Genomic DNA, 144179 nt, shown 5'->3' with positions numbered 1-144179 from the left:
TAAATCTCTGTCTTACCATTATATAATCTATCTGAAACCTGTCAGTATCTCCAGGCTTCTTCCATGTGTACAAACTTCTTTCATGATTCTTAAACCAAATGTCCAAATGTTACCTATGCCCTATTATGACATAAAAATTACAATTGTGGTTCTCTTCGTTAAATTATGACTAACGAAAGAAACGAACGAATAGCGTGCGGGCTGACTGGCGGGGGCAGCGAGGGTAGAAATGCTGTCGGCCCCGTGCGCCCCCGATGTATATCCGCCACTGCCCTTGATACGTAAATCTAACGCTCTACCAACTTCCGCATGAAAGCAACATGTGTTAATCGCTCACAGTTATGATTTTAATTTGGTCCGTAGATCTGTTGTTACTTTTAATTAACGTTTACGCCCGTTCTGCTGGATGACAGCTCTTAGTACGAACTAAATCGGTGTTTTGCTTGATACTGGTTCAAATGGCTCTGAGCACTATGGGACTTAATATCTATGGTCATCAGTCCCCTAGAACTTAGAACTACTTAAACCTAACTAACCTAAGGACAGCACACAACACCCAGCCATCACGAGGCAGAGAAAATCCCTGACCCCGCCGGGAATCGAACCCGGGAACCCGGGCGTGGGAAGCTAGAACGCTACCGCACGACCACGAGATGCGGGCTTGCTTGATACTCTATCGACATACAACGTTCGGTACCGATCTGAGTGTCTGTCATGTGGAGGTTTGTGTGTTAAGACAGACTGCTGCAAAAATCTGCAAGTTTTCTGTTGTCTCAGTAAATTTGACATCTTTTGTGGAAAACGAGGTTGTCAGTATTACCATAATGCGTTGCAGTGGTTCTCTATCTTAGTTAATCTTGCACACCGACGCAGCTGAAAATTTTTATCTGTTTGTATATATCTTTTCAATTTTAATTATTCATAGTAGTTCCTTACTCAGGGATTGAGCGTGGGGGAGCAGGTGCAGAAATCCTACATCGCCGTTGGCGGCAAGGTTTTTTCTAGGAGAGCTGTTTTGCCGTTGCATTCTTCGGACCTCTTATTAAGTGTCCAGCATGTGTAACTGTGTCGTGTGAATGTCCATGGTGAGTGTTGTTTCTACACTATTGGCCATTAAAATTGCTACACCAAGAAGAAATGCAGAGGATAAACGGGTATTCATTGGACAAATATATAATACTAGAACTGACATGTGATGACATTTTCACGCAATTTGGGTGCATAGATCCTGAGAAATCAGTACCCAGAACAACCACCTCTGGCCGTAATAACGGCCTTGATACGCCTGGGCATTGAGTCAGACAGAGCTTAGATAGCTTGTACAGGTACAGCTGGCCATGCAGATTCAACACGATACCACAGTTCATCAAGAGTAGTGACTGGCGTATTGTGACGAGCCAGTTCCTTGGCCACCATTGACCAGACGTTTTCAGTTGGTGAAAGATCTGGAGAATGTGCTGGCCAGGGCAGCAGTCGAATATTTTCCGTATGAAAATATGGAGTTTCACAGGGATCGAATGAAGGGTAGAGCCACGGGTCGTAACACATCTGAAATGTAACGTCCACTGTTCAAAGTGCCGTCAATGCGAACAATAGATGACCGAGACGTGTAACCAATGGCACCCCATACCACCACGCCGGGTGATACGCCAGTATGGCGGTGACGAATACACGCTTCCAATGCGTGTTCACCGCGATGTCGCCAAACACGGATGCGACCAATATGATGCTCTAAACAGAACCTGGATTGCCGGCCACGGTGGTCTAGCGGTTCTAGGCGCTCAGTCCGGAGCCGCGCGACTGCTACGGTCGCAGGTTCGAATCCTGCCTCGGGTATGGATGTGTGTGATGTCCTTCGGTTAGTTAGGTTTAAGTAGTTCTAAGTTCTAGGGTCTGATGACCATAGATGTTAAGTCCCATAGTGCTCAGAGACATTTGAACCATTTGAACCAGAACCTGGATTCATCCGAAAAAATGTTTTGCCATTCATGGTTCAAATGGCTCTGAGCACTATGGGACTCAACTTCTGAGGTCATTAGTCCCCTAGAACTCAGAACTAGTTAAACCTAACTAACCTAAGGACATCACACACATCCATGCCCGAGGCAGGATTCGAACCTGCGACCGTAGCGGTTTCGCTGTTCCAGACTGCGGCGCCTAGAACCGCACGGCCACTTCGGCCGGCTGCCATTCATGCACCCAGGTACGTCGTTGAGTACACCACCGCAGGCACTCCTGTCTGTGATGCAGCGTGAAGGGTAACCGCAGCCACGGTCTCCGAGCTGATAGTCCATGCTGCTGCAAACGTCGTCGAACTGTTCGTGCAGATGGTTGTTGTCTTGCAGACGTCCCCATCTGTTGACTCAGGGATCGAGACGTGGCTGCACGATCCGTTAGAGCTATGCGGATAAGATGCCTGTCATCTCGACTGTTAGTGATACGAGGTCGTTGGGATCCAGCATGGCGTTTCGTATTATCCTCCTGAACCAACCGATTCCATATTCTGCTAACAGACATTGGATCTCGACCATCGCGAGCAGCATTGTCGCGATACGTTAAACCGCAATCGCGATAGGCTACAATCCGACCTTTATCAAAATCGGAAACGTGATGGTACGCATTTCTCCTCCTTACGAGGCATCACAACAACGTTTCACCAGGCAATGCCGGTCAACTGCTGTTTGTGTATGAGAAATCGGTTGGAAACTTTCCTCATGTCAGCACGTTGTGGGTGTCGCCATCGGCACCAACCTTGTGTGAATGCTCTGAAAAGCTAATCATTTGCATATCACAGCATCTTCTTCCTGTCGGTTAAATTTCGCGTCTATAGCAATTTTAATGGCCAGTCGTGTATGTTTTTATGGATGAAGCCCTGTGTCACCATACAGCGTACTTCTCTCAAACAACGGCGAAGGTGCCAGCAAACTTAACGTGCCCATCCGGCGGACGAATCAAGAGCAGGGCCGTATCGGAGGGGGAATGCGTGTGAACGGCGTTCTCCCACCTTTTTTCGGACTGGTACTCTGTCCCGTTACTGTATTACGTGCATAATATTTTCTTATTGCAGTAATTCTTTTTCATCGTCTCTCTAAACTAAATTATCGTCAGTTCTTAGTTATAACTGATAGACCATATTCACGTCAAACCGCGCCGCTCTGCACAACAATGAAAAGTTTCGTGCCATGTCGAAACATCAAAGGAAATGCGCTCTGTTTGGACGCCGTTTCTCGTTTTCCATTACTAATGATTGACACACACGCGCGGCCACTCTGGAGCATTGCTGGGCACCTAAAATGACTGCTCCATTCTTGGCAGTTGTGGACTGCTATGCAGCGGCCCGAGCGGCGTTGCACATCCCATGTCGACTCGCCTACAGAAGCTCACAGCGCGTGACATGATAATAACACTTAATTCCCTTCTTCGGCAGGCTGATGTATTCATTAACCTTCGGGTGTTCGCGTGGGCGCCATTTACGTTGCCTCTTGAACATGTTAACTATTTATGCGCTTTTTTCGCAGGTACCGTTTATCTATCGGTTTGCCTTATGGCGTGTGACCTTGACAATGACTCCTCAGATTCTACAGCCCGTTGTAATGATGTATGGGGATTCGAAAACGAAAATCAATTCGTGGCGGTGTAGATGCCGCCGCTCGAGCACTAATCAACGCTGCTTGAAATTGCGCGAGCGCCTGAAGATTAATAATAAAACAAAACCTCTTATCTGGAACCTAATCTGTAAGATAAGATATAAGTAAAACGAAAACGTTTCCCGTTTCCTCATGCTGATATCGCAATCTCCAATGATACACCGACGAAACAGAATGTCGGTTCTTCACTTGATTACTCGGCTATGATGATATCGAAGTAGACCTATTTATTATTTCGAGTCATTGTCGTGCCTTTCGTTTGAGGTTTTACAGTCCGATTGTTAATAGCATTAATCGCTAGTCACTGCACGGCAGGCACGGGTATTGCTGTTCAGTTTTTTTTTTTTTTTTCATTGAAGTTATAGACGCTGTAGCGAACGGCTCTGATGACTCTTCGCTTCTACGTATTACTTCGCCGTTTTAAAGCCTGGCGTATTACATTTTCAAGTGAATAATGCATAAACTGTCCTAGTAATTGAAAGGTGTAATTTTTCAGACTGTAACATGGTACAGTAGATTATTTCAGTAAATCAACAGAAGATGGTTCATGTGAAGCTGATAATGGTCCATCTATTTCACATGCGAATAGTAGCACCGGAACAGGTATTGATGAAAATAAAAGCCAATTATGTAAAGTAATTCCTTGTTATTTGGATTCCCAAAACGTATCTGATTATCCTTTTTGTCGGAACGACAGTACACGGAGACAATTTAAATATGAGAAGTTAGTGTGTAGGGAAGGCAAGCTGGGTTGCTCGGTGAGTAAAGATGTGCAGAACATTGGAGTTAGTAAATCACTGGGAGAGTACACTTGTAAAGAATGGAGTGGTATTTTGGTGGGTCCAGTTAGTGGAAGTAAACAAGCTCAGTTAATTCATAAACATAGGAAATCTGTAGCCCATTGAACTGCGTGCAGACAACGAAAAGAAAGACAAGACAGTATTCTAGAACAGCTTGTAGTTGAACAGCAGAAAGTATTTCGCACAGCACATTTTGTAGTAAAATATAGCAAGCCATGTTTAGACTTTCATGAGCTTGTGGATTTGCAGATTCAAAATGGTCTCCACATGAGCAAAACACTGCATGGATGAGTGTGATGTCCTTAGGTTAGTTAGTTTTAAGTAGTTATAAGTCTAGGGGACTGATGACCTCAGATGTTAAGTCCCATAGTGCTTAGAGCCATTTGAACCATTTGATGCCGGCCGGAGTGGCCGAGCGGTTCTAGGCGCTACAGTCTGGAACCGCGCGACCGCTACGGTCGCAGGTTCGAATTCTGCCTCGGACATGGATGTATGTGACGTCCTTAGGTTAGTTAGGTTTAAGTAGTTCTAAGTTCTAGGGGACTGATGAGCTCAGAAGTTAAGTCCCATAGTGCTCAGAGCCATTTGAACCATTTTTTTTATTAATTACTGTCAGTGTTAATTCCTTTCTTATCCGAATCCGAGAAATACACTTGAGCTCTAGAACTGTCATCTGCTAAGTTGATAATGAATCGATCAACAACAAAATCCACGAAGCCAACCAGGCGCCGCATTTTCGCCTTTTCTTTTATGACGTGCCGTTCTATATCCCGCCAGCGTTCGGCAGTGACGTGTGAAAAAGCTGCAGCTTAACAGTCTTGTTATTTCTCGAGCCAAATCCCTTAAATTGGTTCCAGATCAGTTCTTTTGGCTACATATTGTAATGGTACAGTGGAAAATGTAAACATGCAGCATCTGTATGGTGCGCTTGCTCGATGCTGTGAAAATGATTGTTTTTCATGTTTCTACGACACTTATATACATCTGTGGTATAAAACAATGGACATAGTCCAAATAAAGAGTATTTGGTTTTTCATTTTTGCCTTAAAAATTAAATTATGTTATCTTAATTTTAAGCAACCTTTATTGACAGCCTTTCATAAAATATCGATAATTAAGAATTTTAATTTGGAATGAAAACGGGAATTTCGCGTACGGTATGTAATTAGAAACAAGAAGACGTGCATTATTCATAAAAATGATGATGATACGAGGTGTTTGTATTTGAAAATGAACGTGATAAAAAAATGACTCAGGGGAGACTTGAACCAGCGAACTATGAACTAGCAGGAAACGACCACTCTATTACCCTGACCGTTGCTATTCGTATCTACAGTGTATCTAATACAATCTGTTGGAAAACTTCAAAGCTGATAGTCTCTGTAAATTTATGAAAAACGTTAAGGACTACCTATTTCTCGGTACTTTTTAACCGTGTTTCACTACAGCGCAAGAAATAGCATCAGCCATTTTCATATTGCGTATTAACAGCCCGACAATCAGAGCACAACAGTGCGGAGGCTGTGACTGTACAAGATTTTTTAAATAAAAACTACTTAGCTATAACGTGATTAAGAAAAGCGTTGATGGCTGTTAATACATTTGAATATCTTAAAGTTTCATTTAAAGTAATTTAGTAATAATATATGTAATACATAAGTAGGACCTACTTCCAAGTGCGTAACAACACCAGTGTACGTGTGCTACGGCTTCTGAACAATCATCGCGTTTGTGTTTGTTTACGTCAGGTTTATTCTTACGATGAAAGGAGTTATGAACCGCCGTAGGCACAGGTTCAAATGGCTCTGAGCACTATGCGACCTAACTTCTGAGGTCATCAGTCGCCTAGAACTTAGAACTAATTAAACCTAACTAACCTAAGGACATCACACACATCCATGCCCGAGGCAGGATTCGAACCTGCGACCGTAGCGGTCACGCGGCTCCAGACTGTAGCGCCTAGATCCACACGGTAGGCACAGGTAACAGCATCTAAATGGCCGCTTTCTCGGAAACGTTTTATTTAATGTCGTGTAACAATTTACAATCTTCATAATTTTTATGTAATTTAAGTTTGCTTTAGTTACTGAAAAAGTCTTAGCTTGATTACATTTACACTTTTCCGCTTAGAATTTTTAGAACGGACCCGACGGAAGGGTAGAACATGACCTCTGAACTACCTCTTTAAGAGTCCTTGCATTGATTGTTATTTACAATAAAGTCTTGAAACTTGATACAGTTATATTATTTAATGAATGTAATCAGGTGCTGTAGTTAGAACTTTCTATAGCAATTACAAATGATACTCAATCTATTATAAATAGGGACATTTTCCAGAATGAAGTTTTGATGTTTGGAAGGTAGAAGACGACCTACTGGCGGGAGTAAAGGTGTGAGGATGGGGCGTGAGTTGCGCTTGGGTAGCTCAGACGATAGAGCACTTGCACGCGAAACGCAAAGATCCCGAGTTCGAGTCTCGGTCCGGCATACAGTTTTAATCTGCCAGGGTCATTTTAATTATAAATTTAGCTTTTAGTAAATTACTTCAAAACTAAGAGAGGTAGTTTATTGGTGTTACATATTTAGTGGTTTTGTATCAAACTGAGGCTACGAATTTTCATCTTTCTGAGTCTAATATTGGAGCCTTTAAATTTTCGCAAAAGCGCCTATTTTGAGCAAAATATTGCTGAGTTCAATTTGGGACCTGTAACTTCTGATTGTGTCATACATTTACACATTATGAACAATTTTCATCTTTCTAGTTTAATTATTTAGCGCCACATATTTTTTTTCTTAAAGCAAAATATTTAACGAAACATTGTCTCGAATGAAAAACAGCCCACAGTAGCACTAAATAAGCCTGTTTCGAACATAAGTAAAATTACATATGGCACCGTATGTACTCCGCCACTACCACTGTTTAAAACATAATTTAGTGCAACTGTGGGCTGTTTTCATTCGAGACAATTTCGTAACAGTTGCTGTTGTCACTGCCATGATGAAAATAATAAACGAAACATATTCATTAGATCATTCTGTGACTTCACAGTTCTAACATTAATATGTTGAAGCATACAGTGACAAGTTTCGAGAAGCTGTTTCAGTGTTTAATTTCACTCTTAGGTTATGGTGCAATACTTCGTATGCTATGCGCAGGCGCGTTGTGATAACGTGGCGCCAGTGGTAGAGAACTGGGGTCAGCCCCGGCACATTAGCTCGCCTCTGTATCTCTCACAATGATAACAGCGCTTGTTTCGCTACAAAGTGAGGTTCAAAAGCGTTTTCTTGAACAAATCGAAAACTGCGGTCTCCAGCGAAAACGTATTCCGATAAAAATTTTAACCATTAAATTTGCTACAAAAAGGTCCTGTTAATTTTTTTCTGTAGGGCTAATAATTTATGCGTAGTAAGCCAGAGAATATGAAAATCTAAGACATGGTTTTCCGAGGCATTGGGGGTTGCATGAAACCTACTGGCATGGGAAGCTGAATTACCTTCCACACACACTTCTAGGGGTTTCAAAAAAATGGTTCAAATGGCTCTGAGCACTATGCGACTTAACTTCTGAGGTCATCAGTCGCCTAGATCTTAGAACTAATTAAACCTAACTAACCTAAGGACATCACACACATCCATGCCCGAGGCAGGATTCGAACCTGCGACCGTAGCGGTCACGCGGTTGCAGACTGAAGCGCCTAGAACCGTCTAGGGGTTTCAATTCACTCAAGATTTATTACAGTAATACTTTCCACCCCGATAGCTGAATGGTCAGCTTGACGGACTGCCTTCCTAAGGGGCCCGGGTTCGATTTCCGGCTGAGTCAGGGATTTTCTCTGCTCGGGGACTGGATGTTGTGCTGTCTTCATCATCATTTCATCCCCATCAGGTGCGCAGGTCGCCCAATGTGGCGTCGAATGTAATAAGACCTGCACCAAGGCGGCCGGACCTGCCCCTTAAGGGGCCTCCCGGCCAATGACGCCAAACGCTCATTCCCATTCCATTGCAATACTACATAAGGAGTACATGAAATTATTTACATATCAGTAGCACAAGCGGTGCCTGGGTACCAGGTATCGACCCATGCTGAAACACCCATATTAGTACGTGATATACACTCCATGGGCTGCAATACTGGCGCTGACTCTGACATCCAGTTGATAGTACAGATGGCGAATGCTGTCCTGCGATACGTTATTCCATTCCTATTTGGCCTGTTCATGTAGTTTTGGAAGAGCTGATGGTTGACGAGCTGGAGTCAAATGCTTCAAAAGGCTCTGAGCACTATGGGACTCAACTTCTGAGGTCATCAGTCCCCTAGAACTTAGTACTTAAACCTAACTAACCTAAGGACATCACACACATCCATGCCCAAGGCAGGATTCGAACCTGCGACCGTAACGGTCACGCGGTTCCAGACTGAAGCGCCTAGAACCGCACGGCCACACCTGCCGGCATCTGGAGTCACTTCTCGTCTAATCCTGTCCCACGCACGCTCCATTGGAGACATCCTGAGATCGTTCTGGCCAGGGATGTTGTTGCACGTCTTGCAGAGTTCGTTGAGTTCCAAGGGCAGTGTGTGGGCGGGCATTACACTGGTGGAACAATACATCACATTCCCGTTGGAAGAACAGAAAAAGAACGGGTCTAACTACATTCCGCATGTATCGAGAGCTGGTTAGCGTCCCTTCGAGAAACATCGAACGTGAACGAAAGCTGTAGCTTATCGCACTGCAGACCATAAGGTCTGGGTTGGAGCCAGTGTGTCTTGGACGAATGTACTCAACGAGCCAGCGCTTACCAGGTGCTCATCGTACATGTAAACGACAATCGCTTGCGTAGAGGCAGAATCTTCTTTCATTACTTAAGACCATGACGCGCCATTCCACTTTCCAAGTGATCTTCTAACACCACTACTCGTGCCATTCACTGGAAGACGCGCTAGAGGCGTGCGTGTCCGTAACTCACTGCTAATAACCAGTTCGTAAAAGTTCGTGTTGACACATCTGGGCTCACATGCCCATTTATTGGTGCTGTGGTGGCTCTACGATCTGCCAGTGTTGCCCTTACAATACGGCCATCCTGACGGCCTTCTGTGCTGTGTGAACGTCCAGAAACTCAGTTTTTTTTTTCGTCATCAGTCTACTGACTGGTTTGATGCGCCGCTCCACGAATTCCTTACCTGTGCTAACCTCTTCGTCTCAGAGTAGCACTTGCAACCTACGTCCTCAATTATTTGCTTGACGTATTCCAATCTCTGTCTTCCTCTACAGTTTTTGCCCTCTACAGCTCCCTCTAGTACCATGGAAGTCATTCCCTCATGTCTTAGCACATGTCCTATCATCCCGTCCCTTCTCCTTATCAGTGTTTCCCACATATTCCTTTCCTCTCCGATTCTGCGTTAGAACCTCCTCATTCCTTACCTTAACAGTCCACCTAATTTTCAACATTCGTCTATAGCACCACATCTCAAATGCTTCGATTCTCTTCTGTTCCGGTTTTCCCAGAGTCCATGTTTCACTACCATACAATGCTGTACTCCAGACGTACATCCTCAGAAACTTCTTCCTCGAATTAAGGCCGGTATTTGATATTAGTAGACTTCTCTTGGCCAGAAATGCCTTTTTTGCCATAGCGAGTCTGCTTTTGATGTCCTCCTTGCTCCGTCCGTCATTGGTTGTTTTACTGCCTAGGTAGCAGAATTCCTTAACTTCATTGACTTCGTGACCATCAATCCTGATGTTAAGTTTCTCGCTGTTCTCATTTCTACTACTTCGTCTTTCTCCGATTTACTCCCAAACCATACTGCGTACTCATTAGACTGTTCATTCCGTTCAGCAGATCATTTAATTCTTCTTCACTTTCACTCAGGATAGCAATGTCATCAGCGAATCGTATCATTGATATCCTTTCACCTCGTATTTTAATTCCACTCCTGAACCTTTCTTTTATTTCCATCATTGCTTCCTCGATGTACAGATTGAAGAGTAGGGGCGAAAGGCTACAGCCTTGTCTTACACCCTTCTTAATACGAGCACTTCGTTCTTGATCGTCCACTCTTATTATTCCCTCTTGGTTGTTGTACATATTGTATATGACCCGTCTAACCCTATAGCTTACCCCTACTTTTTTCAGAATCTCGAACAGCTAGCACCATTTTATATTGTCGAACGCTTTTTCCAGGTCGACAAATCCTATGAAAGTGTCTCGATTTTTCTTTAGCCTTGCTTCCATTATTAACCGTAACGTCAGAATTGCCTCTCTCGTCCCTTTACTTTTCCTAAAGCCAAACTGATCGTCACCTAGCGCATTCTCAATTTTCTTTTCCATTCTTCTGTATATTATTCTTGTAAGCAGCTTCGATGCATGAGCTGTTAAGCTGATTGTGCGATAATTCTCGCACTTGTCAGCTCTTGCCGTCTTCGGAATAGTGTGGATGATGCTTTTCCCAAAGTCAGATGGTATGTCACCAGACTCATATATTCTACACACCAACGTGAATAGTCGTTTTGTTGCCACTTCCCCCAATGATTTTAGAAATTCTGATGGAATGTTATATATCCCTTCTGCCTTATTTGACCGTAAGTCCTCCAAAGCTCTTTTAAATTCCGATTCTAATACTGGATCCCCTATCTCTTCTAAATCGACTCCTGTTTCTTCTTCTATCACATCAGACAAATCTTCACCCTCATAGAGGCTTTCAATGTATTCTTTCCACCTATCTGCTCTCTCCTCTGCATTTAACAGTGGAATTCCCGTTGTACTCTTAATGTAACCACCGTTGCTTTTAATGTCACCAAAGGTTGTTTTGACTTTCCTGTATGCTGAGTCTGTCCTTCCGACAATCATATCTTTTTCGATGTCTTCACATTTTTCCTGCAGCCATTTCGTCTTAGCTTCCCTGCACTTCCTATTTATTTCATTCCTCAGCGACTTGTATTTCTGTATTCCTGATTTTCCCGGAACATGTTTGTACTTCCTCCTTTCATCAATCAACTGAAGTATTTCTTCTGTTACCCATGGTTTCTTCGCAGCTACCTTCTTTGTACCTATGTTTTCCTTCCCAATTTCTGTGATGGCCCTTTTTAGAGATTTCCATTCCTCTTCAACTGTACTGCCTACTGCGCTATTCCTTATTGCTGTATCTATATCGTTAGAGAACTTCAAACGTATCTCGTCATTCCTTAGTACTTCCGTATCCCACTTCTTTGCGTATTGATTGTTCCTGACTAATGTCTTGAACTGCAGCCTACTCTTCATCACTACTATATTGTGATTTGAGTCTATATCTGCTCCTGGGTACGCCTTACAATCCAGTATTGATTTCGGAATCTCTGTCTGACCATGACGTAATCTAATTGAAATCTTCCGGTATCTCCCGGCCTTTTCCAAGTATACCTCCTCCTCTTGTGATTCTTGAACAGGGTATTCGCTATTACTAGCTGAAACTTGTTACAGAACTCAATTAGTCTTTATCCTCTTTCATTCCTTGTCCCAAGCCCATATTCTCCTGTAACCTTTTCTTCTACTCCTTCCCCTACAACTGCATTCCAGTCGCCCATGACTATTAGATTTTCGTCCCCCTTTACATACTGCATTACCCTTTCAATATCCTCATACACTTTCTCTATCTGTTCATCTTCAGCTTGCGACGTCGGCATGTATACCTGAACTATCGTTGTCGGTGTTGGTCTGCTGTCGATTCTGATTAGAACAACCCGCTCACTGAACTGTTCACAGTAACACACCCTCTGCCCTACCTCCCTTTCATAACGAATCCTACACCTGTTATACCATTTTCTGCTGCTGTTGATATTACCCGATACTCATCTGACCAGAAATCCTTGTCTTCCTTCCACTTCACTTCACTGACCCCTACTATATCTAGATTGAGCATTTGCATTTCCCTTTTCAGATTTTCTAGTTTCCCTACCACGTTCAAGCTTCTGACATTCCACGCCCCGACTCGTAGAACGTTATCCTTTCGTTGATTATTCAATCTTTTTCTCATGGTAACCTCCCCTAGGCAGTCCCCTCCCGGAGATCCGAATGGGGGACTATTCCGGAATCTTTTGCCAATGGAGAGATCATCATGACACTTCTTCAATTACAGGCCACATGTCCTGTGGATACACGTTACATGTCTTTAATGCAGTGGTTTCCATTGCCTTCTGCATCCTCATGTCGTTGATCATTGCTGATTCTTCCGCCTTTAGGGGCAATTTCCCACCCCTAGGACAAGAGAGTGCCCTGAACCTGTATCCGCTCCTCCGCCCTCTTTGACAAGGCCGTTGGCAGAATGAGGCTGACTTCTTATGCCGGAAGTCTTCGGCCGCCAATGCTGATTATTTATCAAAATTTAGGCAGTGGCGGGGATCGAACCCGGGACCGAAGACGTTTTGATTATGAATCAAACACGCTACCCCTTTTTTTTTTCATTTTGTTCGTTATTGATCATTGTGTTTGGTCGTTGCGGACGTCGCAAGACATCCTGTTCAAGTTCGGTGGTTGATCCTTTCACTCAGTTTTTTTTATTACAGAGGCCAACCGGCTCTCTGACCGAACACGCTGAGCTACCGTGCCGGCGCCCCTAGACCACACCTATAGGAGTGAAAACGTTCAAGTAACCGCTGATACCAGCATCGTTGCAAAACTGACGCAGCACGTCCATCTTGTGTGCCAATTATCTGAGAGGAGCATCCCGCCACTGGGAAGGCTACAGTTTGACCACGTTCAAACTCTCTCAGTTGGCTGTAGGCAGCACTAGTACGTCTCCGTGGCTTTGTTGCCTGCTTGCTTCACACGTTTTCACCACACTTCCACGACACCGAGCCTTCTGGCTTGGAACATTCCCTATAAAAGGGCCTAAAGGGTAGACACAATAGCGCGCTGGTAACTATGCTGCTGCGCTGTTGGCGGACGATATATATATATATACAGTAGAACCCCTCTAATCCGACCTTGTATGGTCCGTCACTCCGGTTAGTCCGACCGTGCTCAGGCTCGCGTGCCTGTGCCGACTTGTCACTGACTGAACGCCTGTCGGGCCATTGTTGCGGTGTCTGTCGCTGTGCGTATTGTTATATTGGACGTTATTGTACAGTTTTATCCATTGTTGAGATTAAAAAACGTCGTTGTTTGCTTTATTCCGTGTTCTCTGCAGTACTTATTACTGTAGATTCATTGTTCGTACAGTTGTCTGTTTTTCAACATGTCTGGATTCAAAAGTAAACACGTAACTCTTTCACTAAATGAAAAGTTAGCAGTGCTACAAAGTCTAGACGAAGGATAATCGCTCCAAAAAACTGCAAAGGAACTGAATGTAGGTGTTACGCATTGTGGATGTGGTTTTGTCAAGAAAGAAGGAAAGGAACTCCAATATCCGGGCCAATTCTCAAAGAAAAAGCGATAGTTTTGCACAAATAACTGGAAGCCGAAAGTAAATTTGCTGCCAGTGAAGGCTGTATTGACCGTTGGAAAACTCGTCACGGTGTCCGATTTGTTTCTATTTCCGGTGAAAAACTATCTGCCGATTCCAGTGAAAAACTATCTGCCGATGCCGCAGCTGCAGTTTTGTGTTAAGTTTCAAGAAATTGTAGAAGAAAATGAACTGTTACCCTGCCAAGTGTATAACATCGACGACACAGGGCTGAACTTTAAAATGTTGCTAACAAAAACGCTCGCAGCTTCAAATGAATCCGTAGTAGGAACGAAACTTATAAAAGACAGAATAAGTCATTCCTTGTAGCAATGCAGATGGTACCCACAAGCTCCCTTTGTTCGTCATTGGCAAGTCTAAGAAGCCAAGGGAATTCAAAAATATAAACTTATCTTCCTTATCGGTTTATTACCGCAATCAAAAATCTGCTTGGATGGACTGCAACCTTTTTTAAATCCTGGTTTTTCGACGAGTTTGTGCCATCGGTCGAAAAAGACTTGCAAAAAAGTTTGCCTGTTCGCGCTCTACTGCTGTTGGATAACACACCATCTGAGGAAGATTTGATGAAAGGGGACATAAAAGCTCTCTTTCTGCCTCCTAATGTGACCTCACTCGTCAAACCAATGGATCAGGGCGTAATCGAATGATTAAAAAGGCGATATCGTAGAAAGTATATCAGCTCAATCTTGGAAAAATCTGAAGGAGGTCATGACTTATTTGAGGCCATGAAATACCCGAACATTAAAGATGCTATCTACACAATCGCTGCAGCATGGGGTGAACTGAAACCTGACACACTGCGAAAATCGTAGCGTAAGCTTTGGCCACAAGTTATGACTGCAAATGAGCATACCGAAGATGAGCAAAACAACGACGCACTGGAAATCGTTAAAGATCTACAAACTCTGGAGCCGAACGTCCCTGACAATGAAGTTGAAGAGTGGATCAACGGATGTGACAGAGACTGTGACTCTTTTGAAGAGCTCAATGACGACCAGATTGTTGCCGCTGTTAGCCAGGAAACTGTGAATGACGACTCGGACGGCGAAGACGAACCCCCACCCGGATTTCAAACAACGATGCAAAAAACACTTTTGACATCGCGCTTCACTACATCGAGCAGAATCCAACTTCAACTCCAATGGACGTTTTCTGGATAAAAAAATGGAGGGACACTGTAGCTAAATCTAGAATAACATCTGCTAAACAAAAATGTATCACTGACTTTGTTTCCGTTTTTACTGTAAAAACAATGCATACAGTATAATAATTTCTTAGTTTATACACCCAGTAGTTTATTTCTTTGTAAATTGTTTTTAATATGCAGTGCTATAATCATTTTTTTAGTTTACAGTATATATCGTTCATATGTTATTAACTGCAGCACAGTACTGTAATTTGTTTGTCGTTTTTCCTTTTAAAACCAATACATATTATAGTGTGTGTAGACGTATTTTAGTTAATATATTGTTCAACAATGTGTAAAAAACATCTTTTTATATTACTGTAGACGTCTTTTAGTTCTTAAATCGTTTAATTTTTTGTACTAAATGTCATTTTATATTTTTTGCATAAATATTAGATTTTTCGGATAGTCCGACCTTTTTTTGGTTCCGACCATGGTCCCAGTCCCGAAGGTGACGGATTAGAGGGATTCTACTGTATATATATATATATATATATATATATATATATATATATATATATATATATATGTGTGTGTGTGTGTGTGTGTGTGTGTGTAGAAGTGTATTCTGTGCACACATTTTTTGCAACACCCTCAAAGTGAAGTGACAGGTAGTTTACAGTTGCAGGTGTATACGATAAATTCAGACCAAACACACATGTTACAGTAAAGGATGCCCAACAGTTACATAAATACACACCCCATTCTGGTGGATACACAGGCGTGTATTCTCACGCGCAAATGATCTTAGAGGTGCCGAATGGCATCCTGCAGCAGACTGTCTGGAGCAACTTGTGCCTTTTTCTTTTTTTTTTTGTAATTCGGCAGTGGTTCTTGCAGGCCCTGTTTCATCATGTCCCACACCTTTTCAATTGGCGATAGATCTAGTAATCTTGCTGGCCAGAGCCGTTATTTTACACCACGAAGAGCACATTGCGTCAGAACAAGCCTGCATAGTCCTCTTGAGAAAGCACATCACTTTTCTAATGAAGAAATTGCAGTAGTACGTGAATAACAACATGTACAACGTAGCAGACACTGGTTAGAGTCCGCCCAGCATAAAGACAAACAGTGACCTCGAGTTCTAACTGATGGTCCCTAACATCATGAAGCCTGGGATGGAACCTGTATGTCGTGCGCGAATGCACCCGGGAATAGGTAGACAAAATTCACTTTCATCAGTGAAGGCAACAGAGTGACATTCCACTCTCGAGTCAATGTTTTCATGACACCGGAGTAACGATGATCCATAGCGTCATGGTGTTAGTCGTAACTTGCCCAGAGGCACATGTGATCTCTATCCTGTTGCAAGCAGATGGATTCCAGGTGCATTGCGTATCCAAGTTTCGTTGGGTATGATGTTCGGTAAGCCAACACTGCCACAATGCGTCGAACTAGACATACATCTGTACTACTGAACATCCAGAACCTGGTCCACCGGGTGGGAATTCTCCACATTTTCTTCTGAAAGCAGCGACACTCCCAGTATGTTATGACCATCATGTGCAGCAATTTGTTGATACGTCTATCCAGATTCCCAATGGCCCACAAGTGGATCCCGTAAAAATGGCCTAAGCTGTTCAACAGTAGTGTGTACTTGTTGCTGGGGTATCGTTTTACACTGGAATGAATGTCGCAAACAGTGATCACCTCTGAATTCAGCACAGCTACTGCCTGAATAGCCCAAAAAGAGGGTGACAGACAGGCATCCTCAGCGCCTTCTGATAGCCGATTACCATGATAAATCAGCCAATAGCACTACAACCTCTCAGTTGAACCCAGACCTTGCAGGTCTTTTTTCCGGCGGTATATATATGCTGTATGGCAGGACGCAGGTTGGTATCTCACTGCTGTCTGAGACGTCTCCAGACTCGTTTTCGCCCTGGAATTTTATTGACTGAAGTAGATGTGTCTTTAGTGATGAGTCCCACTTCGAACTGAGCGCTGATGACCACCGAAGATACGTCTGGAGAAGGCCCTGACTGCAGTGGATACGAATTTGTCACTCACTGTACGGCCTGTCAGCCAGGAGGGCTTCTTTTGGAAGCAGGACCTCTTTGGTGGTCATCCACGGCACCCTTACAGGACAAGGGAACGTCTCGATAATCTGTGCCCTGTTTTGTTGCCCTTCGTGGCAAGCCATCCTGGGCTTACATTTCAGCAAGTGCCCACTCGCACACAGCGAGCTTTTCCACTGCTTACCTAACCCTACCTTGAATAGCAAGGTCGTCGGGAACGTTTTGGAGCATTATGGGCAGGGCGCTCCAACATCGTCGGGTTTTTGACGATCTAACGCGCGAATTGGACACAGTTTGGCATGGTATCCCTCAGGGGAACATCGACCAACTGTATCAATCAATGGCAAGCCGAATAACTGCTTGCATAAGTGTCAGAGTGGACCAATGTGTTATTGACTTTCTCAATTCGTGAAGCTGTTTCTGCTGAATAAATCATTCAATATCTTGGTTCCGAGATTGACCCCATGGACCCCCACACCCTGTCACGCCAGGAGCAACACCGCTCTGTCTAAAGCATTGGTTCTGAGGTCGACCCCATGGCTCCCCACACCCTGTCTCGCCAGAAGCAACACCGCTCTGTCTAAAACATTGCTTCCCAGGTCGACCCCATGACCCCCTACACCCTGCCCCGCCAGGAGCAACACCACTCTGTCTAAAGCATTGGTTCTAAGGTCGACCCCATGGCACCCCCACACGCAGTCTCTCCAGGAGCAACACAGCTCTGTGTAAAACATTGGTTCCCAGGTCGACCCCATGGCTCCCCACACCCTGTCACGCCAGGAGCAACACCACTCTAAAGCATTGGTTCTAAGGTCGACCCCATGGCACCCCCACACACTGTCTCGCCAGGAGCAACACAGCTCTGTCTAAGACATTGGTTCCCAGGTCGACCCCATGGCCACCTTCACATTATTGACTTGCTCAATTCGTGAAGTTGTTTCTGCTGAATAAATCATCCAATATCTTTGAAATTGTAGTCATTTGTTTGCCTGTACCTGTACATGACATCTATCAATTTCTTTACAATTCAGATAATTCTTTTGTGATTCGTCGTTTTTTGTAGTTAAAGGACATATTTTTAAAAGACATCAGCAAAAAAATCCTAGTTTCTTGGCTTGCACGCTTCATCTCCAACGAATTAGGCATCTTTTGTATGTTACTACGGTAGTCTTTAGCGCAGCACACTGGCAATAATATTTTTTTTCCAAGAAAGCCTCTTAATTTTATATGTAATAACTGCATGAGTGTATTACTGTTATGACTGGAGTTGTATGCCGGGAGATATTTACAAAGAGCAATTGCTTTATTTGCATCTTGGACGTTGGTTTTCTGTAAAAAAAAAATGCACTTTTCTAAACGCATAATGCTCGTGAAAAAATCGTATGTCTCATCTAAAACAAAAACACGTGGCCTAACTGGCTTTGTTATTCTTGGCAATGGGTGTGGGCTAAGTACATGAAATGTTTTGTTTAGAACGTTTTTCCTGAAGTGGCAACGACCTTATCGCATCCGCGAGTTTTATCTACATCCACTTGACGCGGCTCGTCACGCCACAGTCCAGCTGTGTCGGTAGGCCTGTAGTTTCGCCCGCTGAGTTCGGACGTCGTAAATCACACTGCATAGACTGAGAATATAGAATATAGAGGCCAATCCTGACCGCATTTTAGTATAGTGCAGTCTGTCGTACTCCTGATGTTCTCCTCAACTCACGACGTTTCAGTCGTAATTACTGAAAGAGATTATGTGGAATTTTGTGGCGAGCGTTTATACAATATCGAGAAGCCAGTTGAAGTAGTGCTACAAGTTGGCAACCCTTTCATACTGTTAAACATCAGCCGTATATGTCGAATCAAATTTATAAATAACTTGGCATTGTGAGTCCTCTTGTTGGTGTGAGACTGCATCCTGTCTGGCCTAGATGCGTGCACTGATTCGATTGGTAAGGGTCTTCATAAAGCCGTGTTATCCTGCCCTGAGGCAAGCTCGCCCACAGCTATTGTAACTGGTCCTTGACATCCCTGATGTTGGTGCTGGGAGGAACCTGACATCCGTGCTGGTCCCACGCGTTTCTATGGGTCACAGGTCTGGGGATAGATCTGGCCACAGGAGTACCCCAACATCATGTGCGTGAATATACTTAAATCTCTAAGACAAAAATCCCAAGTAGCCGTAAGCAACTACCATCTCCATTACAACCTAAGAAAGAAATGCCAAAACTTATCTGGCCTCCATTCCTTGGCAAAGTGTAACATAAACTTGCAAATCTTTTCAGACCACACAACATAAAAATATCCTTCCACGCTGACAATAAACTACAAAATAAAATTGTTCACGGCAGTAAATCCACTGGAGATTGGCTTAAAAATTCTGGCATATACAAACCCATACGCTCCTGTTCTTGTTTCTACATAGGTCAAACAGGGAAAAGTTTTGCCACCCGCTACAAAGAACAGATGGACGCCCTTTGACTCGAAAACTTACATAAGGTCATCTTTGCATCACATATTGCTCATCATGAACACTCTGTTGGTGATATCAATGCCAATCTTCTGTGCCAAACTATTCTGAGAGAGGAATACAGATGGACCTCCTTGAACGATTAAAGATTTACATCCAAAAATTACAATCACCTCAAAAAATCCTAAATGAACAAACTGAATCAACATAAAACTTTTTCTTGCAGAATTTCCAGAACATCAGGGCTTCAGGACAACATCATGGCAATAATAACACTTACTCATCTTCCTGCATAAATTTTGTTCTCCTTATCATGTAACAAATATGGCATTCCGTAACTTATAAAAAATTTACGTAACATATATTCCACTCTATTTGTTTACCTTTTGTATACTGCTAACGCATGTTACAGTCATGTTGCCAACATAAAAACAGTCCTGTAGCTAGCAAAATTTACTGAAATACACACGTAAAAGCAGTTTTGCATCACTTCGCTTCCAGAGTTCCGGAACCTGTACAGAAAATTGGAATGGAGATCAACATAAACATCATTTCCGCCCTTTTTTTGCTCATGAAAACCACACATTGCATGTTGTGCCACCATACAGTGAGACCTTAGGAGGTGGCGGTCCAGATTGCTGTACACGCTGGTACCTCTAATACCCAGTAGCACGTCCTCTCGCATTGATGCATGCCTGTATTCGTCGTGGCATACTATGCACAAGTTCATCAAGGCACTGTTGGTCCAGATTGTCCCACTCCTCAACGGCGATTCGGTGCAGATCCCTCAGAATGGTTGGTGGGTCACGTCGTCCATAAACAGCCCTTTTCAATCTACCCCAGGCATGTTCGATAAGGTTCATGTCTGGACAACATGCTGGACACTCTAGTGCAGCGCCGGCCGGTGTGGCCGAGCGGTTCTAGGCGCTTCAGTCTGGAACCGCGCGACCGCTACGGTTTCAGGTTCGAATCCTACCTCGGGCATGGATGTGTGTGATGTCCTTAGGTTAGTTAGGTTTAAGTAGTTCTAAGTTCTAGGGGACTGATGACCTCAGATGTTAAGTCCCATAGTGCTCAGAGCCATTTTTTTTGAACTCTAGTCCGGCGATGTCGTTACCCTGAAGAGAGTCATTCACAAGATGTGCACGATGGAGGCGCGAATTGTCATCCGTGAAGACGAATGCCTCGCCAATATGCTGCTCATAATGCCTCAAACGTTCCAATTGGGGAAAGATCCGCCAACCTTGCTGGCTAGGTTGGTCAGTGGAAGTACAAAGATAAGCAGTATGAACTGTAGCCGTGTGTGGGTAGGCATTGTCTTGCTGAAATGTAAGTCCAGGATGGCTTGTCATGGAGGGCAACAAGACTTGGCGTAGTATATCGCCACTGTACCACTGTGCTATAAGGGTGCCACGGATGATAATCAAAGGCGTCCGGCTATGAAGGGAAATGGCACCCCAGACTATCACTCCTGGCTGTCAGGCCCTGTGGTGGGTGAGTCAGGTTGGTTTCCCACTGCTGTCCAGCTTGTCTCCAGACACGTCTTTGGCCTTGAATGTCGTTGAGTGGAGTAGAAGTTTGTTCAGTGATGAGTCCTGCTTCAATATCAGCCCCAATGGCCAGCAAAGACCTGTCTGGACACGATCTGGACAAATCTGGGAAACCAGTCCAACTGTCATGCGCCATATGGGCCAACACCTAGGAGTACCATTTCTTCTCATAGCACGACCCCTTTGGTTGTCATCCACAGCACTTACAGCACAGATGTACGTCGACGATTTTCATGCCCGATTTTCTTGCCCTTCATGGTTAACCATCCTGAGCCTACATTACAGCCAACACGGGGCGAGAGCTTAGCTGCATGTCGTCCTACTTGCCAACTCTACTGTGGTCAGAAAGGCCGTCGGATCTCAGCCCACTTGAGAACGCGTGGAACATTATGGACTGGGCCCTCCAGTCATCTCGTAATTTTGACGATCTAACGCACCATTTGGACAGAATTCGGTACAGAATCCCTTAGGAGGATATCCAAGAACACTGTCCATCAATGCCGAGCCGAGTAACTGCTTGGATAAAGGCCGGAGGAGTTACTGACTTGCTCAATTTTTGAAGGTCTTTCTCTTGAATTAATCGTCCATTATTTCCGAAGTTCCAATCCTAGACTGTACATATATGTCATTTTTAACGATTTCAGTCCCATTCCCATAATTCCTTTGTCGTGCATCCTTTTTTGTCTTAGAGAGTATTACGAAATAACACAAGTTGGGATAAACGATAAATTGTTGTTTACTAGGCTTGAAAATATGCTCTGGCAAATTTCCAGTTCATTGATGCAATCTGCATAAAAATTGTACCTATGGTTCGATTGCTATGCAATTTTGAAAGAAATGAATCAGCGAGTAGACGTGTTTGCTAGTGTTCTGGAGGGCGCGGGGGCAGACGGACTTGCGGGCGCAGCGTGGGCGGAAACTGTTTCACGCGGAGGTTCTTAGGTCGCTCCTCAAATCTTCTAGAAGGGTGTTGTATACGGTGAATAAAACGTTCCGCGCTGGTTGCTAAAATACTTTTATTAAAAAGTCACTATCGGTTTCGCTTCAATAGAGCTGCATCTTCAGGTGATCTGTACAAGAAATTAAAACAATAAAGAATTACAGTGGCTTGAAAATACATGTTTGCTGCCATAAACCTCCATATATCAACGGAAGTTCTGTACTCGCAGGTCATTCAACCGTCTTGGCGCGACAAGCGGATTACATCGCGCCAAGTTACATCCCACTGTCGTATAGATGCGCTCCCAGCGAATAGGTAAGTGACACACTTTTAGTGAAGGAATATCTCTTCAGTACCTACTGCAACATAAACCCTTCTGAATCTGCTTAGTGTATTCATCTCTTGGTCTCCCTCTACGATTTTTACCCTCCACGCTGCCCTCCAATACTGCATTGGTGATCCCTTGATGCCTCAGAACATGTCCTACCAACCGATCCCTTCTTCCAGTCAAGTTGTGCCACAAATTCCTCTTCTCCCCAATTCTATTCAATACCTCCTCATTAGTTAAGTGATCTACCCATCTAATCTTCAGCATTCTTCTGTAGCACCACATTTCGAAAGCTTCTACTCTCTTCTTGTCCAAACTATTTATCGTCCATGTTTCACTTCCATACATGGCTACATTCCATACAAATACTTTCAGAAACGACTTCCTGACACTTAAATCTATACTCGATGTTATCAAATTTCTCTTATTGAGAAACACTTTCCGTGCCACAGCCAGTCTACATTTTATATCCTCTCTGCTTCGACCATCATCAGTTATTTTGCTCCCCAAATAGTAAAACTCCTTTACTACTTTAAGTGTCTCATTTCCTAATCTAATTCCCTCAGCATCACCCGACTTAATTCGACTACATTCCATTATCCTCGTTTTGCTTTTGTTGATGTTCATCTTATATCCTCCTTTCAAGACACTGCCCATTCCGTTCAACTGCTCTTCCAAGTCCTTTGCTGTCTCTGACAGAATTACAATGTCATCGGCGAACCTCAAAGTTTTTATTTCTTCTCCATGGATTTTAATACCTACTCCAAATTTTTCTTTTGTTTCCTTTACTGCTTGCTCAATATACGGGTTGAATAACATCGGGGACAGGCTACAACCCTGTCTCACTCCCTTCCCAACCACTGCTTCCCTTTCGTGTCCCTCGACTGTTATAACTGCCATCTGGTTTCTGTAGAAATTGTAGATAGTCTTTCGCTCCTTGTATTTTACCCCTGCCACCTTCAGAATTTGAAAGAGAGTATTCCAGTCAACATTTTCAAAAGCTTTCGCTAAGTCTACAAATGCTAGAAACCTAGGTTTGCCTTTCCTTAATCTTTCTTCTAAGTCAAGCCGTAGGGTCAGTATTGCCTCACGTGTTCCAGCATTTCTACGGAATCCAGACTGATCTTCCCCGAGGTCGGCTTCTACCAGTTTTTCCATTCGTCTGTAAAGAATTCGCGTTAGTATTTTGCAGCTGTGACTTATTAAACTGATAGTTCGGTAATTTTCACATCTGTCAACACCTGCTTTCTTTGGGATTGGAATTATTATATTCTTCTTGAAGTCTGAGGATATTTCACCTGTCTCATACATCTTGCTCACCAGATGGTAGAGTTTTGTCAGGACTGGCTCTACCAGGGCTGTCAGTAGTTCTAATGAAACGTTGTCTACTCCTATGGCCTTGTTTCGATTCAGGTCTTTCAGTGCTCTGTCAAACTCTTCACGCAGTATCATATGTCCCATTTCATCTCCATCTACATCGTCTTCCATTTTCATAACATTGTCCTCAAGTACATCGCCCTTGTATAAACCCTCTATATACTCCTTCCATCTTTCTGGTTTCCCTTGTTTGTTTAGAACTGGTTTCCATCTGAGCTCTTGATATTCATACAAGTGGTTCTCTTTTCTCCAAAGGTCTCTTTAATTTTCCTGTAAGAAAATGTCTAAATCCATTCTAATAAATCGAAAATATTTTCGAACTACGTATTAAATACCGAAATGGCGCAAATATGCATGGATATCAAGGTTCTGGTCATAATGCTTTGTCTCGTCGATGTATGCGCAGTGTTGCACAAAATTAACTCGGATCCACCAACAGAGGGTGTCTGGGCAGCAGTAAGTCGCGTAATTTAAGTCACGTGTCGCTCTTTGCCAGGTGTACGTGTGTGTGTGTGTGTGTGTGTGTGTGTGTGTGTGTACTCTAAGCACGGCCGCCTATGTGTCTTGGGTCGCCGCTACGGAATAACCGACGCACGGATCAAAAGGAACGTTTTAGAAGCGAGTTAAGGACACAGGGTACTTTTCTGGCTCAATATTATGTAGAAATCAGCACCTATTTCTTTTAGGCACTGTTTATAATGTACATGTTTTACAGATTTTTTGTTGATATCAATTAATGCAGCACACTTTCTAAACAAATTAGAAGCATTATGAATATTTTTGAAACTGTTTAGGGTTGTAAAAAAATTACGAAGAAAGTAATGCAATTTTTTTTTCCAAAAATGATTCCTCAAATTGTGGTACCATTTAATCCAATGTTATACATTTGAAGGCAACCAAATTTTTATCAGACATGCCTAACATGAGGGCTGAGGCACTAGACCTATTTAATTCCACCTATTTTGTATATTACAAGAATAAAAAAATTCACATCTTACATTTTAATTTTTATAATTTTTCCCTAATAAATATATTATTTTTTCTATAATTTAGTAAATTATGCAATAAAGCTAAGGTATACTACATAAGTATGGACTATTGCAAGCTAGAGAAAAAAATTGGAGCAATAGTTTATAAAATTTAGCAAATATTTGTACCTGAATTCTGAAGAACACAACTTGTGGGAAATTGCTAATGAAGACATGATTCCAATTAAACTGTGCCTCAGAACATTCCTGAAGCATACTCTTCACACTGCAGCATTTCGTCATCTTCAAGCTTCCTCTTGACATTCCTTTTAGCAATTCTTGCTTCTTTGGTAACTTGAAGAGCGAATCTTTCAGCTTCATGTACCCATTGTCTGTCAGACGGAAGCAATTGATCTTCCGTATTAGAGCTACATTTCATGCCTAAATTTCTCAGGGCTTCCAACCTTTCTATCACTCCATCATTGAAAGATATCATTGCATCTCGTACACCAACTTTTAATGTATTTACTCCTACAAAAACATTCTTGGGTAATCTTTCCCATATGCAATGTTCTGAAACTTTCATTTGTATTCTGAGTGCCCCCATGAAAACGTTTTCTAAACAAAACAGGGTCACTCAGATCTCTTAAAACTGGTTTTATTTCATTCATAACAGGCTCAGGAAGAGAATGCTTATGATGGTATATTTGACCACTTTCTTTTTCTTTTTGGTAACCACACCGAGAATCTGCTCCTTTAGGGCAAAGTCTGTGAACAGGGTGGTCATCTGTGGACAACTTATGAAAGTAGGTGGTCAATATAGGTTTTCTCGTTGCTGTAACATCATTCAGAGGTGCAGTTCGTCTAATGGCCAGTCCGTAATAACTATTTCAGTTTCTGTCAATCTGCCTTGTTCAGACAGAGATTTCCCATCAGATAACAACTTTCATTTCTCTTCATAGCTTCCTCAACCTAGCACCCATCCTCTTTTGCACGTGTCCACAACATTCCAGTTTTGTTACCAGAGTATCACCATAAACATTGAACTCATTAATTTTATTGAAAGCTTGAGTCCCCTTCACCTAGGTACTTAGCATTGCTAGCGTTATAAATGGGCAACGACCTCTGAAATACTTTTAGAGCTCCACTGTAACCATCATAATTCTTAGAACACTGATGTACAATACGTCCTTCAGTGTTACCGTAGCAGGTGTGGCAGTAATTAGATAAGCACTCAACATCAACAACTTTTCCATTCTCCAGAGAAGTAGCACTTACAACATCATTCAAGGAATGATGTTCTCGACGTGGCCATGTCCCATCAAGTGCAACAGCAATGTCCCTGGTTTCAGTAATATTTATAGTTTCTTCTACCGCACGTTTCATAGATGCTTTAGACACAACCGTAAAACAACCTAAATATATTTTTATGTACTTACTGAACCTACTGGGAGGAGGAGGAAGGTCCATCAAACCACAAAACGGTTGAGCAGCCTTTTTTTTCCTTTTCCTATTGCACGCAGTGCATACACTAACCTCAAATTCACAACATATGAATTATGCACTATGTTCGAAGTAATTTTCGAGGTAGATTTATTGCAGGATCTACACAGATTACTAATTTTGACGCTAAACCCTTCTTGCTACTTTGTTGTTCAGTTATTTCCAGACAGCCTACACAATCACATTGTTTACATTTCGCCACATCCTTTATCAAAGAAGATAAGATGCCCACATCAACAACAACAAATCCATTACAAACAGCTTCATTGTTAAGTCAAAATTTGAATCACCAGGAGGCGTGCTATGTGGGAGTTTCTTCTCTGAAGAACTGATACATAGGTTACTTTCAACAGTGTGGCTTGCTTTGTTTGTGAACTGGGATTAAAAGTGAATGGATATCAATGATAAGATTCGATACCCTCAATTAAAGTGAAGAATTACGGAATCTGTTGAATGGAACGAACAGTCTAATGAGTACAGTATATCGACTGAGAATAAATCGAAGAAAGATGAAAGTAATGAGAAGTAGCACAAGTGAGAATACCGAAAAACTTAACGTCAGCAATGGGGATCGTAAAGTATATGAAGTTACCGACTTTTCTGCCTAGGCAGCAAAATAATTCATGATAGACGGAGCAAGGAAGACAGCAAAAACAGAATACCTCTGGCCAAAAGGGCATTTCTGGCCAAAAAAGTCTAATAGTATCAAGCACAGGGATTAATATGAGGAAGAAGTTCCTTTTGAAGTACGTTTGGAGCACAGCATTGTGTGGTAGTGAAACATGGCCTGAGGAAAACGGAACAGAAAATAATCAAAGAATTTGAAATGTGGTACTAACGAACGTAGCAAGTTATTACGAGATAACATTCGATGCAGTAAGGCACGCAACCGAGTAGCACGGTGGCCTCAGGACGGCTCCGTTTTTTCTTCGCTCTGACTCACAACGCAGCTGACGCTACCAACCGTGAGAAAGGTCTCAAGTAACATTCAGTCGATGTGCAAACTCATACTCACTACGAATCTAAATAAACCATAGTAATTATCATCCGATTTTGTTCACACTTGTTAAGCAATCATTTGTTATTAAGGAAGGGATCCTGTTAAAATTTCAGATTTTTAACTATTATAGTTACGGAGATTGAGAAAATTACTTAAATGTCCTAAAACCGACAATTATGTTTGAAAACTCAGTTAGGAACAATAACCAAATTTCTTTTATTATCATCTGAATTCATAACAAAGCTCACAATATATAAAATAAATTAATTGGAATTTTCTTTTCAAAACTTTAATTACTATACGTTAAGTAGTATAAAAATCATTCAAAATTATTATTTGCTTATTGTTTTGTTGTGCGAATACATGCGAATGAAAGAGATAGTGTATGCGGGACATACGTTAAAACTTAATGTTATTTTGTGTAAAACCTTATAAAATTGTACTGGTGGAAAATTGTGTTGCAACCACGATGCTGATGACATATGTCGATGTGTGCTTGCTTTTGTAAGAGAGCAGCCAGAATAAAAGTCTGATGCGGAATAAGTTTCTATATTAATTTAAAGAGTATTTTACATTTCGTTCTATTTTATTAAACAATATATTAGAAATTGAAATTGTAATGACGTAAATGACTATCTGATTAGTGGTCGGCTAAGGCAAGTTTTGCCGCGAGAATGATCTGGAAGGATCATTCTGATTGGTGATTCAGATCAATAGCCAATCAGAATTAAGCGGTCCCCGCGCAGAGAGGAGAGAGGAGAGGAGAATCGCGAGAGTCGCTCGCTAACCTGCTTGTGGGTAACAACATGCCAGATGTCTCCGCGAAAATAGTATGTAAAATGAAGGACTCGGGAGTTCATTGTGTTTAGAACGTGTCGTGACCAAAACGGCTTAAGTTACGAACATTTTGATGAAAGTGTGATATTTCTGAATTAATTAGCTGAATTTTTATGACTGTGAAATTTTCGGTCATAGTGACAATTCAGCGTGGCGTATTCCGTGTTCGTTATGGAATACTTTGGCGAGCACTTCTAACATAGAAGTCCACTGAAACGACCGAATGTTCAACTCGCTAATAGTGGCGGGTCAGTGACTGTTAGATTGCAAAATTAATTGGGTCGGACTTGCAGCAATTCTGGCTGCTTTTACCTGTGAAATATGTTGAATAAACAGTGAGCTTGGAATAACAGAGCATTTGCATTATTAAATACGGACTTGAAACTTCCTGGCAGATTAAAACTGTGTGCCGGACCGCGATTCGAACTCGGGACCTTTGCCTTTCGCGGGCAAGTGCTCTACCAACTGAGATATCGACGCACGACTCACGCTCCGTCCTCACAGCTTTACTTCTGCCAGTACCTCGTCTCCTACCTACTGGCAGAAGTGAAGCTGTGAGGACGAGGCGTGAGTCGTGATTAGGTAGCTCAGTTGGTAGAACACTTGCCCGCGGAAGGCAAATGTCCCGAGTTCGAGTCTCGGTCCGGCACACAGTTTTAATCTGCCAGGAAGTTTCATATCAGCGCACACTCGGCTGTAGAGTGAAAATTTCATTCTAAATACGGCTTTGATAGCCATTTCATGTGCTTCCTTATGAATAGAAAGATGTTAATAGAATTTTCAAGTGCTTACTGGAATTAAACTGCATTCTCCTACCGCCCGAAATTTGTGAAAATGAACTTTCAGGAATTGATTTGCAACTTGAGTTACGCGGCCTCTGTGTGGTAGGTATTAGGTAGTGGTTTCATCAACGCTGCTTTACACTGCCTAGCGTGTATCTACTACGGTAGAGTGAAGTGACGGAGGAAGGAAGAAATATAGAGGTGAAAGTGACTGAGAGCGAGCGAAGGAGACGATAGAACGACCGACCGAACCCGCCCCGCCGCAGAATGTTGAAAATTATTTGGGCTGAAAGGAGCTTCTGCGCAGAGTCTGAGAGGACAGAAATATGTGGAAAACACTGACAAGGAGAAGGGACAGGACGACAGGACATCTGTTGAGACATCAGGGAATGACTTCCATGGTACCAGAGGGAGTTTTAGAGGTAAAAAGTATAGAAGTGGACAGAAGTTAGAATGCACTCAGAAAATAATTGAGGACGTAGGTTGCAGTTGCTGCTCTTGGATGAAAAGGTTGGCATGGGAAAGTAATTTGTGGTGGGCTGTATAAATCAAGTCACAAGACTGATGACTCACAAGAAAATGAATAAACTGAGTATCCAATGAATTATGAAATAAATGTTGAAAACTAGGAAATATTCACAAATAAATTATACAGGGTGCGTCAAAAAAACGTATACACACTTTGAACTGACACAGACAATTTATTTCCCGTTCTACAAGGTTAAATATCTGTGAGAAAGTAATTTTATGTTTCTTCAAAAGGTGGCAGCAGTGGCAAGGAAGTAACTGCAACATGGCGGACGTGCGTTTGAACTTTGAAGCGCGGAAGCAGATATTTAAGTGGTACTGGAAGTTTGAGAATGTAGCTGCGTTTCGAAGACAGTGGAGAAGTGAGTATGGTACAGAACCACCTTCAAGGTTAACAATTACACGTCTACGAGACAAATTCGAAATTCATGGAACAGTGTGTGATGTGCATAAAGGTCGATCAGGGCGACCTCGTACAGCTACAAGTGGTGATTTCACAACTGCGGTCTTGGAACTGTTTCAGCGTTCGCCTCAAAAATCTTCAAGGTAAGCGGCACGTGAGAGTAGTGTAAGTGCTAGTAGTGTGCAACGCATTCTAAAGAGAGGCAAGTTTCGTGTGTACATTCCAAGGCTGGTGCAACAGCTAAGTGACGACGATCCAGATCGAAGGTTAGAATTTTATGAATGGGTTCAGGAGATGGTGAGACGTGAACTGGGATTTATGGGAAGCATAATTTGGTCGGATGAAACCCAACTCAAACGGAACTGTCAATAGGCACAATTGTGTGTACTGGGCTGAAGATAATCCTCACATTACAGTTGAAAAGGCTGTGAATTTGCCTGGTGTAAATGTGTGGTGTGGTTTGTCTGCAAGGGGACTCATTGGGCCTTCCCGCTTTGAAGACACTGTTACTGGAGAAACGTACCTAACAATGCTTGCTGACTCCAAATTCCCTGCCATTCGTGCGTTATACGTAATGATGAGTTTTATTTCCAACAAGATGGCGCCCCGCCGCACTATCATAGGGACGTATGAGCATACCTGGATCACAATGTGCCAGGCCAGTGGATAGGACGCAGGGGACCAATCGAGTTTCCTGCACGCTCCAGACCTCACGCCGCTGGATTTCTTCTTATGGGGCACAGACAAAATAAGGTGTACAAACGTAAACCATGTAACCTGGACACACTTTGGAATGAGATTCAGGCGGTGTGCGCAGAAATCTCATTGGACACTTTGGTACGATGTACGGAATCAGTGGTGACTCGTACTCAGAAATGTATTGATGCTGAAGACCACCAGTTTGAACATTAATCACATTTGCAAAGTACATTTATTTTTCCAATTGGACTTTAAGCTTTCCATTTCCAGAAATGCAACATTGCAGAACGGGAAATAAATTTTCTATGACGCTTCAAAGTGTGTATACAATTTTTTGATGCACCCTGTATTCCAATGTTGTTGGGTTAAAAATGAAAATTAAGAATATGCAATAGAAAAAGTGTCAGGCGACTGACAAAATCCTGTTTGCATATCAACAAAAATAACGAACAAAATGGGCTACCTATATAGTCCTCGATGTGGACAAACAGGGAATAAACTTTAAGAAAAACGCTTGTACCACATTACTTTGACAGTGTCTACTTTTTACTGTTAACTGGTGTAACGAATGTTCAACAAAATGCGTTTCGCACCTACATGAATTGAAACCCAGGACCATTTTACGACTAAAATAAGTGGGAAATCTCTCAAAAACACCCTAGCATTATATGCCACAATTGACTTTTAGCATCCTTGGACTGAACCAAGATACTGATCGTTTCTCCAGCTCGCCTTATTACTGTGCAGCCATGGCAACACAGCTGGACTGTGGAATTCGTAGCTCCGTGCCTGCATCTTGAGTTGGGTTGCACTACATTGAGCAAGAGAAGCTCTGAATTACTGGAGAACACATTCTGAAGGTGGCAGGGGTAAAATACAGGGATCGAAAAGCTATTTACAATTTGTACAGAAACCAGATGGCAGTTATAAGAGTCGAGGGGCATAAAAGGGAAGCAGTGGTTGGGAAGGGAGTGAGACAGGGTTGTAGCCTCTCCCCGATGTTATTCAATCTGTATATTGAGCAAGCAGTAAAGGAAACAAAAGAAAAGTTAGGAGTAGGTATTAAAATCCAGGGGGAAGAAATAAAAACTTTGAGGTTCACCGATGACATTGTAATTCTGTCAGAGACAGCAAAGGAAGTGGAAGAGCAGTTGAACGGAATGGACAGTGTCTTGAAAGGAGGATATAAGATGAACATCAACAAAAGTAAAACGAGGATAATGGAATGTAGTCTAATAAAGTCAGGTGATGCTGAGGGAATTAGATTAGGATATGAGACACTTAAAGTAGTAAAGGAGTTTAGCTATTTAGGGAGTAAAATAACTGATGATGGTCGAAGTAGAGAGGATATAAAATGTAGACTGGCAGTGGCAAGGAAAGCGTTTCTGAAGAAGAGAAATGTGTTAACATCCAGTATAGATTTAAGTGTCAGGAAGTCGTTTCTGAAAGTATTTGTATGGAGTGTAGCCATTTATGGAAGTGAAACATGGACAATAAATAGTTTGGACAAGAAGAGAATAGAAGCTTTCGAAATGTGGTGCTACAGAAAAGTGTTGAAGATTAGTTGGGTAGATCACGTAACTAATGAGGAGTTATTGAATAGAATTGGGGAGAACAGAAGTTTGTGGCACAACTTGACTTGAAGAAGGGATCGGTTGGTGGGACATATCCTGAGGCATCAAGGGATCACAAATTTAGCACTGGAGGGCAGATGAATACACTAAGCAGATTGAGAAGGATGTAAGTTGCAGTAGGTACTGGGAGATGAAGGAGCTCGCACAGGATAGATTAGCATGGAGAGCTGCATCAAACCAGTCTTAGGACTGAAGACCACAACAACATCTTTTCGGCCATGAAATTTTAAGTTTCATAATTTTTTTCTCACTTTTAGGAGGATGAATGTTATTTTCTTTTCACGATTGGAGCATTTGGACTGATAAGGAAGTATGGACATACACATCTATAGTTCTGCATAGTCGTGTTGTTCGAAGTCCTCTACAATTTGAATCTATGAGTTGGGCCATGTAAACATTTTTTTTTTTTTGTCAAATTACGTTTACCGGTGATAACTGATCTTTACACTGTACGCATCGTTTAGTACAACAGTGGGGTCATTCCCATCAATAGAAGTGTTCATCACTTACAATTTTAAGTGACACTCATACGAATGTGCTGAGAGTTTTAAGGTTTTGTGATACACTACTGGCCATTAAAATTGCTACACTAAGAAGAAATGCAGATGATAAACGAGTATTCATTGGACAAATATATTATACTACAACTGACATATGATTACATTTTCACGCAATTTGGGTGCATAGATCGTGAGAACTTAACTTTAATCCACATTTGTAGAACATCGCTCTTGATGATACATTAATAGAGCTTGCATGGCATGTACAGGTACAGCTGCCCATGCAGCTTCAACACGATACTACAGTTCATCAAGAGTAGTGACTGGCGTATTGTGACGAGCCAGTTGCTCGGCCATCATTGACCAAACGTTTTCAATTGGTGAGAGATCTGGAGAATGTATCCAGAAAGGCCCATACGGGACCTGCAACATGCGGTCGTGCATTATCCTGCTGAAATGTAGGGTTTTGCAGGGATCGAATGAAAGGTAGAGTCACGGTTCGTAACACATCTGAAATGCAATGTCCACTGTTAAAAGTGCCAGCAATGCGAATAAGGGGTGACCGAGACGTGTTACCAAAGGCACCCCATACCATCACGCCGCGTGATACGCCAGTATGGCGATGACGAATACACGCTTCGAATGTGGGTTCACCGCGATGTCGCCAAACACGGATGCGACCATCACGGTGCTGTAAACAGAACCTGGATTCATCCGAAAAAATGACGTTTTGCCATTCGTGCAGCTATGTTCGGCGTTGAGTGCACCATCGCAGGCGCTCCTGTCTGTGATGCAGCGTCAAGGGTAACCCCAGCCATAGTCTCCGAGCTGATAGTCCGTGGTGCTGCAAACGTCGTCGAACTGTTCGTGCAGATGGTTGTTCCGTATTACCCTCCTGTACCCACCGATTCCATATTCTGCTAACAGTCATTGGATCTCGACCAACGCGAGCAGCAGTGTCGCGATACGATAAACCGCAATCGTGATAGGCTACAATCCGACCTTTATCAAAGTCGGAAACGAGATGGTACGCATTTCTCCTCCTTACACGAGGCTTCACAACAACGTTTCACCAGGCAACGCCGGTCAACTGCTGCTTGTGTATGAGACATCGTTTGGAAACTTTCCTCATGGCAGCACGTTATAGCTGTCGCCACCAGCGGCAACCTTGTGTGAATGCTCTGAAAAGCTAATCATTTGCATATCACAGGATCTTCTTCCTGTCGGTTAAATTTCGCGTCTGTAGCATGTCATCTTCGTGGTGTAGCAATTTTAATGGCCAGTAGTGTATGTCCAACATGTTTCCTAAAACTTTAGGGAACTGTTCTTAATGTGTTAATAGTACTAACTGTCTCACCCATGTTTTTGTACGTGGTCAGCAGGCCACATTTCCCTGTGCGTTTCGTTTAGCCCCTTTTACCTATGTTTTAATCTCAGGTGCAGCACTTTTCAGCCTTTCTCCGTCGTCTTAAGGCGAGTGAGATGGAGTGGCTGTGTGGGTCAAGGCGAGTGAGGTGGGAGTGAGTGAATTAGTGTCATTTTATGAGTTTCCTCCTCGCAGGACGACAACCATTTTAGCCCTTTTATCCACATTCGTTTCTTTTAACATGTGTAAGGTCGTTGACAACCTCGTCATTCAGGACTCGTTAACTCCAATCACTCACTCACTCACTCACACACACACACTGTTGTGTCTAGACAAGACAGCCTAGACACAATGAGAGGAAGCCGAAAGGCACGCGCTTAAACTGACGCAGGCTGGCGTGAGGTCTGAAACAGGATACGTAATGAATGCTATAAAGAAAAGTACGTAGCTTCTGGAATACTTAACTTTAATCCACATTTGTAGAACATCGCTCTTGATGATACATTAATAGAATCTCAATATCAATTGAATACGGCGCCTTGCTAGGTCGTAGCAAATGTAGCTGAAGGCTATGCTAACTATTGTCTCGGCAAATGAGAGCGTATTTGTCAGTGAACCATTACTATGAACGTCGGCTGTACAACTGGGGCGAGTGCTAGTACGTCTCTCCAGACCTGCCGTGTGGTGGCGCTCGGTCTGCAATTACTGACAGTGGCGACACGCGGGTCCGACGTATACTAATGGACCGCGGCCGATTTAAAGGCTACCACCTAGCAAGTGTGGTGTCTGGCGGTGACACACACACACACACACACACACACACACACTCACACACACACACATACATACATACATACACACGCCGTCACACACAGAAGTCGTCGTTAAAAGGATAAAGTTATGAGTTAGAGAAGAGATCACGTCGACATAAACAAGCACATAGTGGACCTGTTCCCACAGGAAAAGAAAAAAACTCAACGATGGAAAGCAAATTCTAGAATACATACCTGACGAGTAGAAACCATTTTATAAAAGTATCCTCCAGTGGCCAGTGAAGGATGGACAAGGTAAAGGCCATATTTATTCAGACTATCGACGTTTCGACGCCTCTGCTCAGACATTAGGATCTTGTCGTGTACACTGCAGATAGTGCTCAGTCTACAGTGGGCACCACAAGGTCCTGATGAAGATCGCAGCAGATGGGTCGAAACGTCGATCGTTTGAAGAAATATGACGCGGGCTAAAATCCCAGAAGATTGTAACTTTAGTGAGTGCCTGCAGCCTTACATAACCATTGTAAGCTTTACTGTATTTTGCTTGTGGTTGTATTATTGTATTATGAATAAACCTGTGCACCCTGCGGCTGGTCCCGACGGAGGTTCTAGTCCTCCCTCGGTCATGGGTGTGTGTGTTTGTCCTTAGGATAATTTAGGTGAAGTAGTGTGTAAGCTTAGGGACTGATGACCTTAGCAGTCAAGTCCCATAAGATTTCACACACATTTGGACTTTTTTGTACACCCTGGTGCCAGTTGCTACATGCATACCCTACGACACCATGCTCAAAGCCGTTGTGTAGTAAAACAGTTTTTTCATGCCTCCTAAAAAGTTGACTTTCTGGGACATGAACCCTTTTCCAGGTCACAGATTCAATTGCATTGCTGTGCAAGAACGTATAATTAGCTAGCCAGCATGGGTACTCGTCCACAGACAATCGATTGGCCACTGTCGTGATTCTATTGTGCTTCCCTGTGGTAACGGATGATGACACGTGTACTAAGCACTGGCCTGTTTAATCTGAGCTGGAGAATTCGATCATCAGGCTGCTGCTTTTCTACCGTTCGGTAAGGTCTGCACGAGAAAGAGAGAAGATTGGGGAATCCGTTTCAGCACTGTCTGTGACTTATCTTTGCTGTAGAACTAAGCTGAATCTACCAACGGATTAAAAGACTATTACTTGATTGAGGAACACATCCATGGTAGAGGCAGGAGACAATTCAGTTTTGGCACAACTCTGAAATACAGAAAGGTCTTGATCTCGCAATTCTTTATTAAGAGTGAAGCGTTTCAAAATTTCATCATCACACTAAGGCTGAGGAATGAAGTGGACGAGGAAATTAACGATAGCAAATACGCACATAATAACATAAACGTGCATCTTTGTAATCCAAGTACAGGCTTTTCAGTTAATATAGTTCTTAAATTTGTCTCGAATGAAAAACAGCCCACAGCTGGACCAATTATGTTTATTTTAACCCTTGACCTTGGTTTCTACTATAATAATATAGCCTTCTTCAGAAGTCATAAGCTTTTCAAAATAAAAAATATCTTAGCCAAGCGGCTGCGTCAAGATCAATAAAATAAAATAACATCAGACATAAGCCTGTTTCGATCATAAGTAAAATTTATTTTATTGATCTTGACGCAGCCGCTTTCATTTTTAAAAGCTTATGCCTTCTGAAGAAGGCTATGTTATTATAGTAGAAACCATGGTCAAGGTTTAAAATAAACATAATTTTCATTCGAGACAATTTCATAACGTTTGCTGGTGTTGCTGCCATGATGAAAATAACCTTAAATTTAAATCAAGTTTGAGTAAAAAGGTAACGAAAGTGAGCGCAGAGACTGAATACAATACAGATCTCACTCATCTCATGTAGGCATATTTGACAGTGGCGTTGTCCGTTCGAAGAGAATCAGTGCCATACTGACTGTAGCGATTATCTAAGAAGCAAAAGAAGCAACTTGAGAAAGATACATTTATACTGATAAACATTCTGATGTTATACCTTTACACTTTTTAATATAAAAAAGAAAGAAAATTGTAGTATTAGCTTCTATTTCATTTCAAATTGTTGCCGCTCATCTAGACTTACCTAAATGGTTCTGCTATATGTCATCCATTCTATGCTTGACGATTATAATAGTACCAGAATTTGTCATACACTTGTAACATTTCATTTTGTGATAATTGTAAACTCATAACAGCTGAATTGTTGTTACGATCTAATTCTATACCATTAAGTTCTTTAAAAACTTAAAAAATCCTTTTTATTGTGATGATGGCTTTCTCTTTATTTCAAGTTGTTGCCACTAATCTAGGCTCACCTAAATGATTCTGTTGTATGTCATTCATTACACGTTCGATTATTGGAATATGACTACATTTGGTGATACTTGTGTACATTTTATTAACGATGGCTATAAACTTATTTTTTCACTACTTATTTTTTACTTCTGATCTGTATCGGTTTGTTTTGTACCACTCCAGAAAATGGTTGCAAATATGTCTCCTGTTTTCATTACTGACCAAAGACGATCTCTGTAGCATTATCACGATGCTAACGTGGCACATTTCATGCTGTGAATATTTGAGTTTCTCCTGCATAAAAATAGCATAATTATGTCTTTGTCAAGCTGTTCACAATGTTTTGACATGTGTTTCATCACTATGTATACCATCAGCCCCCGGTAACTGAGTGGTAGATCAACGGTCAGAGAGCTGGTTGGCCTCTGTAAAAAAAAAAGGGTGGAACGATCAACAAACGAACTTTAACGGATGCCATGTGACGTCCGCAGCGACCAAACTCAACGATTAAAAAAGAAAAAAAAGTGGTCAGCGCGGCAGAATGTCAATCCTAAGGGACCGGGTTCGATTCTCGGCTAGGTCGGAGATTTTCTCCGCTCAGGGACTGGGTGTTGTGTTGTCCTAATCATCTTCATTTCATCCCCACCGACACGCAAGGCGCCGAAGTGGCGTCAACTCGAAAGACTTGCACCTGGCGAACCGTCTATCCGACGGGAGGCCATAGTCACACGACATTTACAAAATGGTTCAAATGGCTCTAAGCACTATGGGACTTAACTTCTGAGGTTATCTGTCCCTTAGAACTTAGAACTACTTAAAGCTAACTAACCTAAGGACATCACACACATCCATGCCCGAGGCAGCATTCGAACCTGCGACCGTAGCGGTCGCGCGGTTCCAGACTGTAGCGCCTGGAACCGCTCGGCCACCCTGGCCGGCTCTCTACGAATAGACAAAGGCACTGTCAAATATGCTTACACGAGATGAGATCTGTATTACATTCAGTCTATGTTGTCACTTTCGTTAGCTTTTTACTAAAGTTTAATTTAAATGTAAGCACGATATTAACTGAAAATTCTGTATATGGCTTACTAAGATGCATACTTGTGTTATTATTACATATTTGCTATCGGTAATTTCCCTGTGTACTTTATTCCACAGCTTCAGTGTGAAGCCGAAATTTTGAAACGCTTAACAATTAATAAAGAACTGTGCGATTAAGATCTTTCTACGTTTCAGAGTGGTGGAAAGAAAGTAGTTGCTAAAGTTTCTGTATTAGTCGTCGCGCTTGGAAATGTTACATTTCTAGTTTTGCAGCTTGAGAGACAGTGTTACAAACGCGTGAGAGTTTTGTGGCGTAATGAAAAGTCCATAGCTTCACGTCCCAGCTGGACGCGGTCGCTGAACGTCTGTCAGAGATAAACGCACAAACACATGCAGAAGCAGGAAGGGCAGATGTGATATGAGGCACTGCGCCGGCAGTTGCCACTTGGAGGCCGCCCTGTGCTGACGTAATAACAGGAAAACAGCATAGCGCATGCGCAGCGTGCTGCAAGCTTCTGCAGGATCGGACACGAGCAGTGATAGTCCTCAGTGGCTGTGTCATACGACGAGTCGGCGATATCGCAAAACGTAAGTACACTGTTTCAATAACTAATGCTACACAGTAAATTTGTATGTATGAACAACCACTTCTTTCATCTGCTTCTACATATTTACTCTGCAATCCACAATTAAGAATCTGACAGAGGGTTCATCCGACCACCTAGCGTTCCACACTCGAACGGCGCGAGGGAAAAACGAGCGCTTAAACCTTTCCGTGCGAGCTCCGACTTCTCTCATTTCATTATGATGATCATTCCTCCCTACGTTGGTGGGCGCCAGCATAATATATTCACACTCTGAGGGGAAACCTGATGATTGAAATTTCATGAGAAGATCCTTTCGCACCAGAAAACGCCTTTGTTTGAATGATTGCCACCCCAATTCGCATATCCGTGGTACTCTCTCCCCTATTTCGCGATAATACAAAACGAGCTGCCCTTCTTTGTACTTTTGTGATGTCTTCCGTCAATCCTGACTGTGCGGATCCCCCACCGCACAGAAGTACTCCAGAACAGGGCGGACAAGCGTAGTCTAAACAGTCTTTTTAGTAGCTCTGTAGCACTTTCTTTCTGCCAATAATTCGCTGTCTTTGCTACGCTTTTCTCACTACATTATCTATGTGATCATCCCAATTTAAGTTATTCGTAATTGTAATGCATAATTATCATTTAGTTGAAATTACACCGTTTAGATTTGTGATTTATCGTGTAACCGAAATTTAGCGCATTCTCCTAGTACCTACTTATGTGGATGACTTCCCACTTTTGATTATTTGGAGTCAAAAAATGGCTCTGAGCACTATGAGACTTACCATCTAAGGTCATCAGTCCCCTAGAACTTAGAACTACTTAAACCTAACTAACCTAAGGGCACCACAATCCATGCCCGCGGCAGGATTCGAACCTGCGACCGTAGGAGTCGCGCGGTTCCGGACTGAAGCGTCTAGAACCGCTCGGCCATCCCGGCCGGCTTTTGGAGTCAAGTACCACTTTTCGCATCATACAGATACCTTGTCTAAATCATTTTGCAATTGATTTCGATCATCCATGACTTTCCAAGACGGTAAATGACAGCATCATCTGCAACCGATCTAACTGGGCTGCTCACATTGTCTCCAAAATAGTTTATGTAAATCAGGAACATCAAAGGGCCTACAACGCTACCTTCGGGAACGCCAGATGTTACTTCTGTTTTACTCGATGACTTTCCGTCAGTTACTACGAACTGTGTGTGACCTTCCTGACAAGAAATCACGAATCAAGTCGCACAACTGAGACGATACTCCGTTTGCACGCAATTTGATTAGAAGTCACTTGTGAGGAACGGTATCAGAAACCTTTTGGAAATCTAGAAATGTGGAATTAATTCGACATGCCCTGACGGTAGCACTTATTACTTCGTGAGAATAAACAGCTCGTTATGTTGCACAGAACGATATTTTCTGAATCTGTGATAGCTATTTGTCAATAAATCGTTTTGTTCGATGTGATTCATAATGTTCGAGCACAGTATGTGTTGCAAATTGACGTTAGTAATATGGGTCTGTAATGCAGCTGATTATTCCTATTTCCTTTCTTGGGTACTGGTGTGACTTCCTGTCTTCGGGTACGGATCTTTTTACGAGCGACGAGCGACTGGAATTATTGCTAAGTTGGCGTTATTGTATCACCGTACTCTCAAACGAACCTCAGTGGAATACGATCTGGACCGGAGACCGTGCCTTTATCAAGTGATCTACGCTGCTTCGCTATACTGAGAATACCCACTTTTAACATACACTTGTTTGTAGTTGTTCTTGATATGAATTCTGGAATATTTACTTCGTCTTCTTTGCTGAAGAATTTCGGAAAAGTAACTTTAGCGGCACTGTCATGAGTAACATCACCACTGCTATCGTGCAGTGAAGGTATTGATTGCGCCTTTCCGCTGGTGTACTTTACATGCGACCATTTCGTGACAGAGTTACGTTGTGGACTCTATTAAAAACATCTTTAATTTAAATTTATTTAATCTCTCTCTTCCCGCTGGTTTACGTCCATCACCGATAATTCTCTTTCTTTAAGCTCCGACGAGACGTGACCAGAAACCATATACGACACGATTATTTTTAAATTGATGACCCAATCACACGGTCACAGCGTCATCTGTCGGGAAACGAAAAAAGTGTTTCAGACAAAACTTGTATATTTTTTCCGCAGAATCCGAGTCTGCCATAAAAAATGAGGGTTCCCATTTAAGATTCCAAAGTTGTTCTCTCCCCCCCCCCCCCACGCACTCACGCGCACACACACACACACACACACACACACACACACACACACACACACACATGAAGTGGGTGGTGGGTTGAGTTGGGTATCGTTGGGTGTTCCCCTCTGAGATGAACAAATGTTGATTATAAATTGTTTGGATCAGATGTGTAGTTTTCGAGATGTTTCTATGTCTTAAGATAAATTGAACACCCTGTACATTGCTCTCATTTATACTGGCCATTAAAGTTGCTACACCAAGAAGAAATGCAGATGATAAAACGGGTATTCATTCAACAAATATATTATACTAGAACTGACATGTGATTACATTTTCACGTAAATTGGGTTCATAGATCCTGAGAAATCAGTACCCAGACGTATTCAATTGGTGACAGATCTGGAGAATGTGCTGGCCAGGGCAGCAGTCGAACCAGGGCAGCAGTCGAACATTTTCTGTATGCAGAAAGGCCTATACAGGACCTGCAACATGCGGTCGTGCGTTATCCTGTTGAAATATAGAGTTTCGCAGAGATCGAATGAAGGGTAGAGCCACGGGTCGTAACACATCTGAAATGTAACGTCCACTGTTCAAAGGGCCGTCAATGCGAACAAGAGGTGACCGAGACATGTAACCAATGGCACCCCATACCATCACGCCGGGTGATACGCAAGTATGGAAACGACGAATACACGCTTCCAATGTGCGTTCACCGCGATGTCGCCAAACACGGATGCGACCATCATGATGCTGTATACAGAACCTGGATTCATCCGAAAAAAAAAAAAAACGATAAACCGCAATCGCGATAGGCTACAATCCGACCTTTATCAATGTCGGAAACGTGATGGTACGCGTTTCTCCTCCTTCAACGTGGCATCACAACAACGTTTCACCAGGCAACGCCGGTCAACTGCTGTTTGTGTATGAGAAATCGGTTGGAAACTTTCCTCATGTGATCACGTTGTAGGTGTCGCCACCGTCGCTAACATTGTGTGAATGCTCTGAAAAGCTAAGCATTTGCGTATCACAGCATCTTCTTCCTGTCGGTTAAATTCGCGTCCGTAGCACCTTATCTTCGTGTTTTAGCAATTTTAATGGCCAGTAGTGTATAAGCATATATTTATGTAACACTCATAGTTGAGGCATCCTTGTTTTCACTGCGCTTATTAGTGTATCAGAACAACTTTCCCTACTATTTCTTACCACTTAGGCAGTACAAATGAGCAATGTACATTTATAAATTCCAAACTTTGCACATCTTTACAACAATCTAAATTCGAAGATCTGGACAATGAAATCCAAGGTTCTCTCCAAAGGTAGTCTTATATGTGTTAAAATGTTTCTGCGTATTTGTGTTAATATGCAGATATGTTATTTTGTATTCTAAATGTTTGTGCATCGTGTAACTGAGGCGGAAGCGGTTAACCAGTCCAGAATTCGCCTGGATGAGTTTTTTACTTATTTACTTACCTGTTACTGCGCATCTGACTCAACACCCTTCTCTTTAAGTTCAACACTGAATATACAGGGTGTTACAAAAAGGTACTGCCAAACTTTCAGGAAACATTCCTCACACACAAAGAAAGAAAATATGTTATGTGGACATGTGTCCGGAAACGCTTACTTTCCATGTTAGAGCTCGTTTTATTACTTCTCTTCAAATCACATTAATCATGGAATGGAAACACACAGCAACAGAACGTACCAGAGTGACTTCAAACACTTTGTTACAGGAAATGTTCAAAATGTCCTCCGTTAGGGAGGATACATGCATCCACCCTCCGTCGCATGGAATCCCTGATGCGCTGATGCAGCCCTGGAGAATGGCGTATTGTATCAGAGCCGTCCACAATAAGAGCACGAAGAGTCTCTACATTTGGTACCGGGGTTGCGTAGACAAGAGCTTTCAAATGCCCCCATAAATGAAAGTCAAGAGGGTTGAGGTCAGGAGAGCGTGGAGGCCATGGAATTGGTCCGCCTCTACCAATCCATCGGTCACCTATTCTGTTGTTGAGAAGAGTACGAACACATCGACTGAAATGTGCAGGAGCTCCATCGTGCATGAACCACACGTTGTGTCGTACTTGTAAAGGCACATGTTCTAGGAACACAGGCAGAGTATCCCGTATGAAATCATGGCGATGAATCGAGGAAGTACAGTACATACTGACGAAACTAAAATGAGCTCTAACATGGAAATTAAGCGATTCCGGACACATGTCCACATAACATCTTTTCTTTATTTGTGTGTGAGGAATGTTTCCTGAAAGTTTGGCCATACCTTTTTGTAACACCCTGTATAATATTAATATCTACAACTAAATTCCGCAGTTTTGCTAACAGAAAAGAAAGAAAGCAAGAACAGTGAAGTGAAAGTAAAAACAAAACCCGTCAACATATAACTCTGTGTTCAAGAACCTTGACAGTGGCAATCGGCAGTCTTGGAGTCGCTCAAGGTTGTTCTGCTACTGCGGTTCTTCTTGTACGCGTACTGCAAGAGGCGACTGTTGGGAGGGCGGAAGTAAAGTTGGTTCTGTGTAAGGAGGCACTCTCGCAGTTCACTCATTGCCAGTTCTCCTCGCAAGGTGACCTGCTTTCGCAGGTAGGCGCAGTGAAAGAAGATTTGGGATGAGTTATTTTATTTCCATAAGTTACAAGCAGTGTATTGACTCACTGTTGACATCGACCCGGAGCTGAGTGATATTTAGCCGTGTACTCACTCGGACCTGCTCGACTCTGCGTCGCCTTAACCAGCAGCACGCTGCTCTTTATCGTACACTAATGTCGATGGGGCAGATCCCTATCATTATCGACAGGTGTTGTACGGAGGAGCCCAGTAAGTGTCATGTAAGGATGGATCTGCAGTTTTAGAATTGCAGCCAGTGTGCCCGTACAGTGGCTGCGAAGGCAACTATAACATTTTCGTATGCCCTAAAAGCTTCCAACAGCAAAAAAGTGGTTCAAATGGCTCTGAGCACTATGGGACTTACAGCTGAGGTCATCAGTTCCCTAGAACTTGTAACTAGTTAAACGTAATTATCCTAAGGACAGCACACACATCCATGCCCGAGGCAGGATTCGAACCTGCGACCGTAGCGGTCGCGCGGTTCCAGACTGAAGCGCCTAGAACCGCTCGGCCACTCTGGCCGGCCATCCAACAGCAGCTTATAGTTCGTATACCACCTCGCACCAGGCCGTGCATAATTTTCCCTACTTTCTCTGTGAATTTCTCTGTGTGTCTTATGAAATTCTTTCTTTCATCCAGCTGCACTCCCAAATATCTGCAGACCTCGGTGCGTGACTTAATCTCTAATCGTATTCAAGCGTGAGATAATTGGCGTTAGAGTAAGATATACACTACTGGCCATTAAAATTGCTACACCAAAGAAGAAACGCACATGATAAATGGGTATTCATTGGACAAATATATTATACTAGAACTGACATGTGATTACATTTTCACGCAATTTGGGTGCATAGATCCTGAGAAATCAATACACAGAACAACCACCTCTGGCCGTAATAACGGCCTTGATACGCCTGAGCATTGAGTCAAACAGAGCTTGGGTGTCGGGCACAGGTACAGCTGCCCATGCAGCTTCAACACGATACCACAGTTCATCAAGAGTAGTGACTGGCGTATTGTGACGAGCCACTTGCTCGGGCACCATTGACCAGACGCTTTCAATTGGCGAGAGATCTGGAGAATGTGGTGACCAGGGCAGCAATCGAACATTTTCGGTATCCAGAAAGGCCCATACGGGACCTGCAACATAAGGTCGTGCATTATCCTGCTGAAATGTAGGGTTTTGCAGGGATCGAATGAAGGGTAGAGCCACGGGTCGTAACGCATCTGAAATGCAACGTCCACTGTTCAAAGTGCCATCAATGCGAACAAGAGATGACAGTGGAAAACTCTGCAGGAGAGACGCTCAGTAGCTCGGTACGGGCTTTTGTTAAAGTTTCGAGAACATACCTTCACCGAAGAGTCAAGCAGTATATTGCTCCCTCCTACGTATATCTCACGAAGAGACCATGAGGATAAAATCAGAGACATTAGAGCCCACACAGAAGCATACCGACAATCCTTCTTTCCACGAACAATACGAGACTGGAATAGAGGTACTCAGGGTACCCTCCGCCACACACCGTCAAGTGGCTTGCGGAGTATGGATGTAGATGTAGATGTAGAGACGTGTAACCAGTGGCACCCCATACCATCACGCCCGGTGATACGCCAGTATGGCGATGACGAATATACGCTTCCGATGTGCGATCACCGCGATGTCGCCAAACACGGATGCGACCATAGTGATGCTGTAAACAGAACCTGGATTCATCCGAGAAAATGACGTTTTGTCGTTCGTGCACCCAGGTTCATCGTTGAGTACACCATCGCAGGCGCTCCTGTTTGTGATGCAGCGTCAAGGGTAACCCGAGGTCTCCGAGCTGATAATCCATGCTGCTGCAAACTTCGTCGAACTGTTCGTGCAGATGGTTGTTTTCTTGCAAACGTCCCCATCTGTTGACACAGGGATCGAGACGTGGCTGCACGATCCGTTACAGCCATGCGGATAAGATGCCATCTCGACTGCTAGTGATACGAGGCCGTTGGGATCCAGAACGGCGTTCCGTATTACCGTCCTGAACCCACAGATTCCATATTCTGCTAACAGTCATTGGATCTCGACCAACGCGAGCAGCAATGTCACGATACGATAAACCGCTTTCGCGATAGGCTACAATCCGACCTTTATCAAAGTCGGAAACGCGATGGTACGCATTTCTCCTCCTTACACGAGGCATCACAACAACGTTTCACCAGGCAATGGCGGTCAACTGCTGTTTGTGTATGAGAAAACGGTTGGAAACTTTCCTCCTGTCAGCACGTTGAAGGTGTCGCCACCGGCGCGAACCTTTGTCAATGCTCTGAACAGCTAATCATTTCCATATCACAGCATCTTCTTCCTGAAGGTTACATTTTGCGTCTGTAGCACGTCTTCTTCGTGGTGTAGCAATTTTAATGGCCAGTAGTGTAGATAGTTTAGTGTGCGGCTATGACTAGTTCTTTATCTAAACAGTAACGGTGAACCAATCTGAACACAGTTGTAGCCCTTTACCCGGGCAGCCCGAGAGTCGACATAGGCCACTACCACCACCAGGACACTGTCCGCTTACGACACTAACCCACCAACGCTGTTATTCTCATCGAGGAGATTGTAAATTATACGTTGTCGAGTTGAAAGTCAGATCTGGAAGCTGGAGAGATCTGTAGAGACTGAATAAGAGTCCCTAACCGTTCTTTCCACCAGCCTGTCGTCTTCTAAAGTTGTGTCCCCAGCGCAGAAGACAGCTTGTCGGTCGTGGGATCTTCTTCGGCGCAAGCTGTTTCCCTGTCATCTCGAACTTGAACCTGTGCTCGTGCTTTTTATTTGTGGAATGCGACTTCCCCAGGATAGTCTCCGTATCTACAGAGAGCTAGATCTGTAGTACTGACAATGTTGGTAGGCGACACCTCTCATTAAGGTATCCTGTTTGGTTATATTTTAAAATATCGCTTTTTACACTGCCTTCTACACCACTCGACATAGCTTACTTTTCTGGCAACTTGCGATCTAGAGTTCGGCACGTCCGTCCGGAACAGAGATACACGTCCGGCTCTGAAGAGCACCCGAAACAGACAGACTAGCGCAGCCAAAGTACTTCCAGGCGCGCCAAAGCGACCCGAAGGTGTCCGAAGCACTTCGGTTGCTATATCGTTAATCTTATGTTTCTCAAAACGAGCGAAATTTAATAAACAAAAACAGCAGACTCGTAGGGTAACCATGCGAGATTGTCGTACTGAAAACTGGGTTAAATACAATGAAAAGTATATAAATAATAAGAGAAGTTAGGCGTTTTAGTGCCTAACACTCGTAGGTGCCGACCAATCAGAAGCAAGTTCAGTACGACTGGCGGACTCTGCCACGGAAATGGTACATATTGTACCATCTGCTGCTTGTACCTCGCTCCACTTTTACACCATATGCCACTTCACGTGTATCAAGCTGCATTAAGGCGAGCTTCTAGCAAGATAAAATACTGGCGGCTACAGCCAGGAATATCACAAGATAGTGGATGGTTTAATAGTTAATACACACTTCCAGAGTCTTATGGGCAGTCTTTAGTTGTCTTTTTAACACTATTTTGTTTTCCTCTGCACCATTCAACAATACGTCCATAGCAGCAATATTGAAAAGCTGTTTGAAGGGTTGGAATGGCACACAAATCAAAAAAGTTTTGGACGAAGTTCATGGGGACTCTGCGCCGTCATTTAGGACCATTTACTTACGGATTGATGACTTTACACGTGGTCCGACAAGTACTGAAGACGATGCGCCCTGGCCGTCCAATTGAGGGCACCACGAAGGAAACCATTGACAAAATCCATTGTGTGGGAATGTACACCACCGAATAAAAATTCGTGAGAATGCTGAGATTATAGGCATCTCAACCGAGCGAATGCATAATGTCCTGCACAGACCGTTGGCTATGAAGAAGCTGTGTGTAAGGTGGTTGCCGTGATTGCTCACAGTCGACTAAAAGCGCATTTGGCACAACATTTCAGCACATTGTCTCGACATGTTTAATCGCAATCCGCAAGTCTTTTTGCGACAATTTGCGACTGTTGATGAAACCTGGGTCAATAATTACACACCAGAGTCAAAATTGCAGTTAAAACAATGGACGGAGTCTGATGAAAGTGCACCGAAGAAGGCAAAGACCATTTTTGCAGCTGGGAAAGTGATGGCCACTCTTTCGGGGTTCCCAAGGAATAATGATCATAGATTACGTGTAAAAAGGCAGAATCGCATTATGCTTTATTGTTGGACATTTGAAACTGGCGTTGACTGAAAAAAGACGAAGACTGGAACACAGAGAAGTGCTCATTCACCAGGATAATGCACCATCCCACACATCAGCGATGACACTGGCGAAAGTGCTAGAATTAGGTTTTGAATTGGGCTCCCCATCCACCTTGTTCATCAGTCTTACCTCCAAATGACTTATTTCTGTTCCCTAACTTGAAACTTCGGCTTGCTGGGAAGAATATTTTATCAAATGAGGAAGTGGTAGTTGCAGCCTACAAGTATTTTGAAGAGTTTGACAGAACCAATTTTTTTTGATGGGGCGAAGAAACTGGAGGATCTCTGGACCACGAGTATATCCCTCAAAGGAGTCTATGCTTAGATGTCAGGTGGGTTGCTGACGAAACAATTTTTTTTTTTTGCCAAACTTAACAAACCACCCTCGTCAGACACCTTGGTACAGAAAGATTCCTGAGGTGATTGAACATTGCGGGCCACAAGACGTAGCCGAATGCATCCTTGATGTCAGTCGTGATTGCTATTATGTACTTACTTCTCGAGTAGTAGAGGCTCTGTTGATTGCGTCATCAATATCTATGACTTCACTGAAGCCGATTGGCCCTGGATAAGACCCAGGAGCTTCCTATTGGCCTGCATTCGATCATCAACAGGTGCTCCTGGACCTTAACCTCACTGTTCAACAGGCTTCTGGTCTGCACCTCTTGGGAGCAATTGAATTCTTAACTGTACCCATATACATTTACGTCTATACACTATAAATCACTGTGATGAGGTGGTAGAGGGTATGTCCCATTGTTCTAGTTAATGGGTCTTCTACCTGTTCTATTCGTGCACGCAACACAGGAACAACGACTGTTTAAAAGCATCTGTGCGAGCTGAAAGTAATCTAATCTTGTCTGCGCGATTCCTATCGGAGAGATACTCAGGGGGTGGCATTATATTCGTAGGTTCATCACTTAAACTTGGTTCTAGAAACTTCCGAATTAGGCTTTCATGGGATAGCTACCGTCTATCTTCAAGTGCTTGCGAAGTCAGTTTTTTTACAAAATATTCAAATGGCTCTGAGGACTATGGGCCTTAACATCTGAGGTAATCAGTCCACTAGAACTTAGAACTACTTAAACCTAACTAACCCAAGGACATCACAAACATCCATGCCCGAGGCAGGATTCGAACCTACGGCCGTAACGGTCGCGGCTAGAACCGCTGGAGTTCTTTTACATCTTCGTGGTACGTGCGCCGAACGAACCTGTGACCTCTAGTGCCGGCCTCCTTTGTATCCATTTGATATCCGCTGTCAGCCTTGTTTGGCATTGGTCCCAGAAACATAAGCAATATTCTAGGATGAGTCCTACGGGTGGTTCGTATGCAGTTTCCTTTGTAGACTGAATACACTCCCCTAGTATTCCATCAATGGACTGCCGTCTGCCACCTGCTTATCTAGGAGTGAGCCTATGCGGTCGTTGCGTTTCACATAGCTACACCAAGGTATTTATATGAGTTTACCATCTTGCGACTCACTGGTATTATTGTCTTAGGGTACTACTTTATTTTTCTTTTTTGATGTACCCTGTCTTTGCAGCACTTTTGAAATCTTATCAAGACCTGACTGAACATTTCTGCAGCTTCTTTCATGGGCATTTCACAGTATTTTTTTGTTACATGCCCATGATATGGACCTTTCATTTTACAAACAATGATAGTAATTAAAACAGTTGGGATTTCCACTAATGATAACGCACAACTTTATTTTGTATGTAAAATTCATCTGCAAGACATGTGGCAGGCAAAAAGACTTGGAAAAATATGGTTTTGTCAATTTGAGAAAATTTTGTGAATTAATTATCTTGATGTTGAAGCCCTTTTGCCTGTATTTGCTTTAACAATAACATATATTTTTGAGTGGAGTCCGCCTTTAGCAAAACACGATTTTGTTTTTTTTGTTCCAGACATGTTTCACTACAGTTGTAGCATCATCAAGGTTTTTTTATTGTTATGGCTGTTAAACATAGGGAATGTTCTTTACTGTTTAAATACGTACAAATATTAGTTTCTAAATCGTAATTACAGGTTGAGTAGCACATAAAATTGTGTACTCATACCTCCTGACCACATGGTGTGGTTTTCCTGCTGTATTACGTTTATCTAGTGTCTGTTTTCCTTTACAGTTCTTCTTTACAGTATGTCACCTGCAGCTATATACAACTTAATGTAGGCAAAACATTTACGCAAAAATTACGATTTCCAAACTGTTGTGCCTATGCCTAAGACTAATAATTTATGTGAAAGGTTTTTGTGTGTTTGTGTCTATTTACATTATGTTTCACTTACGGTTTCTTTTTTCGTCATCTTCTTCATTGTCAAGTTCGGTGTTTTGAGTTGTCACTGTCCCTGTCACTGTCTATCAGCTGTGATAACAAGCTCTCTGCAAGGGGTCCTCTGTTCTCTGCCCTCAAAGAATTAGTAGATGATACCAGCCTATAGCACTCCACCCTCAACCCCACCTGCACACACAGACACATGCATCCATACACACACACAAAACTAAAAATAAATAAATAAATGTATATAATCATAATAATAACAACAATGAAATATGGATCAAGAAACCTACAGAAGAATTATACAAACATACGGAGACAATCACAGAAAAGATTAGAAAACGCAGACTACAATATACAGAATGCCATCACACAGACTGACCAAACAGATCTTTGAGTCATCACACAGACTGACCAAACAGATCTTTGACTGGGTAACCACTAGAAACAACAAATGAGTGGCAGAGGTAAAAAACGACCTGAACCAACTCAACATAACAGCAGACACAATAAACGACAGAATAAAATTCAGAAACATCATTAAGAAAAGTAAACTACATGAGATATACTGTGACAAACGAACAGGTGTAAAATGGACCGAAGAACGCAAACAAGATCACAGCCGAAAGGTGAAAGAAATATGGGCAACCAAAAAGGCAATCAAGATGAAGCCGAAGACACGAAGCCGACAAGAAGCATGCACAGAGACCGGAAACAGGAACACAGCGAGCGAGTGAGGGAAATTTGGGCAGCGAGGAAGGCAGCAAGAGGAACTGGCCATGTAGTTTAGTCCAACTGCTCTCCTTAAGGGCAAAGCACGAATAATAATAATAATTATAATAATAATGAGAAATCCTCAAACCTACTCTCTGCCTCCCTCCCTCCCTCCCTCTCTCTCTCCCTCTCTCTCTCTCTCCCTCTCTCTCTCTCTCTCTCTCTCTCTCTCTCTCTCTCTCTCTCTCTCTCTTTCACACACACACACACTCTCTCTCTCCCCCTTTCCCTCTTTTTTTAGACACACACACACACACAACCTTAGGCATAGCAACAACAGTTTGGAAATCGTAATTTTTGCGTAAATGTTTCGCCAACATTAAGTTGTGTATAGTTGTAGGTGAAAATCTGTAAAGAAAACCATTTACTATATAAACATAATACAGCAGGAAAAAGGACACCATGTGGTAAGAGAGTATGAATACATAATTTTATGTGCTCCTCAAAAACCTGTAATTACGATTTAGAAACTAATATTTGTATGTATTTAAACAGCAAAGAACATTCCTTATATTTAACAGCTATAACAATAAATAAACTGCAGTGAAACATGTCTGGGACAAAAAAGAAAATCGTGTTTTTCTAAAGGCGGATCCCACTCAAAAACATATGTGTTTTTCTGAAGTGTTAGTACAACTTTAATGTACGATATTTTACTGGTAGCCATAAACTTTCACTATTGTTGCACGCTAATATAACAATATTTACATATTTCTTCTACTTATTAGATGTTATAGTAGATGATAGTGTGCATTAGACATGTGACATTTTATCCGTGAGAAATTTAATTGCCATAAAGCTTCAAAAATGATTGAAATATACCACAAGAACACTATAGAACAAGAGTAAAGGCTTATTTATTCCATGAATTTATTAGGCGGCCCCATGACGATAGCTACACTGTCCAGAAAGATGTCCATTTGAAACCCACAATTACTCTACAATGTTACATTCATAAATGGGCATTAAATATCATACCAGACAACTGTATACTCAAGCCAACTACGTAACACCTGTCGTACCGAGAAATCCCAAAAGTAAAAATCAGTTAGTTCCTCCCATCAGGTGTTGGTTCACATAAGACAGACGCTATGTCATGTAGAAACATAAAGATGGCATTGTTAGTTGCTACAAAAATTTTTCTCCTACACTTCATCATCTATATTTACCATAATAACTGAGATATAATGAGAGCCTGTCTTAGCCTCAGAACTGATAACTGCTTGTGTTAAAGACGTAAAAAATCCACAATTACCTGAAAAATATCGTAGACAATGTTATTGGAATTCTCTTCGCATGATGTTTCGCCATCAACTATGTTTTTTTTGTTGGTGACATTTTGAAATAGCTCTGTGGTAATACCACTGCGTGCTTGTTGGGTCGTGTTGGAAGTGTTTTCTGAGCTCTGCAGACTGCTTTTCTCAACTTTTGAGAGGCAATTATATGAACATTTGTTTCTTGTTGCTACTTTTTAAGCCTTTCGCACTCTTGCTGACTACAAACAATCCTGCTGGGGTTGCATCCGCAACTGGCCATTACAGAGGAGATTGAAAATACCGCTTCACATATAAGGGTTTTCTATACTTCACTGCTTAAACCACGACCGGTTTAGGGCTATTACATGTAGTAGCTCATCATCGGGAGTGATAACTTTGTGCTGTGTCCCGGAGCGCCGCGATGGGCGAATATAGGACGTGCTTATAGGATATGCTCTGCGCTCGCCGGTGGTACACTGCGTGCTGCGATCCTCGGGGACAAACTTACCACACGTGATGATGGACATGTAATAGCCCGAAACCATTTGCACTACTTTCCTTCTTTCTCTGCCTCTCACTTACCGCTTCACTTGAAAATGTTTTTCTTCTTTTCTAGATTCTTCCTCCAATTTTGTCAGGTTCCTTTCCCAATAGTACCAGACATCGCCACTAAATTTAGCGAATATTTTGAAGTAAGAACAGGCTTGTCATATGCCCAACAAAATGAAACTTCGACAATGCTACACCTCATATTTCACAAATAAACGTAATTAGACGAGAATTAATTGTTCAGGTAGATTCAATTGATGATGTAATTACAGCATAGAAGTACTCAACTCAGAAGGCATTGAGTAACAGATTCGGCAGAGAAAAATCAGCTTGGATTGTTAAGCATGTGACTAGAACCCCGCCGGCCGCTGTGGCCGATCGGTTCTAGGCGCTTCAGGGTAACTCTGACGGCGAAGCAGCACGTTCTGCTCCCTCGTGTGCCACCTCTCATACGGTAGTTTCGTTGTGCTATTTTCAACAGGAGAGTCCTTGTCCATGCACAGAACGTGTCTCTTTGAACTGCCTACTTGATTTCAGTGTACCCATTGTGGATGACGAACTGCGACTGTGATTTAAATTGGCGATTTATCTAGTAACAAACATGCAATATGTCGCCTTTTTCAGTGTTTTGAAACGATTTATTCAACTATAAAAATGTTTTCGAGCCACTGGAGACTCATCATCAGACAGAGGTGTTACAAAAACATTATGCCGCGGCCGGCCGCGGTGGCCGTGCGGTTCTAGGCACTTCAGTCCGGAACCGCGTGACTGCTACGGTCGCAGGTTCGAATCCTGCCACGGCTATGGATGTGTGTAATGTCCTTAGGTTAGTTAGGCTTAAGTAGTTCTAAGTCTAGAGAACTGATGACCTCAGATGTTAAGTCCCATAGCGCTCAGAGCCATTTGATTTCACTATAACCACACATCCAAACAGATTGTTGGGAGCCATTTTGAATAATTTAGGCAATGGTGCTGGATATGATTGAGGAATGCTCGCTGCAGTTATGGTACAAACTTCCTCCTGCTCTGGGAAGAAAAAAAAAGCTAATGTCGCATGCTTAATAGGAAGTTTACAGTTTTCATGGTGGTAGTAGCTGGTGATGGTGGTGCTAAGTTCCTATGGAACCAAACTGCTGAAGTCATCGGTCCCAAGGCTTACGCACTACTTAATCTATCTTAAACTAAATTACGCTAAGGACAACACACACACCCTTGCCCGAGGGAGAACTCGAAGGCAAGGTTCCCAAAACGCTTTTTAGCGTATACCCGAAGTAACTTTTACAGCATAGTGCATCTGCCTAGTGAGCAGAAGCCCTGGGTTCGAATCCTGGCCTTGGTACAAATATTAGCCTGTCACTTCAGTCTGCATATACAGGGTGTTACAAAAAGGTACGGCCAAACTTTCAGGAAACATTCCTCACACACAAAGAAAGAAAATATGTTACTTTTCATGTCAGAGCTCATTTTATTACTTCTTTTCAAATCACATTAACCATGGAATGGAAACTAACAGCAACAGAACGTACCACCGTGACTTCAAACACATTTGTTACAGGAAATGTTCAAAATGTCCTCCGTTAGCGAGGATACATGCATCCACCCTCCGTCGCATGCAATCCCTGATGCGCTGATGCAGCCCTGGAGAATGGCGTATTGTATCACAGCCGTCCACAGTACGAGCACGAAGAGTCTCTACATTTGGTACCGGGGTTGCGTAGACAAGAGCTTTCAAATGCCCCCATAAATGAAAGTCAAGAGGGTTGAGGTCAGGAGAGCGTGGAGGCCATGGAATTGGTCCGCCTCTACCAATCCATCGGTCACCGAATCTGTTGTTGAGAAGCGTACGAACACTTCGACTGAAATGTGCAGGAGCTCCACCGTGCATGAACCACATGTTGTGTCGAACTTGAAAAGGCACATGTTCTAGCAGCACAGGTAGAGTATCCCGTATGAAATCGTGATAACGTGCTCCATTGAGCGTAGGTGGAAGAACATGGGGCCCAATCAAGACATCACCAACAATGCCTGCCCAAACGTTCACAGAAAATCTGTGTTGATGACGTGATTGTACAATTGCGTGCTGATTCTCGTCAGCCCAACATGTTGATTGCGAAAATTTACAATTTGATCACGTTGGAATGAAGCCTCATCCGTAAAGAGAACATTTGCACTGAAATGGGGATTGACACATTGTTGGATGAACCATTGAACCATTCGCAGAAGTGCACCCGTGGAGGCCAATCAGCTGCTGATAGTGCCTGCACACGCTGTACATGGTTCGGAAACAACTGGTTCTCCCGTAGTACTTTCCATACAGTGACGTGGTCAACGTTACCTTGTACAGCAGCAACTTCTCTGACGCTAACATTAGGGTTATCGTCAACTGCACGAAGAATTGCCTCGTCCATTGCAGGTGTCCCCATCGTTCTAGGTCTTCCCCAGTCGCGAGTCACAGGCTGGAATGTTCCGTGCTCCCTAAGACGCCGATCAATTGCTTCGAACGTCTTCGTGTCGGGACACCTTCGTTCTGGAAATCTGTCTCGATACAAAGGTACCGCGCCACGGCTATTGCCCCGTGCTAAACCATACATCAAATGGGCATCTGCCAACTCCGCATTTGTAAACATTGCACTGACTGCAAAACCACGTTCGTGATGAACACTAGCCTGTTGATGCTACGTACTGATGTGCTTGATGCTAGTACTGTAGAGCAATGAGTCGCATGTCATCACAAGCACCGAAGTCAACATTACCTTCCTTCAATTGGGCCAACTGGCGGTGAATCGAGGAAGTACAGTACATACTGACGAAACTAAAATGAGCTCTAACATGGAAATTAAGCGTTTCCGGACACGTGTCCACATAACATATTTTCTTTATTTGTGTGTGAGGAATGTTTCCTGAAAGTTTGGCCGTACCTTTTTGTAACACCCTGTATACATCATAGATTTTTGAGACTTGATAAGGTGGTCGTGCGGTAGCGTTCTCGCTTCCCACGCCCGGGTTCCCGGGTTCGATTCCCGGCGGGGTCAGGGATTTTCTCTGCCTCGTGATGGCTGGGTGTTGTGTGCTGTCCTTAGGTTAGTTAGGTTTAAGTAGTTCTAAGTTCTAGGGGACTTATGACCACAGCAGTTGAGTCCCATAGTGCTCAGAGCCATTTGAACCATAGACTTGATAAGGTCCCTCGAACCATATAGTTTCATTAACAAAGGATCGAGTCGATATTGTTTTTGGATAATGGACTGTGTTATACTTATTTCATGTGATGCCAGCTCGTGTCGTTGCTTAACTTCCATAGCCATTCGCAGTGTCATGCTTATCAGTGTCATAACTCTGGTGTGGGCGGACACTGAAATAAGCAACTGCTCTCTGCTTACCTCCTACCCCACAGCCATTGTATCCAGGCAGATATACGTAGAGGAAGTAGCAAGATGTGGTTGCCATCACTGCGGGAACAGCTCAGTGTAGCACCAATCTGTCGCTCTCCCATGGCATTTAGTCAATCCATAGATGATATGGAACTGTTTATCAGTAAATCTACGAGGGGCGTTCAGAAAGTAAGCTCCGATCGGTCGCGAAATGGAAACGACTATGAAAATCCGCTAAAGCTTTGCACAGATGTGTTGGGTAGTGTCTCTAGTATAACCCCAGTTAGCATCACGTCGCTCTTCTCATTTCTGAGCTCGCAGTGAGTGCGTAAAGATGTCTAGAAAATAGTGTCTGCCGCCAAGTACGAGGGCCTGGTGAGAAATTTCGCCTGAAGCTATGCAGCTAACATTACATAACTGTCGTGCTGTTTCTTCTTCAAGACAATTCTCAGCCGCATTCTGCAGGGGCAATGAAGATGCTCCTGCATCATTTTCAAATGGAAATGTTAGATTACCCACAATACAGTCCGCAATTGTCTCCCCCTTAGTTTCATCTCTGGTCACATGAACCGCTGTCTTTGAAGACAACATTTTGACACAGACAACGAGGTGTAGGCCAGCGTGGAGAATTGGCGGAAAGCACTGGCGGCTGCCTTCTATGATGAGGCTATTGAAAAGTTGGTACAACGCTATGACAAAAGTCTAAGTCAGAACGGCGACTACGTAGAGAAGTAGCTGAAAGGTGTAGCTAATTGTTACAAGTAAAACATTTCTGATGTTCACTGTGGTTTCAATTTGGCAATCAATCGGAGCTTACTTTCTGAACAGGCCTCGTATTAATACTGATATCACTGCTAATGCGCCACTAACAATGCTGAAGAAACAAACCCGAGACAGAACGGAGCAGTGCCTAATTGAAGCTTGAAGGCAAATATTCAAGTCGGCATATTTGTTGACAACAGGAAGTTCCATGAGTGGAAGTTCGAAATGGTTCAAATGGCTCTGAGCACTATGGGACTTAACATCTAAGGTCATCAGTCCCCTATAACGTAGAACTACTTAAACCTAACCTGAGGACGTCACGCACATCCATGCCTGAGGCAGGATTCGAACCTGCGACCGTAGCGGTCGCGCGGTTCCGGACTTATGCGCCTAGAACCGCTCGGCCACACCGGCCGGCTGAGTGAAAGTAATAAATTTGTTTCCAAATAAGCCACGCATTGCATACTGTTATGGAGATATGTGCAGTGCAAGTTTTATACATAAGAGGGCAGTTTGGAAACTAAGGCCCAATCGGTCGCGAAATGGAAGCGACACTGAAAATACGATGAAGCTTTGCACAGATGTGTTGGGCGGGGTCTCTAGCGCCCCTGTCGATCGCGCCACGTCGCTCTTTTCACTTCTGAGCACATAGTGAGCACTTAAAGATGCTTAGAACAATAGTGTCTCCTGCCGAGTAGGGGCCCCCACTGAGAGGTTTCGCCTGATTTCATGCAACCCCACATATCGTATCTGTAAGGCTTTTCCTTCTTCAGGGCAATTCTCGTCCCCACACTGCAGGGGCAATGAGGATGGCCCTGCAGCCTTTTGGGATCGAAAGTGTTTGATCACCCACCATAAACCCTGGCCTTGGTTCTCTCCGATTTTCATCTCTGCTCAAATAGACCGCTGGCTGTGAAGACAATATTTTGACACAGACAACGAGCAGCAGTCCAGTGTAGAAAATTGTCGGAAAGCACAGGAGGGTGCCTTTCATGACGAGGGTATTGGGAAGTTGGTACAATACAACAGATGTCAAAATCGGAGTGGCGACTAGTTGTAGAAGTAGCTGGAAGATGCAGCACACTCTTGCATATAAAACATTTTTTATTTTCACTGTGGTTTCCATTTCGCGGCCCATTGGACCTTACTTTCCAAATAGCCGTCGAATGGATATTTTTTGATTCATATTTGCTTTTTATTTTCCAGAATGTCTGCACTACGGGAGATAGTAACTGCAGTGACTTCTGCTCTTGATGGGTGAGTGTTCTGTTTATTATTTAAAAGATCTGCAAAATCTCTTTTTACGCCAGCCAGTTGACAGTGCCAGACAGTCTTGGGACGCCAATATGTTAGTCTCACTAACTATGTACACATCTCTGTGGAGAACGCTGTAACGAATTGTCGTGATGTGACCTTCGACTCAGATATATAGGGTTCAAATCTGTTCTGAAGACGTCGGGGTGTCGTTCGAGAGAACTGTGCACCGCAGTTCACTCTCTCCGTTCTTTTAATGTTATAAAATTCAAACGCTCCTCTTTACGGGTCTTTCCTTACGCTCTTGTCTTACAATTTGGGAAATAAATACGTTTCCTTCCGCAAATCCCTATCTCGTAAAGCAGTCCTCCTTGAGTGGGAGAAAAGTGTTATCGTTTCATGTAATATCATGCTGAAAAATATCCGAAACACATGTGCTGCGTTTCGTTTGATTATTTAAGCAACTCACATAACGTAACTGTCTTGCGCTCGTCTGCTCTCTACTCGGTGCACTCGTTTCACTATAAAAATGGTTAGAACAAGGGGCCACAGGAGATAATTTCTCCGTATGGCTAGCAATCCACCGTGGGGAACTGGAGAACTTCGGAATCTTGGTGAAACAATTAAACGACGGAAATGAGTCGTTTCACATGATCAAGAAAGGAGGGATCTGAAATCGAATCTTAGTCCAGCACGAATATTTTCAACCTCTCAAGATTTGATACAATAAGAAATAAGTGCCCTGCACTTTACCTGACGGTTGGCTAATTAATAAAAATAAATCTCTCGTGTAAGCAAGCTTACTGGTGACAGAGTTGCAAAGTAGAGTGATTTCCGCTTCTGTCATGATCCCAAATATACACCGACGCCCCTACAGTAGGTTGCGAATGGACATTAAGTTTAATATGGGTATGGGGCGGGTGCAGACCTGCATTGTTCAGCTTGCGTTACCAGAGGTGAAGAGGGTCACTTTGTACTTGTTAAAAATGGCTGTCTTTTGTGTGAATCGAACCCAGATCTTACACATACATAGCTAGAATGGTTCCAATAGACCAGTAACCTTCACAGACCATTGGTTCATTGTTGTCTCGTAGAGAAGAATGCTCCACACTGAAATACAATTCTTAATCATTGGAGGTTGCTCATAACAAGTTCGATATATTTATTTTCTTTTACGTTCACATCGATAGTCATTAGCTGATTGACTACCCAATGCATAATTTTGACTTGATTCTGTAATCGCTGATATAAAATCACATAAAAGGCAGCTGCACGAACTGACAACTCAGTAGCATGCGGAAATTTATGTTAGAAGTGCTGATTTGCACTTATGATTTTGTGCCAATGCATGCATCTATGGTGTATTTCTCAATATGGCGCAGAGTAACCGCCAAGGCAAGATATCGAGCACATTCTTTTTAAGCCTCGTTTCCTGTCATATAATTACGTAGGTAAGGTGCAGTGACCTTTTCTTATGCAGCATATTAAATAAAGTAATCTACCTGGCGAAAATTTACCTAAGGAAACCGGGCATGTGGAAGTAAGACTCGCGCATTCAGGGTTTCGTACAATTTTAATCCATTAAGTACCATATTTCTTTTCTTCGATCAACATTTATTTCTGTGTTGCCTGACTGACATAGAGGTGAGGAAAAGGAATATAAAATTTAAAAAATTCAAAACCTTGAAATAAATGGTTTATTGTAATCGATCCCCAAATGGGGATCAAGGCACATGTCACTCTCTTTTTACATTTTATTTTATTTTTGGTGTCACACAAAAAAAAGAAACAATCAATAAGGAGTCCCACATTGCACACAGAACACTGTTCTTTCACGTTCTTCTTGCAAATTGCACATTTTCTTTGTTTCCCCAGTGTTGCGCGTTCAATCACGTGTCAATTTCCGGAAGTCCTGAGTTCAATTGGAACACGTGAAAGGGATGATTTTGGGTAAGATGGACGCCCTGATTTTCGGAGCAGAAGCAGCAGATGATTGAACAAGATATGTCCTTGCCACCATCCTCCGGAATTGAAGCAGTGGAATATTTTCATTCGAAAGGCAGCAGATGATGTGCGCGTTGACCGGTGTGTCATCTAATACATTGACGAACAATGGGAAGTACCATTTCTTACCTCGAATTCTCACATGATATTTCTGCACGTTCCAGTCCAGTTTGTCCACACCTCCTATATGATTGTTATATTCTGAAATCATCCTTGGCTGTGGAACTTGCACTCCTTTGTTCTCAGATTTGCTCCATTTCTTTATTCGGCTTACTGTCTCATTGTTTGACAAGAGTTTTACACAACTGTTATCCTTCCATATTACTACTATTATCTCTGTATTCTTGTCAAATATATAGTCATAAGCTCCTTTTAGTTTCTACTTCATGCTGTTCTCAGATTTTATTGGACAGTTATTCATTCCGTTCATACAGGCAGTTCCAGTTGTCCTTACTCTCATCTCTGAGGGCTCTTTCATCAAACTGAAGCTCATGAAAAAGTTATCGAAACATATTATGTGAAGATCAGGAGTCTGCAGAACAGAAATCATATTCAACACAACTGATCCACCAACCCCGGAACTGAAACATCGCTTGTATCCTTCGATTTTCCTTCATGGACTGACATATGGTAACAGAAACCGCTTTGAGAACAGCACATGACCCACTGTTTGAATCCAAATCTCACTGGTTTCCCGCGAATGAACTGCGGTAATGGTGTCCAAATTGTACCATTTGTTCATCAGTACTCAGGCTGTCGGGGAGAAACTTGAAATTGCATAAAATTATTATTCAGTAAATACATCAACGGACGAATTTTTAAAAGTTTATCCCTTTCGTCTGGTGGGATTCTGTTCAGACATGTGTTGTCATTGAAATGAAGGTGGTGCTTTATTTCCAGTTATCTTTTGCGACTCATACAGTGTCGTACACACCTTATATCAAAGTCCTCATCTTCATTTCAGTATAGCTTTTCATGTGGAAGAGTATGGTATCCAGTGAAGAGTAGTATACTTATGTTTTTTATGCATCCATTGGATAACTCATAGCAGCGATTATTGTTCTGTATAGTATGTCAGACACTTTCGCTGACAATAAACTTCAATACCTGTTCATCAAAAAATTCTTCAAAGCATTCAACAGCAGAGTTTCCTTTTAGTGCTGCTACCATATTGGATTTTCGCTATTCAATTTATGCTCTATCAGGATAGGTTTTGGAGAAATCCGCATCTTCTGTTGTTCAATTAGAAGTGGTAATAGCTTTCACTTTCTTCTTTTGTTGGCCTGCATGTTCTTCGTTTTCCTTTTCTCCAGTGGCACGAATTTCCAAGGAATATGGCACATCAGATGGAACAGTACTTTCAAATATATTTTCGTCGATATCTTCACAGTAAGACATCTCATTTACACGATCTGGAGGGAGTTAGACAATGTCAATAGTCTCATTCACATCACCATCATCACCAAAAGAGGCTATTATGTTCCGGTCATTTATAATTTCTTCAGTTTTTCACATAGAACGTGCTTCGTAGCGACTCGTTGTGCCTGAGGAGCAAATAAAAGCAAACTAAAGTTTTACTTGGAAACTGACATGAGCCCCAAATGGGCAACGAAGGTTAGTCAGGTGTCATGCAGAAATGAAATAGGTCTTTGAAATAAATGATCTATAAACATCTTCTCAAACCATTACAGAACGCGCCTGTACGGAGATATTGGAAGTTATTTACATAATAATATGTATATATATTTGAAAATGTGCAACTCTTGTAACGCTGAAAAACGTACCTCCCTCACAGAAATAAGTGTACAACTCACCCGTTTAACAAGTGACGAATCTTCAATGCAAGCGCTCGACAAAGGTCTGGACAACAATGGGAAATGGTAGCATTTGCTGCCAGCATTATTAGAATTCCAAAATATCCGTTACAAAGGCAAGTTCCCAAATGGGGATCGTGGCACTTAATGGGTTAATTATGAGTGTAGATAGTAACAGTAACAATAATAATAGTAATAAAAAATTTCATGTAGCTCAATACACAGGTACAAGTGTTTCCGCTGAACGCCATTTCGACGACTTGCGTGTTACTAACCTACCCCAGTTATCCAACCAGGGGAAGAGGACCTACATTCTGAAGAAAAATCCGAATCACGTATTGTTTCTGACGACTCCTAACATCGCTAGGATGTGAAGGCGGGGTTGAAAGGAAGACTGAAAAACCCGCGATCCGACTGTGAATCGATCCCACGACCTTTCGGTTTCCAGGCACACGTTTTATCGCTGGACCACCAGGGCAGACACGTACGTACATTCTTCATCCATAGGATGTGATGGGTGAGTTTGCAAGTATCAGAATATGTAACGCATATGGCTGTATCTTTTGACTCAACTGACTTAGAAGCTTAAATTATTTTCGCCGCGAAGAGAGTTTACATCTTAGTATTTGCCATAAATTTTTATTGGATAACTCTGCTCGTTCCCGAGAAAAAGAGTCCGCAGCTCGTGGTCTAGTGGCTTGCGTTGCTGCCTGTAGATCATGGGGTCCTGTGTTCGATTACCGGCCGGGTTGGGGATTTTCTCTACCCGGTGACTGGGTGTTTCTCTTGACGTAATCATTTCATCATCATAATCATCATTCGTGACAATGGCTAAATTGCACGGTGGAAAAAAATGGGACTGTGTAAAACCTGAGACTTCTTATTGGCACTGATGACCGCGCAGTTGAGCACCCTACAACCAAAACATCATCATCACATCTGAGAAGAAGAGGTCTTAACAGACAGTGAGACAGGTAAAAGAACAACAAACGCCAAAGAAATAGATTGAAAGAAGTAACTGAAAACCTAAATGAGAATCGTCAGATGGGTGTTTGAACCACTGTGTAGTAACTTCATAAACAGAAAATAATGATTGGCTCTAACAGCAAAAAGTAGAGGCCTAGGTCAATGCATCTAACGGCACAAAGATGCTGATTTGCGTAAGAACTGCATCACAGTTGGCATCTTTCTCCATTACTGACGCACTTTGCGATCGAAACGTACGAAAAGCAACCAAGGAAATGTACGAGAACGCTTGCATGCACTCTGTTGATTTCACAAAAGAACCTATCTAGGAATGCAGTCCCAAACACAATTCTTCTTGTTATCTACTGCTCTCTAACGTATAGCTGTCTCGCTCCTTATCGAACAACAATCAATAATATTTTTTGTTCCGTTTGAATACCTAAATCATTTAAATATGACATTTATGAATATGTGGTAATTAACTCTAACTTAACCATCATCTTCTTCAAGAAAAATGCACGTCTTCTGGTTTTTAATTACATACCACACGCAGAATTCTGGTTTTCATTGCAGATACATATTCTTAATTATCGATATATTAGTAGTAGTAGTAGTAGCATTATTCATCCATAGATCTCTTTTTTCAGGGATACTTTATATATTTATATATATTATAAATTATATATTATATATTTACGAGGATACATTATAAAAGATTGTTACAGATTTTGAAGTTAAGAAAACATTACACAAATTTTTTGGAGAAAAATGAAAAATCAGTGAATGTGCCCACCGTTTTATAGGACAAATGTGTTCCCACACGAACCAGAGTGATGAGCGTCGTAGAAACACGAAAAAAAAATTTGCACTGTGTCGAGCACACTTTACAAATACTTCATTTTTACAATTATCACCGTACCACTGCTATCTGAACCCAATAGAACTGATCTGGAGCAAAGTTAAGGGATGTGCAGCGAGAAATAACACGACATTTGGTTCAAATGGCTCTAAGCTCTATGAGACTTAACATCTGAGGTCACCAGCCTCCTAGGCTTGAACTACTTAAACCTAACTAACCTAAGGACATCACACACAACCATGCCCGAGGCAGGATTCGAAACTGCGACCGAAGCAGCAGCGCGGTTCCGAACTGAAGCGCGTAGTACCGCTCGGCCACAGCGGCCGGCACTTCTGCTCCACGTGGAACGAAACGCAATGAGGTTCCAGCAAACGCGGAAGAATACATAGTGTAATGTTTACATGAGGTTTATTCTTATGATGAACGGAGTACAGGTATTTAGTCGAATTTTCGTCGACGCTGCTTTTGTCGGCTAAACCAGTATCTACTACCGCAGAGTGAAGGAGCAGACAACCTGAAACCTTTCCTGGTAGGTGGACAGATTGCTTAAAGGATAGTGAGAGCACAACCGGCCCCGCTGCCACATTCGCCTAACTACACTCCTGGAAATTGAAATAAGAACACCGTGAATTCATTGTCCCAGGAAGGGGAAACTTTATTGACACATTCCTGGGGTCAGATACATCACATGATCACACTGACAGAACCACAGGCACATAGACACAGGCAACAGAGCATGCACAATGTCGGCACTAGTACAGTGTATATCCACCTTTCGCAGCAATGCAGGCCGCTATTATCCCATGGAGACGATCGTAGAGATGCTGGATGTAGTCCTGTGGAACGGCTTGCCATGCCATTTCCACCTGGCGCCTCAGTTGGACCAGCGTTCGTGCTGGACGTGCAGACCGCGTGAGACGACGCTTCATCCAGTCCCAAACATGCTCAATGGGGGACAGATCCGGAGATCTTGCTGGCCAGGGTAGTTGACTTACACCTTCTAGAGCACGTTGGGTGGCAAGGGATACATGCGGACGTGCATTGTCCTGTTGGAACAGCAAGTTCCCTTGCCGGTCTAGGAATGGTAGAACGATGGGTTCGATGACGGTTTGGATGTACCGTGCACTATTCAGTGTCCCCTCGACGATCACCAGTGGTGTACGGCCAGTGTAGGAGATCGCTCCCCACACCATGATGCCGGGTGTTGGCCCTGTGTGCCTCGGTCGTATGCAGTCCTGATTGTGGCGCTCACCTGCACGGCGCCAAACACGCATACGACCATCATTGGCACCAAGGCAGAAGCGACTCTCATCGCTGAAGACGACACGTCTCCATTCGTCCCTCCATTCACGCCTGTCGCGACACCACTGGAGGCGGGCTGCACGATGTTGGGGCGTGAGCGGAAGACGGCCTAACGGTGTGCGGGACCGTAGCCCAGCTTCATGGAGACGGTTGCGAATGGTCCTCGCCGATACCCCAGGAGCAACAGTGTCCCTAATTTGCTGGGAAGTGGCGGTGCGGTCCCCTACGGCACTGCGTAGGATCCTACGGTCTTGGCGTGCATCCGTGCGTCGCTGCGGTCCGGTCCCAGGTCGACGGGCACGTGCACCTTCCGCCGACCACTGGCGACAACATCGATGTACTGTGGAGACCTCACGCCCCACGTGTTGAGCAATTCGGCGGTACGTCCACCCGGCCTCCCGCATGCCCACTATACGCCCTCGCTCAAAGTCCGTCAACTGCACATACGGTTCACGTCCACGCTGTCGCGGCATGCTACCAGTGTTAAAGACTGCGATGGAGCTCCGTATGCCACGGCAAACTGGCTGACACTGACGGCGGCGGTGCACAAATGCTGCGCAGCTAGCGCCATTCGACAGCCAACACCGCGGTTCCTGGTGTGTCCGCTATGCCGTGCGTGTGATCATTGCTTGTACAGCTCTCTCGCAGTGTCCGGAGCAAGTATGGTGGGTCTGACACACCGCTGTCAATGTGTTCTTTTTTCCATTTCCAGGTGTGTATTACAGTGCGGGATTATCTCTTCTTAGGAGCTTGTTACTCACTGGCGTAATTCGTTGCTTGCTACGGTTATACCCATTTCCGCTACGAGAAGATTTTTACACGATGCGACTTATCGAGAACATTTTTACACATAAGCGACTAATTGTTTGGCGACACCCCCCCCCCCCCCTCCCCTTCCCCTTTTTCTCTCGTACGTTCTCACCCGCATCAATTTTCATTACTAATTGCAGTATACATATCTCGCATTGGGGAGGCAGGGGAGCTGCAAGCGGCCGCTACTGGCTGCACAACTTATGAACTGCGGACAGCCCTATGTCGGTTATGTGAAACTGCGGATTGGACTAATAAACTGGGGACATGTGAACTGCGGGCAGAGGATTAGTTAGCCAGTTAGCGTTAACCTCGAGGATGATGGCTGATTGTCTTCCATATTCGTCACCCAAATTACAACTAAAACATTAGTCTGGTTCCGTAAAAATGCTTCCTTCTGAATAGTCTTTCTTTTTTTGTCGCGTGGCACTCTTGATTTTCACGGAATCTCCGGAAAATGGTAGACAGAACTATGGACAGAATAAAACGAACCGCGCAGTTGAGAACGGAAAGCTTCGCAACTTTTGGTGGTGCGGTTGCAAATGGGCGAGTGTTCAGCCCAGACAGTTGCCGGAAACAAGGCTTCAGGGGATGTATACATGTCGCAAACGTAGCCGGTAAATTTTACTATTGCAGGTTTCTGCTTCAACACGTTCTCCCCATCTTGCCGCACTCACTCGCCAGGGATAACCGCCGTGAAATCATGAGTGAAGGACTCCATCACCTCAATCTGGACCCAACAAAGGCAGCCCGAAGAAGCTTTTCAAGTAATAACTCTCTGGCGTGTTGTGACTTATCTGTGCTACATATTGGACATGATGAAATCGGAATGTGACATGAGTCATGAGTAAATAAAAGAGCACAAAACTGAGTGGATGAGCAGAACGACGTGTTTCTGGAACGTTCGCAGTTCAAAAGTTGCGACAGAGAAAGTCGAGGGGCGATTATCGGACTTGTCGATAAGCCGATAAGCCGGCTCTGTCCGCGGTTCACATGCCAACGTAATGATTGTGATTGTGATAGCCCTGTGTAGAAATCTAACAGTCGGGCATCTCTGGCATTAATCCAGCTGGTCCTCCCCCTCTCCCCCCTCCCCGCCATTCAGCGATTTGTGTCGCTTGGGCCTAAAACCGGCCCTGTTAATTCCACAGATAATTTTCGTAACAAATCTTATCGTCCGGTACAAAAGCGAAATGACGGTCTCTGCACATACTCCGTGTGCTTCAGTTTGATAAATAATGTACTCTGCCACCTCTCTTTCATTGTTCAGAATTTTACTGAAAGCTAGCACGTCCTTCATGAAGGCTCCCAAGAGTATAATACATTTTTGTGGATCGTTCCTGTGTACACATCACTTTCCATGCACTACCTCGACTTCACAAGTTAGCGCCTCTTCTGGGGCAGACACAACTTTACAAGTACGTTTTGAAAAATGAAGAAACCGCAGAACAGTTGCTTAATCCACAATCCTTTATTGCATACACATGTCCAGTTACATAACAGTTAAAATTCCATCATTTAATGTAAAAAAAAAATTAAATCACTTAATCAACTGAGATCATCCTCGCCCCAGTGTTCTCTTGGAACCAAAGAATAGTTTTCTTGTTTGCGCTCCTGGTCGTGCAGCACGGGGGGCAGTGGTTGTTATGGGATTTTGCCCTTTTGACCCCCCCCCCCCCCCATGAACCGTGGACTTTGCCGTTGGTGGGGAGACTTGCGTGCCTCAGCGATACAGATAGCCGTATCATAGATCATAGATGCAACCACAACGGAGAGGTATCTGTTGAGAGGCCAGACAAACGTGTGGTTCCTGAAGAGGGGCAGCAGCCTTATCAGTAGATGCAGGGGCAACAGTCTGGATGAGTGACTGATCTGGCCTTGCTGTTTTGGTACTGCGAACGACTGAAAGCCAGGGGAAACTACAGCTGTGATTTTTCCCGAGGGCATGCAAAAATGGTTCAAATGGCTCTAAGCACTATGGGACTTAACATCTGAGGTCATCAGTCCCCTAGAACTTAGAACTACTTAAACCTAACTAACCTAAGGACATCACACACATCCATGCCCGAGGCAGGATTCGAACCTGCGACCGTAGCGGTCGCGCGGTTCCAGCCTTAAGCGCTTAGAACCGCTCGGCCACTCCGGCCGGCTGAGGGCATGCAGCTTTACTGTGTAAGTCGGGTGATGCTGAGGGAATTAGATTAGGAAATGAGACACTTAAAGTAGTAAATGAGTTTTGATATTTGGGGAGCAAAATAACTGATGATGGTCCAAGTAGAGAGGATAGAAAATGTAGACTGGCAATGGCAAGGAAAGCGTTTCTGAAGAAGAGAAATTTGTTAACATCACTGGCTAAGCTTCAGATATTTCGGCTGACAGGTAACGCGGTAGCAACAAGCTTCATTGCGTCTTTGGAAGGCGAGCTTGCCAACTGCTAGCAGGCTCAGAACACCAGCTAAGCGAATGTATTTCTCCTGTCGCCAGCCCAATGGATAATTGGCAACACTGCAGAATTCGCTTGATATCTACTTCGCTGTCGACTTACTTCCTCGTGTGGTTCAGAATTGTCCTGCCAAATTCACCTGATATTTCGTTGTCATTACCGACAAATAATCTGAGTGTTCTCACTTAAGGTGTAGCATTGGCGTGTCATATGTACGAGGGTAATCCCAAAAGTAAGGTCTCCTATTTTTTTTATAAGTACTTAGACCTGTTTGTTTCTACAATGGTTTAGATCGGTGTACAGCTTGCACATTTAGCTATTCTTCAATATAATCACCATTTCTGTCGATGCATTTTTGTAGACGTTGTGGCATTTTTTGTATCCCCATGTCGTACCACCTCGACGCCATGCTGTTCAGAAAGTTATGAACCTCTTCTTTCACCTCGTCGTCGGAGCTGAATCACTTTCCGGCCAAATGTTCTTCTAATCTAGGGAACATGTGGGTGGGTGATTATGTTCCACTGAACCTGTTGCAGGAGAGCAACGGTTTGCCGAGCGAGTTGTGGGCGAGCGTTGTCATGGAGAATGAGTACGCCCTTGCTCAACCTTCCTCTTCTTCGGTTCTGAATTGCCCGTTTGAGTTTTTTCAGAGTGTCACAGTACCTGTCATAGTTGTGGCCCGAGCGATTCAGCTCCGACACGAGGTGAGAGAAGAGGTTCATAACGTTCTAAACAGCATGGCGGCGAGCTGGTATGACATGAGCATACAAAAACTGCCACAGCGTCTACAAAAATGCATCGACAGAAATGGTAATTATGTCGAAAAATAGCTAAATGTTCAAGCTGTAAACTGATGTAAACCATTGCAGAAATAAACAGGTCTATGTACTTATAAAAAAATCGGAGACCTTACTTTTGGGATTACCCTCGTATTATTTGATTCCAAGAAGGTCGTTACTCACAGAACCTGTATCTAATCTCATATTTAACATTATTAATTATCTCTATTAATCAACAATACCACAATGAGAGCATAATCGTAGCATTACCAAGCGCTAGCTAAGTAGTTGCGCTCCCGCTTTGTGCAGGGATGGCAACGGTCTGCTTTTCACGTCTTCTCTTATCGAGCTGCAAGGTTCCAGATCAAAAACCATTAAGGTTTTAAATTGATTCTGAGGATTAATGCGTTTCAATCACGTAATGCAATCTGGGATGGTTGCCGTATATTATTGATGGAATTGATGTATAGTGTTGCAAGATTGCGGCTCTGAAATTGTTTGATTTTCCTGTGTAGACATGCATTTGCTCGCATTGGCGTAAATAGCCGCTCTTGGGCGCCATCTGTTCCTTATTAGTGAATGCTACATGCCTCAGCTGTATTTCTAGACTTTGTAAATTCTTATAAAAATGATATTTATTAACTTTTACTGATGCCAGTAGTTTATATGCTGTAAAGTCAAAAAATGTTTCACAGACAAATGGTTCCAGCACCAATCAGCGCCTTCTTCCACTGTATTAATTTCGACCACACATTGTTTTGAAAGAAATACCTTTTGCAAAACATTGTGAAGTGATTTTCATGTTTACTGATGAAATTGTTTTATACGATCTAATGATGAAAATTGTGGCTGTTAACAAAACAAAATGCGATGTGTACCAAGTATCCAGCGCCGTCCAGCGATTTAGTCTACTAGGTTTCCAAAATTTCCCTTGGTAGCAGTTTGCACTTGTCTCGTCATTGGGAATGTTGACGTGATACAATTTTATATGATTGACTTAACACTAGCAAGCGAGAATGCCATATTCTAGTCGTTCTACTCTGTCTCTTGTCCGTGGTGAAAGGTAACTTATTATCATATCTTCTGATACCAGTTTTGTGTTTGTAGCCTGTGAAAATGACGGAATGTCGAAACGCGTAAAGTGGTTTTGGAAATAATAAACGGTGCGGACAACACATAAGAAAAGTTATTATAGTGAGTTAAGGAAATCTTAACTTCACAATCTTAGGTCGTTTTAGCACCCCTAGACCTAAAGTTGAAAAATTTAAAACATTTTGTTCTTGCATCCTTGTTAAAAATTACTCCTTTTTGCTTATACCGACTCACATCTTAGTTTTTTGTGAATACACAATTCAATTGATTGTGTGTGGCACTGAATAATTTCTTAACTTGGTCTAGTCTTGAGTATACTCTTACTGTGAGGTTTATATGTTTTCATGGCAATCGGGAAATGATTGTTAGGTAGGACACAGGACTTCACTAGACACAGACCACATTTGGCTCACAAGTACTCCATGTCTTGCTAATGCTTAATGTTTTGAGCATGTTCGTGTTACAGATATTTGTTTTAATAAATTAGCTTTTTGTCATAAGGATATCCTGGTAAACTGTAAATAATATGTATTAGAACAAGGCATCTTTGTGTAGCGTTTGTCGTTGGTTTGTTGAATGTAACTGAAAAACAAAAGAAAGAGATTAATCGCCAATAACATATTCCCCTCGTTAACCAATACATTGTCCACCCCGAGTGGTCAGCGTGACGGATTGCCGTCCTACGGGCCCGAGTTCGATTCCCGGCTGGGTCAGATATTTTCTCCACTCAGCGACTGGGAGTTACGTTCGCCCCATTCGGCGCGCAGGTCGCCCAATGTGGTATCGAATGTAAGGCGGCCGGACCAGCCCCGCAGGGGCCTCCTGGCCAATGACGCCAAAAGCTCATTTCCACTAATACAGTGTCCGCCACCGTAGCTGAGCGGACGGCAGACCGTCGCAGTTAAGTACAGAAGAAACCTCACCACCACCCGTGCCTGTAAACGTCAGCACCATCTCCGTACTCTTGAAGAGATACAAAGACTAGCTCTCTTGAACATCTACACTACTGGCCATTAAAATTGCTACACCAAGAAGAAATGCAGATGATAAACAGGTATTCATTGGACAAATATATTATACTAGAACTGACATGTGATTACATTTTCACGCCATTTGGGTGCACAGATCCTGAGAAATCAATACTCAGAACAACCACCTCTGGCCGTAATAACGGCCTCGATACGCCTGGGCATTGAGTCAAACAGAGCTTGGATGGCGAGTACAGTTACAGCTGCCCATGCAGCTTCAACACGATACCACAGTTCATCAAGAGTAGTGACTGGCTTATTGTGACGAGCAAGTTGCTCGGCCACCAGTGACCAGACGTTTCCAATTGGTGAGAGATCTGGAGAATGTGCTGGCCAGGGCAGCAGTCGAACACGCTCTGTATCCAGAAAAGCCCGTACGGGACCTGCAACATGCGGTCGTGCATTACCCTGCTGAAATGTAAGGTTTCGCAGGGATCGAATGAAGGGTAGAGCCACGGGTCTAAACACATCTGAAATGCAACGTCCACTGTTCAAAGTGCCATCAATGCGAACAAGATGTGACCCAGACCTGTAACCAATGGCACCCCATACCATCACGCTTGGTGATACGCCAGTATGGCGATGACGAATACACGCTTGCAATGTGCGTTCACCGAGATGTCGCCAGACACGGATGCGACCATCGTGATGCTGTAAACAGAACCTGGATTCATCCGAAAAAAAAATGACGTTTTGCCATTTGTGCACCCAGGTTCGTCGTTGAGTACACCATCGCAGGCGCTCCTGTCTGTGATGCAGCGTCAAGCGTAACCGCAAGCATGGTCTCCGAGCTGATAGTCCATGCTGCTGCAAACGTCGTCGAACTGCTCGTGCAGATGGTTGTTGTCTGGCAAACGTCCCCATCTGTTGACTCAGGGATCGAGACGTGGCTGCCTGATCCGTTACAGCTGTGCGGATAAGATGCCTGTCATCTCGACTGCTAGTGATACGAGGCCGTTGGGATCCAGCACGGCTTTCCGTATTACCCTCCTGAACCCACCGATTCCATATTCTGCTAACAGTCATTGGATCTCGACCAACGCGAGCAGCAATGTCGCCATACGATGAACCGCTATCGCGATAGGCTAAATTCCGACCTTTATCAAAGTCGGAAACGTGATGGTACGCATTTCTCCTCCTTACACGAGGCATCACAACAATGTTTGACCAGGCAACGCCGTCAACTGCTGTTTGTGTATGAGAAATCTCTGGGAAACTTTCCTGATGTCAGCACGTTGTAGGTGTCGCTACCGGCGCCAACCTTGTGTGAATGCTCTGAAAAACTAATCATTTGCATATCACAGCATCTTCTTCCTGTCGGTTAAATTTCGCGTCTGTAGCACGTCATCTACGTGATGTAGCAATTTTAATGGCCAGTAGTGTATTTATCCTCTAATATACATTACGTGGCGCAAGCCCTGCCAATGCTGAGGGATGTGACAATAGATTTTTGGCTGCTTTTGGCCACTTCGTCAGTCGCAGCCACATCTTCAAAGTCAAATACCAGACGCTCACTCTACCGACTGACAACGGTGGATTGAATCTCACAGACGTGTACAATAAAGCATAAACAATGTATGTCTGTAAAACATATGAACTGTGGAAGCGGTCAGTCAACAGTGTTGCCGCATTTCTGTTAAATGAAATAGCGCCGGCCAGCCAATTTACGTTCACCACATCCCAAATGGACCTTACCACCCAAAACATTTCTCCGTAGAGTATAGCTACATTAGACTGGGAACACCCGAGAAAGATGTCATCAAAGTCAAGAAAATCTACCCAAACTTAATGAACCTTCAGACAAAGAACATCACAGAACAAAAGTACGTCGGTCACTCTTGGTGTGATATCTGGAGGAACATACACCACCCGCGTTTACCAACAAAAGTGCGGTCATTGTGGTATTATGTTGGAAACAGGAAATTTCCAACGATCTCCAGACTACATTCCATTCATCTGGCGGATTCCGCTTTGTGTACCACGTGCCTTTTATACCCGGAAGAAGAACTAACCCCGCCTCGAAGAACAATGCCGTTAACTGGTTGAACGGACCTGCGATATTTTATCTACTGTCCAATGAAGAAAGGCGCGAAGGAGATTTTTGGACGTACATCCCCGACCAGCTTCACGAGCTACTACGCATCAACAATTACTATGATACATACGCCAACTTCCTCAGAACAACCGTCATGTGAACTCAGATTTTTGATGATGCGTTTCAGGACATGGAAAAACGAAAGAAAATCTGATCTGTGAAAAACACGTACGATCAAATTAGGAACATCACTTTCAAGAAATGTTTTGTCTTCGCAAAGGCTTCCAGTAAAGTAGAAGATTACGCGTATGTCACTATAATAAGCAATTTTATAATGTTGTTGTAACTATTTATGAACAAAAAATGTTCAGCAAAGGAAGAGTGGACAGCGCGCCGGCTTGTCATGCCGAGGGGCCCGGGTTCGATTCTCGGCTGGGCTGGAGATTTTCTCTGCTCAGGGACTGGGTGTTTGTGTCGCCTTCATCATCATAGACGCGCAAGTCGCCGAAGTGGCGTCAAAGTAAAAGACTTGCACCAGACGATCAGGTCCACCCGCCGGGAGGCTCTCGCCACACGCCATTTATTTTTGCTAAAACAGTCAGGCAGTTTTTGGATTCCACACCTGTAGAAAACTACTGCTTGCGAGATAAAGACATCGTCAGTCGACGTTTAAAGTTCACTTTCGTGCACAAAGAAATTGTATTGATAGTTGTTCGATAAGGAGTCAGAAAGATAAACGTTTCAGAGCACTAGATAAGAGGGAGAAGAGCGATAGAGATATCTTTGCAGCCAAAGTCCTAGATAGGTTCTTTTGTGAAATCAGCAGAGTGTAGGCGGATGTTCTCGTGTATCAGCAACACTAGTTGCGGTTTCCTCGGCCGCTTTTCCTACTTCACGACCGCAGAGCTCCACAGTTATGGAGAAAAATATCAACTGCTCTTCTTAGCACAAAACATCTTTATGCTACTAGATGCATAACGGTTCGTTCTGGGGAGTCCACTGGTCTATGCTTCTATTTTCGCCTGTTAGCGTCCACCATTATTTCCTGTTTATGAATTTAATACACAGTGGTTCAAATCCCTATCCGACCATCCTGATTTAGGTTTTCCGTTGTTTCCTTAAATCGATTTTATTTCTCATTTGTTGTTCGACTGTCAGTCGATCTGTTAAGACGTCTCTTTCTCGGGAACGGGTCAAGGTATCGAGTTGAAATTTATGGAAAATACTAATATCTACGATTCTTCGACGGTGTAAAAAATTCATGGTTTTAAATCAGTGCAGTCAGTAGATACGGCCATATAGTTCACACATTTTGGTACTCGAAAACTCACTCATCAAACCCTATAGATGAAATTAATGAAATGTCGTGTGCCGAGGGCCTCCCGTCGGGTAGACCCGTTCGCCTGGTGCAAGTCTTTTGCTTTGACGCCACTTCGGTGACTTGCGCGTCGATGAGGATGAAATGAGGATGATGAAGACGACAGAAACACTCAGTCACTGAGCGGAGGAAGTCCCAACCCAGCCGGGAATCGAACCCGGTTCCCCCGGCATGACAAGCCTGTCGGCCCTGGTGGTCCAGCGATAAAAGGAGTGCTGGAAATCGAAACGTCGTGGGGTCGATTCACAATCGGATCGTGGGCTTTCCAATCTTCCTTTTCAGCCCCGTTTCACATCCCAGCGATGCGAGAAATCGACAGAAACAAGAGGTGATTCGGATTTCTCTCTAAACGTTTGGTAACTTTCCCCTGGTTGGATAACTGGTAAATGTTAGGGACACGGAAGTCGCCGAAGTGGCATCCAACTGAAGCACTTGCACCTGGGCACTCAGCTGCACGAATTTTTTGTACTGCGGATAGACCATCAGAGGACCACTTTCCAATTTCAGTTCTTTCTTCTTTATTCTTTTCTTTTCTTCCAGTAGGTTTTCATCTGTTCACTGTGTTTCTGTTTCCCGTCTTCAGAGCATTTTGAACCAGTCTTTTTAGCTACCCTGCCTTAGAATCTTTCAATTTTCAATACTTTTTCCCAAAACACTTCTGTGTTGTTTATGTTTTTATATTGTTTCTTGCTAAATACTTTCTTACTTCGTTGATCCAGTCTTTTTAGCCGCCATGCCTTGGAATCTTTCCATTTTCAATACTTTTTCCCAAAAGACTTTGTGTTGTTTATATCTTCTGTTTTTATACTGTTTCTTGCTGAATCCTTTCTTGCTTCGTTGACCCAGCTTGTTGTGCACTTCTTACCCCAAAAATATTTGAAAATCTTATTTGTCAATCTACTGTTTTGCATTCGAAATAAATGCCCAAAAAACATATGTCTTTTCTTTGTCATTACGTTTGAAACATTTTCTATATTTTGGTATATTTCAGTAATACTTCATAATTCCCAATCTTTTATTTAATGGTCTTAATAGTTTCCTTATAATTCGCCTTCCTAGTAGTTTTAATTTATCTAAATTAAGCCAGCCATTCCCTTGCGCCGGCCGCTGTGACCGAGCGGTTCTAGGCTCTTCAGTCTGGAACAGCGCGACCTCTACAGTCACAGGTTCGAATTCTGCCTCGGGCATGGATGTGTGTGATGTCCTTAGGTTTGTTAGGTTTAACTATTTCTAAGTTCTAGGAGACTGATGACCTCAGATGTTAAGTCCCATAGTGGTCAGAGCCATTTGAACCATTCCCTTAGATCTAGGCAGTCTGGCTTCACTACTGCGTTGTAATGCATTATTTTTGCATTTTCGGATAGGCAATTTTTATTGTAGAGTCTTTGGTGATACCATATGCTCTCCCCATTCTCTGCAACCTTTCCTGTAGTGTAGATTTTTCCGGAGCATTTTCTTGGATTATCTCCCCTAGATATTTGAATTTTTTACCAACTCTATTTGGTCAATATCTGTTTTCTGGAATTTTGGAGCATTCAGCACGAAATTATTATTATTATTATTATTATTATTATTATTATTATTACTATGTCGTCCGAACAAAACACAGTCAGGGCAAAAGCACCACAAGCAAAGATGCGAGCTGGTGCCACAGACTCACCACTTGTGCGAGTTCCATCTGTGCTACGGGCGGCGCTAAGGATGAAGATATCGACTTAGTCTCGGCCAATTTCCGGGCGAGTAGAATCCCCCAATGACCGGACGACAACGGACAGAAGCCTTCTCGGGAGGCAGAAGAGCAGCTCTCGCCCACTTGGATACAGATCATCGTCCAGGGCTGACTTCGACAGGGAACGTCGGCTAGTGAACTCTTACAAGTGAACAGACAGTTGTAATTGCATTTGCTATGTACTGTGAGGTTCACCTACAATTATTTGCACTTAGCCATTGAAGGCCTTTTTTGTGTTATATTACACGCAGTGTTGCAGACTTAATTATTCAACAAGTCGCAAAGATAAGTAAACCTTTATAACTCATTTGTGTGACTTTGTTACTAATTTGTTGGGGTCTTGTAGAACCTTCGTTCTCCGATCCTGTTACATGACCCTGGGGCGCTGTACTGCAGGCAACTCGTCCTTCACAGTAGTAACGACGGGGCTTTTACAAAAGTTGGCGACGAGGGTTTACAAAAATTATTGTTATTATTGTTATTCAAAATGGTTCAAATGGCTCTGAGCACTATGGGACTTTAAATCCGAGGTCATCAGACCCCTAGAACTACTTAAACCTACCTAACCTAAGAACATCGCACACATCCATGCCCAAGGCAGAATTCGAACCTGCGACCGTAGCAGTCGTGCGGTTCCGGACTGAAGCGCCTAGAACCGCTAGGCCACCGCGGCCGGCTATTATTATTATTTCTTTCTTGTCTCAGACGTTATGTCTGGTTAAAAATGGAAGGTGACGCGGACCTTGATCAAGCGTGACTTCCTTTTAACTGTACGGTATATGTTACATTGCATTTAGGAACTTTCGGGTAATTGAACAAGTGTCAATAATTACAGATTTCTGTAGTTGTATATATAAGTTTGGATGTAGCTTTATTGCATTGATGTACTGGTGGATATTGTGTGGTATGACTCCTGTAGTTGATAGTATAATTGGTATAATGTCAACTTTGTCCTGATGCCACATGTCCTTGACTTCCTCAGCCAGTTGAATGTATTTTTCAATTTTTTCTCCTGTTTTCTTTTGTATATTTGTTGTATTGGGTATGGATATTTCTTCTTTTTATTGGTGAGTATGATGTCAGGTTTGTTATGTGGTGTTGTTTTATCTGTTATAATGGTTCTGTTCCATTATTATTATTATTATTATTATTCTCATCTACGAAATTTGTACGGAACCCTGAGTGATCGAGATTTACTCGCACTTGTCCGATTTTCTTAGGTAAACCTTACCCCGATGGATTACGTACATCAATACTCTTCGTGATATGATTTCACTGATTACAAAATCAAGTGAAAAGCACGCTTCGGGTAGCCAAGACAGCTAGTGATCATCGATTTGGACGAAGAAGAAAATTGATGATTCGTACAGGTTGCAATAAAATTCCAGGAAAACAGAACTTTACGACACAGTCAGGAACGAGTGCTCTGTGTAGGTTGGTGGTGCGCTGAAATGATTACAGCTACGTACGTCTACGACAATAGTCGTCGTGCTAAAAGCCAGGCAAGACAAAAGTTTTTCGTAGTGACATTTCAGTTTCAGTCTACCCGCTATTGGGGAAAATTTTTGATTGTTGGCATTTGATTGTGCTTGGTTAAGTCTGATTAGGTGCTTTGTTCGAATTCACGACCAAAACAAAAATTTATGCTGTGTCATTTGAAGTTTAAACCAGCGCACACTTTGTTACTTGTGACTGGAACGATGTTTAAGATCATTCATAATTAGTTGCTAGGAACAATAGTTGCTCGATTCGAGCCCCAGGTGTTAGTCCAGTACAAATTCGATAGAATTTCAAGTTTATATTTGCTTTTTAAAATGCCATTTACTGTAATAAATCTCAGTTACAAGCGTAATGACTGTGTCACCTCTAAAATCGTATTTTCTGATTTTTCCTTTATTGTGACGTTAATTTGTATCTATATTGATAAGTATACAGCGCAGTTATTCCTTGTGGTCGCTTGTAGTAATCATTTTGTTCAGTCAAACTGGTGTACCGAAAAGAGAGCACAAGACCTGCAACCTGCAAGACAGTTTCGTTATGTGGGCTGCATACGAAGAAGGCGAAACGCAATTCAGGTAGTTCGGATGCTGTTCAGCATGACAGTACATTACTCATGCTTCTGCCTGTGAAGCTGTTTACAACTGGTGCAACTTCCGTAAAATTAGTGCAAGACGTGTCCCAATACAACTCAATAAGGAGCATAAGCGCAATCGTGTGAGGATCTGTCACTCGTTACAATTCTGTCATGCTAACAGAAGTAAATGGTTTTGAAACGAATCGTCAGTGGAGATGAAACATTGCTTCATGGCTTTGAATTAGAGAGCAAATGCCAGAACGTGGAGTGAACCACACATTTCTGGACAAAGGGCAAAAAGTCAACATTCTGCAGGAAACATGATGCCCACAGTGTTTTGGGAGCACATTCTTGAACATTACTCGGAAATGTGGTCCTCAGTAAAGACTCACATTACAGCGATATGCTTTGGAATGTTTTGAGTCTCTTTATTTGTTTGTTTCGCTTAAAGATGAATTAAGATAGACATGTATTTATGATAAATAGGTCCTTGGGCAAGACGTGTTTTGCGGACTATAGCACGGGAAATTGTGTGTCGATTAACCTGCACAACTGCAATTTTAGAACAACTATCGAACTAAAAGCCTAAGACGCAGCATTTAAAGTTTATTGCTTAGAAGGGAATGGTCCAATCCGACTTGTCTATGCATACCCTGAATTTTTTTATACAGGAAGAATACGCCGAAAGAAAGACCTTGTCAAGATTTTAGCTGCTAAGATATACTACAGGCTTTTTTAAGAAATGTGGAAAATGACCAAATTAGTAGCTCACTAGGCGGCTGTAGGCATGTACACCCTTACCGGAGCACGGACTGCGCATGCGCAACACGGCAGGCCCATATCCTTGGTTGAGGGTGCATCGGCAAACAAATAACACGACACGGCGCGTTCATAGTTTGTGAAGCTAATTTCAGTTTTTGTTCATAGTTTCTCTCAAACAATTGTCCGCTGTTAGTGTTCACTCAAATTTGCTACTCATTTAACGTAACAGTTACTAGTTGCTTTTGAGGTAGCACAAGTGTCAAGAATGGAGCTGAAACTGAATTGATATTCCTTGTGGCTAACACTAAAGAGCAAACCCGGTTCTGCTTTATAAAACCTTGGTGAACTGTATGAATGGATGAAAGACTTACACTGGTCTCCAAAATTAAGGCAACAAACGGTCAACAGACGTGTGTACGATAGTGTTCTGCACGGTTGATGGTATTCCAGTCAACGGACAAGCACGCCAATCATGACGTCAGGGCACCTGTCAAACGGAGTAGTGTTTGCTGGGCAGTCCCACAAACACAATCGCTGTGTACACAGCCACAGACGATGCAGTATGGCACAGAGAAGACGCCTACCAGACGCTCTGCAGTGGAAGACCATAGAAAGAAAGGATGCAGGGCAGTCGCACAATCTCATGTGGCCCGATGGCTTAATGTGAATTGTTCTATTGTTTCTCGGATGTGGTGACAGTTTATAGAGACCGAAACTGAAGACCAGGGCAGGGCCAACCTCGTGTGAGATCGGAAAGAGTGGACCGTTAATTGGCCGTAAGGGTGCGACGATACCACCTTAGTACTGCATGGCGACTGGAATCTGACCTCACAGCACCCACTGGACGTGTTGTATCGAGGCAAACGCTGTATAAAAGGCTTCGGCAGAGTAGCCTTTATTGTCGGAGGCCTGCTGTATGGCTGTATGTGTATCACTAACGCGTCTTCACAGAGGAAACGTCTAGAGCGGAGTCATCAATATGCCACCTGGGCGGTCGAACAGAGGGCCAATAATCTTTTCATACATGAGTCCGGATTTGGTCTGGGGAGTGGTTCTCGACGGAATCACATCTGGAGGGAACGGGACCCAAACATTGCGCAAAGATACCGATATCGAGGAGGATTTTTAATGATGCGGACAGGGATTATATTGACCTCTCGAACGTCTCTTCATGACATGATAGGGGTGAATTAGCAAGATTTAACTGCTGTCAGCTGTGGTGACGAGATCTTGATGTACAGTTGATACGAGGTGCTGTGGAATCAGACTTCGTACTGAAGGAACCTCATAGACCACAGCTGGTTGATTCTTTCTTGGAAACGGAAGGTACTGACCGCCGGGCGTGGCCTGCTAGCTCTCCCGATTTGAGCCCCATAGGGTACGTCTGAGATACACTAAGGAGACGGGTTGCATCACATCAGCATCCACCAACCACTCTCCCAGACTTGCGAATAGCTCTGCAGGAAGAATGGGCGCTATTGCTTCAATATGAGACTGATGACATCTTTTACAGCATACCTCGTCGTTTATCAGGCCTGTATTGCTGCCAGATGTGGTCACATCCTATAGTGAGCACATTAGCCAGTTGTGGGAACGTGGTGCAAACCTGTAAAGTTGGAAAAAACGAAGAACATTTTTGTCTACCGTTATGCATGTTTCAGTTGTTTACGTTCTCCATTCATTACATTGCTTCTACTTTACTGTCACCTGTTTGTAGTGTTTTCTGGTAAAATAAAAGCAATCATGCAAAATTTCCTTTTGTTGCTTTAATTGTGGACACCAGTGTATATGAAGTAAGAAATACGTGCCAAAATGAAACTCGCAGATATATGAAAGAAAAACAGTCCGTAGGATTTACTGTACAGGGTGGTCACAAAGTCCCATTACCCCCATTAATAAATAATGTAAACACCTAAACTTGAATAAAGAATCTTCACAAAATTTCTTTAGGGCTGTTTCCTTCAGATATCAACAATGTAGAACTGCTCGTGACAAGCAGTGCACCGCAGATCTACGAGACTGGGCCCTCCAAATTGCTATCGAGACGAACATTGCTGATTTCAAAGCTTCTTCAACCTGGTTAAAAGGAGATTCAAGAAATCGCAAAAGAACGAACTTTACTTCAAGTAAAAATGAAGAGGAGATGTCCGAAAGAACAGACACCACATCCATATAAGTATATAGTTCTGGCAATAGCCATGACCTCCTTCTTCTGTGCGGATGCACGCGTATTCCCCGAACTCTTACGGGGCTTGGTAAGAATGTCTTCCACGAGTAATGAGTGTGTTGGGGTGGGACACTACGAATGTAGTGTGTGGACATACAAGGTGAGAATGTGGGTCTCGCGGGAGGCATGCGCAAGATAGTCCCTGCAGTCGCACAATCCTCTGTGCCCTCGGTGGCTCAGATGGATAGAGCGTCTGCCCTGTAAGCAGGAGATCCCGGGTTCGGGTCTCGATCGGGGCACGCATTTTCACCTCTCCCCAATGATATATATCAAAGCCCGTCAGCAGCTGAAGGTATTAACACAATTCTAAAACAAGGATATGTTTCAATGTTACTAAAATACAAATTGGTCATAAATTATTATATGCACTCTGCTACGGGAATTGTTGTAAAATGATGTGTGTGTGTGTGTAGTAAATACATTTCAAATATTAAAGTCACGACTGATGTAATTCATCTACAATTTAAAATGAACCTCAGCCTTGATTTATTTTCCTCTGGTCACCTTTGTAAGAATTACGTATGCAACAGTTAAGCTATTGCTGTAAACTGCTTCCTATTCAAAATATTTATGATACGTGACATTATTGTATAGATTAGCTGCTTCAGATTTGCTTGTGTTACTCCGGATGTTAGCACTATGTGGCGCTACGCTCTCTTCTCACGGCAGATCGCAATCTAGGCACAAAGGGGTGTACAAACAGCTGTCATAAGCGATTATTCGGCCGACAAAAACGACTAGCTTCAACAGTTTAAAAAATATACTTGCTGTGTGTCTTAGCAGGTAAAATTTGGACAGTGCATTTCTTTCGTTTCATTGGTCCAGCGTAAAAAATTTCAGAGTGGGCTTCGACATGTCGGATGGGACCACTGTCATGTTATTTTTTTTTTTTTTTGTTTACTTCTTATAACTTGCTCCATTACAATGTTTGTAATACTACATTCCCTTGCTAAGCGTAAAGAATTTGTATCATTTGTAACTGAATGAATTTATGAGATAAAAAAATAAAACGAACTCAAATCATTGAGGTATTCAACATGATTTACCAAGATCACAATGAACAACCATATTTTTTTAAACAGAATAAGAGCTGAAATTCATGACATGAAAAGGTCTGTCTTTCAATTCTAAAAAAAGCTATATTGTAACCAGAAGCGAACTTGTAAGTTGAGATATTCAATGGACTGTATTGACCAAACAGAATTTACGTATATTAATATTAAGTACTATAGTTTCGCAAATAATTTTCCTTAAAATGAAATTCTTAAATAATACACTCCTGGAAATGGAAAAAAGAACACATTGACACCGGTGTGTCAGACCCACCATACTTCCTCCGGACACTGCGAGAGGGCTGTACAAGCAATGAACACACGCACGGCACAGCGGAAACACCAGGAACCGCGGTGTTGGCCGTCGAATGGCGCTAGCTGCGCAGCATTTGTGCACCGCCGCCGTCAGTGTCAGCCAGTTTGCCGTGGCATACGGAGCTCCATCGCAGTCTTTAACACTCGTAGCATGCCGCGACAGCGTGGACGTGAACCGTATGTGCAGTTGACGGACTTTGAGCGAGGGCGTATAGTGGGCATGCGGGAGGCCGGGTGGACGTACCGCCGAATTGCTCATCACGTGGGGTGTGAGGTCTCCACAGTACATCGATGTTGTCGCCAGTGGTCGGCGGAAGGTGCACGTGCCCGTCGACCTGGGACCGGACCGCAGCGACGCACGGATGCACGCCAAGACCGTAGGATCCTACGCAGTGCCATAGGGGACCGCACCGCCACTTCCCAGCAAATTAGGGACACTGTTGATCCTGGGGTATCGGCGAGGACCATTCGCAACCGTCTCCATGAAGCTGGGCTACGGTCCCGCACACCGTTAGGCCGTCTTCCGCTCACGCCCCAACATCGTGCAGCCCGCCTCCAGTGGTGTCGCGACAGGCGTGAATGGAGGGACGAATGGAGACGTGTCGGCTTCAGCGATGAGAGTCGCTTCTGCCTTGGTGCCAATGATGGTCGTATGCGTGTTTGGCGCCGTGCAGGTGAGCGCCACAATCAGGACTGCATACGACCGAGGCACACAGGGCCAACACCCGGCATCATGGTGTGGGGAGCGATCTCATACACTGGCCGTACACCACTGGTGATCGTCGAGGGGACACTGAATAGTGCACGGTACATCCAAACCGTCATCGAACCCATCGTTCTACCATTCCTAGACCGGCAAGGGAACTTGCTGTTCCAACAGGACAATGCACGTCCGCATGTATCCCGTGCCACCCAACGTGCTCTAGAAGGTGTAAGTCAACTACCCTGGCCAGCAAGATCTCCGGATCTGTCCCCCATTGAGCATGTTTGGGACTGGATGAAGCGTCGTCTCACGCGGTCTGCACGTCCAGCACGAACGCTGGTCCAACTGAGGCGCCAGGTGGAAATGGCATGGCAAGCCGTTCCACAGGACTACATCCAGCATCTCTACGATCGTCTCCATGGGAGAATAGCAGCCTGCATTGCTGCGAAAGGTGGGTATACACTGTACTAGTGCCGACATTGTGCATGCTCTGTTGCCTGTGTCTATGTGCCTGTGGTTCTGTCAGTGTGATCATGTGATGTATCTGACCCCAGGAATGTGTCAATAAAGTTTCCCCTTCCTGGGACAATGAATTCACGGTGTTCTTATTTCAATTTCCAGGAGTGTGTTATTGGCTAATGGGTTTATGCCTGTATTTGATACTAATGAAGCTGCGTATACTACTACATAGTTTACTTCTCTTAAAATAGAGCTTTCAATACCTAACGATGACAAAACATTGAGCCTTCTCTGCTAATATGAAGATTTGAGGCCTTTTTTGATCAACTTCAGTTTTAAAAACATTTTCCTACTGTTCTTTGTGATCTCAAGTGGCAAGTAAGTTCTTACAGCGACATTTATATTAAGAAAGCAGTGAGTGACGTGTTATTGTGGGGCCTGAGTGGGGCGAACTGATATGCTTAAAATCAGCCTTCCGTGGAATCAAATTCACATGAAACAGCCAAACTTACACCAACAATTCTCTTAAAAGTCTTGCGATCTTGCCAAAAGAAGTGCCATGTGTTTATGTGGGCACCTCTGGGGATTTCATGTGACGGAGAGCGAAGACTGAGAGGTGAATGCCGACTCATATCAGCTTGTCCACTGCGAAATTCCGCTGAATAAGCCAATACAAAGTAATTACGTCTCCACCTTATACGACTGAGGGGTCTCACAGCATAGTATGTTTTTAATTATAAATTTTTGTGGTGCTGACCACTAGGTTGCAACCTGGTTTAAGTGAAGAAAGAGATGAAAGGAGTGAGCAGTGTTTAAACGTCGGGAGGCTTCGGTAGGCACGCAGTTTCGACTGCTGCCAACATTTCGTAGGTGACTGTGCTGTACAAGGTAGCCATTGTCGTCTGCTTCGTTATTGTTTTGCGCTGTACTGTTCTGCGTGTTTTTATTGTACAGTTGTGCTAAACATTATCAAAATGAGTGAAGAGACAGTTGCTGGCCCATCTCGGGAGTCGCCAACAACCCGTACCGGTAGGCCTACGGTTAGAAGGAAACCAGTATTACGTAGCGATGCTCGCAAAATTATATTGCGTGTGATTGAATGCTGCGAAAGGGAGAGGGAGCAGAAAAAATTGCTTCACCCCTTCTACAAATCTTCAGTGAGAGCTGCTACATACACAGGACAAAGCATGCGTAGGATTGGAAGATTCAAACAGTTTTCCAAGAATCTTCCTGGCGTATCACCACAAACGCCTGGCAAGAAAAGGTGAGTTTCCATTTCAGATATTTTGTTCGCGATCACTTTGAAGGAGCCCCCTATTTCATCCGAATTACCTCATATTTCATTTTTCCTTGCTACCGTATTGCTTTGTTTGGAAACACCACTGGTTACTGTATTATTTCGAAACACATTCATATTACAGTACATTTCCAAATTCAAAAAAATACATGCAGTGCAGAAGGCATTTTCTTTTAAATCTTTCTCTCTCTTTTAACTTAGGAAAAGAAGTGGAGAAATCGAAGTAATGATCGATGATTTCATCCAGCGTGTCATTCGCGACACGATAGCGGAATTTTATTCAGTGCGGAAGATTGTGCCGAGCCTGCGAACACTGCTTCCAGTTTTGCACGACAAAATAGGCTGGAAGTGGAGTATTGTCTCGCTGAGAAAAGTACTTTTGTCTATGGAATTCATATGGCGTAAGGTGGAAAACAAGAGGAATGTGTTGTTAGAACGTCCAGACATTGTGCACTGGCGATCTCGTTTCATTGCAATCGGATGAATGGTTTGTGAGCGCATTGTAGACATATATATATATATATATATATATATATATATATATATATATATATTAATGTACATGACGATTTCAGTTTCGTTTACGAACAACATTTAATGCGAGTTTTACTTCCAAGCCTTTCGTCTAATCATGACGCGCAATTTGTAGTGCCAGCACTGCAACTGGTAGGCGTGCCTTGTCGTCGTCCCCCCCCCCCCCCCCCCCTCAACTCATCCGTCTTACAGTTAACATACTGTACGTCGCTTGCTGCTCAACTGAGATACTTGTCTCTAAGGGTACTGGAAAACTAGTGCAATGACAGACTGATTGCACTGACAGGCAGGTTGTTTGTCCAGGAAAATGGTGCCATTATAAATTTCATACTGATGTTGTACAAAAGTAGAAAAATGTTGTGCAAATACTGTTTGATTTATCTTCATACTAAATGCATACATCCATTTTCAGCAAGGATTATAATAAAACCATCATCATCACCATAATGACCATCTTTATCATCTTTTCCGTTGTAGGTCTGCTGCAGTGAAATACAATAAGGGAGCACACAACACAGGAGAGGGGGACCGATACGAGGAGAGGGTGCTGGCCCTGGTGTTCCTCCGCTGCCTGAGGCGCGGGCTGATCTTCCAATTGTCTGCCAACAACGGGGATGCAGGCAAGTTCGACGACGTGGTCCTGGTGTGGCGACCTAAGGGACACCCTGAAGCGCGCATCATGTTGATCCAGCTCAAGCACAAGAAATCCGCGTTCATCCACGGTAGCGCATTGTTGTCTGAGGCCCAGAACTGCGACTTTGGGCTCAGCAAGTACTGCACCTCCTACAGAGAAATTAGCGAGTCACTCGAGATGGACAGACTCACATTCGTCTTGCTGACGAACGCCTCTCTGGGAGACAGCAGCCTCAGCTTGTTGGAACGCCAAGATGTGGACAGCACTCCAGAACTGGAGCTGCTACAGGCAGGAGGCAACGTGTACAGGCTCAACCCAAACAACGAACAGGTGTGGAAAGCAGTGGGAGAGAACGCTGGCTTCGTGGAGCATTTCTATTTGCTGTGCCAGCAGAGGAATTCCGTCCAAATATTGAGGGACATTTACAAGGAGCTGGAAGAGTTGCTGGGCGCTGGTGACCTATGCAGATCCATCAGTGACAGTTTGTGCGAGAGCATTAGGAAGTGGATGAACAAGCGTAAGGGAGAGTGTTTGACGAGTGCTTGGAGCGATTGGCAGGCACTTGTAGACGAATACATCAGGACACAGGTGACCGGGTGCAAAGCGTTGACCACGAGACTCGAGTACCGCAGTGTGGCAGATGTTCGAGACCACGTGGAGTCCTGTAACCCAGCGTGGGTGAGGCCTCTAGAAAGAGGAACAGCGGCTCTCTCTGCTACAAGGATCCACCAAGCACTGGTTCACGAGACACACATCATGGTGGATTTGGAGCGGTTCCCAGACCTCCGGCACCAAATTCTCTGCTGTTGGGGCCCATTTTGCCGATGGCTGGTACGTTTTAGCATGATAATAGTATGAAAGACATAATTTTTTTAAAATTTTATACGTACTCTTCTCTTTGATGGCATCATAGAAAATACTTCGTACCACAAATCATGACAGCTGTCATGAGAACAATTGAAAGCAGCATCAGATAGTAGAACGAGCTGGTGGCTTTGGAGTCTGAAGGCACTATGGGAGAGGTATTGTTCAATAGTGGCAAGGGCTTGGTCGTTAGAGATGTTGGTGTATAGGGAGGTGGCATGAACAGTGACGAGTAGGGATCCAGGAGGTGAAGGGGTGGAGTGGTGGAAAGTCAGTGAACGAAGTGTCTAGTATCTCTGATGTGGAAGGCTAGGTTTTGGGCATTTGGTTGGTGGTGCTGGTCAACAAGAGCAGAAATTATTTCAGTGCAAGCACAATAGCTGCAGTGGGGCATCTGGATTTGTGGGTTTTTTGGATTTTGGTAAGGATGTATTTTTGGATTTTGGAAAGCATGTGGAAGGTGTGTGTGTGGTGTGTCATTGGGGTATGGTGAGAGATTCTGGTAAGGGCCTATGGATTTCAGTGAGGATGGGAGTTTGTGTTAGACTTCTAGCTTCTAGAATGGGAGCTCTCTGGCGAACTTGTAGATAAAGGAATCAGTTGGCAGAGGCTTTCGATTAGGTAGTCACTACAACTCACCATAACAGTGATAGATATTTTGTCTTCAGATAGGATGATTAGGCCTGGATCTGTTTTCATTTTGTGTATGGCTGCTTCAAAACTGAAGCCATCTGGATTCTTCACTACTAGCTCCTCTGAATAGCAGAGATGGGAGTTAACCTTATAACACATCGTCCTGGCTTCAGTCCCTGCACCTCCGCCCAATAGTATCTCCTGTCATCCCCTCCCAATTCACATACCCGTTCCACCTGAGCAGCCATAGTGTACGGATCTCCGTGCCGGCACGTTCACAGGAGCTCAGTCCGTCAGTTCACCTGATGATGGCGACATGTATGATCGCCGAAATATTGTGCCCGTTGGACACTGTAGACCGGCAGTACACCCGTGGATATTTTGATTAAGTCCTTGGAAGTTTTCTGGAGATTTGTGCCTTCGGATGTGAATGTGCTGGTCACACAGTTCCTGCAAATTAAGGCCAGTGGTTGTGGGTGCAGAGCTGGTGCCCAATAGCATCCAATATATGTACACCATATGATTCAGATAAGGCAATTTTGGTGACCGAGATATGAACATGAGTTAACTGTCATGGTCCCCAAACACTGCAGCAAGATTCTGGCTTTATAATGGGGAGAGCAATTGTGCTAGAAGATGCCATTGCCGTCTGGTAGAACATATGTCGACAAGGTATGCAGGTGGTCCGCAATAATGTTTACGTATTCCACAAAATGCCATGGTGCCTTTGATTACTGCTACAGGTCTCCTGCAGGCCCAGAGGAGTGTTCCCTGTAGCAGAGTACTGCCCCCACTGCTGTGCGACTGTGGTACAGCGCACATCTTACACAAGGCATACACCTGGATGACAGCTTATCAGGTCAGGACCATCGACCTGGTCTAGTAAGAAATGTGATCCATTCGGCAAGTCTACTCATTTCCACTGATCAACAGTGCAATCTCGACTATCATGAGCCCACTGACTTAACTGGGTCAATATGGGACCCTCGAAGCCCGATATTCAACATTGTTCACTAAATGGTGTGCTTCAAATCACTTGTGTCTGCTCCGGCATTGAATTCTGTTCTCAGATCTATAAAGATCAGCTTCTATCCTCCTTTATGGAGCGGGTGAGCCTCCAAGTTCTGAGACAAGGCAAACACGTCCTACATCTTTCCGTCTACTCATGGTTTCACCGTCGTTCAGCCACTTTTAACGGATGCTCAGAACATCAGCATGCCAATGGCCAAAGCTCCACTGTCTTAGAAATGTTAATTCCCAGGGGCCAGGACAAAAAAATTGTCATCTTTAAATGTTACTCTTATCAATGGTTTCTCCAATTGCAACCTGTAATGTCGATAAGTGATTTCCCTTTCGTCTCTGCCTCAGTTGTACCATTTCCTTACCACACCAAAAAATGGCTCTGAGCACTATGGGACTCAACTGCTGAGGTCATTAGTTCCCTAGAACTTAGAACTAGTTAAACCTAACTAACCTAAGGACGTCACAAACAACCATGCCCGAGGCAGGATTCGAACCTGCGACCATAGCGGTCCAGCGGTTCCAGACTGCAGCGCCTTTAACCGCACGGCCACTTCGGCCGGCAGCCACACCACTTACCTGTGATACCAGCAGTTGGCATACAGTTTTAGAGTGAACAGTGATCACAGCATTGTGGCTCATCAGTACATGTAGTACGTCTGTAAAAATATACAGTCTGTAATTCATCATAGTGTTGTGATATTACAATTTCCTAAGTAAACCTCATTGCATCCATCTGCTATCTTTCAGAAAAAGTGGCACTGAAATCGTTAGCTAAATTAGCTATATTCTGAAATTACTCAAGGGTTCAAAAGCAGGCTCTTGAGGAGATTGAAGCTGAAAAAATAGCTTATGATGAAGAAGTATATAGCATTGTCAGAACAATAATTGTGCAGGGTGCTAGTGGTACAGATACTGTGATCGTTGCTATCTTAATTTCAGCGCACTTCAGTGTGTTAGTTGTTTCTCTGTATAACAGTCTTCCTACAAACATGTCACAGAATTTACTACCTCATGTTTTCTGCACAGTCATAACTGCACCACTGAGAGGACGACACCTGCCAATATACTACATGTGCAAACAAAGCCGGCCGAAGTGGCCGTGCGGTTAAAGGCGCTGCAGTCTGGAACCGCAAGACCGCTACGGTCGCAGGTTCGAATCCTGCCTCGGGCATGGATGTTTGTGATGTCCTTAGGTTAGTTAGGTTTAACTAGTTCTAAGTTCTAGGGGACTAATAACCTCAGCAGTTGAGTCCCATAGTGCTCAGAGCCATTTTGCAAACAAAGTTGACACTCGGCGTGATGGCTGAAGGGAGCCACAGTAAAAGCATTTCCCATTTATAGTCGATCCCATCAGCCACCGCACTGAGTTTCAACTTTGTTTGTGTGAGTAATAGGCGAACTGTTTTATGTCCATGCATCCACACTTCAACACATGACATGCTGCTCAGAGAAAGGTAAGCATAAATGGCTTTGCCACATGCATTTGGAGGAGCTACAAAACCTAAAACCATACTACTCCTAAGAGTTATAATTATCTGTTAATGGAGTAAATTTGATGTAATGTTGTTCAGTAAATTGTCCCGAGTCTCCAATTAAAGTATCTGAACTTATACCCATTACACCGTATTTAAAGACTGAAGCTAGTTTTTTATTATTGTTTTTCATGTTTAGACGCAACTGAATATTCTTTTATACTTTCTCTGCCCAGACATCAGGTTCTCTTTTTGAGAATGAGCTCTTCTTCCTACCCTCACACCAAGTGGTTCAAGTCTTTGGGTTTTACTTCCTCACAAACTGCCCAGTCATGAATTTTCTGCCTCAAAATGTTGAATTTTACAGTTGTGTTATCTCTGCTTCAAGTCCTCTCTTACTGCTGATCCATTCTATTATTCCAATTTTATCTTTGCTGCGAGTTTTGTAGAACCTGATAAATTGTCTAGTTCTCTTGTGGATTGATTCAATGTTTCTCTTTCTGTTTAAAATGTGTATTTTAAGATCATAACATACTCTGATTTGATGATCATGGTCTAGTATCATAGTTTTGTATATTTTGAAATGTATATTTCATTGTAAATGTCTTTTGCCTGTCTAACGACTGTTTGCATTTTGCAATTTCTATGAAAATGCTGTGAGACGAAGCCACCATTTCGATGGGCTTCAATAAGTTTTCTGATGTCTTGACCAAACTTTTTATATTTCCAAAATCATCTTATGCATTTCGACATTTCATCAGTTTCAAATGCAGAGCTATGCCAATCATATAAAACTGTTCATTATATACATTGTACCTCTTGAATATTCTCACGATTGAGAATGTTGAACCTAGTCTCTTAAATTATTTCACCAAAATTTAGAGAAATTCACTGCATTTTTCTTTATATTATAGAGGTATAAACGCCAAATATGCATTCTTTCTTTCCAAATGAGATCTGAATAGTTACTCTTTCTGCTGCCTTCTTATGAATATATACTTGTTTTTCGTGCTGTTTGCATGTCCCAACACAGAATCACTGGACCGTATGTAAACGGTAAGCAGATTACCATAATATTAGGTCTTTGTAATTTCATTCAGTGATATGTTCTAAGCTTTGATTTCTTCAAGTTTTCAACAATTTTCCTGAGATACAGTTGCATACTAATGGAGAGACTCTACCATCTTCTGTCGAAAATTATCCTTAAAGTTTACTTTAGATTTTGCACCATTTAGCATTTCTCTAAAAATTACATTTTGTTTTGAGGCTTAGGCATTGATTCTTAAGATTTTTGAAGGTACAGTGAGACAGTAAAATTTTTTTGGTTTCTTAGAAGTGGATTCAAAACAAACATATTCTGGACAGTTTTTGTTTGTTTATTTACACTACTCCATTACACACTGTTTCCAATGCTACATGTATATACTTTGTGTGTGTGTGTGTGTGTGTGTAATGTTTGCACTGTATGATGAAGATGAGAGAAGGGAGAGGGTGAAACTTGATGCCAGTACATAGCATACACCTGTGGAATGGCATTAATGGGTCCGCCAAGCTTAATGTCCCCATCCGACTGACGGATCTCCATCTCCAGTGTCACATGCCCTCATTTCATGAGACACTGCGGAGAGTTGGGTATTTAAACAATAATGTTGGTGCAAGGCCTGGTGATAAGAACTCTTCAAACAATATTTAATAAAAATTAAAAGGCAGTCTTGGGCACATTTAGACATTTTTTAAAAAATGGTGACCGGTTTCATTCATCATACTCTGGAGTAACAGTAAAATTAGAGCCTTAGAGGCATTACTGAACAAGAACTGTAAGTTAAAACTAACAAAATATCAGCAGCAATTAATTGAAGATATATGGAATGGTGGAAAGTGTAGGGTGGAGAGATGTACCAGAAACCTATGTTCAAGGCGTAGATGTCGACTGCTGGTTGGTGTAAGGAAGCTACTGGTCAAGTAGAAGGGGTTCAACCAGTCCCCCTCCCCCACACCCCCAGACTGCCTTCTACCTGAAATCAATAAAGACAATCACAGCCAACGAGAGACAATGCGCGGAGAAGTGTGACGAAAGATCTGTATCCATGCGATTATATTACAAAATATAAGTACAAACGTCATAAAGTGAAAACATAATTTACTGTTGTACGAAGTAGTTTACCGAAAACACTATAATTAACAGTGAAGCAATGATAACAGGTTCTACAAAAAGTGGCTGGCCTCTGTGGGGGACATGTTTTTATGCGAATCGTAAGACCAGCGAAGAGGCTCCACAGGGAGCCAAGGCGACAGCATGCAGGATTTCTATATGCACTGTCTGCAGAGCCCAGAGATGTGCCAGGGACTAGGCGCTGCATTTCAAAAGGCACGGAGAGCGCATTGTGTATCACTTGGACACTGCCGGCTGTAAAAGACGTCATCTCCAGGCAGTCACGTAGTGAATCGCAGGACCGTTTCAGTATTTTCTGGCAATTCATCGCGTGTGGAAGGCATCTTTTATAGACGACGTCGCCTCACTGGTACATCCCACAGGCTCGCCATGTCTTCCTCTTCTGTGCCAGCGAAATGCGGCGCCTAGTCCCTGGCACCTCTGTGTTCTCTGCAGACATAACATACTGACACTCTGCACGCTGTCGCCTTAGTTACCTACGGAGTCACCTCGATTATGCCGGCCACTGTGGTCGAGCGGTTCTAGGCGCTTCAGTCGGGAACCACGCGTCTGCTACGGTCGCAGGTTCGAATCCTGCCTCGGGCATGGATTTGTGTGATGTCCTTAAGTTAGTTAGGTTTAAGTAGTTCTAAGTATAGGGGACTGATGACCTCAGATGTTAAGTTCCATAGTGCTTCATTTTTGCTAAACTACTTTACATAACTGTAAATTCTCATTTTACACTGTTTCTACTCCTATTTTGTATTGTAATTACATAGATGCGGTACATTTGTCACGTCTTTCTGTACATGGTATCTCAGTGGCTGTTACTGAAGCCAGGTGGAAGATGGGGAGTGGAGCCTCTTCTGTTTAACCCATAGCTTCCTTACTCTAACCAGCAGCAGACATTCATACCTCGCACATGGGTTTCATGCTGCTTGTCACTGTCACCATATCTACCTTCCGCCTTTGGGTTTATCTTTAGTTGATTAGGTTCGCCCGTGTCTAGGGGTAGCATCTTTGGCTTCTAATGAGAACGCTCTAGGTCCCAGGCCAGAACTCAGCCACTGCTTAACTTTCCAATAAAAATCATCAGCAATGGCTGCAGTCACCCTCGTTCTGCCAAAGGCCTTGTCGAAGAGGACGGAGGAGTGGACAGAATTTCAGGACAACCTCTTGTCCTTTGGGTGGGAAACTGCCTCTAAAAGGTGGAAGAACCAGCAAACGATCAATGGCATGAGGATGCAAAAGGCAGTGGAAACCACTGCATTAAAGACACATAATGTGTATCCAGAGGACATGGGGCCTGTAATTGAAAAAGTCTCATGAAGATCTCCATTGGAAAAAGATTCTGGACTAGCCCACAGTTGGATCTGGGACTGCCAAGGGGTAAGTGACCATGAGGAAAAGATTGAATAACCAACAAAAGGATAATGTTCTACGAGTCGGGGCATCAAATATTAAAAGTCTGAGCATGGTAGGGAAGCCAGAAAATGTGGAAAGTGAAATGCTTAGGCTCAATCTAGATATTGTGGGGACAAGGACTTTGTGGTCAGACTAATGTAGGGTAATATCAACAGCTGCAGAAAATGGTGTAAGGGGAGAGGGCAGAGCGTGAACTACTGTGAACAGTTAAGTGATACAGTTGTTCTCATCTGATTCAACGGCAAACCAACGCTGGCAATGATAGTTCCCATGTATGTGTCAATGTCGCAAACAGCAGATTAAGAGATAGAAAAAGTAAATGAGGATTTTGAACAGGTAATTCAGTACGTAAAAGGAGATATGGTAATCTAATAATCATGGGGGTCTGGAACGTGGTTGTAAGGGAAGGAATGGAATGAAGAGTTATGGGATAATACGGGCTTGCACAGAGGAGTGAGACAGGAGAAAGACTAATCGACTTCTGCAATTAATTTCAGCTAGTAATAGTACTTTTTTCAGTTATCACAAAAGAAGGAGGTATACTTGGAAAAGATCCAGACACGGGAAGGTTCCAGCTGGATTTCATCACGGTCAGACAGAGGTTAAAAATGAGAAATTGGATTATAAGGCATACCCAGGAGCAGATATAGACTCGGATAACAATTTAGTAATGATGAAGAGTAGGCTGAAGTTTAAGAGGATGAACCAAAAGAATCAGTATGAAAGGAAAAGGGATACTGAAGTACTGAGGAGTGATGAGGCACGAGACTGTGATAAAGAATATCAAAGCAGGCAGTTCAGTTGAAGAGATGTGAATGTCTCTAAGAACGGCAATGACTGATGATGGACACAGAAATACAGGTACAAGGTAGGTAGATGCATAGAAAGCATGGGTAATTGATGAAATACTTCAGTTAATTAATGAAAGAAGGAAATAAAAAGTGTTCAGGGGGAGCAAATGGCTGGTAGCCAAGGCTAAATGGCTGCAGGAAAGGTGTGAAGAAATGCAAATACAGGAAATTCAAAACAAACTTCCGTGAAATGAAAAGCACTAGCGATAATATTAAGAGTGCAACTGGAATACCAGTGTTAAATGCACAAGAGAGAGCACATAGGCAGAAATAGTAAATTGAAGGGCTCTGTGATGGAGGAGGAGTTGTCTGATGACATGTCAGAAGAAGAAGTTGGAGTAAACATGAATGACATATGAGCTACAGTGTTACAGTCAGAATTTAGAAGTTCTCTTCAAAACTTGAGGTCCACCACACAGTAGAAGAGGTAGATATCATTCCTTCAGAATTTCTAAAGTCATTGGGGGGAAGTGGCAACCAAATGATTATTGATGTTGATGTGAAGAATCTAAATATGTACCATCAGACATTAGTAAAAATATCATCCACACAATTCTGAAGACTGCAAGAGCTGACAAGTGTGAGAATTGTCGCACAATCAACTTAACAGTTCATGTATCCAAATTGATGACAAGAATAGTATTCAGAAGAATGGAAAAGAAAATCGTGGATGTGTTCAATGACGATCAGTTTGGCTTTAGGAAAGGTAAAGGCACCAGAGAGCCATTCCTGACGTTTTAGTCGATGATGGAAGCAAGGCTGAAGAAAAATCAAAACACACTCATAGAATTTGTCGACGTAGCTCAAGCATTCGACAATGTAAAATGGGGCAAGATGTTTGAAATACTGAGAAAAATAGGGTTAAGCTATAAGGAAAGACGAGTGATATACATGTACAAAAGCAAGAAGAAACAATAAGGTTGAAAGACCAACAACGAAGTGCTCAGATTAAAAATGGTGTAAGAGAGGCATCCACTCCTCCACCCCTTCTGTTCAATTTCTACAGCGAAGAAGCAATGAGCGAAATAAACGAAAGCTTCAAGAGTGGGATTAAAATTCACTGATGACATTGCTACACTGAGCCAAGATGAAGAAGAATATTACAGGACCTGTGGGATGGAATAAACAGTATGATGCGTACAAAGTATGGATTGAGAGTAAACCAGAAAAAGAGAAAGACAAAGGTTAGGAGATGTAGCATAACTGAGAATAATGAGAAACTTTAAGTCAAAATTGGGATCACAAAATAGACAAAGTTACGGAATTCTGCTACCTTGGATGCCAAATAACCCATGAGACTGAAGCAAGGAGGATATAAGATGCACACCAGCACTGGCAAAGAGGGCAATTTTGGCCAAGAGATGTCTATTGGCGTCAAATGTAGGCCTTAACTTGAAGAAGAAAGTTCTAAGGATGTATATTTGGATCACAGCATTGTACAGTAGTCTATGATGGATAGTGAAAAAAATCAGAAAGGAAGAGAATCGAAATGTTTCAGATGTGGAGCTACAGAAGAATGTTAAAATTAGGTGGCCTAACAAGGACCGAGGAGGTTCTCTACAGAATCAGGGAAGAAAGAAGCATATGGAAAACGCTGGCAGTAAGGAGGGACAGAGTGATAGGACATTTGTCACAACAACAGGAATAGCCTCTGTGATGGTAGAGGGGGCTGTAGAGGGTAAAAACTGTAGGGGAAGACAGAAGTTTGAATGCATACAAATGATTGCTTACATATGTTGCAAGCGTTACTCTGAGATGAAGACGTTAGCGAAGGAGAGGGATTTGCAGCAGGCCGCATCAAACCAGTCATTAGGACTCAAAAAAATTGCTGTTCGTACTTTTAGTAAGTCACAATTCTTGTTTAGATATCCCTTTAAGTCTCTGATTTTACTCCTATTGCAGAGTATGGCCTGATGATGACCTAAAACAGATTGAAACCGGTCATTGCTTTTAAGTAAATGTGTATTAGATCGTGACAGAATTTTTTTCTTATTAAAAATTCAGTCTTTGGCCTAATGCAAGCTTTATTTTAACAAATTTGTGTTAACACTACTGTTGTGTTTGGTCCCCGAGGCAATTGTATTACATAGTCAGTGTATTAGAGTATATTCTAGTTTATAATTATTAAATAGAGTACATTATTAATGACTCTAGTCAGAACTGACACAATGTAACAAATTTATTGTGTAATTCTATTAGTGATAGAGTACGACTTCCTTATACATATAATCATGTAAGTGTGATACAGACCGTACAGGATGACATCAGGGCATTGGAGCTAGCACTGAAATAAAAGTTGAGTACCATGTTACAGTTAAGCATTTCCAGCAGTAACGTTTGTTTGATGTAGGAATTTGAATCTGTTTTCATGTTTTGCCCATGAAATATATTTGGAAGGTAATCCACATTTGGGTTAGTTATGATGGAGTGGGAAAGTGTATGACTCGACATAATGTGACCTACTATCCAGATAATTCATTTTCTTGAATAAGCTGCTTCTCAAGGTCTTCTAATACTAGGAATTTCAGTTCTCTCGTATCATACGTTTGGTGCAGCTAGCTGATGATGGCTGTCCCACATAAAACCTGTTATTTCACTGGGAACAAATGGTGGTTCTTAGTGCCAATACATCTTATCGGGCTATATATTTTTTCCTTGAAAGAAATCAAAATTAAAAATTGAATCATATGAAGATAACTGATAGAATAACTCTATGTAAAAATTATTGGTGTGAGAAGAAACAAGAAATTTGAAGGTTTCTTTTTATATTGAAGTCAAAAGTGTTTATATGTTGCACATGTTGCTGGGTGTGATCTGGTCTTTAATTTTTTACAAGAAGTTTTGTAGCCATGATTGCATTTTGAAATATTTTTATGTCTTGAGTGACCAGTTTTGACTGGTCTGTCATCTTCGGATGAAAATATTTTAATATACGATATTGGCTGCAAAAATTGTTATTTATCACTAGTGTATGTTTGAGTACACAAAAATTTTGATGAGTTGTATTTCATATTTTCCGGAATAATCTTGCATGACCCATTTATAAAAAAGGAAAGTTTGAAAACATTAAAATGTAATTAACCTATTTCAATCATCTACAGGTGCTTGTAGACAGCGAAAAAGACTCTAACCTATTGTCTGAGCTGGCGGCCCAGATAGAAAATGAACGCCGTCTCATCATTGTGTCGTCGAGGGAAAATAAAGGCTTCGACGACACTTTCCAAACGTCTGACATCAGCGATAACAGTTGGAATGAGCTTCTGGATGTCAAAGTCAGGCTGAACGGGGACCGCTACGAATGCCGCCTGCGGGACCAGGTGGCAGATGTCGATGCCCTGAAATCGCTTCTGGACGGCAAGCCGACACTCTTGCTGGCTCTGGCGCAGCTGTCACAGCCTCTGAGGATGGGCCGGGAGCTGGAAACGCTGCCCGCCTACTACGTGCCCAGGAAGCTGGTGGACCGTCGCCTGGTGACAAACAAGTTCTTCTCGTCTCTGGGGCGCTGGGATGTGTGCGTCATCGACAGCGCATCCTATGGGGCACTGTCATGTAAAATAGGCATACATTCGGTCACGAGTTTTGCGCAGATGAAAAGGTGGTTCCGCACTCAATCCAAATTCGATTGGCCACTAATTGTGTTAACTGAGGAGCTGGAGAGTATTCGTGAAGCTGCCAGAACATGGCCAGTTTTGAAAATCTACGCATTACAGTTTTCTAACAAGGAATGGAAGATTGTTTACTATTTTGGGCATCCTGACAGGATTGGAGAGCACAGAATCAAGCAGAAGGTAGAGCAGTATAAGGCATTAGACACTGCGAGCAATATGGTAATTGTAGAGGGGAGGCCCGGAGTGGGCAAGTCGAAGGTGCTGTCACATGTGGCGGAGCAAATAAAAGGAAGGGACCCTGCCTCCTGGATACTGAGAATTAATCTGTTGGAGTTTTACACAGTTTTAGATGACAGTGACAGTTCTGTAGAAGACATCTTGAGGGCAGCAGTCTTTAACAAGGACGAGCTGGCCAGACTGGAGTGCGCACTGCTTCGCCACAGCCTCCTGTGGTCCCCGCGAGTCGTCTGCCTCGTGGACGGCTTCGACGAGGTGTGCCCGGATTACGTCGACAAGTGTATCGAAGTGCTGCCTCTCGTGGCACCACGCAAGGGAAAGCTCCTGGTGACGACGAGGCCAGCAGCGTTGAAGGTCTTGGAGGCGCGGATGGGTGTGTTGGCGCACTCGCTGGAGCCTTTCTGTGACTCAGAGCTGAAAAAATTCTTCACACTCCACCCGCTGAGGGGAAACATTCCACCCATCGCCGGTCTCAACAAGAGCTTAAGGGATCTTCTGAGAATCCCTCTCTTCGCCGAAATGTTCGTAAATCTGTCACAGGAAGTAGCTGAGACATGGGACATTGTGACTCTGTACGAAACTTTCTTCCGAAATAACTTCAGAAGGCTTTACGAGGAGAAATTGTGTCAAAACTTTTCCGTTCCCGGGAAGAAGACAGAGGTCGAGGAGAAGCTGAAGAAGCACGAGGCACAGTTGATGGCTCTCGCAGAATCAGTCCTGTCGCACACTGCGGCTGTACCGACAAAGCTGTCATTCGATACGGACTACTTTGTGAAATCTGGAATTGTGTACCAGTTCACCAACGGGAAACCCGCATTCCTGCACAGGACCTTCGCCGAACACTTCCTTGCCAAGTTGTGCTTCGTCACAGATAGAAAACAGTTTCGTGCGAGAGTGTACCGCAAGGCCTACGTGAACAAGAGACTGGAGTTCTTCCTCGAGTCTTTCGACCGGAGGGCAGCGAGGGGCTTGCCACTGTTGGAGGCGCTGCTGGATGGCGACGAGAGCAAGATGGCGGCGCTGCTGGACGAGGGTGCCGACGTCGGGCAGGCAGACGCGTGCGGGCGCAGCGTCCTGCACCTGGCGGCGGCGCACCGCCTGCGCTGCCCCCTGCCTCTGCTGCGGCGGCTGTGCAGGCGTGCGGGGGTGGGCGCGCTGTCTGCGGAGGACCGCCTGCTCGGGTGGACGCCGATGAGGTACGCCGCTGAGGGTGGACGCTGGGCCGCTGTGAAAGCACTGCTGGAGGCGGGAGGTGACGTCACACAGCTGGGGGACTTCCGCTTGAGGCTGCACGATCCTGCAGCGCTGCTGGGCGCCTTCGAACGGGGCGGATACTGGACCCTGTACCAGCACATCTTCTCGCTGAACAATATGTCGTGGAAAGCCAAGACAGCGTGGAAGGGCGTAGGTACTCAAATGCAGGTAAATAAAAAAGTATGTAATTGTAACTAAGATACACCTTTCTGGCATATTAAAAATGTGTGCACGCTGGGACTATAACCCAGAACCTTTGTATGTTGTTGTTGTGGTCTTCAGTCCTGAGACTGGTTTGATGCAGCTCTCCATGCTACTCTATCCTGTGCAAGCGTCTTCATCTCCCAGTACCTACTGTAACCTACATCCTTCTGAATCTGCTTAGTGTATTCATCTCTTAGTCTCCCTCTACGATTTTTACCCTCCACGCTACCCTTCAATACAAAATTGGTGATCCCTTGATGCCTTAGAACATGTCCTACCAACCGATCCCTTCTTCTAGTCAAGTTGTGCCACAAACTCCTCCCCAATTCTATTCAATACCTCCTCATTAGTTATGTGATCTACCCATCTAATCTTCAGCATTCTTTTGTAGCACCACAATTCGAAAGCTTCTTTTCTCTTCTTGTCCAAACTATTTATCGTCCATGTTTCACTTCCATACATAGCTACACTCCATACAAATACTTTTATAAACAACTTCCTGCCACTTAAATCTATACTCGATGTTAACAAATTTCTCTTCTCTTCCTTGCCATTGCCAGTCTACATTTTATATCCTCTCTACATCGACGATTATCAGTTATTTTGCTCCGCAAATAGCAAAACTCCTTTACTACTTTAAGTGTCTCATTTCCTAATCTAATTCCCTCAGCACCACCCGATTTAATTCGACTACATTCCATTACTCTCGTTTTGCTTTTGTTGATGTTCATCTTATATCCTCCTTTCAAGATACTGTCCATTCCGTTCAACTGCTCTTCCAAGTCCTTTGCTGTGTCTGACAGAATTACAATGTCATTGGCGAACCTCAAAGTTTTTATTTCTTCTCCATGGATTTTAATACCTACCCCGAATTTTTCTTTTGTTTCCTTTACTGCTTGCTCAATATACAGATTGAATAACATCGGGGAGAGGCTACAGCCCTGTCTCACTCCCTTCCCAACCACTGCTTCCCTTTCATGTCTCCCGACTCTTATAACTGCCATCTGGTTTCTGTACCTTTGCATTTTGGGGGTACATACTTTACCTGTGGGGAAAAAAGGCGGCACTAGTGCGACAAGTGAACTACTGATTTTTTTCTCAGTTCCTTGGCCAAGGTCACTACAATAGAGCTCATGACGAATCACTTGAGCCACTAGCAAAGAGATTGTACTAGATCCTTAAATGACATCAAATGTTTGAGTATCGTCTCAGAAACTGGTCGTATTGTGTAAGAGTATGGAAAGTTAAAATATTGTGAATCTCAACATGGTTCTCTAATCAGTTCCTTCAAAAACCCACTTTTTGTAAAATTCTAAGGGGCACATAATAATAAAGCTAAGGATCTCTACTTTCAGAATTGGATGCAGTTTATCGTAGAAATCGTAAAAATGCATGATAAAAGTTTTCAGCAAGCTCTTTTACTTTTTGAATTATTCCAGTTTTTTGAAATTTTAGAAGCACACAGTATTAAAGTTATACTTTGGAAGCAGGTTAAATTCATCATAAAACATATGATAGGCGTTTCCATGAAGATACCTAATCTACTTTTTCAGTTATTGAGAAAAAACCAATTTAGCTTTAGAGGACGTCGGGGAGACGTTGTCCCCCACTCCGCGCGACTCTCCGTCATTATCGGAATGTTCGGATGCAGGCTCTGCTGCTGTCATTTGGCGCCGGCACTGATACTACAGTTTAAACGCCGGCGAACTCAGAACGGTGAAGATTTTGAAGTCACCTGTCCCCAATCTCGCCTCTGTGATCCCAGCCACATTCGACTCCCCAGGATGAGTTGGCATGCCTCTTATCACTTCGTTCTATAGATGGTCCTGAGTGGTCATCCCAACATGATATAATGCGTGAACTGGTATTTTTCCAATCTGTACACTAGAATGGCATCAGACAGTACATTATCTGCTGATTTGACTTCCCTCCTTGATGGTGTTGTTACACTAAGTCTCTATGAGTTTTTGACAGCCTTCACCGTAATGAGGTATCTTAACATTGTAGTTCGCTCTCCTTCACGCAAATTTCCGTGTTTAGATGGGCTTTGCAAAGAATTATTTGTTCGGTTTTAGCCTGTGATAGGAGATATGATAACATTCTTGGTGAATGAAGTGGTGTCAAGGTACACAGTCCGCCCTCATTTAAGGTCGGAAAAATTGTTTCAGTTCTACAAAAGACGGGACGTCTGTCCATGGATCAGGTCTGACTGATAATGGTACTCAATATTTATTATAAAATCGTTGTGATAAATAGCTGTTTTTAGGTTTTGATTGCTGGCATTGTCGCGTGTTATCAGTCTCCCAGGTCGTACTCTCCTGACTACCATTGTTGAATGTCGTGATCTCATTTCGATTGGTTCCAATTTTCCTGTGTTGGGAGCTTTACATTTTATTGATTCTATCATGCATTTGACTGAGTTAGTCATGATTTTCTGACGGGTGTTGGTTTTAATGATACTGCAGAAACGGAACTTCACCTCTCTACTTACTGGTATTCAGGCATCTACTGATGTGATGGGTCGTTTTACTCCACACATAGAAATGTGTTGAGGTGTCCCACAGGGGAGTCCTTTATCTATGTTATAATTTTTGCTATTTTTGGAACCCTTATTACGAACCATAGCTGCTCGATTGGGTGGACGGTCGTATTTGGGAGAAAGGTTCATCGTTCACGCATATGCCGATGACGTTATGGTACTTCTTTTTCCTCATGACAACTACTGGTGCTCGATTACATTTTGGATAAATTTTGTCATCTTGCAGGAGCATAGAGTACCGATCGGCAGTGTCGGTTAAACAGTTTGCTGGAATGTGACACAGTTGACATTCCATGGGCTGTGGCGGTCGCCCGCCATCCATTGTTGGGTGTTACAATCGATCGTTGTCTGCCGGGAAGTGCCTCACTGACAGGATTCGGAGCGATCCTTCAACACAAGCGTTGCTCTCTCGTTACTTTATGGGATTTGGATCTTGGAAAGTTGTGTGTTGAACAAAGCCCGTTTTTTCGGCCAAATTTTTCGCATTCCTGCAATGATGTCCTGGGAGCTACAACGATTATCGAGCAAGTTTATCTGGCGAAACTCTATTCTCCATGTGATCGTGAGATCCCAGCTGATGAGAGGTTTGGCCCTCCCTGATGTTCGGGCCAAGGCGTCTGCTTTATTTTTTCGATGTACTGTTTTAATGTGTCTTTGCGTCCCTCCGTCACTTACAGCATGCCTTCTTACCTTTCTCCGACCTGCGAACTTAACCCCTTCACTAAATATTGGTAGAGTAAATAATAAATTAAGACATATTCGTGAATTGTTTCTTGATGTCAGTTATTTGGTGGTTGCTATTCTTTCCCAGTCGCACCTCTCTGTCAAAATGCTCTCGTATTATTATGGAAATTTCCAAATCGCACTTCCTCTGCGTAGTGCTTATCGCAAGCGACAGATTGGAAGGTTTGGTGTACTCATGTTGAGCACAAAGGGTGATCTGTAGTGATTACGTAGAAGAAGAAGAACTTCTTAGTCGAGATCGCTATAAAAACTTTATTACAGATAACTGATTTCAGTAAAACTGGGTTACCATCTCCAGATCTTCACAAAGGTTATTACAAACATCTTGTCCCAGCTACACACAAAATCCTTCCATTGCATTTCCAGGTGTATGACAGATGAAATGAGCAATGCATTGGCACATGAAAATTAAAATCATTATGTACATCGTAAGTCACCAAAACAACGTTCCCGTAACATAACACATCATTCCTACCAGGGTGCCGCAAGAGTCTTGTTAACCTGACTAACGAAAATAAGTATGGGTTTTGAGGTTTACGGTTTTTGCACGCAATTTAATTTCAATGTTTACGAGATGTATTTGGAAAGTAATAACCATTTTACAAGAGAAACTTGTATGTTCACTGCACTAGAGAGAGATTTTGTTGGCGGTTTTAGTTTTCTACGAACATGATTAACTTTCCTACGTAATCGCCTTTCACTTCTGCAAGGGAAACACCAAACCTGGAATAGCTACAACTGAATAACAGTGATTTTATAATCCGAAGGCGCATTCTGCCGCACTTAAAGGCCATGCTTCTGTCAAACTCTGCATTTATGTGCAATCAGTGTTTAGTAGTGAATGGTATTAAAGATTATAGAAGCACAGCTCACTGAATAAAAAATGCGGTGTAACTGACAACCATTATGACCAGTAGATTCACAACAGTCGTAAATGAATTATTCTTTGCCAAAAAACCCAACACTGCTCGAAAAAGTATATGTTAACAGATCATAGCGTCTTTTTTTTCCCAAAACCAACGCTGCTGTGTTTTCATACGCTCTTAAAAGTGCAAATGTGGAGGTGAGACACATGATTAAATCACAGGTGAGCAGAACAGTAGACTCACTTGACAAGGCCAATACGTGGATATACTGCAACATGTTCATTTTCATCTGTGCTGCAGTAGCACAACATAAAAAGCCACTGCAGTCACTTTACTATCCAGATCTTTGCCATGTTTTCCATAAAAGCGTGCCACAAATTCCATGTACTTTGAAGGCTGCTTCATAATTATGTTTGAATCTACATTGTTGGAAAAGTCTTATGGTATCAATGAATAATTTCTTATTCTATAAACTCTTTCTTACTAATTATTTTGTTTATCATCAGTAATATTGTGAAAAAATTCACTCTACTGACGTATTCTGATGTTTTCCAGTTTGCTCTGTCCGTGATCTCTGCAAAAATACCAAGACAGTCGCTCAGAGTCATTGCCGAAAAGGCCAGGGAGGAAGGACACCATACGGTAAGCATAGCAATAGATTACAATACTTGTTTCTAAGGAAAGCCATATGCTAACTAAAATCGAGCATTGCAATAATTAAATGGTGAAAACTGTAAATTTGAACCAGACAACTTCTCGATCCCGTATCTCTCATTTAACATGAGTAATTTCCTTAACCGCCACAGATTTCTGGACATGCTTCCCAGCTGACTCAAATTCTCAACTTATTACATGCTTCCAATGTCCGGATGGTCTAGGTAGTTAAGGCAACTACTCGCGTTAAGCAGGAGATAGGGGTTGAAGGCCTGGTCCAGCAAAAATTATCGACTTTTACAATCTCACATTAACTTATATAGAGCTCTTGTAACATTATGTGGCCAGTTGTGCTCCAGTGCTGTTCTGGTTGTGTTTTTGCTGTACTGGTATTGTAATGTGATCATATCATGGGTACAGACAATTCACAGTATTTTAATGTTTATTTATTTATTTATTCGAACAGTCTTTTAAAGACCACATTATTTGAATGTTTTAGTTCTTGCTATGTACACTCTTCTTTCTCATGACTCACTTCATTTTATATATTCTGATCCCTTTTTCCAGAGCTGGTAGATGTTAAGAGGCTGTTTTCTCTTTCTCTCTTATTCATCTCTGAAGACCACTTTTTGAATTTTGTCCTAAATAAATTCATGTTATTTGAGTCTATTGTATTGTTTGCTCATTTGAGATCAGTTACTGTCTCCATAAACCATGATGATTGTCGTTTTGGCTTTCTACATTATTCTGTTTGAGTAGAATTGTAATATTCAAATAATCTGATACCTGAAAATATTCTAGTGTTACCGAGGATCCAAATTTCCATTTCTTATTTTCACCTTCAGTTGGTTTACAGTGAAATTAATGTAAGTTAACAACAAAATAAAATATTCTGTGCTCACATACACTGTCAACTATACACTGTCAACTACCAAGATAATGATAATTTTAAAAGTGTAAACATTTGAACAAATAAATGAAATTTAATATGTGTGAATAGGGGATTCCTAACAAGGGAAACTCCCCATCACATTTAGTGGTAAAATGGCTCAGTGGATAGCCTGTCAGAAACTGAACACACATCAAGCCTGAAAACAGGAAGGAGGTGTAACGAAGTGTGAAAAAAGAAGCAAACCGGAAACAGTGAACCGTCTAATCTCAAGATATGCAACACGGAGCGAATTGGAAGAGGCATCACGTCATGCTTTATGGTCACGATGTTGGACTGCAAAAAGGGAGATTCCTGATCAGATCTCCGTTGTGCCCCATATTTTGTATCCACAAAATTATGAACTGTTCATCCAGCCATTGACGTGTCTGTTCTCCTGTAGTCTTGGAAATTGTCATACTGTACATTGGTTATAGAATATGAATAATGTGGTAAGAACGTATTACAGTTCCAAGTAAATGTGAGGAATAGAGAGAGCAGGTGATATGCTGCACAGACGTCTCACAGAAATGAAAACAACAAATAAACTGGTTCATATGGCTCTGAGCACAATGGGACTTAACATCTGAGGTCATCAGTCCGCTAGAACTTAGAACTACTTAAACCTAACTAACCTAAGGACTTCACACACATCCATACCTGAGGGAGGATTGGAACATGCGACCGTAGCAGTCGCGAGGTTCCGAACTGAAGCGCCCAGAACCGCTCGGCCACAGCGGCCGGCAATAAACTGTTGTGAACTATGTTGCAACACAGGAGTTCAAGAGTCAAAGCTTCCAAACTGGAACGCAAGTACAAATAGCCATGTAATCATGGGATTCCAGTGTCGAATTCTGGTGAAAACACACAAGATCTCGGATACAAAACTGCTGATGGTTCAGGTAAACTGTAGGTCCAGTGCAAGATAACCGCACTGTGGTATGAGGACACTACGCCTAAACAAACAAACATCAAAACAAAACGGATCAGACACACAACGGATATCAACTAACTACAGTGCACGGCGGAGAGAGGATTCCTGTTGACGAAGCTATCTGGCTGACAGTGGATTGTCTGTGCCTCTACATGTGGGCGTGTTAAATACATGAGTGATATTCCGTGGGTAACATGAATCCAGCAAATATAGCTCACGGCTTGCATAACAGGATCCATGAACATTTTCCGAACTTATGCAACCTAAAGTACAAGTTCTTTAAGCGACTGGATAACTGTGTAATATTTGTATGTTTGTTTCCAACATTTATTGATGAAATGGTGATGAAGATGCGGTGTTGATTGACAGAGGGCTGTGTGTACCAGATGATGATAATGTTGTTGATCCATACGAAGAAAATGGAAAAGAGATGCTGCAATGTCAATCTGATGACATTTTGTTGGGTTACATGATAGAAATGCTCCAATACACAGTATTGTCCAAACCAATTAAAAGACGCAAACATAGGTTATGAAGTTACAAATAAATTCAAGAAGTTTAAAGCGATGGAGGAAGGAAGCACAGTTAAATACTGTAAAGAATTCATGGAACGAGGAGGAACCTGAAGACGGAAGTTAAGTGAATTAGAAAACCATATAGGGGCAATACCAACAATTTATTGAAGCCAGAAATGAATTATGTGCATTGCATGATACAGACTCCCAAATTTGGTGATGCATTATGCTAAGAAAATCGGTCTGGGCTTTAAGGCTATTCACTTTCAAAAGGAAATACAAAATTACGAGCAGAAAGATTAGCAAATATGTAAGCAAAAACTAGGCTCATTTGTAGACTGTTCCAAGAAGTTTGTTACAACACCTAACGTCAAATTCCAATAATACGAAGACAGATATATCATCAACGCAAAACAGTCCTGTTTTAACTATGAAATGAAAATGACCCACACATAGTCCTTCATTGGAGGAAATGTCACTAAATGTAGTGTAGACCAGCTTCAGGCCACTTCCCACAGTTGCACAATACAATATTGCCTTGACCAAGCAGAATTTCTTTTACCTACATTTTACTCAAGTTTGCAGGAAAAATGGTGTATTTGGGCTCCAAGGTCAGCAACAGGTCAATAGGATACTTGTGCAAACCCCCAATGTCATTGTGAATTGTAGTGCGTCAGACAGAATGGAGAAAATACTAGTGAAAGATCTTAATGAACGCTGCTTAGCGAACAATGAGTTTTCTTTACTCCTTGGCAGCTAGACAGGACAGAAGGATCAGGAATTATACTATTTTGATGTGGGAGTGGACTTGGTTCCTATTTCTCCAAGTTGTACATCTCTTGTGCAACTGTTAAATGTGTGTGGCTTTAGACAAGTGAAATATTTTGTGAGAAGACTGTACCATTTTACAAAGCTGCACGGATACACAGAGCAGTACTATTTACATGATCGTGCACCTATTATCAAAGTCCAAGCTCTCACACATAATCAGCTTCGCTTTCTGAAATTTCAGGACAAGTTCAAATTTGCTTGAACATATGCCGGATTTGATGGTGTACATGTGGACAAATTCAAATATGTTAAAAACATATTTTGATAGCGCACAGGGAAAACTGTGTGATTGTGAGACTGTTAAGTTCATTTGTTGCAGCTTCTGCGACAGACTACTACGTTTTCATAATTTCTTTTGGAGTGATCGCATCCACATCCGTAGGAGAATCTAGATAGGGCAAGGGGGCATATCACACTAACTCACCAGGTGTAAAAATAGGTGTATCGATAAGAAATTCCTATCACATGACGTGTATGCCACCAATGTTGTGAATGACACACCAGGCGTATTTTCCGGTGGAGGGTTCGGTTGGCTGGGAGTTGTGGCGTAGTCCTGTAATCCCACGCTACTGGAAGGCCGTTGTGTGGAAGGGACTTTACTGATCAGACAGTTCGGGCGCTTCAACGTATTGGAGCGTCCACAGGAATACTATCTATAAAACCGGGTGACAGCGTTTCGAAGTAACTTGTCATCAAATGTTTCCAATTCTCGTTCGAGAACCACTTCCTTTCGTTTGCTAATAGAGTCGTTGTGCAGAATCATCTTTCATTATAGGTCCCTTCCTTACACCTCGCTATTGCAAACAGACTGTAACAACATCACACAAACACAAATTTAAATACGGTGAATGGACACGCCAGTGACCTCATGGACAGCTCATAATTTTGTGGGGAATAAAAGGGGGGTCGGGCACGAGTGGTCTCCTACGTTGCAGTCCAATACCCTGACGACATGACCACCACGCGGTGGCTCTACCAGTTCACTCGACGTTGCACATCTTGAGCTTGTACCGTTTCACTGCTTCAAGTTTTCTTCTTTATCCACAATTCAGTACACCTTCCTCCTGTTGTCATGCTTGATCTGTGTTCAGTTTTTGACGGGCTATCCATTGGACCTTCTTACCAATAGATCTTAGGGGGATTCGATGAGGAGCTCCCCTTGTAAGTACAGACATAATGGAAAAGATAACATTAAAACGAATCCTTTTATGCCTTCTGTGATATCAGAAAGAGCAAATATGTCTAAAGAAACACGAAGATGACCCTTTATACAACACTTTCACTCCAGTTTTAACATATGCATGTAAAAATCTGGAATGTAAAGGATATTTAAGAGCAAAGTAGTACGTAATATTTTTGGAGCGGTGAAGGGTCTCGTCATTGGAAGATGGAGCAATCTAAGAAAATGTGAAAGAGTATAATGTAATAAAAGAATTTAACAATATGGCAAATACAAAACTTAAAAGGATTATGTTGAGTTTACATGAAATGGGATTGGAAGGAGGCAGAATTCCAAAAAAAGTGGTGTAAGAATCATCAGAAGAGAGAAAACGTTAATGGCAGATGTAAAAGAGAGCTTTTAGTAATGTCAGATTGGGAGTAACAATTCCCGAAATCAAATATATCCGAATGTTATAGAATATCGATATCAAATTTAGATCGCCAATATAAAAAGCAGCTCAGCCTGCTTTAGTCAGTTGCATCTGGACTGCCCTTCAGTTTAAAGTGATTGCCTTTTCCAGTAAATCTGCCTTATAGTATGACCATCAGCAAAACACAAGTTCAAAGAATCTGATATTGTGGTGTTAACTGAAAGGAATCGTGGTTTTCACACGACCAGTTTTAAGTCACATCCTCAAGAGTTGGATCACCTCAAAATTTGTTCATTTATACCTTGAACAACAAAAGTAAAAATACACTGTGCGTGCAAGCATAGTTAAAAAAAATGAAAAATGAATCGATATATACAATAAAAATCAAATTTATTATTAAATTAAGTAACTTTTTATTCTCATCTGTTTTATTTAGATTATATTTTATTGCATCATTGATTAATTACTTTAGTATATTCTGTATACATCCTAGGTCTATCTTTTCACATTTACATTTTCCTAGGTCTAATGGAATATATGTCTGAATATATTTGATAGGGAAAATGGTCAACATGCTGTCAAACGTGCGATATATTGTGAACCAGGAAAAACTGGGTATTGCAGATAGTATGATATATTATAAAACAGTAGGAGTAATAAATGTACAATTTATTTTATTACAGTTAGCCTATGTACTCAATAGATGGTGAGCCAAAGCGGAAAGGAAAGTATATAATCGGGCTGTTGAGGAATGGGGAATCAATTGTAATCTCCCCACTATATTTGATTCTGTCTGAAATTTAGCCCAACTTTACCTCCCACTCCATGAACTATGTACCAAAACTATGTACCCATGAACTGTTATTCGACTTAAATTAGTCTGCTAACCTTTGACTAAACAGAACCTAATTTGAACTGAACTGCAACTGATCTGGATGCAACTTTTTTATGTTAAAAACACAACTGAAGTAAAACAATTATGTGGCCCTCATCAAAATTTTTACTTATCTCACATCCTGACAAAAGTGTTGCATATTTCTCAAAAGCACAATGGCAAACAGCAAGCAGGCAGCAACTAAGTTAGATTTCTGTTTCTAAATACATATTCAAACTGTAGGTTGTGGTAATGCATAATGACAAACAACTGGTTTGGGAGAGTTATTCCTATGAAATGGTATGCCAAGACAAAAATTTTGGAATGAAGTACATATTCAGAAAGACAGAGTAATACTTCACATGATCTACACACATAACATGGGTCTGAACAATACAATGCTTAACAAAGTGGTCAATGATTTAAAGAGGGTACAGTCTTAACAGAATTTCTATAAAAATCAAATAGCTTAATCAATTAATATGTTAATCCATGACTCAAGGAAATGAGGTGATCTTTCTCTCAGCTTTGAGCAAGTTAACTAGCTGACAATAATCATTCCGAAAAATTAGGTGCACAGTGCTGCAGTCTTACCTCGAACTTCTTCTCTTCAAAAACTATTACTTTATTAAAAATTTATTTTCCTTTCACCTTCATATTCATTCTTGTTGTCGTTTAAAATAAATCTTTATCTAACAAATACAATCACAAGTCAACACAGCACTGCTAAACATGTCCATCACCTACCACACTTAAACTAAGAATGTATCAAACTGCATATGACCAAAGATATTTAACAGTAACATATCTTGCTCTCTCTCTGACATGCACATCAGTGACATACAAAAATCAAAATGATGTGATCACCTTACATATCCCCCACCTTCCCCCAGTAGAAGTTTGTATGAGGTTCATTTCAGGTAGGAATGGGATGAGGACAAAATTCTAAACATTATGGACTGGAACAAACAAAACAAGTTACAAATACAAAGGGGAAAAATTGTTTTACAGAAATATGAGTTAAAAGACTGTAAGTGAAAATTTATACAATATTCAACACTGTGTGAATGATTACTGCACAGGGATATATTCAAAGTTTATATGTCACATTTTGTATTGAAGTAGTATTTTGTAGCACACAGGAAGTAGGTCACAGTGTCCGTATCACGCAAGGCTTACATAGTCACATATGTGAATAGTGATTTGCACGATGAAAGTAGGTAGAAGAATGTCCTTCTCACAAATGATCTAACTTTCTTTAGCTCGTTGCAGTTATGTCCCTATTGTAAGGAATGATGTGGAAGCAGATTCAGTGAGACTAAACACAACTCTCAGCTGACAGCCCCTCACACACAAACGGCAAAATGTCATTGTAACTGCTTGAAGCAGATTGCAGGTCCATTGATAAATCCAAAGCCATCTTGCAGTATCGTGAGTTCTTTATAAGAGTCAGTTGCAGCTTGTATCAGTAAAGTATGTCAACATGTGACCAACAATATTTCAGTAGACATATTTCTTCTGCCCTGGCAACTCTCAATTGTATTTCTCTAAAAAAACTAAGAAAAATATAGCAGGATTGTTTTATAATAATGAATTACAGAAACTTTAGACATGTAAGTCATGTGACACAGTGTACTGTAACAGGCATCATAATAAACAATTATGATATCTGTACAGAATTACCCTATAGGAGATTCTAAATCTATACAAACATATATGTTTGTGTGGACATCAGTGAAATACAAAAAAGTATAGGGAGTAAGGTAGGAAGAGACATGTAAGGATAGTGACCATACACAAAAAATAAACACATAAGGATAGTGGTCACACCCACAGATAAGGAAAACACAAATATATAATTAGGAAAAACATGGATTAGGGAGTAACCATGGTTCACATCAAAGAATATTTTACACAGTCAGTTTATGCAATCAGTCAAATGTCAGCCCATGATAATACCTAATATGGTCAGTAATTAGCTTGCTATCTAGATATATTTCATGCTTTAGTTCATGCACTTTGTAATACATTTGCCTATAAGTTCATCAGACTTTCAACAAATACCACTGTTTACTGTACTTTTTGCTTATTTCTGTCACATGTATCAGGCATTCCTACAAGTTCATACTTTTTAGCTCCATTGCCTTACCTAACCATTTGTTGGCTTTGCTGTACCTAGCCATTTCTCATCTTTGCCCTGCATAACCATTTCTCATCTTTGTCCTACCTAACCATTTGTCATATTAATCTTTATAGCTATTTCTTTGTTCTTTCTTACCTTTTTCTCTTTGTTTCCTCCTTACAAATCTTAAATGACTCATGAGAGCTCCCAACAGTACTATACTAATGATGCCACATCCTATAGTAACAATTTATACAGAGAACATACATTATGAACAAACACAATAAATGACATAAATATAATAGGCAAATACAATCTGAAAATTCCTTAAGTTAAAGTGATTCGTGTAATTGTGTTACATCATATGTAAATAGAAGGGGACGGTCTGCAATGTCACACATGTTAGTAGAAAAATAGATATAAAAGCATCTTATACTATGCCATGGCAAAAAGAATAAAGCTGAAATGTAATAAAATGAATCATTTTGTACATATATAAAGTTTATTTGTTAGACAAAGAAAAGAGAGATTAGCTTACAGATTTCAGTAGAAGTTAAATTTGGGCTGCATATAAATCAGAAAAAACAATGTCATTCATCAGTATAAACAAAAAAATAGACATTACCACAAAGACAGAATCACAAAAAATTCAATGAGGTACCACATATTAAAGAGTGTTTCACAGTACAGAGTAGCAATCAATGCTGAGCCACATCTTTGCAAAACATTTTCTATGCACAAATGGAGACAAAAATTATTGTAAAGTATAACTGTTACATGCTGTTTTGTTCAGATGAAAAAAGTGACAGTATTTGTTTAGTAAAAGGGTTGAATAATTTGCATCATATAATTACACACTTCACATGAAAGAAATAATTGTAGTCTCAAGTCACGATACCTTCATTCACTATTGTCATCCAGCCATACCTTTTTAAAAATTTACGCTTATAGACACAAAATGCATCCACATGGCATAAAAACTGACTACAACAAGGAACAGGGTCCCTATCCCTAACCATTACTCACTCACTCTTTTTCCTCATTAATCTTCATAATCATTGCCTCATTCTATTACAGTATGTATCATAAATCTCGTGTACCTCACCAACAGAAATCTCAGTATCCTATTACAACATTATCCTATTGCAATATTCGCTGCCTCTGTCTCAATATACACTTCAAATATCAATTCCCTGCTCTATTTTCATCAACGTATTTCCACACAAACAACACCCTATAGCTATAATCATAAATATTACTGTTCAGTAAACGCAGCTTCACTAGCCCACCTCATTCTGAAAAACGTCTTACATCAAAATACCTATCACTTTTCTTTCCAGACAACACAATTACGATCCTATAACATCCTGTATACCTCATAGAAAGTGGTAGAAAACGTTATATGTCTTTGTATTAACAGCACTGTGTATAGCTAAAAATAATTCTGAAGAGAACAATGCATTGCTGATAACCTGTGTTCCCTCTCAGAACTGTTTTAAAAAAATACTGTCAATGTTCATTTTATTAGAAATTATTTATTCCTCTTCGGATTCTAGATGAAATTTAAAAGTTCATAGCAGTTTCTCCAGCGTATGCATCATGGCAGCAAATCACTTGGTTTGTTGCGGGATAAATTAAGTTTGTTGCGCGACGGAAGTGGCTCTGTCATGCAGTGCTATAGCATTGTTTATTGCTAAGTGTTGCTGTGCTCTGTAATGCAAGAAATGTTTTTGAATAGGTGACATGTAGTCCTATGCATGGGTACAACATTAGTAAATAGAATTATTCCATATACGGTTTGATATGCCAAATATGATGACACCCTTCGCTCTTGTGGGTCTGAATCATTTCAATTTAATTATTCTATATACGGTTTGACATGCGAAATATGACGACGTCCCTTGCTCTTGTGTGTCCAAATAATTTCAGTTTCCACAACATTGTCATGTACAATTCTACGAGTGCTATAATAATCTTGGTAGCCTGTATTGTCTCAAGTCACGATACCTTCATTCACTGTTGTCATCCAGCCATTTATTTGTTCTTTCTTACCTTTTTCTCTTTGTTTCCTCCTTACACATCTTAAATGACTCATGAGAGCTCCAAACAGCACTATACTCTACATAATTATTGTACCAATGATGCCACATCCTATAGTAACAATCTATACAGAGAACATACATTATGATCAAACACAATAAATGACATAAATATAATAGGCAACTTTCATTTTGTAAGTCATGACTGCTAATGCTGTAAGTAAAAATAATTGTATTCAAAGCTGCATCCCTGTCTCGCCAGTCTGCGTTTTACTTTCAAAAATTTGGTATTACAAAATGTTTACTCAGAGCAAAATTCCTGGGACGATCAGTAAGATGTTCTAGATATTTTTACAAGTGAAAAAAGTTTAGTGCTATAGGAGCATTATATTTCGTGTGATGTGACTTATTAATTACTGCTGGCATTTCAAGGCGCTGTTCTGTAGTACATTCCTGTTGTGTATTCTTACGTGTGTTCCACAGTAAAGCTTAAATGAAAATGCTACATCTTTGCTAATGTGGTCAAATATTTATTAAATGCCAGTGATTTTTCATTTTAATTTTTTTTCTTTTAACTGGGTCACATCTAGTTACTGTCATAAAATGCTTGTAATCAAAGTTTTCAATTTTTCAGTCTCGGAATGTTCTTTGCCGCACATATGACACATTCTTAATCATAGCTCTCAAGTCAGTAAATTACTTTCAACATATTGACATTCCCCCCCATGAACCATGGACCTTGCTGTTGGTGGGGAGGCTTGCGTGCCTCAGTGATACAGATAGCCGTACCGTAGGTGCAACCACAACGGAGGGGTATCTGTTGAGAGGCCAGACAAACATGTGGTTCCTGAAGAGGGGCAGCAGCCTTTTCAGTAGTTACAGGGGCAACAGTCTGGATGATTGACTGATCTGGCCTTGTAACACTAACCAAAACGGTCTTGCTGTGCTGGTACTGCGAACGGCTGATAGCAAGGGGAAACTACAGCCGTAATTTTTCCCGAGGGCATGCAGCTTTACTGTACTGTTAAATGATGATGGCGTCCTCTTGGGTAAAATATTCCGGAGGTAAAATAGTCCCCCATTCGGATCTCCGGGCGGGAACTACTCAAGAGGATGTCGTTATCAGGCGTTCTAGAGATCGGAGCGTGGAATGCCAGATCCCTTAATCGAGCAGGTTGGTTAGAAAATTTAAAAAGGGAACTGGATAGGTTAAAGTTAGATATAGTGGGAATTAGTGAAGTTCGGTGGCAGGAGGAACAAGACTTTTGGTCAGGCGAATACAGGGTTATAAATACAAAATCAAATAGCGGTAATGCAGGAGTAGGTTTAATAATGAATAAAAAAAATAGGAGTGCGGTTAAGTTACTACAAACAGCGTAGTGAACGCATTATTGTGGCGTAGAGAGACACGAAGCCCACGCCTACTACAGTAGATTAGATTAGATTGACTTTCATTCCGATTGATCTGTAGTGAGGAGGTCTTCCAGGATATGGAACATGTCAGAAAAACAACAATACATGACAAATATTTAAAACTAAAACAAATAAGCTAATGCACCATTCCACAGGTCCCAAGTGCAATGATCGTCATTTTTTAATGAGCACTATGTGAAAGAGTCATTTTACAAATACTAATGCACTGAATTTAAAATAAAAAAGTTTTTTTATTTATTTATAAGGTAATAAACATGTAATACAACTACTATAATACTTATTTACAACGAGCACATTACTGCATTGAAATGGTGCAGAAGTTAGATTGTACTTACACACACACACACACACACACACACACACACACACACACACACACACACAGTAGTAGAAGTTTATATGCCAACTAGCTCTGCAGATGACGAAGAAATAAAAGAAATGTATGACGAAATAAAAAAATTATTCAGATAGTGAAGGGAGACGAAAATTTAATAGTCATGGGTGACTGGAATTCGGCAGTAGGAAAAGGGAGAGAAGGAAATGTAGTAGGTGAATATGGATTGGGGGTAATAAATGAAAGAGGAAGCCATCTGGTAGAATTTTGCAAAGAGCACAATTTAATTATAGCTGACATTTGGTTCAAGAATCATGAAAGAAGGTTGTAGACATGGAAGAAGCCTGGAGATACTGATAGGTTTGAGATAGATTATATAATGGTAAGACAGAGATTTAGGAACCAGGTTTTAAATTGTAAGACATTTCCAGGGGCATATGTGGAGTCTGACCACAATCTATTGGTTATGAACTGTAGATTGAAACTGAAAAAACTGGAAAAAGGTGGGAATTTAAGGAGATGGGACCTGGATAAACTGAAAGAACCGGAGGTTGTAGAGAGCTTCAGGGAGAGCATTAGGGAACGATTGACAGGAATGGGGGAAAGAAATACAGTAGAAGAAGAATGGGTAGCTTTGAGGGATGAAGTAGTGAAGGCAGCAGAGGATCAAGTAGGTAAAAAGACGAGGGCTAGTAGAAATCCTTGGGTAACAGAAGAAATTTTGAATTTAATTGATGAAAGGAGAAAATATAACAATGCAGTAAATGAAGCAGGCAAAAAGGAATACAAACGTTTCAAAAATAAGATCGACATGAAGTGCAAAATGGCTAAGCAGGGATGGCTAGAGGACCAATGTAAGGATGTAGAGGCTTATCTCACTAGGGGTAAGATAGATACTGCCTACAGGAAAATTAAAGAGACCTTTGGAGAAAAGAGAACCACTTGTATGAATATCAAGAGCTCAGATGGAAACCCAGTTCTAAGCAAAGAAGGGAAAGCAGAAAGGTGGAAGGAGTATATAGAGGGTCTATACAAGGGCGATGTACTTGAGGACAATATTATGGAAATGGAAGAGGATGTAGATGAAGATGAAATGGGAGATATGATACTGCGTGAAGAGTTTGACAGAGCACTGAAAGACCTGAGTCAAAACAAGGCCCCGGGAGTAGAAAACATTCCATTAGAACTACTGACAGCCTTGGGAGAGCCAGTCCTGACAAAACTCTACCATCTGGTGATAAAGATGTATGAGACAAGCGAAATACCCTCATACTTCAAGAAGAGTATAATAATTCCAATCCCAAAGAAAGCAGGTGCTAACATGTGTGAAAATTACCGAACTATCAGTTTAATAAGTCCTGTTGCAAAATACTAACGCGAATTCTTTGCAGACAAATGGAAAAACTGGTATAAGTCGACCTTGGGGAAGATCAGTTTGGATTCCGTAGAAATATCGGAACACGTGAGGCAATACTGAGCCTACGACTTATCTTAGAAGCTAGATTAAGGAAAGGCAAACCTACTTTTCTAGCATTTGTAGACTTAGAGAAAGCTTTTGACAATGTTGACTGGAATACTCTCTTTCAAATTCTGAAGGTGGCAGGTGTAAAATACAGGGAGCGAAGGGCTATTTACAATTTGTACAGAAACCAGGTGGCAGTTATAAGAGTCGAGGGACATGAAAGCGAAGCAGTGGTTGGGAAGGGAGTGAGACAGGGTTGTAGCCTCTTCCCGATGTTATTCAATCTGTATATTGAGCAAGCAGTAAATGAAACAAAAGAAAAATTTGGAGTAGGTATTAAAATTCAAGGAGAAGAAATAAAACCTTTGATGTTCGCCGATGACATTGTAATTCTGTGAGAGACAGCAAAGGATTTGGAAGAGCAGTTGAACGGAATGGATAGTGTCTGGAAAGAAGGATATAAGATGAACATCAACAAAAGCAAAACGAGGATAATGGAATGTAGTCGAATTAAGTCGGGCGATGCTAAGGGAATTAGATTAGGAAATGAGACACTTAAAGTAGTAAAGGAGTTTTGCTATTCGGGGAGCAAAGTAACTGATGATGGTTGAAGTAGAGAGGATATAAAATGTAGACTGGCAATGGCAAGGAAGGTGTTTCTGAAGAAGAGAAATTTGTTAACATCGAGTATAGATTTAAGTGGCAGGAAGTCGTTTCTAAAAGTATTTGTATGGAGTGTAGCCATATATGGAAGTGAAACATGGACGATAAATAGTTTGAACAAGAATAGAATAGAAGCTTTCGAAATGTGGTGCTACAGAAGAATGCTGAAAATTAGATGGGTAGATCACGTAACCAATGAGGAGGTATTGAATTGGGTTGGGGAGAAGAGAAGTTGGTAGGACATGTTCTGAGGCATCAAGGGATCACCAATTTAGTATTGGAAGGCAGCGTGGAGGGTAAAAATTGTGGAGGGAGACCAAGAGATGAATGCACTAAGCAAATTAAGAAGGATGTAGATTGCAGTAGGTACTGGGAGATGAAGAAGCTTGCACAGGATAGAATAGCATGGAGAGCTGCATCAAACCATTCTCAGGACTGAAGACCGCAACAACAACAACATATTGACATTAGGACAGTAGAAGAAAGTTCCTTGTACTTATTGCCTAAATGGTAAGCAAGAGAAGACGAGTCTACCATAAAATTGAATTTTCGTAATTATTGTGCTCTAATGTTCAGTGTAACTGCACAAGGACTGTCCAGTGTCTTATGTGTAAGTGCATTTTTGTATAAGAAAATAATTGCCTAAGTTGACTGTATGAAAATGTTTGTAAACATAACTGTAAGCTTTCCGTATCCACAAAACTTTGCTGGTATGCCACCAAGCCTGTTCAGTTTTTGACTGCGAGAGATACTGTTCTAACAAAGTCACCTAAAAATGGTTCAAATGGCTCTGAGCACTATGGGACTTAACATCTATGGTGTTCAGTCCCCTAGAACTTAGAACTACTTAAACCTAACTAACCTAAGGACAGCACACAACACCCAGTCGTCAAAAGGCAGAGAAAATCCCTGACCCCGCCGGCAATCGAACCCGGGAACTTGGGCGTTGGAAGCGAGAACGCTACCGCACGACCACGAGCTGCAGACAAAGGCAGCTAAATGGCATGAATACATATAGGTATTGAAAATACAAAAAATGTGATTAAGAATGACCAAGATCATTGCAATTGCACTTTCTTTCACTATATGTAAGCTTTTGTTCCATAAGTCTTACATGACTGTCTGTATGCTGCATCAAAGCTTCATGTATCTTAATATATGAAGAACAAACTAGTGAACAGTTATCTGAGTTTCGGCATATCTTACTCGAAATGACAGCTGTTTTTTGTTCATGTTCATCACAGGTTGGGGTAGCCAGATGTTCAATTTCTTGTTCTCCATTAGCTGCAGTTATATATTGTTTTCCTTGAATAATTTTTTTTTTACTTTGTCATTGCGCAAATGTGTTTCACTGATTAATTCTTCAGAATTTAGTGTCAATGTTTCCACTTGTCCACTAATTTCTTTTACTGTTGTGTTTATATATTTGTTCTGTTCTTTTGTCTGTCTATTTCATTCAGAACTAAAGTGTTGATTTTAGCTGACAATTTGTCCGTGACATTACGCTGATTTGTTTTCAAATTTTCTTGTTCTGTTTCAAGGTCACTTTTTCTAGATTCAGAACTGTTTATTGGTTGAAGATCATTTTTAATTTCTTCCATTACTGATAAATTTTGTATTTTCAATGTCATTTCCTCCTGTGATTTTTCTGTTCTCTTCCTATGATTTTTTTTTATTTCTTCCCTAAGTGATTTATGATTTTTTTTCTCATTTTGTGTTTCTCTAAGCATGTGATGAACAGATTCTAGAAAATTTGCGATTTGTGCAGTGTGGTTCTATATAGTAGTTCAGTTAAGATGATGTGTGTTGTGTCATTCAAAAAATATTGACACAAAACCTGATTCTGATGCGTCTTTACCAGTTGTTGTAAAATTGCACATGACTGTGGTGATTTCTGTAAGCTTTTGTTAGAGTGTGGCAATTCTTTAGCATTTCTCGTGGACACATTTTGATAAGTTGACAATCTGTCTTTGTAGCTACGGTATAAGAAACAAAAGTACAAACGAGGAAATATCTAAAAAAAAAATGCAAGCAGATTGCGTTTCCTTATGTGAGTAAAAATCTTAAGAATTAACATGAACATCTTCAGTAATGAAGTGATTTTAGATACAGAAAGCAAGCCAAATGGTATACGGTATGTGTTTCATTTAGATAACTGAAGTTAATTTATTTCAATAAAATGAAACACATTTGGTGACAAAGAAATGGATTTCCTTGGAGTTGCAAGACAGATTTAAAATACCTTCACTGATTTGAGATCTAACCTCAGGCCTCTTGAAAGAAGTGTATAAGGCGGCAAGAATTGTGTAAACCAACATTGTAGGTGACCGCCAATCAAATGTTCGTTCTACTATGATCATTATTGTCGATTATTACCCATTGTTTTATATCTGTTAATTTACAGGTATTGCGTCATTTCTCTTTCGACAAATGTATGAGTACAGCCAGCCAGCGGCTGACACAATTTTCTTCTTCTTATTGTCCATGCTTTCTAACATATAAACTACTTTTGAAGTGCCATAATGTGAATAAAACTCCAGACTGCACAATGTACTTGGGGATGAGACAGTCCCAATCTCTGAAATCCATCGCCCGTGTGTGTCCTGCTGAGGAGCAGCACAGTGTTGGGTCCATGGAAAAACCACAGAAATCCACTGGATTATGGCACATACAAACAGACTTGGCCTGTGGGCAGATGGGTGAGACTAGATCCGATGGGCAGGGCCTACACATTAGTGAGAATCGAACGGCTTCAGACTGGCAGGCCGAACCCATTACAGATAACTGCAGAAACAGCCTCCAGTTTTGGCCCGTCACCGAAATCCAATCGTGCCGCCAGCTATTCACGAGCCACAGACACCATGTTGATGAAATGAGACCATGGTGATCAATCCATGCAACAGATAAGTTGTTCAAATACTCTGAGAATAAATAATAATGATAGGTAGGAGCTCACCATAAAGATGATTGCCGAGCTGCAGACAGCCACACAGAAAAGACAATCACACTCTCAAGACTAAATTTTCAGCCACATATTTTGTCAGAAAACAAGGGCACACACATATTCACACAATAATTCAGACAGCTCATGCATACATTACTGCAGTCTTCGGCCGTGCCGTCTAGTCTCTGTGACTCAGACCCAAACACACCACTCCTCATACCTCCCTGCCTGTCGTCGGCAACTGCTAGGCTAGCGACAAGAAGTGGTGGCACCACTGACTGCAAGCTGAGGGGAGATGTAGGATGGGGAGAAGTAGTAGTAATTCAAATTTCCCTAATATTTTCCGACGTGTTTGAAATTCCCTGATATTACCTGTTTTCCAGAACCTGTGGCAACACTCTCTTTACTACTCATCTGAACACCCGCAAATCATCAGTACTCATTTCCTAAAGTACATCAAATCAATCGCAAAATACATGCATAAACAAACTTCTCTCTTACTGCACTGCCTCACACAGCTATAAGGACCACAAATATGAACACTCAGTCACAGGGTCAAGCAGACACACGCCGACAAGGCATACAAAAAAAGAAGAAAATAGTAAGGATTTACAATAATAATAATTATCTGGTAGGTGATGGACAATATGTTAAATTGATAATCAGTGTCTGCTTTTAAGTCAAAGTTGCATGATGAAATATTAAACACTTCTGCCTCAAAGGCGCTCAATCTACGAGAATGAGGTATGTCTCCTCGAAAAAAAGATCAATAATATAATTAAATGGGTTATATATATATATATATATATATATATATATATATATATATATATATATATATATATATATAACAGAGGGAAACATTCCACGTGGAAAAAATATATCTAAAAAGAAAGATGATGAGACTTACCAAACAAAAGCGCTGGCAGGTCGATAGACACACAAACAAACACAAATATACACACAAAATTCAAGCTTTCGCAACAAACTGTTGCCTCATCAGGAAAGAGGGAAGGAGAGGGAAAGACGAAAGGATGTGGGTTTTAAGGGAGAGGGTAAGGAGTCATTCCAATCCCGGGAGCGGAAAGACTTACCTTAGGGGGAAAAAAGGACAGGTATACACTCGCACACACACACATGGATGGATATGTGTGTGTGTGCGAGTGTATACCTGTCCTTTTTTCCCCCTAAGGTAAGTCTTTCCGCTCCCGGGATTGGAATGACTCCTTACCCTCTCCCTTAAAACCCACATCCTTTCGTCTTTCCCTCTCCTTCCCTCTTTCCTGATGAGGCAACAGTTTGTTGCGAAAGCTTGAATTTTGTGTGTATATTTGTGTTTGTTTGTGTGTCTATCGACCTGCCAGCGCTTATATATATATATATATATATATATATATATATATATATATATATATATATATATATATATATATATATATATATGGGTAAGATACAGAGAGCGAAAGGCTATTTACAATTTGTACAGAAACCAGCTGGCAGTTATAAGAGTCGAGGGGCATGAAAGGGAAGCAGTGGTTGGGAAGGGAGTGAGACAGGGTTGTAGCCTCTCCCCGATGTTATTCAATCTGTATATTGAGCAAGCAGTAAAGGAAACAAAAGAAAAATTTGGAGTAGGTATTAAAATCCAGGGAGAAGAAATAAAAACTTTGAGGTTCGCCGATGACATTGTAATTCTGTCAGAGACAGCAAAGGACTTGGAAGAGCAGTTGAATGGAATGGACAGTGTCTTGAAGGGAGGATATAAGATGAACATCAACAAAAGCAAAACGAGAATTATGGAATGTAGTTGAATTAAGTCGGGTGATGCTGAAGGAATTAGATTAGGAAATGAGACACTTAAAGTAGTAAAGGAGTTTTGCTATTTGCGGAGCAAAATAACTGATGATGGTCGAAGTAGAAAGGATATAAAATGAAGACTGGCAATGGCAAGGAAAGCATTTCTGAAGAAGAGAAATGTGTTAACATCGAGTATAGATTTAAGTATCAGGAAGTCATTTCTGAAAGTATTCGTATGGAGTGTAGCCATGTATGAAAGTGAAACATGACGATAAATAGTTTAGACAAGAATAGAATAGAAGCTTTCGAAATGTGGTGCTACAGAAGAATGCTGAAAATTAGATGGATAGATCACATAGCTAATGAGGAGGTACTGAATGGGATTGGTGAGAAGATTGTGACACAACTTGACTTGAAGAAGGGATCGGCTGGTAGGACATGTCCTGAGGCATCAAAGGATCACAAATTTAGCATTGGAGGGCAGCGTGGAGGGTAAAAATCGTATAGGGAGACCAAGAGATGAATACACTAAGCAGATTCAGAAGGATGTAGGTTGCAGTAGGTACTGGGAGATGAAGGAGCTTGCACAGGATAGATTAGCATGGAGAGCTGCATCAAACCTGTCTCAGGACTGAAGACCACAACAACAACAATGGATATATTCAAATTTCATACCATTGAATTTCAAGGAAGCTATGGTGAATGCTTTTGCACTGCAAAATTATAATAACTTTTATGATTTCATTGTTTTACTATATATATATATATATATATATATATATATATATATATATATATATATATATATATATATATATTAAGTAATAGAGGGAAACATTCCACATGGGAAAAATATATCTAAAAACAAAGATGATGTTACTTACCAAACGAAAGCGCTGGCACGTCGATAGACACACAAACATACACACAAAATTCAAGCTCTCGCAACAAACTGTTGCCTCATCAGGAAAGAGGGAAGGAGAGGGAAAGACGAAAGGAAGCAGCTTGTGTCTGTATATGTGTGGATGGATATGTGTGTGTGTGCGAGTGTATACCCGTCCTTTTTTCCCCCTAAGATAAGTCTTTCCGCTCCCGGAATTGGAATGACTCCTTACCCTCTCCCTTAAAACCCACTTCCTTTCGTCTTTCCCTCTTTCCTGATGAGGCAACAGTTTGTTGCGAAAGCTTGAATTTTGTGTGTATGTCTATTGACGTGCCAGCACTTTCTTTTGGTAAGTCACATCATCTTTGTATATATATATATATATATATATATATATATATATATATATATATATATATAGTCAGTGGTATTCAACGAGAGGTAGGTCTTCTCAGAATGTGTGTTTGATGGCAGCCAAAAACAATGACGCGATCATAACTTAATGAGTTTACAGAAGTAAATTAATGAAAGACTAAAACACACACACACACACACACATATATATATATATATATATATATATATATATATATATATATATATATATATATATATATATATATATATATGTTTTAGTCTTTCATTAATTTACTTCTGTAAATTCATTAAGTTATGATCGCGTCATTGTTTTTGGCTGCCATCAAACACACATTCTGAGAAGACCTACCTCTCGTTGAGTACCACTGACTGTTGCAGTATATCTCTGGACTCTTCCGTCGTCGCTGAGCTAAGCGGCACTCCACTTTGAATTTTATACCACTGAAATCAGTGCTCTGAAGTGTTCACCCTAAACAATAAATAAATGTATTGTAGAACACAAGGGATGACCCAAGGTAGGTTTAGATGATGTTTTTTGTGGAAAAACATACATTAGAGGCAACAGTCAGCACAAGCACTATTTTATGTATGAGAGGCATTCAGTAAGCAACGCAACACGTTTTTTTTCTAAAAGCAGGTTGGTGTTATTCAGGATTCCAATACACCTTATTATTCCTTGTTACGATGACAGACACCTCATGGAACGACTCACCATGCTTTTGTTCACTGGTAGACATTCTGCAAGCACCTTTGAATATCTGCGGTGCTGTGATTTTCTGTCAAACGAAACTCAGTGACAGCTCTGTGCTTCGAACGCAGTTCCGTTACAGACGACATTTTGAAGGCAACATATAGTGCCACCAGCTATTGGAACTTCATGAAACTATAAGGGCTGAAGCGGTAATGTTCGACGATTCCCGCAATGAATTCTGCATTTTCTTCAACCGAAATAGCCCCAGAAAAAAGTAGTGTAGCGTAACTTAGTGAACACCCATCACAAAAACAGTACAAAATAGATGCAAGTCTACCACTGTGTTGCAGTTATATGTTTAAGACTCATGTTTGTTTTCAGGTGCGCAGCATGCTCTTACACGGGAAGATCAGAACAGCAGAAAAAGGAAGGACTCTTTCGCAGAAGGGGAAGAATATGAAGCACATATATGCTCATGTACACTTGTTGAGGACTCGTCTCCGGCAGATGCACTTAAGTGGGGAGAGAGCCACATACCTAACTGTGCCACACAGTCCCTGTTTGGGGGTCATTCCACCTCGGGTAGAGGGTAATGTGGTGCTGCAGGAGGCGAGGTCTTCAACAGCCGCCAGTTTCAGTAGCCAGACACAACCGCGGCACACCTACTTGAAGTATAGCGGCGAGAGTGGCATATAACCGTCACTATATCACAGTGCAGGAACTGGTGATGCCAACAATCTACATGTGCTTACAAATTTAGAAAGAGATACGGTTGAGAGACCATCTCAGCTGGACAGCACTCTGGCTGCTCACGAAAGCAGGTTTGGACGTGCTGGCGAAACTTGGCAATGGCTCAGCACGGGAGACAGGCAACATGGACAGCGGGCAGAATGTGATTGGCAGGATGGGGATGGAGATACGCCACTGGTCAGTGCAGTGCAAAGGGAAGGTGCCGATGTTGCTGACAAAGGATTTCTTCATGTACTTGCAATATTCATTTTCATTTTAATATCAGTGCTAATCATGAAGACTTTCAACTAGATTCATCATCACCTAATAGCATTCTAGCGGAATTATTAGCAATATGGACTTCAGAAGGGGATGGAAAAGTGCTGAAAATCATTCATCATGATATGTTATGTGATCAGTGGCTGCTGAATCTATGATCCAATCACTTGCCAGCCAGAAGGCAAATTGCACACATAAAGTGCAATGTATTTGTATGCATTTATTTACTTAAAATAATACATCTTTTGTTGTAACTGACTTTAAATTAAATTTTGCACAGAGGTAAGTGGAGTGTGTGTATACCAGTGTTATAAAATTTATACTTCTTTCACCATAACCACACTGAAATTTGTACTTAGATAATAATTCAAACTATGCAATTGCTGCTGATGTGTTTACCCTATGGTTGGTTGTATAGTCATGAAACCAAAAGCCATAATAAATAAATAAAGAAAGAAGCATTCTTTCATATTTGCTTGAGTGCTGGAAAGACTAGCAGGCATATGGGAATCAGTTCTAAACTTCCAATACTAATCAGTTCTAAACTTCTGACAGTCTTTTGTAATTTGTTTTTCTTCATCAGAATTAAGGCATTTCTTGTGTTTGTTATTCAATTTGACAGATCCTTTTACTCGCTTATTTTGATCTCCTGTAGCTTTTGTTTCCACAGAAGTACACACTGTATTCCGGGCTAAGCTCTCCTGTTATCAACGTTTCTCATTGAGTGTTAAAGGAGCCATAAATTTGCTACAAATTGTTATACCCACGTATTTTGTGGGTTCATCGATTCCAGTAGGGATTTGATATTGTGGTGATATACTACATTTTTTTCTGTTTTGTGTAGTGCATGATTTTACATTTATGAGCAATTAAAGTGAGTTAGCAATTTTTGCACCATGTTGAGATTCGAAATTTGAGACCCAAAAATACTTTACACTATCTAGATCATAAAATATGGAGTGTGCAGATAAACAGGGTGCAATGGGTTTAAGTGCAGATGCTTCAATCGGTGACTAGGGATGGTGCATTGAATAACATTATGCCAGAATGTATGTCATTTGCAGAGTATTAGTACTATAATATAATAATACTATTACATAATAATACTATTACAAGTAGTATGTTTTTAGGTTGTGTAGTACCTCCAAGTACACATGGCAGAAGCAAGCCATTAATGTTTGTTTTCCTGTGGCCACCAGGTCAGGTGTTCAAATATTGATGTGTGGACGCAAGACGGTTAGTGTATACTGACAGAAGTAGTCCACTTCACAATGCAGTTACGACCATGTGGAAAATATCAAGTCATAAATCTTGCGACATGTTTGTAGGAAGACTGTTTGAGAGAGAAAGAAAAAACAATCAACACACTCATGTATATACATAGTAACTCACCACATATAATAATATCTGCAGTTATACCCGTTATGTCATGTACAAACAATGTTCTGGAGCTAATCAGAAAGGCAAACACATGCTGTGAAATCAGTAACCTAGTGTGGGCTAATGCCAACATGGGCATACACTGCACTGAAATTATAGGCCAGCTAACAAAACAAAGCACAGGATGGGACTCCTTTCTTCTACAGGCTGGATGCTCAATAACAGGCAGTACTTGACTCAATGGTCGTTTGATCATGAACAGAAAATGGCAGACATTGTGATACATTCAGGTCATCCATTCCAAAATATAACTTTTACATCCACTGTTTCTGGTCTTGAAGAATAATGACCTCCTGCATTAGCATGCTAGCATAGGGCCAGTGCACGGTATAGATAAAGTGATATTTATGGACTAACACAACCAAATTCTCCTTAATGCACAGAACATAAACAGGATGTTCCAAGTATTCAAAAACAATACAAAGAACTATATAGTGCAATAATAAAGAGCAGATTTCCATTACCACCCAGAGTGGTGGATATTTTAAGCAGGTTTTCGACACTGCCATGCATTCAGCAGTAGGAACATATCTTTTTCAAACAAGACTGTGTGTGAAAACTAGTATTTTTCATGTAAATGCTAACACTGGCCAGCCGGGGTGGCCGAGCAGTTCTAGGCGCTACAGTCTGGAACCGCGCGACCGCTACTGTCGCAGGTTCGAATCCTGCCTCGGGCATGGATGTGTGTGATGTCCTTAGGTTAGTTAGGTTTAAGTAGTTCTAAGTTCTAGGAGGCTGATGACCTCAGAAGTTAAGTGCCATAGTGCTCAGAGCCATTTGAACCATTTTGAACTAACACAGTGCAACATAATGGCTGAATTGCAAACTGTAAGGAACAGTCATATGGAAACAAGACTGATGGAAAAACAGGGTAGGTAAACTGTTTGTTATTTTAAACGTAATCATAATAACTGTCTATATATTAACCCCACTGTGCGACACGGTGGTCAGTGTATTCAAGGAAAAATATTTGCGGCTGCCTACAGAGCCATGAATGTACTCAGGTGTGCAGCTCTTCATCCAAAGCATATTGGCAGCCGTGAATTTATCTCTTCTGGACTCCAAAAATATGAAATGGCATGGGGTGAGATCTGGACTGTGTGGACGATGTGTAAGGGCTTCCCAGCGAAACATTTTACTGTGTATTCTTAACAACCTTGGTGACATATAGGGTTAAATATCATTTTTACTTTTACCAACAGATTCAACAAGCACAAAACTGAGGATGGGACAATAATGTACTTTGTGTCATTATTTTTACATGTCGCGACCTTCCTACATTCACACCGCCATTATAGCCGCTAAGGGTGTGTTTCAGCAACAGCATGCTTTCCATATATTAAGATGTATAAGTGAACCAAGACCATTTGAAGTTACTCCAGGCGTACCAGGGCTTTGCTGGAACAAACACACTCACATATTTTTATAAGTATAGATTTGTGACTAAAATTACTAAGAAGTATAGTCAGAATAAATATTGATGCGACATTAAGAGGAAACTAACAGGCAGCCCAATTTCTCGCTGATTAAACTATTGCATGCTGTAGGACACATAAGCACTAGGAGTTCTTACATATACCAGGCAGTGACACCAACACCCACTCCTTCATGTATTGATTTGATCCAGCAATGCAGTATTTTGTTCGAAACCACTCACAGAGACCAAAACATAAAATTTAATTCAGCAGTGTTCAACTGTATTTTTGATGGGCTTGAATACGGGTACAATAATTAATGTTGTTCAGTCCTCAAGAATTAAAATTTTTATTTATGTTACACTGAAAACTTACAGAAGCACGTTAAATTGCTGTCGATAATTTGAATATTATAGGATAACCCATATGATCAATTCCAGTTGCCATGTTTGTAGAATATTTAACAACAATTTCTGATTCTAGGGACATAAATATTTTCGTATCAGGAAAACAAGAAAAAATACTACAACAACCCAAATGATTGTAAGGAGAAACTGCCTGGTAGGATTCTGCACAGAGCATAATTTCATCCTTGTTAACAATTGGTTTGGGAATCAGAAAAAAGCTTGTATTCCTCAATTTTATCTGGTGACACTGGAAAGTTTCAGACACATGGCAAAATGGTAAGACAGAGATTTATATATCATATTTTTAACTGTAAATGATTTACAATGGTAGACATGCACCTTCACTGTAATATATTGTTTATGACCTGCAGACTAAAACTGAAGAAGTGGCCAAAAATGTAGGAAATTATAGATATGGGTACTGGATAAGTTAAAATATTGGGGATTGTTGAGAGTTTCGAAGGGAGAATTACGCAACATTTAACTAAAACAGGGAAAAGGATTACAACAAAAGAAAGTGGGTACCTTTCAGAGATGATATAGCGGAAGAAAATGCGATCGAACATGCAAAGAGGCAAAGTGCGGTAGAAACATTTTGATAACAAGAGATATTTAATAAAGATGAAAAGAGAAAAAATATAAAATTGCAACTGATGAACCAGGGAAAAGTTTTACAGGCTTGTAAAAGCTGAGACTGAAAGAAAGTGAAAAATGGCAAAGCACGATTGGCCAGAGGAGAAATGAAAAACTGTTAAAACCTGCATGATTATGAGAAGGGTAGGGGTCATCGATAGGAAAACTAAGAGACATTTGCAGATAAGTGAAACACATGCATGAGTAACAACAGCTTGGATGACAAGCCAGTTATAAGCAAAGAAGGGACGGCAGGAGGAATACACAGAGGGTCTATATAAGGTAAAATTTTATGGAATGGGAAAAGGAAGCAGATGAAGATGAGGTAGGAGATGTGATACTGCTACAAAAATTTAGCAGAGGAGCATGTGGCGTCTCTGGCGCAGAGCACCCTATCTTCATGACTTTGCTTCTTTGGACTATTTTCCTTTCAGCGCGTAACTCGTTCTACTGCCATGTTTGTTATATATCAGTGATTAATAAATGCGTATTCGATACTTGTGTATGTTATCTCCAACACATCCTAAGTGATAACCACCGTCGTCACATTGTGAGTTATTTTGTGCTTGCTTTCGTCATTTATGAACTTCATGTGCCAGCCCACATTGTTTCCGCCACAGTGGATCTACCAGTGACTTTTGGTACAATGCACGCCACCAACTCTGCCGACTGCGACCATGTGTGGACAAGTACATCTAATTTGAACTTGGTTAAAACTGAACAGTTATCTACACCCAGCCACACCAGTTGCCACCTAACCTTATCTAGCTCAACATGGACGTCCTTCCAGTTAAAGACATTATGGTTTATCCTTCATGTACACTGTTACCTTGTGTAATCCAAAGTTTATTTTTTGACTTCTGTGTGATTTGAGTGACCTTTAGGGGAAAACAATTTTCAAAAGTAGAGGCAGCTTTATTAATCAACGCTTTGTATTTTCCATTTGAGACACATATATTGTTAACACCTATCCAGTTCATATCTTTGAGCAATTTCCTGAATTTCTCAATTTTTGACTCATTCGTTACCTCACTGTACTCAGATTTAATAGATTTTTTATCCTGACAAGTTTCGACATTTAGTACAAGATGCTGCATGTCATGATCAGATAGCCCATTTACTACTGGTTTTGTGATATGACCGTTTTTCCCTAGATTTGTCTACAAAGATATTATCAATAGCAGAGCATTTACATATCCTAGTAGCAAAATTCACAGTAGGAACTAAAGCGATTGATAGTTTTACTGACTGCAATAATTGTTCATTGACAGAGCTTTTCAATAAGTCCACATTAAAATCCCCAGCAACCACTATTTCTTTTTAATTTTTTTACTTTTTTTTTTTTTTTTACTATGAGATGGGACAGCAGAGCTTCCAGATTTTATTTTGAAGATGTTAAAATTTCCTGAAGGTGATCTGTATACACCTACTATTATAAAGGACTTATTATGAAATACCGCTTCTGTTGCACAAGCTTCGAAGCGCTGCTCTGAGCAAAATGCTTAGTGGTCACCCAATATGCATTTCCGATGCCTGGTTGCTCACCAAAATATATATATGGCGTTGTATATATGGTTCTCGCGCAAGACGTCGGATGTCATGGTGAAAACTCACCAATATTTCATCAGCGCAACTGGTCCACATCTTCAGGTGCGACGAACACACTGCTAAGGCCTGACTAGAGCCCCCTATTTATGCCAGTCTTAGGCAGGAAGTGCGCATGCATGGAGGCGCCAAATTCGATGGCCAATAGCGACGATATCAACCGATAGCTGGAAGGACAGCAATGCCACCTGCAAGACGAAGAACCGAAGACTTTGGTGCACGTGTGGAGGCTGCCACTGCTGTTCTGCGCTGCCATCGGCCGCCCCAGCGACCTCTGTCAGAAGCAACAAGCAGAAATGCGCATCCATGTTGGTGCGTGACCATCCTCCCGTTGTCAACAGAATATTTATGTTGCTGGAGCAACCAGAGAAGTCTGCAGTGGCCGAGCATTGTCTCATTACAGGCCATTCTATGAATTATCAACACACCAAGATTCTCACGTCGACGGGTTCGTACTGGGCCAGTGTTATTAAGGAAGCAGTGGAAATACGTAGCTTGACGAATCTTGTAAACAGACACGGGCTTTCAGCTCAGTACAGCTTGGGATCTAACAGTGGCCATATTGAAGTCACATCAACAGAGAGGAGTACTATTGGTCATACAACGGATGACGATTCGCCAGCAACATAAATATTCTGTTGACAATGGGAGGATGGTCACGTGCCAACGCGGACGCGCATTTCTGCTTGCTGCTTCCAACAGGCAGCGGCGGCCTCCACACGTGCGCCAAAGTCTTCGGTTCTTCGTCCTCCACACATGCGCACATCCTGCCTGTGATAAATAGGGGGCTCTAGTCAGGTTTAGCACACCAGCTCCGGCTCCCACACCAGGACCTGCCACCTCACGCCACCATCCGGTTGCTCCTGTCCCCCACGCCCCCTCTCACCCTTCCATCGCTGTTAAGCATCCCAGCGGCACCCCCGCCTCCTCTGCTCAAATCTCTGCCTCTTCCTCCTCCCACCCCAATGGATGCCACTACTACTACCTCCTCTTCCTCCTTCCCTCCTCCTACAAATACCTCCTGTCCCATCCGGATCCCACACTCCTCGAAGCCTGGAACCTCACCCTACTCTTCCGCCAGAACTTTCCCGGACCCCATCTCATACCTCACTCCCTGCCAAGACCTCGTTCTTATAAACTCTCCCAGCCCCACCTTTCACACAGACTCCAGAATCCCCATTATCCGCTTTGACCCCAATGCCTCCCTCACCCCTGCTCCTTCCCCATTCCCCTCCCACCAACCCCAACCCCCGCATCACCCGCCGACCCTCATTGCCGTGATCACTCGGCTTAGTCTGATGATCATGGAGGAGGTGGTGTTGGCGGAGCTTAAGGCGCACCCATACTTAGAAATACGGGTGGTACACCGGATTTTCAACCCTGCTAGCCCCACCTGCCTTATGTGAGTGTTCTCTGAACACGCCCCTTCCATCGACTGTCTCCTGAAGGAGGGTGCCCTCCTATTCCACTGATGGAACAAAGTCGACCCCTCCCGTTCCCCTCCTCAAACCCTCCACTGCCAGAGATGCCTGCGCTACAACTCACACCCAACATCTTTGTGCCACGAGGCCCCTGTCTGCCAGGACTGCAAAGAGGCACACTCTCCAGCATTGTCCCAACCTCCAGTTTCCTCCTTCCTGCAACACCTGCAATCTCCTGCATCCTACCTACTCCCAGAAGTGCAAGGTCTGACCCCCTCACCACTCCTGAACTCACCGTCCCCATCCGCCCTCTGGACACCCCCACCCCTCCTGGCAATTCCCTTCGTCACCAACCCCCCACTGCTGAGGGCATCTTCAGGTTTGTTACCATCATCCTCCAGAATGTCCACCTGTTCCAGCGCCCCCACACCCACCACCCGATCCGTCTTCCACCTCAACACCTATGCAACCTATTCTCATAACCAAGCCCACTACACCTTCTCCCATCTCGACACCCTTGTCTAATCCCCTGTCATGGTGTGATAGCACTGTATCTTGTTTAATAACATCTGTTCCCTTCCCACCAATAAGAACCTCCTCATGCACACACCCTCACGACCCATCACGTGGATGCCTTCCTCCTCAATGAAACCTTTCTTCAGCCCCAGCATACCATACGTAAATCGCCCTATCTCCTCCACTGCTCCGGCAATCCCCTCCCGATAGCGCGAGGTGGGGTAGCCATTAGCCACCACTGCCCGATCCCTGTTCTGCTCCAACCCCTCCTTCCCGACCCCACAGGACACCTGATCCTTAGTCTCTTCTTCCCTGGCCTTACCATTACCTGTGCCACCATCTATGTCCGCCCTAACGCCCCTGTTCCTTCTCCCACATCAACCGTCCCTTCTCCTCCTATGTGATCGCCGCCGACCTCAACATCCATAGTCGTTCCGCTGCCCATTTACGGCGGTGGCATTGGTTCCTGTCCTCCCATCAAGGCAACCTCATTCCCCAGCACCCCTGCCCTGAATCAAATACCATTCCAGATGTCGTCCTCTCCTCCCCTAACCTACTTGGCCGCATAGCCATGGATGTCCTGGACCCCATTGGTAGTGACCATCTCCCTGTCCTCCTCACCATTTCAGACGGTCATTGCCTCCATTCCGATCCTCGCATCGACCCTCCCCCAAAATATGTCCATGATTATTCCCGTGTCAACTGGAATGCCTACCGGGATACCCTCTCTACCCAGGTCGATAGCCACCCCCTCACCTACCACCACCCTGATGATGATACCCATGCCCCCTCCTTTTTCCAGCAGACCTTGTCTGAGGCCGTGGAGGCCCACGTCCCTTCCATTGCCATCCACCTGCACCGTCCCACTTTACCCCAACTGGCCGTCCTCCTCCTCCATGAACCCTGCCGTCTCTACCATGCCTTCCTTCACACACGTGACCCGAACACACTACGACACCACTGGCAACTGCAACGACACATCAGGAATTTGCTCGCGGCTAAGAAACGCCGGGACTGGCGACAAACATGCACCCTTCTTAATGCTACAATTCCTATCAACTTGTCAAAGTACTGGTCAGCCTTCTGCTGCCTTACCAGATCTAAACCACTCCCTACTACCCTCTCCTTCATAATGACCAACCCTTCCCTGACAACCTTAGTAAGGCCAATCACTTTGTCTCCTACCTCTCCAATATCTACCCTCCCTGACGATCCTCAGTTCGATTACTCCCTCTTCCCGGACGTCCGCGATCGAACTGACACCTCTGTCCCTCCCGCTGCCCTTGGCTTCCAGTACTTGGACAACATTACACACAACGAACTGAATGCCCCATCACTACTCAGGATATCATCGCTACAGTCTGCACGAAACACAACACCACTCCTGGTCACAATCATGTTACCTATCACCACCTCCGTGAAGCTCCTGCCTCCTTCCTCTACACCCTGGCCAGGCTATATAATGTGGTCTTGTCCACTGGCTACTACCCCGTGGAAAACCTCCCATATCCTGATGTTCCTTAAGCCCGACAAACCGCCATCCACTGTCTCCTCCTACCGTCCCATCAGTCTTACCTCGGTCTTCAGCAAGGTCCTGGAATCCATCCTCACCCGACACATCATCTCCACCAGCACCGCCTCCTACGCACTGCCAGGTGTGGCTTTCGAACATTCTTCTCCGCCGATGACCTCCTTCACCTCACTCATCTCCTTTCCAAACAGCTCAACTCCCATCGATGTGCCATCGCCCTCTCCCTCGACCTTGAGCGTGCTTACGACCATGTATGGCATTCCGGTCTCCTCTTCAAGCTCTAAACCTTCGCCCTTCCTATCAACTACGTCAGTCTGATCGGGTCCTTTCTTTCCCAACGTCCTTCCTATGTCACCATCCATAACACGGATTCCTACACATTCTACCCCTCTGCCGGTGTGCCCCAAGGTTCTGTCCTCTCCCCTCTTCTCTACCTTCTGTATACGGCGGACATGCCGCCACCTTCACCCTCCCATCCACCTTCTCCAGTACGCTGATGACGCCACCTTCCTTGCCCTCGCCCCCACCGTGCAACGCTCCCAACACCTTCTTCAATCCCATCTTGACCGGTTCACCACTTGGTGCAACCAGTGCTTACTCAAGGTCAATCCTTCTAAGATCCAGGCGATCATTGTAGGCAAAACCACCACTTCCTTCCATCTCCTCGATTTCTATATCACCATTTATGGCCGTCCTATAGCCCTCACCCCTACCCTGAAGTACCTTGGCGTCACCCTTGACTGTCTCTTCTCCTGGACGCGCCATCTCCGGACAATCCAAGCCAAGGCACGATCCCAACTCTGTCTCCTCAAGCTCCTTGCTAGCAGCACCTGGGGTCTGGATCCCTCCACCATCCTCCACACCTATAAATCACCCATTCGCCCTATCCTCTGCTACACCCACCCTGCCTGGATCTCCGCCCCTCCTATTACAAATCCCTTCAAATCCTAGAACACCATGCTCTCCGCCTCGCCTATCGCATCCGTCTCCCCTCCCCCTCACGGATCCTGTATGACCTTATTCCGTTCCCAAACCTCCTCCTTTTCCTCGAACAGATACAGATCCTCTACGCCTCCCGTAAACTTGATCCTCCTCACCCTCTTGTCTCTCCCATCCTCTCCCACCCCCGTCCACTGCCGCACCTGTAGTCCCACATCCCATCTGCTCTCCATCTCTCCATACCCTCGCCCAAGGTGGCTTCCGCCAACTCCCCCTCCCTGCTGATGCCCTCATCCCCTCCATCTACCCCTCCTACCAACTTTGATCCTCCTCTTCCACATCCTATGTTTTTTCCTTGGGCACACTCCTCTCCCTCCTCCCTTCCTCCCCCCTCCACCCCTTGGGCTTCCCCTACCACCCCGTACCTTCTTTCCTCCCCCCCCCCCCCATCTCCTCTGCCACTGGCATCTACACTGTACCCTCTCCCTCCTCCCCCACCTTTTCCCCTTTTTTGGCAGGTCCCCAGACTCACACGTCGAGTGAACATTCGCGAGCCGGAGATCATCACCATCGGTTCTGTGTGTGTGCCATCGTGTTAGTGCTTCAGTGTTTTCACCGCCCCACGCTCCACCGTTCACGTGTGTTATCTCAGTCATCAGTGTTCGTGTACAGTGCTGACCGTTTTTTATTTTTTACTACACCTGTGAACGGCCCTGTCTGTGTTTTTTACTCATGTGTCTACTGTTTTTTTGTCCACCATTATGTTATGTTTTTCTATATCTTCATTGTTTCTATTTGTACTGACTGTGGTCGAAGAGTGGCGTAATATTGCCGCTGCCGGCCCACCTTTTGTATAAGGTGTCAAAAAACAATAAAGAAAAGAAACAGGCCTTGTGGAGTTTTCACCATGACATCCGACGTCTCGCCCGAGAACCATATATACAACATGTCCGTCGGGAAAGCCTCAAGCAACACATGTATGACGTTGACTCTGTCATAATATGCGGGGTGTCTAAAACGCTGTAGAAAGGGAACCACAGCTCAGAAGATGTCAGACTTGAGCAGCGTATTACTGACGCAGGGGGAAACGGCACGGAACACAAAAAAAAGTTTGTCCAATAGACTGAGCTTTAAGTGTCAGAATATGCACACCAACAGAAACGCGGCACGCGCCTGTTCCACAGGTCGCACCCGAGACGCTTAACACGAGTCCGTCCATGAAGGACCGCAAGCTGCTGCTAAAGCTCTTTTTCAAGAGCGGTAGCTGTCCTCCAGTAACCCTGCAGAATTTCCGGACGCTCAACGGTATGAAAAAAGGAATTGTTCTGATGTCTGCTAAGAGTCTGGAGAAAGTGATTACAAAATTCGAAAAGACAGGTTACTTTGAAGTGCAATGTGGCAGAGGGAGGGAAGCAGTTGATCCGCCTTCTGTCGAATATGTTAGCCACAATGTTGCGGGAGGGTTCGAGCAATGTTGTGAATGTCGGAATTTTCCAAAAACTGGACATGCCTGCGAGCACTATGCATAAAATCCTACGAAACACCCTGCGTTCTTACTGATGACCTGCCAGCAAGACAAATGTTCGCTCTGAAATTTCTTGCTCACATGGAAGTTGACAATGAATGGCTATGGAGCATTCTGTGGACATACGAAGCTCATTTTCGTTTCCAGGGAGATGTCAGTATGAAGAAATGTACAATATCTGCACGCACATCAACCGATACCAATTAATTCATCAAAGGGGTCTGTGTTGTGCGTGTTGACGGAATCGTTTATGGTCGGGCCGTATGTTTTAGTCTTGTGGGTCCTGTTATCTGTGCCGTCCGTCACTGGTAAACGCTGTTTTACGCACCAACGTCTTCTAGCCCTTCAACAGCATGTATTTGTGGGTAGGATCATTTTTATGCAATATGCGTTCCTCCTCACACTTCACAGCTCTTGAAGCGGCTGCTGCAGAGGCATTTCGGACATTACAGAATTATCAGCCGTTATTTCCATACGGTCTGGCAGTCCAGATTTCCTGTTCTTAAACCTTGTGATCTGTGGGGCTATCTGAGAAAAGTTGTGTTCACGCTCTAATTAGGAACGTAGCTGAACTAAATGCCCGCACTGTGCAACGCATTCCTTACGTGACCCCCAAGACACTGTGATCTCTTGATCTCTTGTGTAACATGCGGGTTCTGGATTTCAAATTGTGTCAGAATGCGGTGGAGATAATACTGAGAATGTCTTGCGGCAGTCTCACGGCAATTAGAAACCGATGCCATTTTGCTTTTTATGCGTTTTTTTTCTTTATTGAGTTTCGATTCCTCCCAAAGGGGGCGAGCTGGCAGCAGCTTAGTACGCCGCTCTTCAGCCTACAGAACTTGTTTTAAAAAGAAGAAGATAATAAATAATAAAAGCAGGCGATAAAATCAGGGCCTTAAATGGTGAAATGGCGGAAAACTGTGGAACTTAAAACATAAAACAAAGGGTTGATGATGCAAATAAAATACCAGGGAAGCAGACAGGTAAAATAATAGCCACACAATTAAAAAGAAAACGGCGACAATCTGGTTTCTGTTCCCAAGAGATATAAAATTCGCACCCAGCGACAGCATGATTTCTGTTCACAACACTTTGGAAAGACGCACAACACTGTACCTCGTTTGAACACTGCACTGCAAAGTTGGCACAAATGTGACATACCATAGCCAAGGGCAGACGGGGGGAGCCTGGAAAGAAAAGGGGGGAGGGAGAGGAAAAACGAAGTGGGGGGGTGGAGCCGATGGAGGGAGTGGACTCATAAAGGGGGGGGGGGCAGGGCAGATGCCAGAGGTAGTGGGGAAAGGCAGAGGAGGGGAATGCAAAAGGACTCAGGGGAGAGAAGGGAGGCAGAGAGACGATAGGTGGGGGAAAACAGCATGGAAGAGGGGGGGAGAGGGAGCCTGGGAAGGACAGAGGAAGGGAGGGGGACGTGAGGATCAGAGTTGATAGGAGGGATAAATGGAGGGAGAGAGGGCATAATCTGGGAGGAGATGCGGTTTTTGGCCTCAGGACAATTATAAATGGATTTTTCCCATCCGATGCGGTACGACCTTGCCGTGGAGGAAGGACCTACCTAAACAACAGCGCAACAGCGCCACAAATGTTGACTACCACACATGTGCAGTCATGCACATTGAACAGAACGGATGGTGTAATGTGCAGTTCAAACTACAGTTGTCGTATGGCGAGTAATTGTCATTTTTGGATGACCCCATTTACGTTACGGCGCTTGCAGTATCATGCATCGGTAAAATTTTCGTTAATTCTTTTGTTCAGTAACATTTCTTGCTGCATCAAAAATATCCTGCTCAAATGTGACGTTATTCTGTGCAGCGCTTTGAAACTGGAACATTGATTGTGGGCGTCCTGTATTTAAGGTTGGGCACTGCATTTTTGAGCGTCCTGGGTGTACAGGGTGAACAGTAATAAAACCGACAAACTGCAGGGACGGATTACTGACTGGAAGTGAGGAAAAAAAAAAGACCTGTGAACGTGTGTCTGGTAGTGCATCGTGCCACGGTAGATGGCGCTGACGAATGAAAGTTCCTCTGACCACGTGCCGTGTGTTGCAGGTTGTGTGACTGACGCACCGAGCTGTAAGCAGCAGAATGGTCTGGTATCCATATCGGGAACAAGCCGAGATGGTGTTTGTGTACGGGCAAGCAGATGGAAACGGTCGAGAGGCAGCACGGGTATACCAATACAAGTACCGCCACAGAGACCAACCACGTAACACAACGCTTAAAGCCGTTTGTATGATCACGGATTACAACATATTGGCGGGCGGGCCACCTTGCTTGGAGTTTGTGCTAGGTTTCGTCACAAAATTCTGTAGAACCCGTTCCTCCAAATCTGGTGTACGCGCAGTCTGCTGCCTCTCTGCACGTTCGTCTGTCTGAAAAGACCCACGATCACACAAACGCCCAAAAAGGACTATAAATGTAGCGCGAAGTGGTTGGTGTCTGTTAGGGTACTTGTTTTGGAATAGCTGTTCTGCCTCTCAAAAGTTTCCATCTGCTTGGCCATACGAAAACACCATCTCGGCTTGCTCATACATATATACCGGACCATTCTGCTGTTTACAGTACGCTGCGTCAATCACACAGTCTTCAACACAACAAAAAACAGACGGCAAGTGGTCAGAGGAACGATCGTTCCGGCAGGCCGTAGTGGCCGAGCGATTCTGGGCGCTACAGTCTGGAACCGCGCGACCGCTACGGTCGCGGGTTCGAATCCTGCCTCGGGCATGGATGTTTGTATTATCCTTAGGTTAGTTAGGTTTAAGCAGTTCTAAGTTCTAGGGGACTGATGACCTCCGAAGGTAAGTCCCATAGTGCTCAGAGCCATTTGAACCATTTGAACGTTCGTTCGTCAGCGCCATCTACCGTGGCACGATGCATTACCGGACACATGTTCACAGGACCATTTTTCCTTCATTTCCAGTCAGAAATCTGTCCCTGTACATAAGTCCACTGATATTTTAAAAAAAGGTGAGATTATTCGCTCTATTCCTCTCCATCTGTAGACCTATTGCCTAGAAGCTCTTACGATTAAACATGGTGTACACTGCTGGAGGGTATTTCAGGTTTTTTAATGAATAGTTTCAGACGTTTCTGAAAGAAGCAGTTCCACTGCATTACGATAGTAGCGAATCACTGTGGTTTCTGGGCATAAAAATGCTGAAATGAACATCAGCAACTTCTTAATCAGCATCAGCGCTTTGTTACCATTAAAAGCCATGACATCATTGCATCCGGCCACGTCCACTGAGACCATTCCAGGAATTCTGACGTCAGCATCGGCACTTTGTTATCACCACTGCCACTCCCTAACCCACACCTTCCGCTCGCTACGCACATTTATTAAGTAGAATTTTACGTTACATTTTACAAAGAATTATTCATCTGAAGCAATCGATTTGCAATCGATCTCGAAAGTATGAAAAGTGCTTTGGCGAGTTCATCAGAATTACACTGAACTGACAAAAATTAAAGGATAGTGATATACACATATACAGATGCTATGAAAATGTTTCCGATGTGGTTATGGATGCACTATGGTTATTAGTAGACTGTGTACGCAGAATGGTAGTTGGAGGTAGACGCATGGGAGTTTCCAATTAGGAAATCGTTAGGGAATTCAATATTCCGAAATATCCACAGTTTTAAGACTGTCCTAAGAAAACCAAAGTTCAAAGATTACCTCTCACCACGGACGACGCAGTGGCCGACGGTCTTCACCGACAGCAGCGACCCTTGTATGTGATCAAAAGTATCCGGACACCACCCAAAACATACGTTTTTCATATTAGGTGTATTGTGCTGCCATCTACTGCCAGGTACTCCATATCAGCGACCGCAGTAGTCATTAGACATCGTGAGAGAACAGAATGGGACGCTCCGCGGGACTCAAGGACTTCGAACGTGGTCAGGTGATTGGGTGTCACTTGTGTCATATGTGTGTACGTGAGATTTTCACACTCCTAAATATCCTTAGGTCCACTGTTTCCAGTGTGATAGTGAAGTGGAAACGTGAAGGGACACGTACAGCATAAAAGCGTACAGGCCGACCTCGTCTGTTGACTGACAGAGACCGCCGACAGTTGAAGAGGGTTGTAATAGGTAGACATCTATCTGGACTATCACACAGGAATTCCAAACTGCATCAGGATCCACTGCAAGTCTATCACAGTTAGGAGGGAGATGAAAAAACTTGGATCTCATGGTCACGCGGCTGCTCATAAGCCACACATCACGCCGGTAAATGCCAAACGACGCCTCGCTTGGTGTCAGGAGCGTAAACACTGGACGATTGAACATTGGAAAAAACGTTGTGTGGAGTGACGAATCACGGTACACAATGTGTCCATCCGATGGCAGGGTGTGGATAAGCCGAATACCCGGTGAACGTCATCTGCCAGCGTGTGTAGTGCCAACAGTAAAATTCGGGGGCGGAGGTGATATGGTGTGGTCGTGTTTTTCGTGGAGGGGGCTTGCACCCCTAGTTGTTTTGCGTGGTACTATCACAGCACAGGCCTACATTGATGTTTTAAGCACCTTCTTGCTTGCCACTGTTGAAGAGCAATTCGGGGATGGCGGACTGCAACTTTGAACACGATCGAGCACCTGTACACAATCCACGGCCTGTGTCGCAGTGGTTATACGACAATAACATCCCTGTAATGGACTGTCCTGCACAGAGTCCTGACCTGAATCCTATAGGACACCTTTGGGATGTTTTGGAACGCCGACTTCGTTCCAGGCCTCACCGACCGACATCGATACCTCTCCTCAATGCAGCGCTCCGTGAAGAATGGGCTGCCATTCGCCAAGAAACTTTCCAGCACCTGACTGATCATCTGCCTGCGAGAGTGGAAGCTGTCATCAAGGCTAAGGGTGGGCCAACACCATACTGAATCCCAGCATTACCGATGGAGGGCGCCACGAACTTGTACGTCATTTTCAGGCAGGTGTCCGGATACTTTTGATGACATAGTGTATCAGTGCCAAGAGCCAGAAATCAATGCGGAAAGTACTACGAACTTAGCCGTTAGGACAGTGCGGCGAAATTTGGCGTTAATGAACTACGGCAGCAAACGACCAACGAGCTTTGCTAACAGGACGACGTCGTCTGCAACGTCACTCCGGGAGTCGTCACCATATCGGTTGGACGCTACATGACTGGAAAACCGTAGCCTAGTCGGATGAGTCTCAGTTACAGTTGGTAAGAGCTGAAGGTAGGATTCGAGTGTGGCGCAGATCCCACGTAGCCATAGACCAAGTTGTCAACAAGGCACTGTGCAAGCTGGTGGTGGCGGCATAATGCTATGTTCACATGGAGTGGATTAAGCCCTCTGGTCCAACTAAACCGATCAGTATGGAAATGGTTATGTGCAGCTACTTTGAGACCATTTACAGCCATTCATGAAGTTCGGATGGAATCTTTATGGACGACAATGTGCTATGTCACTGGTCCACAATTATTCGCGACTGGTGTGAGGGACATTCTGGACAATTGAAGGGAATGGTTTGGCTAGCCAGATTGCCCAACTTGAATCCCATCAAACTTACAGGGTGTTTCAAAAATGACCGTTATAATTGAAACGGCAATAAAAACTAAACGAGCAGCGATAGAAATACACCGTTTGTTGCAATATGCTTGGGACAACAGTACATTTTCAGGCAGACAAACATTCGAAATTACAGTAGTTACAATTTTCAACAACAGATGGCGCTGCGGTCTGGGAAACTCTATAGTACGATATTTTCCACATATCCACCATGCGTAGCAATAATATGGCGTAGTCTCTGAATGAAATTACCCGAAACCTTTGACAACGTGTCTGGCGGAATGGCTTCACATGCAGATGAGATGTACTGCTTCAGCTGTTCAATTGTTTCTGGATTCTGGCGGTACACCTGGTCTTTCAAGTGTCCCCACAGAATGAAGTCACAGGGGTTCATGTCTGGCGAATAGGGAGGCCAATCCACGCCGCCTCCTGTATGTTTCGGATAGCCCAAAGCAATCACACGATCATCGAAATATTCATTCAGGAAATTAAAGACGGCGGCCGTGCGATGTGGCCGGGCACCATCTTGCATAAACCACGAGGTGTTCGCAGTGTCGTCTAAGGCAGTTTGTACCGCCACAAATTCACGAAGAATGTCCAGATAGCGTGATGCAGTAATCGTTTCGGATCTGAAAAATGGGCCAATGATTCCTTTGGAAGAAATGGCGGCCCAGACCAGTACTTTTTGAGGATGCAGGGACGATGGGACTGCAACATGGGGCTTTTCGGTTCCCCATATGCGCCAGTTCTGTTTATTGACGAAGCCGTCCAGGTAAAAATAAGCTTCGTCAGTACACCAAATGCTGCCCACATGCATATCGCCGTCATCAATCCTGTGCATTATATCGTTAGCGAATGTCTCTCGTGCA

General features: G+C 42.7%; 1 protein-coding gene across 1 annotated transcript; it reads left to right on the top strand.

Moving 5' to 3' along the window:
* The first annotated feature begins 38538 nt into the window (after nucleotides 1–38538).
* Nucleotides 38539–126592, top strand: LOC126210590 (uncharacterized). Its single transcript, XM_049939858.1, has 6 exons — nucleotides 38539–38676; nucleotides 58008–58058; nucleotides 86195–87182; nucleotides 97873–100038; nucleotides 104779–104865; nucleotides 125680–126592. The coding sequence occupies exons 1-6, from the start codon at nucleotides 38582–38584 to the stop codon at nucleotides 125992–125994; spliced, it is 3702 nt and encodes a 1233-aa protein (XP_049795815.1). The 5' UTR covers nucleotides 38539–38581; the 3' UTR covers nucleotides 125995–126592.
* Nucleotides 126593–144179: the final 17587 nt, after the last annotated feature.

Source organism: Schistocerca nitens, chromosome 10 (assembly GCF_023898315.1).
Source record: "Schistocerca nitens isolate TAMUIC-IGC-003100 chromosome 10, iqSchNite1.1, whole genome shotgun sequence".
NCBI classification, from domain to species: Eukaryota; Metazoa; Arthropoda; class Insecta; order Orthoptera; family Acrididae; genus Schistocerca; species Schistocerca nitens.
This window is presented reverse-complemented; position numbering and strand designations above follow the sequence as displayed.

What these genes read in the sequence shown, in the direction of transcription:
- LOC126210590 (XM_049939858.1), top strand. Translation starts at nt 38,582, where the DNA reads ATGCGCAGCGTGCTGCAAGCTTCTGCAGGATCGGACACGAGCAGTGAT. An exon ending in GCGTAGGTACTCAAATGCAG is followed by an intron (nt 100,039 to 104,778) that starts GTAAATAAAAAA and finishes GATGTTTTCCAG; the next exon opens with TTTGCTCTGTCCGTGATCTC. An exon ending in GGGAGGAAGGACACCATACG is followed by an intron (nt 104,866 to 125,679) that starts GTAAGCATAGCA and finishes GTTTGTTTTCAG; the next exon opens with GTGCGCAGCATGCTCTTACA.